The 129,777-nt window shown below is 44.1% G+C and overlaps 1 protein-coding gene and 1 long non-coding RNA gene across 2 annotated transcripts; one reads left to right on the forward strand and one right to left on the reverse strand.

The window, feature by feature from the left end:
- The first annotated feature begins 36,779 nt into the window (after positions 1–36,779).
- FAM162B (family with sequence similarity 162 member B) lies at positions 36,780–99,821 on the forward strand. Its single transcript, XM_033938406.1, has 4 exons — positions 36,780–36,901; positions 36,992–37,100; positions 89,563–89,671; positions 99,466–99,821. Exons 1-4 carry the CDS (start codon positions 36,811–36,813, stop codon positions 99,580–99,582), a joined length of 426 nt encoding a protein of 141 aa, XP_033794297.1. The 5' UTR covers positions 36,780–36,810; the 3' UTR covers positions 99,583–99,821.
- A 1,280-nt stretch (positions 99,822–101,101) lies between these two features.
- LOC117356873 lies at positions 101,102–105,134 on the reverse strand. The gene is made up of 3 exons (XR_004538725.1): positions 105,075–105,134; positions 103,745–103,858; positions 101,102–101,442 (listed from the first exon to the last, which is right to left on the reverse strand). It is a non-coding gene; the product is annotated as an uncharacterized LOC117356873 (long non-coding RNA).
- Between the last annotated feature and the right edge of the window lie 24,643 nt (positions 105,135–129,777).

Below are 129,777 nucleotides of genomic sequence, written 5' to 3' on the forward strand. Positions count from 1 at the left end.
GTTTGAATTTATTTATTTTTTAATCTGGGTTCAAAATCTTCCATTAAGACAGAAGTAGTGTTTAAATTTAGATTTATGGTTCATGCCTCCTTAATACTCAAACAAACTAAAAACAAAGCAATAAAACAAACTTACTAACTTGCCATACCAAAACAATACTTTTCTTAAAGCTCAATATGCACAAACCAAAAAAGGTTGTTGCAGGCACATGCTGCAGAAACACTAATTAAATTTCTCAAAACAATATAATCACTCTAGAACCATATTTCTTTTGCCAGTGACTTCTACAGTTGCAGGGCAATAGAATAAAAAATCCACTCCCTGTTGCATTTACTAATCTTGTTTCAGATCTGACAGGAAGTGACAATAGACCTTTAAGATAAGATCTCAGCTAATGCCCCAGTATGTTCTCTGAAAGCAATTATAAATACAGTAAAAACCTTGGTTTGCGAGCCTAATTTGTTCCAGAAGCATGCTTGTAATCCAAAGTACTCGTATATCAAAGTGAATTTCCCCATAGGAAATAATGGAAACTCAGACGATTCGTTCCACAACCCAAAAACTTTAATATAAAATACTATACGTTCCATATTTTTCACTCCATAAGATACACTTTTTCCACCCCCAAAAAAAGGGGTGGAAATGTAAGTGCGTCTTATGAAGCGACGATGCAAATTTAAGCCCGCTGCCACCGCCGCATATTTTACCCCCCCCCCGCCGCTGCATATTTTACCCCCCTGCCGCCACATATTTTTAATCCCCCTGCTGCTGCTGCTGCCGCCGCATATTTAAAAAAAAAAAAACAATAAACCACTGCTGCTGCATCTTTAGTCCCAATTCCTCGTACCTGGTGGTCTTGCGAATTTCCCGGCCAGCAGCACAGAGATCAGGAGCAAGTCCTCTGCGCTCCTGCCTGGGCCCACGCCGATTTCCGAATGGCTGCATTCAGCTCTCACGGGACTCGCGAGACTTGCGGGACTCGCGAGAACTGACTGCAGCCATTCAGAGATCGGCGCGGGCCCAGGCAGGAGCGCTGAGCACTTGCTCCTGATCTCTGCACTTCTGGCCTGTGTGTCGCTGGCTGGGAAAGATGAGAGTCATCTAAGAAGAGAGGAATTAAAAAAGGTATCAAGGGGGTATGATTAAAGGTACGGGGGGGGGCACATGGTTATATGGGGGATGATTTAAGGTACTGGGGGGGGCACGTGGTTATATGGGGGATGATTTAAGGTACTGGGGGGGCCTGCCTGCCACTAGACCTGCCTGCCTGTTACTAGGCCACTAGGCCTGCCTGCTCTGTGCCCTGCCCCAGCCTACCACTAGACCACCAGAGGGGGTGACAGGGTACAGAGCCTGGCAGGGAGGGGGGACAGGGTGCAGATCCTGGCAGGGAGAATTTGATTCAGAATGTTTTTTTTTCTTGTTTACCTCCTCTAAATTTAGGGTGCGTCTTATGGTCAGGCAAGTCTTATGGAATGAAAAATACGGTACAGTCACTACACGCCTTCAGAGTCAGAGAGAGAACCATTGGCTCAGTTGTGATGATGTGATGCGTGTATACTGTATGTACTCGGATTGCAAGATTTTGCTTGTTTAGAACAGTCATTACACTCTTGCAGTGTCGGAGATAGAAGAACCGACTCAGTTGTGATGCGTGTATACTGTATGTACTTGTATTGCAAGACATTGCTTGTATATCAAGTTAAAATTTAATAAAATGTTTTGCTTTTCTTGCAAAACACTTGCAAACCAAGTTACTTGCAATCCAAGGTTTTCGGAGACCCAAAATCAAACTCGGGGAAAATAAATCTAATATTTGGTGGATCCAAAAGAAGAACAGTTCAAGTATATAAATAACTGATCCCCTCCCTATATCCTTTTAAACTTAATACATTATATGTAAACTAACTTCAGAAGGGCTCAGAACCCGCAGGTAGGGAAGCCGCAAAAGGGGACACGCCCCAAAATGCAAACCCCCTTGGTCTATCACTGCACTTCCTCCTACATTGAAAGTCTGTTTAAGTAATCTTATTATAGTATTTTAATATGATTTTCTTCTTTATATAAAGTGCTTAGTGTTTGAAATTCATGCTTGAGATTTCAATCATTTCATATGAATGCTAAAAAAGTCCATAACCTAGTGAAGTCAATGAAGCTGACTGTGATGGTACTATCAGGTTCTGATGCATTTCGCCCTCGCGGGCTGCCTCAGAGAACCCACCACTTCTTGTGACAACCAAGAGGCCTACTGCTTCTTCTTCTGTTACCATATTTCTGAAAATAATAAAAGAGGACACATGGCCCTGCCCCCCCAGCCACGTCCCTCACACAAACAGCCATGCAGCCTCCTCTCCTCTCCTTCCCTCCACCCCGCAAGATGGGTACCTGGTGGCAGAGGGGGGTCACCTGCGGGTGGGAGGCACTTTAATCATGGCCCTGGCATGGGTGCTGGTGGTCCAGGTGCAGGAAATTTCATTGTTAGCCACTGGAGGCGTTTGGCACTGGCTGAAGGTGGTGTGGTAGGAAAGTCCCTGACTCTGGGTAAGTGTATATTATTTTGCTCTAAGCTTTGTTAAGTTAAGGAATAAAGCTAAACTGTAGGTGCCTTTATAAAGATAGTTCCTAAATTTAACTCGACTTGAGCTACAACTGAGAAAAAGGCATGAGCTAAATCCAATATATGTACTAAATGTAGTTTGCTGGTTTTTAATTGTGGGTAAAAGACAACAACAACAAAAAAACCCAGACATGACATTTATTAAAATCCAGATTTCTTTTTACATTAAAAAATAGAAACAGTTTTTCAAGGTGACCTGCAGCAGAGGTAAAAGGAAAGATCCAAGAACCTGCGTATGATCACACAAAACATTGTCCTGTTATGTCAACAAAGTATGAGAAAAAAAATGTATTGCATAATCTCTGTTCCCATAATGGTTAACATTAATATTTGGAAAACTCAGAGCAATTCAGCATTTTTGAGGTACAAAAAAGAGCTCCCCACACGCCCCACCACCACCACTCTTAAAAATAAAACTGCCAAGGGAAACTGGGATCTTTGAAAGCATTAACAGAAATAGAGATCTATTTTTCTAAATGGCTGTCATACTTATAACCATTTAAGTTCCAGCACATAAACATCTGTGCTGCCATTTCATAACATAAATATTCATATGCTACCGTAGAGACGCTGAAGTAACTGTGTTGTCTCGTTGAGGAGGGGGAGGGGGAGGCAATTCCGATCCGTGAGAATCGGAGCCAGGTCAGGTTTTCAGGATATCCACAATAAATATGCATCTCAAGGAGGCAATGCATGCAAATCCATCTCATACATATTCATTGTGGATATCCTGAAAACCTGACCTGGATCCGGCTCTCGAGGACCGGAATTGCCTACCCCTGGCTAGGGTTATCAGAAATCCGGGAAAACCCAGATGTGTCCTCTTTTTAGAGGACTGTCCGGGTTCCTGGACTGACTTTCCAAAACCCGGCAGTTGTCCGGATTTTGGAAAGCCCCGAACTCTGGCCATGACTGGAGGGCCTTCAACAAGCATGCGCGGATGATGTCACATGCATCTGCGCATGCTGGAAGCCCTCCAGACGTGTTCTGGAGGTCAGCAAAAAAGAGACGAGGCTTTTTGTAGGTGGGGCTAGAGGTGGAATGGGGCGAGGCTGGAGGCTGAACGGGGTAGGTTGGAAGCAGAACAAGGCGGGGCTGGGGACAGAATGGGGCGGGGCCAGGCATCTGGGTTTTCCTGTCCTTAAAAGGGGAGGAGCCAGCGCGGCACACGCGGTGCCGAAGAGAGAGAGGAGAGAAGGGGAGCAGGAAGCAGAGGAGGCAGGCAGCGTTGGTGCTGAGCACCGAAGGAAGTAGGAGGACAGTAGGCTCGGGGTAGCGGCGAGAGTTCGCTCCGCCCCCCCCCCCCACGCGTCACAGGCAGCGCCGGACTCCCCCTTGAAAAGGGGAGGAGCCAGCGCGGCACACGCGGTGCCGAAGAGAGAGAGGAGAGAAGGGGAGCAGGAAGCAGAGGAGGCAGGCAGCGTTGGTGCTGAGCACCGAAGGAAGTAGGAGGACAGTAGGCTCGGGGTAGCGGCGAGAGTTCGCTCCGCCCCCCCCCCCCACGCGTCACAGGCAGCGCCGGACTCCCCCTTGAAAAGGGGAGGAGCCAGCGCGGCACACGCGGTGCCGAAGAGAGAGAGGAGAGAAGGGGAGCAGGAAGCAGAGGAGGCAGGCAGCGTTGGTGCTGAGCACCGAAGGAAGTAGGAGGACAGTAGGCTCGGGGTAGCGGCGAGAGTTCGCTCCGCCCCCCCCCCCACGCGTCACAGGCAGCGCCGGACTCCCCCTTGAAAAGGGGAGGAGCCAGCGCGGCACACGCGGTGCCGAAGAGAGAGAGGAGAGAAGGGGAGCAGGAAGCAGAGGAGGCAGGCAGCGTTGGTGCTGAGCACCGAAGGAAGTAGGAGGACAGTAGGCTCGGGGTAGCGGCGAGAGTTCGCTCCGCCCCCCCCCCCACGCGTCACAGGCAGCGCCGGACTCCCCCTTGAAAAGGGGAGGAGCCAACGGCGCCCAGCCGTTCGGCGCGCGGCGAAGGCATGCGGTAAAGGCGCTCGCCTTAGCGAGAGCGCCTTTGCGAAGGGCCTTGCAAGGGACGAGCGCTACTCTCAAGAACACCAGAGGAGAACAGACCGGTAAGGAACCGACAAGCACAGAAGAGAAGGAAGAGACAGACACAAAAGAAAACAACCCGCACATACAATCAAGGTGAGGTAGAGCAGAGACAGCACACACGAGAGAGACAACAAGGCAAGAAACACAAGGAAGCAGCAGGTAAGGAACACAAGCACACAAAGGTACAGGCACTGTAACACAAACAGACTCACTCAAATAGGAAGACTGCAGTCAGGAAGTCAGAAGGTAAGGGGGAGGTAGGATCAGTAGGAAAAAGAGCAGCAGTAGGTCACAACAAATCACTCAGATAACCCACGAGTGAAGCACGAAATGGAAGCCCAAGGAAGTCAGAAGATGAGCTTTCCTGTCTTCTGTATCGACTGCAATATGTATGACTACCTCCCTTCGGGGATCCAGGCATACATTTGCGATCGATGCATGGAGATGGATAGCTTGAAATGTCAGGTAAGACTATTGGAGGGAACAGTGATGGAACTTGAAGACAGAATCCGAGCACAGGAGAAGATTCTAGTGGAGCACAGCCCAAACGACGAGGTCAAGGATCTAGAAATGTTCATAGAGGAAGCCCATCAGCACCACGTAGAGATCCCAGGGCTGGAAAACTGTACTCAGGAAACCCAAGTGAGGAGAGAAGACACCCATGCAAACACAGAAGAAAATGAAGACGAGGTAGGAGACAACCGCACACCAGGAGGAATAGTGAGAGCACAGGAAGATGTCCCCCCACCCAAAGAACAGGAAACAATTTCAAGAGTATCATTGGAGGAAGAAGACAGGCCCTACTCCAAGGACGTGGACCTACGCCCCCCAAGGAACTCCCGAATAAAGAAGATGGGGATCATCGTAGGCGACTCCATTATACGACACGTGGACAGCCACACCGCAGGAGGAAGAGAGGACAGAGTAGTCACCTGTCTGCCTGGAGCAAGAGTAAAGGATGTGACCAACAGGATCTCCAGGATCATAGATGGCGCACGGGGAGTGGACACCGCTGTGCTTATCCACGTAGGAACAAATGATGTGAGCGGGCGGAAGTATGACAGGGAAGAGCTGAAGGGCCAGCTCCGCTCACTCGGAAGACAACTGAAGATCAGGGAGGTGAAGGTGGCCTTCTCTGAAATCCTCCCTGTACCAAGAGCAGATGGAAAGAGACAAGGGGAATTGCAAGTGATCAACGCCTGGATGAGACGATGGTGCGAAGACGAAGGCTTCGACTTCGTGCGCAACTGGACGGCGTTCTGGGGAAAAAGTAAATACTACAGAAGGGATGGACTACACCTCAACAAGGAAGGAGCAAGAGTTTTGGCAGGCAACATGAAGAAAGCAATAGAGAAGGCTTTAAACTGAAGGACAGGGGAAAGCCGACAGTCGACCACCGGTCGATGGCACGGACAACAGGATGCCCCGACGTAGGAACAAAGGACTACTACTCATACACAAGAGAGGTCGACCTCACAGCCAACAAAGGAGAACAAGCAGGAAGGGACAACTCAGACACAGGAGGGGATGACCACACAGCAAACATGGGAGATAACACAGGAGCAATAAAGGATACCGTAAATGAAACTGTAAGGACAGCCAAGAGTAGAAGGTCCAAAAAGGTAACACGAAGGGAACTTAGATGTATGTATACAAATGCTAGAAGTCTAGGAAACAAAATGGGAGAACTAGAGACGATAGCAAGACATGAGAACATGGATATCATTGGCATAACAGAAACATGGTGGAATGAAGAAAACAAATGGGACACAGTACTACAGGGATACAAACTATATAGAAGGGATCGAGAAGGGCAGAAAGGTGGAGGTATTGCCCTATATGTTAAGGAAGGAATAGATTCTGTTGGAATGATTACAACAGACAGGAAAGAGAAGCTGGAGTCCCTCTGGATCAAAATTCCTGGTCACAATGGCGCAGATACAAAAATTGGCCTTTACTATCGTCCCCCAGGACAGGCGGAGGTCACTGACTCAGAAATGGTGGAGGAAATCAAACAAGTATGCAAGACAGGCAATGTAGTTATATTGGGAGACTTCAATTTCCCAGGAATAGACTGGAAACTAGGAGCCTCCAACTGCGGCAAGGAGGCCAAGTTCCTGGAGGTGCTAGGGGATTGCTTCCTGGAGCAAATGGTAAAAGAGCCGACAAGAGGCGACGCCACCTTGGACTTGGTCCTAAATGGTCTCACCGGACCGATAACAGAAGTAGAAGTCATGGTTCCACTGGGAACGAGTGATCACAATGTAATCAACTTTAAACTTGACATCGGGAAAGGGAAACATTCCAAAACCTTAACCACCACCTTAAACTTTAAAAAGGGTAAATACGATTGCATGAGAGCCATGGTAACAAAACGACTCGAGAAGATGGTGGACAAACTTGAAACAGTAGACCAGGCATGGTGCCTATTGAAAAATACTATTGCAGAAGCACAAGATCTCTACATTCCGAGGATTTCCAAAGATCGGAGAACTAAAGGCAAAGGAGAACCAGCATGGCTTACCATACAGGTGAAGGAAGCCATAAAAGAAAAGAAGGACTCTTTCAAAAAATGGAAATGCACGAAGACAACCGAAGCCTGGAACAAACATAAAGATGAACAGAAGAAATGTCACAAGGCGGTGAGGGATGCAAAACAGGACTATGAGGAAAAAATAGCCCGGGAGGCCAAAAACTTCAAGCCCTTCTTTAGATACGTGAAAGGGAAAAAACCTGCAAAAGAGGCAGTGGGACCCTTGGACGACATGGGAAGAAAAGGGTACATCAAGGAAGATAAACAAATCGCAGACAAACTAAATTCCTTCTTTGCGTCTGTCTTTACGAAGGAGGACACCTCAACAATACCTGAAGTGGAGAAACTGTTTACAGGAGAAATAGAGGACAGCCTCACCACAGTTGAAGTGAACTTAGATCAGATATACTACCAGATCGACAAACTTAAAAGTGACAAATCCCCTGGACCGGATGAAATTCACCCGAGAGTCTTGAAGGAATTGAAGGTCGAAATCGGAGAGTTACTGCAAAAACTTGCAAACCTGTCAATCAGAACTGGTCAGATACCAGACGACTGGAGGAAAGCGAACGTCACGCCAATTTTCAAAAAAGGATCGAGAGGAGAACCGGGCAACTATAGACCTGTGAGTCTTACATCTGTCCCCGGCAAGATGATTGAATCACTGATCAAGGATAGCATAGTTCAGCACTTGGACACACATGACTTGATGAAACCCAGTCAACATGGATTCAGGAAAGGGAAATCGTGTTTGACGAATTTACTCCAATTCTTTGAGACCGTGAACGAGCAAATTGATAGTGGAAAGCCGGTGGACATAATATACTTGGACTTCCAGAAAGCATTTGACAAAGTTCCACACAAAAGACTTCTTAGGAAACTACAAAGCCATGGCATAGAGGGAGATATACAAAGATGGATAGGCAAATGGCTGGAAAACAGGAAGCAGAGAGTGGGCATAAATGGGAAGTTCTCCGACTGGGAGAAAGTGACTAGTGGTGTACCCCAAGGCTCGGTACTTGGGCCGATCCTTTTTAATATTTATATCAATGACCTGGAAAACGGAACATCCAGTGAGATCATCAAGTTTGCAGACGACACAAAACTCTGCCGGGCAATCAGATCGCAGGAGGACAGTGAGGAACTCCAGAGCGACTTGTGTCGGTTAGAAAAATGGGCGGAGAAATGGCAGATGAAGTTCAACGTGGAGAAATGCAAGGTAATGCATTTAGGCAGTAAAAATAAGGAATACGAGTACAGAATGTCAGGTGCAACTCTGGGAAAAAGTGAACAAGAAAGGGATCTGGGTGTACTGATAGATAGGACCCTGAAGCCGTCGGCACAATGCGCGGCAGCGGCAAATAAGGCAAATAGAATGTTGGGCATGATAAAGAAAGGAATCTCGAGTAGATCGGAGAAAGTTATAATGCCGCTTTATAGGGCAATGGTCAGACCCCACTTGGAATACTGCGTCCAACATTGGTCTCCCTACTTAAAGAAGGATATAAAACTGCTGGAGAGGGTGCAGAGACGAGCAACTAAACTAGTGAAGGGTATGGAGAAACTGGAATATGAGGATCGACTTAAAACACTGGGATTGTTCTCCCTTGAGAAAAGGAGACTGCGTGGGGATATGATCGAAACCTTCAAAATACTGAAAGGAATCGACAAATTAGAGCAGAAAAAACTATTTACATTGTCCAATTTGACACGGACAAGAGGACATGAAATGAAGCTAAGGGGGGGCAAGTTCAGGACTAATATCAGGAAGTTCTGCTTCACACAGAGAGTGGTTGACATCTGGAATACTCTCCCAGGGGAGATTATTGCGGAATCGACAGTCCTAGGCTTCAAAAGCAAACTAGATGCATATCTCCTTGAGAGAGGCATATAAAGATATGGTTGGCTATAAAATAAGCCAGGTGTATACCTAGCAGGGCCTCCGCGTGTGCGGATCGCCGGACTTGATGGACCGAAGGTCTGATCCGGAGATGGCGCTTCTTATGTTCTTATGTTCTTATGTAAATATGGTAACCCTAATTTAGGCATCTGTTGGATTTTTTTTAATGGATGTTCAGGCTGCATGTCACCAGTACATGAACATCCATTTCACCGTGTATTTTAAAACAGGCTGCATAGCAGCAGATCCTCTTCTAAGATATTAGTCAACCTTCAGATGTCCCATCTTGCAAGTTTAAATTCTGATTTGTATATCCTATCTAAAATGTTGCTCAGTCTGTCCAGATTTCCAGTGGTATTATCTTTTTTAGAGGACTGTCCAGGAAGATGTGATATATAACAATGTTGATATATAATAGAATCTTTGATCCTATCAAAGGCAAAAAGCAAAAGGCCCCAATATTCAGCAGATAAGTGAATGTCGCCTTAACTAGGGTTACCATATTTTTTAAAGAATCAAAAGAACATGTGGCCCCACCCTGTTCTGCCCCAGGCCTACCCCCACACAAACCTCATCTCTTCCTCGTCCTTGAGCTCGAGGCCACTTCTGGAAGGCTTCTGAGCATGCATGGATGTGAAATGATGACAGCACATGCGTATGATGTTATGTCATATCAGCGCATGCTTGGAGGCCCTCCAGACGTGGCACTGGGCTTTGGCAGAGCCAGGGCCTTTCAAAACTCGGACAAAGTGCCAGGTTTTCAAAATCCATCTGGACACCTGGACAGTCCTTTACAAAGAGGACATGTCCGAGCAAATCCAGACATCTGGTAACCCAACCCTGACAGGGGTCATATCTGGATTTCCAGTGGCATTATCCAGATAATACCACTGGAAATCTGGATAGACTGAGCGACATTTTAGATAGGACATCCAAATCAGAATTTAGACATGCAAGACGGGACTTCTGAAGTTCCACTAGTATCTTAGAAGACGATCTGCTGTTGTGCTGCCTGTTCTAAAATACATGGTGAAATGGACGTTCATGTACTGATGACATGCAACCCGAATATCCATTTAAAAAAAACAAACAGCTGCCTAAATTAGGGTTACCATATTTAAGGACGGGAAAACCCGGTTGCATGTCCAGACATGTGGCAGTTTGTCTGTGTTTGGGAAGGCCCTGGGCGATGTGATGATGTCACAAGCCTGTGCGCATGCATATGACATCATCGTGTTGCAACTGTGAATGCTCGGAGGCCCTCTAGATGTGGCCAGGACTCGGGAAAGAAGAGATGAGGTTGGTTATGGGGGCGGGGCTGGTGCAGAACAGGGCAGAGCCACATGTCCTTTTTATATGTTGAACAAATGGAGCGTTAACTGACTTTCCTGTGGCAACAAGAAGAGTCAGTGAGATTTGAACCCTGATTTCTCTGTTTTTTACCCTTAACATACTCTACTGTTACTCCAGCAAACAACTAGTGGTTATTTCCTACATTTTAAGAAAATTTATTTTCTAAGTAGGTGAAAAGCTATCAAAAAACTATTATGATTCATCCATGATACACTGAAATGTTGAGTTTTCATACATGTACAGTGCATTCTTGCTATCCACATGTTTCATATTCACAGATTCACTTATTCACGCAAAATAAAGAGTAACCCCATGTATATTTCAAGTGGCACAGAAGAGAAAACTTTTTGGTCTATAAACCCAGGGTTCAAGATTTGGAATTTCCTGCAAAGTGCTGTATTTCAATAGAGGGGAAAAATTTTCTGTTTTTTAAACCAAAATAACTGTTGGAATTTATTGTGGAATGACGAACTAAGAGAAACCAAAAAACACTGTGGTTTCTCTTGAATTTTCTTCTCTGTGGATCTCCTAGGGTCAATTTTTTTTGTTGTGGAATTTATTGTGGCCAAGGAAGGGGGTGGGGGGAGTTATGATCAATCCAATAGCATTGTCTGCAGTGTAACGAACCAGCTGTCGGGGGTTTTCTTTTTGGGCTCCTTTTACAAAGGTGCGCTAGGGTCTTAACGCATGCAATAAAGCGCGTTAAATTCCCGAGCGCTAGTCGCTACCACCTCCTTTTTAGGAGGCGGTAGATTTTCGGCTACTGTGCGCTATAACGCACGGTTATTTTATGCATGCACTAGAAACCCTAGTGCACCTTCATAAAAGGAGCCCCTTGTCTTCCTAAGCTGTCCTTAAGATTTATATATATTTCTTCATTTGTTTTTTTCTGTTCTTGGATCACCTCAATTTGTGGACTAAATAATTAATTATGATTTCTTGGAATGCTTTGTGCTATATAGTGGAATTCTTTATTTCTAATCTGTATTCAAGTAATATTTACTTGTTTATATTTTGAAATTTGAATAAATATATTTTTTTTTTTTTTTTTTTTTTTTAAAGAGTAACCAATTCTTGCTATTCAGGGGCATTTTCATTTATTCATGACCATGCAGTGTGTTCCCATGAGGATGAAGATATTCATAGAGCTGTGCAAGAATATTTTTTACACAAAAAGACTGTATAAAAGACATTTATAAAATGCACAATATAATAGATAAGCTGTTCTATTTTCGCAAGGTTAGTGTCTGATCCTCGACCTCAGACCTCTCAATGCCTGCCTCAAGAAGGAAAAGTTCAGAATGATATCCCTTCCAGCAATTCTTCCCTTACTGAAACAGCTCAATTGGTTAGCCACCCTAGGCCTCAAGGATGCATACACTCACATTCCCATTCATCCTTCCCACTGGCACTTTTTATGCTTCAAGTTTCTCAATATGCATTTCCAGTACAAAGTCCTGCCCTTTGGCCTATCATGTATAAGGATACATGAAATGATGAGTTTATGGTGTTAGGAAGCAATAGTGTACACTGAACGAGGTCGCACAGTAACTTAATCGCCTTTTCCCCATAGAATCAATGGTTCCGTGTTCACATATTCAGTAATCACGGGGTTTTCTAGGAACCTAACCCCAACGAATAGTGAGAACGCGTTGTACTCCTCACATTGCACTTTTGTGATGGTGTTATTGAAATCTATCTGAAGATACCCGTATATTCTTTCATTATCTATTGCAGAGAAATCTTGTGGACCGAGATTATTATAAGACATTGTTCTGTAGTACTTTCCACTGTGATGTTAGATCTGGTTTTATGATGTTTGCAATTTGACAGGTCTTTGTGGAGAGATGTTACTGTTTGAGCAAAAAAAAAAAAAAAAAAAAAGAACCCCCCCCCCAAAAAAAAAAAAAAAAACTGGGCACTTGATTTTGGCCAGTATTTTCCAGTCTGGGGTTGGTCATAACCTGGTTTCCAATTTTTTTGCTGTTACTTCAGGTAAATGTCTCTAAAACATTTCTGTTGCAATTTTAATTGCTAGTTCTTTAACTGAACGAATATTCTTTCCCAGTTTCTAGCAGAAGTATTTGGATTCTCTCTAACAGACAGCGTTACTATGCTGTACTAAATGAATCTCATAAATATAGCATGCACTATTCTTGTGATATGCATTACAATTTACAGTTTATTTAGAATTTGATGCACTGGCATTTGTAATACAATCATCGAGGTTTACAAATAATATAAAAAAGCACAAAAAGAAATCCATTTCATATAAAGTAAAAAAAAAAAAAAAGAGGAAAGGATAGCTGCTGAGTTACTCAAGCTTGTCAGGGCCTGGCCACCCAACTCTATTATAAGAGTTTGTGAGAGAGTGGGTGATACAAGGCAGGGTTTCCTTAAGGCAGGGGTGCCCAATAGGTCGATCGCAATCGACCGGTAGATCGCCAAGGCAAAGTTAGTCGATCACGGAGCCCATCCTGGGCTCCATGATAGACTCACTTTGCCTTGGCGATCTACCGGGACGATCAGCCTTCCTCTCCCCGACGTCAATTCTGCCGTCGAAGAGGAAGTTTGGGCTAGCCAATCGCTGCCTGGTTGGGCCAGAACTTCCTCTCCGATGACAGAATTGACATTGGGGAGAGGAAGGCTGGTCGACCCGACGCAGGGAAGCAGGGAGAACTTGGGGCGGCAGTGGCTTTAGGGAGGGCAGGGAGAAATAAAGAAAGGGGGGCAGGCAGGGAGACAGAAGGAAAGAAGGGAAACAGAAAAAAAGAAAGGGGGCATGAAGAGAGAAAAAAAGAAAGGGAGGCAGGGAGAAAGAAAGGGCAGGGAGAGAGGAAGAAAAAGTTGGGGGAGGGAATGAGGTCTGGAGGAGAGGAAGCATACAGGCTGAAAGATGGGAAGAAAGATTGGATGCACAGTCAGAAGAAGAAAGTGAAACCAGAGACTAATGAAATCACCAGACAACAAATGTAGGAAAAATGATTTTATTTTAAATTTAGTGATCAAAATGTGTCTGAATTTATATCTGCTGTCTATATTTTGCACTATGGCCCCCTTTTACTAAACCGCAATAGCGGTTTTTAGTACAGGGAGCCTATGAGCGTCGAGAGCAGCGCTGGGCATTCAGCGCAGCTCCCTGCGCTAAAAACTGCTATTGTGGTTTAGTAAAAAGGGAGGGGGGTATATTTGTCTATTTTTGTATGGTTGTTTCTGAGGTGACATTGCATAGAGTCATCTGCCTTGACCTCTTCGGAAAAAAAAAACGGAATAGGGATGATAATTAACATTTTCTCTACGTACAATGTGCTTTGCGTTTTTAAAAAAAATTTTATTGTTGGTAGATCATTTTGACTTGGTCATTTTAAAAGTAGCTCATAAGCCCAAAAAGTGTGGGTACCCCTGCCTTAAGGGCACTCCTTCACTGAGGCTGGAACTGAGCTACCTTAAGACAGGGATTAGCTTAGGTAGCTTGCTGAATCAGGAAGGCGGGATTCAGAGAGAAAGGAAGATACTGTAAAAGTCTTAGAATAGGGAGGTCCAGAACCAAAGAATTGGGTGCTCCAGGAAAGATTCCAAGCCTGGACAGGAGGAATGGGTCCCTCCAGAAGAGTCCTAGCCTATATTTACAGTGTTGGAGGATGGGTCAAAGTAGGAAGGTTGTGAAAGCATTCACCCAGCCTGTGACTGTAGTGTTGGAAGACAGGTCAAGGTGGGAAGATTTGAGCATAAGTAAAGTACCAAAGTGAGCCTGCTAGGAGCAGTCACTGTGAGTATGAACAAGTTTAACTTAATAAAGCTGGGCTTCAGGTTACTTAAGAGAGAAAAGTTCCTTTTGTGTGAAACGGAGTTACATCCTGCCTTATGTATGTAGACCAGATCTGTGACAATAACAGACTTTTGGTACTTTTTGGTTCATAATAAAGACTTTTGTTTTGTGTTTACATTGTCAGCTAAACCCATTCTGTGAAGTCCTACAACCGGCCCCATCCACGCTACCCCAGTGTCATTGTAGAAACACAGGAATAGTGTTAAAATTCAGTCTGCATCAAAAGCATCTATGAGCAGATGTGTCTTAGGGCTCTTCTGGAATGCCTGAAATGAAAATTAAAATTGCATAAAATGAGATAGGTTGTCCCATAGTGAGGGGCTGACGATATTGAAAAAAATAGGTGGGTTGATATTCAAAAGGGTTTAACCAGGTAGAAGCTCTTCAGAAGCCTTGTAGATTTGGATGGTACAGTTTCTTTCATCCCAGTAGATTTAAATACATTCAGTCAACTTTTTAGGAAGCTATCCTTGAAGTTAACCCCATCAATAGTTTGCAGGGAAGACACCTGATGCTCAGAGGTGACCAAAGGAGATTCTACTTGAACAGCCCTCATCCTGCTCTTCCAGTTTGGCTATAGAAAACCTGTAAAGTTGAGCACAAAGTCTTGTAACAAGTCCTTTGGTCTTCCAAAAGTGCCTCAAACAAACATGTGGAACCAGTCCCTTGGCTAACACCTAGCCCAGGGTAAAGGGGACCACCATAGAGAAAGGAGTGAGAGCAGAACTAGGAGCAAACTAGACTGTCTCTCAATTTTTGAAATCAAATAATAGGCCCTAAAGTCTCTCCATTACACAGCCAGACAGGGAGTCCATGCAAACTAGCTAAACAAAAGAAACTGTACCCTGAGGTGGAGGAGTTCGCATACTAGAACTTAAGAAAATTCTTAAACTCAGTGAAACATAAATTCATTTGTCATTCCTGATTGATCTTAATTGGATTCAAAGACTGCACATTATCCTCCAAATTATGTATATGACATCTTCCGTTGTATGCACAAATCGGTGCACACAGCCAATCTGCACGCACAACTTAATTAACAAATCTAATCAGCATTGATAATTGGTGATTTAATACCTAATAATTGAAACTAATTGGTGCTAATCCTATATAATAAAACCCTACCTCGCGCATGCGCACTCCTATCTGCATGCTTCCATGATCCGTAGGTCTGTGGCCGCAGGAGTGTGCATGCGCAAGTCCCCAGCCTTTCTTCCCAGCACCTACCATTCGCCGGCAGGACTGGATGCCAGCGCTGGACTCCCTGATCTACGTGTCGGCTCCTCTCACCAGCCGCACCAGCGTCAGAGAAGGCTTCCGACGCTGGCGGGATCAAGAGGAGCCGCGGCGACACCTCGCAGGGCGGGAAGGGAAGTTCAAAACACTCCAGCCACGAAGGGATGCCCCGGTCCCAACTCCAAACCAGCTGATTCCAGCAGCGTGTGGAGCACTCTACACACGCTGCTTCAGGGCCTTTTACTGCCCTGATTTGCTCTGCCGTGTCTCTGATGATGTCATCAGGGACGTGCCATATTAAATCAGGGCAGTAAAAGGCTCCGAAGCAGCGTGTGTAGAGTGCTGCACACGCTGCTGGAATCGGCAGGTTTGTCGGACCGCAGGAAGGGAAGGGTGGGGGCGGCAAGGAACACGCTGCTGCTGCACAGGGAAGTGGGGTGGGGTGGGAGGGAATGCTGTTGCTGCTGCACAGGGAAGGGGGGATCTAAATGCTGCTGTACAGAGAAGTAGTGGAGGGGGAGGGAATGCTGCTGTGGCTGCTGCACAGGTAAGTGGGGGGGGGGAGATAGACAGTGTGGCCGGGCCAGTCCCCGAGTAGGTGGGAGGCCAAGCTCGGACCACAGGCAGATTTATTGTAGCGCCTTTTATGTGGCTGGAGAAATGACAAACCTGGAAGACGGATTGTCTAGGAACTGGATTCAGTTTTATTAAAGTTTTCAAAAGAAAAAAACAACAACTGAGAACATGTAGTTACTTTTGCACACTCTCCAGAGCCAAGTATATGCTCAAGTCCTTGTCCTGCCTGGAGCTTCCAGGTCCAATAAACAAAGCAAGCTCACACAAAACCAAAGAGAGAAAAACAAAAAGGTTTGGGAATGCCAAGCTCCCCGTCATATGCTTCAGTCACTGGCAGTCATCCCCAGGGAAAAACAAAATCAATTACCTTCCTTTTACAAGTCCTCTGGAGGTAAGGCAACTTAAAGTTTCTTATAGTGACTTCCCAGAATTGGACAGGACTGCCTCGGCCCTGCTTCAAGGCCTGCTTGTGTTCAGAGTTTTTAATTAACCTGGTCTGGATTTCTGGGAGAGTCAGCAGGCCCTACTATATCCCACACTCTCCTACATCCATATTCTCCCCAAGTTCACTCTCTCCAGTAAGACTGTTCATTTCCCAGTCATAAGCCCCGTAGCACCGGCTGTCTCTCCACCCGGTAACCTCAGGCTGTTCCTCCCAGCCCCCTCCTTGCCTGTGGGTTAGCTCCTGGCTAACCTGACTTCTTCCTTGCACATCTCTTGGATCACCCTCCCAGGGTTTGTCCGGCACGGCGAGATACCTCCCAGGGTTCCAATTTCCTTCCTGCTGGGCTGCCTCTGGGACAAGGTTCTAGGCTGGGGCTCAGGCACGCCATGGTAGTTGCAATCCGTCCTGGCTGAAGGTTGATTGGGATTAGCCACAGCTGAGCCTCCTAGTTGCCTCCATCTAGTTTGTATTTGAGGCTTTTTCCCCAACACACCCTAGGGACTAACCCCACCCCCTTCTGGATTGGTTTTGGGTTTCAGAGAGGGAGGAAAAGAGTAATAGGGGAAATAATTAGGTTCCGGATTTTCCTGGGACCAGGGCAGAGTGCATGCTGGGTTTCATGGTTCTTTTGGCTGGGACAGGAGCTTCCCTGTCACAACTGATAGATAGAAAGAAAGCCAGACAGCGAGAGGAAGGGAGACAGAAAGAAAAGAAGTAAGGCACAGGGGCAGAGAGAGACACAGAAAGGCAGACAGACAAAGGGGGCCAGGGAGAGAGACAGACAGAAAGAAAGAGAGCGGGAGGGAGAGAGACACAGAAAGAAAGACAGACAGATATATATTCTAGCACCCGTTAATGTAACAGGCTAAAATAATAGTTAAAAGATATGCTCACAGCTTGGTCGGCGTACTTTATAAAGTGTTGCATCAGTTCGAGCGTGCGAATCTGAAAAGGGGACATGGCCAAGGGAGGAGTATGGGCATTCCTAAAATTTATGAGCACTATTAATAGACCTGATCTGCACACGTTTTTCTTAGCCTAAATGGGTGCGCCTAAATGTGATGTGGTGCACTGGTGCTTAGCGCAATTCACGAAGGTGCACATATCTTTTATAGAATTATGTTAAGCACTGTTCTAATCTGTCCTACTTCCTTCCTCGCCGGTTGCTTTCCTTTAACGTATCTGAAGAACAATTTGAAATTTTTTGCCTCCCTGGCTAGTCTTTCTTTGTATTCCCTTTTCGCTCTCCTAACCACTCGATGACATTCTTTTTGGCATTTCCTGTGTTCCTTCCAGTTTTCCCCGGTTTGGTCCTTTTTCCATTTCCGAAATGATTTTTTCTTGTCTCCTATCGCTTTCTTCACTTCATTTGTTATCTATACTGGGTCTTTTGTTCAGTTTTTTTTTGCACCCTTTTCTAAATCTGGGGATGTACACATGTTCTGCTCCTTGTACTGTGTCCTTGAATAGGGACCAGGCTTGCTCTACGGTTTCTGTTTTCCTTGAGCTGTTTCTGAGTTTTTTTCTCACCATTGCACTCATAGCATCATAGTTCCCTTTCTTGAAGTTGAGCGTTGTCACTGTGGTTCTCTTCCCTTTTGATGTTTCTACTTCTAATTTGTACTGGATCATGTTGTGATCGCTGTATCCTAGTGGTCCTACTACTTCCACTTCTTTTGCAGGTCCCCCTAGCCCGTTGAGGATTAGGTCGAGAGTGGCATTCCCTCTCATTGGTTCCTTGACGAGCTGTTCCATAAAGCAGTCCCTCACAGCCTCTAGGAATTCTGTTTCCCTCGCACAGTTCGAGTTTCCAATACTCCAGTCTATCCCGGGTAGTTAAAATCCCCCATTACCATCACGTTTCCGTTTTTGCATTCCCGCCTCAATTCTGCTGCCATTTCTTTATCGTTTGCTTCAGTTTGTCCATGCGGATGATAGTACAGTCCCAATTTTATGTCAAAACCATCCCTTCCTGGTAATTTAACCCATAATGATTCCAATCCTTCCGCCTTTGTTTCCATATCCACTCTGGTCGAGTAAATGGTGTCTTCTTGTGAGTCCTGTCTCTTTTATAGAGTTTGTACTCTGGCAGTACTATGTCCCATTTGTTATCCTCATTCCACCATGTTTCCATGATTCCAATGATGTCTAGGCCCTCTATTTTGGCTATGACTTCTAGTTCTCCCATTTTGGTCTTTAGGCTCCTCGCATTTGCGTACAAGCAATTTAAGTCCTGGTCTTTTCTTTTCCCAGCTGGTTTTCCTTGTGTTTTACTCCTTTTGCCATCCGCTTTTTGAGCTGCCAGTCCCTGATTTCTGCTCCTTTCTTCTTCTTTTTTTGGCGCATCTTTTTTGTCTGCAACCTGATTTTTCAATTTCTCCTGTTCCTCTAGCTCTTTCTGTTTGCCCTTCCTATTGTTCATCAGTTTCTCTTGTTCCTTGGACTCCTGTTGTTCGTCTTTTGCTTGTTCCCAGCATTTTTCTGCTCAGTATCTTCTTTGGATACTCTTGTCCGAACCGTCGTCGTCAGGTCGACTGTCAGCTTTCCCCTTCTTATTAGTTTAAAGCCTGCGCTATTTCTCTCTTGACGTTGTTTGCTAGCAGTCTCGTTCCTGCCTTGCTCAGGTGTAGTCCATCCCTCCTGAAGAGCTTGTTCTTCCCCCAAAAAGTTGTCCAGTTCCTCACAAAGTGGAATCCCTCTTCTTCGCACCATCTCCTCAACCATGCGTTTATTGCTTGTAGCTCTGTCTGCTTCTTCACGTCTGCCCTCGGTACTGGCAGAATCTCTGAGAATGCTATCTTCTGTGTCCTCAGCTTCAGTTTCCTTCCTAGGATCTTGAACTGTTCAGTTAGCGTAGTCCTGCTGTAATTTCTCCTGTTGACATCATTTGTTCCAACGTGGATTATCACTGCTGTCTCTTCTGTTTCTGCTCCTTCCAGGATCCTCTCGATTCTGTCAGTGATGTCCTTCGTTCTTGCTCCTGGGAGACAGGTCACTAGCCGATCTTCTCTCCCTCCTGCTACGTGACTGTCCACTTCTCTCAGGATTGAGTCTCCCACTACGACTGCAGATTTCCCCTTCTTCAGCTTCCTCACTGGTCTCAAGTCTGTATCCTCGGTGTGGTTCAGTACTTCTCTTTCAGGGTACCGGCGAGTCTTCGCCCCCTCTGCTTGCTCGATTCTTCCATGAGGTCCTTCATCCTTGGTGTCTGTTGGTTCCTATCTTCCATCTATTGTTCTCTGTGGCCTAATTAGCAGGTATTACCTCTCAATTGATGCTAATTGACACTAATTAAAAGTCATGCGTTCAATTTGCAAAGTGCTACTTTGAAAAAGGGGAGTGGCGAGGAACACTTCGGGGGTGTTCCTAAAAATTGTGCACATTGTTATAGAACCATGCCCGATCCACAACTTAGATGCAGGCATTTAGCACAGGATGTAGCTGGCCTATATGGGTGCACCTAAGTTATGCAACGCACAGAGATGCTAAGCATGATTTTATAAAAGGTAAAGTAAAGATTAACTTTGTATACCGAGTCATCATTCTGAGAAGGCTCGATTCGGTTTATAGCAATTAAATAAACAGGGAATGATTTACAAATGATAAATAGAAGATAATAGCAAAATTTCAAAAGAATTAATTTTCAAAATGTTTGGCAAATAGAGTAGTTTTTAAAGATTTACGGAAAAATTGAAATGAACTGGAACTCCTTAAAAAAGTTACAAACAAACAAACAACCCCTCCCCCCCAAAGAAAACTACAGAGGAGCGTACACAATGCAGGCTATGTTTATTATATCAATTGTTGATTGCGGTTAATGTTACCACCTTTTTACAAACCAAGGGACCTGACATGGTCCGTGTTTCGGTTAACACGCCTTCATCAGGGGTCCTAACGAATGAAAGTAAAAATAACTACAAGTGTGCATGAACAAACGTATATGTTTGGTAATATAATATACATAAAGGCAAACATAATATAGTGAGAGTCAGGACAAAAGGAAGGGTTATAGTTATTTTTACTTTCATTTGTTAGGACCCCTGATGAATGCTTGTTAACCGAAACATGGATCGTGTCAGGGCCCTTGGTTTGTAAAAAGGTGGTAACATTAACCACAATTGTGGGATAAAGATTTTAAGCGGCTCTTATCTTCATCTATTTCTTATCTTCACTATAGGAAACAACTCAAGACTTTCTTGTTTTCTAAGTTTCTTGGTTCTTAAAATTAATGTATCCATCATTTTGAATTATGTTTTCTAGTTAATCTTTTGTTAACCGCATTGAACTTTAAGGTACTTGTGGTCAAAAATTACAAAGACTAGGGGACTCTCGAAGTTACAATAGGAGGAAATTTTTTTTCACTCGGAGAATAGTTAAGCTCTGGAACACATTGCAAGAAGTTGTAGTAAGAGCAGATAGCGTAGCTGGTTTTAAGAAAGGTTTGGATAAGTTCCTGGAGGAAAAGTCCATAGTCTGTTATTAAGAAAGACAAGGCTTCCGACGTTGGTGCGCCTCTTGAGAGAAGCTGCCGCCGCGGCTTTAAACAGAAAAATAACATTTTCATGGGAGCCAGCCTTCGGAGAAGCTTTGGACACAGGGCCAGATGCAAGAGGAGCCGCCACCGTGAAAAGCTTTAGTAAGGGAGCCAGCCAGACCGCGAGTGTGGGGCCGTTGTAAGCGAGGATCAGTTGAGGAGCTTCCTCTGCCTGTGGCTTTAAAATTTGGTAAGGGAGCCGGCCAAAAACGAAAATAAATGCTGCTGCCCTGCTGCACAGGAAATGGGGTGGGGGACTTCTAAAATGTAAGGTGACCTGGCCTATCAAAAGCCCCAAGGCTGCATGGTTTGCAGGTAAGGGAGAAGGGTTCCTAATGGACAGTGGGGAAGATACAAGTAAGGGAGAAGGGCTACTGCTAGACAGGGGGAGCAGGGAATGGGGGGGGGGGTGCTGCTGGACAGGGAGGAGGTAAAAGTAAGGGAGAAGGGCTGCTAGAACCCGTTAATATAACGGGCTAAAATCTAGTAATAATAATAATAACTTTATTCTTATATACTGCCACATCACATGGTTCTAGGTGGTTTACATCAAAGAGGACTGCACAATCCGTGAAAAATACAATTGGCATAAGAATACATTCAGCAAGGGTCAAAATTATAACACACATTAAAATTTCAGTTTACAAATTTGTCAAACAAATCAGTTTTCAACAATTTCCTAAAAGAAGACTAAGAATAAGCCTAAGAAATAATGGTATACAACCAAGAATTCATTTTGCCTGCCTGAAAAGCAAATGATTTGTCAAACTGGATAGGCAAATAAATGATTTCTTTGAGTAATCTTTTTTTTTTTTTTAATCTTTATTCATTTTTAAACTCACAATAAGTAACATAAAATACATACATTTTATACTTTAACACCACTATGGGGTCCTTTTATCAAGCTGCGGTAGGGGTTTTTAACGTGCGTTAAACTGCCTGCCGTGCTAGCCGCTAACGCCTGCATTGAACAGGCATTAGTTATTTAGCTGGCCGTGGGGGTTAGCACGTGATGAAATGTCCGATGCATTAACCCCGTTAGCGCAGCTTGATAAAAGGACCCCTTAATATATCTTAAAATTCTAACTCGCGTTAATTATCCCCCTCCCTTATACCCAACAATTATTCATAAGCGAAAGAAATCATAAAATATTCCCACCCCACCCCCACCCCACCCTGGACGTGTATGAACAAAAGGAAAAAAAAAAATTAATATTTATTCTATGCAGTAATTTCAATCTTTACAGTATCTTGTTAATGGCTCCAAAATATCCTGAAATTTCTTAAAATTTCCCTGCTGCATGGCAATTATCCTTTCCATTTTAAATATGTGACACAAAGAGTTCCACCGAAAGCTATAATTCAGCCTATCCCAATTTTTCCAATTATTCGTTAACTGTTGTATGGCAACCCCCTGTCATAATGAGTAGAAGCTTATTATTATTAGAGGATATTTGGCTCTTAGCCCTCATTGACTTGCCAAACAATACAGTGTCATAGGATAATGCCACCGGATTATCTAACAAACTATTTATTTGACCCCATATTGATTTCCAAAAAGCAAGTATCAATGGACAGTAGAATAACAAATGATCTAATGTCCCAGTTTCAAGATGACAGTGCCAGCATCTATTAGATTTAGAGCTATCTAACTTCTGTAAGCGAACCGGGGTCCAAAAGGCTCTATGTAACAGAAAAAACAAGTTTGTCTCATAGATGCAGACGTTGTCGATCTCATCCTCCCTCCAAGCCCAAATACGTGGCCATTGAGAAGCAGTAATTTGATGCTTGATCTCAATGCTCCAGATGTCTCGAAGACCAGTTTTTGGTTTCTTATTTAAAAAATCCAGATATTAATTTATACCACTGAGCGGCCTGATGTCCCAGGAAGTCCATCTGAAAGCATAAGAGCGGCAAATTATACTGATTACTGAGATTTTTCCATTTAGGGAACCCAACCTAAATGGCCTGCTTCAACTGCAACCATCTATAAACCATTTGTGATTTATTAAGACCAAATTTGTGTTGCAATTGTGAAAAATCAAGCAGCTTACCATCTGAAATAACATTATCCAAAGTTCTTTGAGTAATCTTATTCGGTTTATATCATTCAAAACGTGAGGACAGGTAAGTTGGAGCCAGACCAAATAAAACTTTAAAACAAATACAACCAAACTTAAACAATATTCTTGCCTCAAATGGCAGCCAGTGTAATTGTTGATAAGATGGAATAACGTTGTCATATTTTTTCAAGCCAAAAATCAAACGAACCACTGTGTTCTGGATGATTCTTAATCTTTTAAGGAGCTTTTTATGAGATACCAAATATATTATGTTACAGTAATCAAGAACAGACAGGATGGAAGATTGTACTAATAACCTTTATTGTTTGAAGCTTCCAAAGAATTGAGAACATTTTAGTAGATAAATCAGTAGATAAAGGCTAATGCAACAAAAACATGTCTAAAACATCAGTGAAAAAATACATGTAATATACATGTTATATATGTAGATATACATGTAATATACATATAATATAATACATATAATATACATATAATATACATGTTATATATGTAGATCTGTTATATTTTGACACTAGCAATAAATGTATACAAGGGGCTGCTGAAAAGTTCTCAGCCCAACCAACAAAACTGGGACAGTCTCCATTGAGGACTATTCACTTAGTCCAGTGATTTTCCACTTTTTCATTCCATTGGGATAATATGGGGGGAAAAAAAGGAAAATCACTGGACTAAGGCCCTCTTCTATCAAACTGCGATAGCAGTTTTTAGCGTGGGGAGCCGCACTGAATGGCCTGTGTTGCTCCTGACACTCATTGAGTTCCTATGAGCATCGGGAGCAGCGCGGGCCATTCAGTGTGGCTCACTGCGCTAAAAACTGCTATCGCAGTTTGATAGAAGAGGGTGTAAGTATATAGCCCTCAAAGGAAACTGCCCCAACATTGTTGGTTAGGTTGAGAACTTTTCATTGGCCCCTCGTATAAATAAGAGATGCAATACTTTTATAAAATAGTGATCTAGGTACATACGTGATAAAAATAAATTTATAACAATATTAAAAACAGGTATAAATTAAGTATCAAAGCAAAAAGGAGACCACAGAAGTTAAAATGTACAGATACCCAAGAAGGATTGCATTAAGTCATAACGCTAACCTGGGTGTACCATAAAAATCACTTGACTGTAAATGCAGAAAGAGAACCTCCTGTATATTCCACAGTATCCACAGCAAAAATTGGAAAATGGATTATGTATAATACATGTTAATAAAAGCCACCTCAATATAATGTATGAGAATCAATTATATTAAAATGTAAAAGAATTGTGTATCTGAAATTTACACAATGTAAATCAATTGTTTATTTCGAGGAGAATGTGTGCATGCTACCGTTTGCTTCTAAGGCACAAAGGGGCTGATTCTACAAATAGCGTCCCGATTATAGGCGGCGGTAGGCTTTCTATTGCCATCTCATCATCTAATCGGGACGCAAGCTTTTTTAAAACATGGATGTGGCGAATGATGCCTATATTGTAGATTTCTGTCTCGCATCTATGGAGATGCATAGGGATGCTCATGGATGCCCAAGGCTGGTGTGGGCGTGGTTTGCACTGGAAGTGGCCTTGGGCATCCCTATGCATCTCCATAGGCATGAGACGGATGCCTTAAATGTAGGCTTATGAAATGCTAACCTACATTTAAGGCATCTTTTAGAAAAAAAAGACAATTCTCTAAAGGACACCAATGCGTGATTGACACGCAATCAGCAACCGCTTCTTAGGTGACCGCCAAAATCGGCATAGTTTAGAGAATCAGGCCCAAAAAATATAACAAAAAAATTGTATTTTAATTTAGTAGAGAAACAAGGTGGAGAGTATGTCCATGAACTGTTCTAAGGAGAATAATTTATATATACAATATTGAACAAAAGCCAGTGCACGCACACAAATGATCATTCAATACTTGAATTGTATGGACTTGCAATGAAGAGGGAAATAAATGTTAGGAAGTGAGAGGCATGTATGTAAGCGAAAATATTACCTTCTGGAGAAACCGTCAGCGGCAAAAGCACAGGACAGTGAAAGACACCTTGGCTGCGCAGAGGTGCCTAATCACCTGATGTCAGAAGAGCAGTTGGTGGGCATAAAATTAGACAGGAAGTCCTGAATATGGAGCAGATGGTACAAAAGAAGTGATCATGGGAGCTCTTTCTGTAAAAACAGTATGCCACTGAAAAAAAACAAAACAATAGACCATACTTCATAAAACTGGTAATATATATATATATATTGGATGATGTAAAATAAAAATATGAACAACTAAATATACCATTTAAATATTACTGTGCTAGAGCATCCAATGCACATATATGCATCTAAAAAAAAGGGAATGATAAAAGATGATGTGTGCACTCTTCAAAAAGGAATAACAAGAAAAAGGAATGGGGGAGGGGAAGAAAAAGATGAAAGAGAACAGGGAAAAAGGAAGAAGGGAAAGAAAAAAGAAAGGGGAAGAAAGAGGAAAAAGAAAAACAAGGGAGAATAGATAAGACAAAAAAGGAAAGAAATAAGGGAAAAAGTAAGAAAATTTAAACAGGTGGTAGAAACTGACTGCTCCACAGGGCAGAATGGCATCATGAATTAAAAAACAAAACAAAACATTCAATTCCTATGAGCTTCGGTATATTTGCCATGGGACAATTGCTACTACAGCTTTATAAAAGGGGCCTTAAATCTTATTGCTGTAAAATGGCAGCAAAAGTATTGAGACTATGGAGGAGATACTGATTCTCCAGGTGCAGAAGCAGCTTGCAACTTGGACCACAGAATAAATGCTAGCTCTGTCTGTTTGGATAAGTATTTATTTTATCTAATGGCTCCGTTAAACAGAGGATATTTATACATAAGAACATAAGAACATAAGAAGTTGCCTCCACTGAGTCAGACCAGAGGTCCATCTCGCCCAGCGGTCCGCTCCCGCGGTGGCCCACCAGATCCGTGACCTGTGAAGTGGTTTTTGTCCACTTTTATAACCTACCTCTAGTTCTATCTGTTCCCTTCAATCCCCCTCTCCTCTAGGAACCTATCCAAACCTTCCTTGAACCCCTGTAAAGTGCTCTGGCCTATACATGATACAATTAATTTGGAACTTTAAAGCTGAGCCATAGAGAATTGGATATATTTTTTGTTATGTGCTGGCATGTCGGAAAATGCTCATGAAAATGTTCTCAAAGTGTTTTTTACACATCCCTAGCATGGACTTGTCAGCCAAGTCTTCCACCTGCTGGAAAGTCATGGCTTAGCATCTTCAACAAAGATAAATTTCCATAACTGAGTCACAACAGATCCCATAGGCTGTCAGCAAACAAAAAAGGTGGGTAGGGAGTACCAGATGCTGCTCTTGGTGGCTGATTTGATCTTGGCAACTTATTAGGTCCCTTAAACTAATAGCTATAGGCCATCTTGATTTCCAGTCTGGCTCTGGGATTTATCACCCTAATGCTGCAAAATGTGGGAGCATAGTCTTCCAGTGGTCAACCCCATGGTGTGGTTTAATATTGAGAGGTGCACAGTGGCGTACCTAGGGTATGTGGCACCCGGGGCCCATCATTTTTTGACACCCCCCCCATGTAAAAAAATATTTTTTGTAATGACCATGAAACGGAATAAATGGTCAGAATAGAAACAGGCAGTGAAAATTTTCTTATATTCCAAACATAACATAACATAACATAAATTATGTCTGAATTGTCATGACATCAGAAGTACATATGGAGTAGTTGCAGGTGATGCTTGGGACAGTTCTGATTGTGTTAGTTCGGTTTTATGTGTTTTTTGAATAGAAGGGTTTTTATTTCTTTTTGAAGGTTTTGCAGTATGTGGTCGATGTCAATTGGTTGTAGGGTTGGGGGTCGAGTGTTGCAGCTCGAATGGCTAGGAGGTTGTCGAACAGTTTTTTTCCTTTTGACGTTTTTGGTTGGAGGGTGTGTGAATGGTGCGTGAGTTCTCCTATGTCTGTTTGAAGTGGATTGAATTATTTAGCTGAAGAAATTAGTTACCCCCTCATCCCACACACATTAATTCTCTTCCATTTTTGTTCCTATTATAAAAAACACTGATAAGTTCCCAGAAAAAAAATACATTAAAATAAGAAGTGAAAACAAAGGCCCCTACAGATGAGAACATAACATAAGAATAGCCTAACTGGGTCAGACCAATGGTCCATCATGCCCAGTAGCCCATTCTCATGGTAGCCAATCCAGGATACTAATACCTGGTCAAAACCCAAAGAGTAGCAACATTCCATGCTACCGATCCAGGGCAAGCAGACACTTCCCCCATGTCTTAATAACAGATTATGGACTTTTCCTCCAGGAATTTGTCCAAATCTTTCTTAAAACCAGCTACACTATCTGCTTTTACCATAACTTCTGGCCACTTCATTTTTAAGTTTAGATCTTTCCTTTCAAACAGAGACCTTGCTAGACGTCAAATACAGCACAAGGTAACTTCACATAGACTTAGCTGTGCAGGAAATGTGAATCTCCTCATACACCCACCATATAGTGCAAAAATGTGCAAAGGTCTGTTTTTTTCTTTCGATCACTACATAGCCTAATGCCACACAAGCAGCGCTGTTACAAACATATTCTGTAGGTCAATGCTAAGGATAACAAAGTTTCCTTCCTTGGACCAGAAGGAGATACTGATAAACCACTGGAAGAGATCCCAACACAACACCCAATGACCCACTCAGTGTGTGAACCAGTTGAGTGGAGTGGACTAACTGGGGGGTGGAAATGGGCCCGGAGTTTGCTCAGCAGAATTTCCCAGACCACCTCTTCCTCTCAACACATTGACACGCTGCCACCACCACCACTAGAAACACCTCACTGGGTAGGCCAGCTATGCTATAAACTTTATAAAACACATTATTATATTTTCTTATAAAGCACATATTTTAACTGAACTCTCTGACATCCTCAGCCTTTCCATTCACAAAAATAGAAGGAAGAAAAGTTCCCATTTCCTGCTGTTTCATGTCCCCGGCCTATACAATATTTTTTTTCTGCAGACCCTTCAAAAGTCTGACCAAATCCTCGTTTCACTTGCATTATAAAGTACTGAGGATGTCATCTCTCCCCAATCCCAGGTCCTAAAGTCTAAGACAGTAGCGCAAACTAATGCTGCCAGATTCAGGAAAAAAAATTTTGATTCGATTCAGCCTATTGAATTGGTTTTTCAATTTGATTTTCCTGCCCAGTTGGGTGATTTTTTTCAAAACTCCTGGTGGGTTTTATAGCTTTTTCACCCCGTTTGGCTTCTCCTAACCACACTGGCGCTGTGGTGTAAATAAAATAAAGAAACAAAAAGGACTTTTCCTCTCTCTGTTAAATCCTAGCTCACGTTTGCAGTCCAACACCAGCTCTGTCAGGATATACATTTCAAATCTGACATATTATAATCACAAAACAGAAAATAAAATTAATTTTTCTACCTTTTGTTGTCTGGTTATATTTCAAATCTTGTTGGTCCAAGGCTCTGGTTTTCTTCTGATAACTTGCTTGCCAGGGTCTCCTTCTTTCTTCTTTCTGTGTGCTAACCATCCATCTGCCAACTCTGTCCTCCCTTTCCATTTCCCTTCCCTCCCCGGGAAGTCTGGTATCTTTCCTTTTTTTCATCTCCCTCCACAGATCCACCTTTTCTTAACTACCCTTTCATCCGGCATCTCTCCCTCCTTCCCCACCACCCCAGAGTCCACCATCTCTCTCTTTCTTTTCCCAATTACCCTCCTATCCAGTATCTCTATCCCTCCTCCACACCATCCCTTGTGTCCAATTTCTCTCCCTTTCAGTTACTTCCCTCCCTAAATCCCATGGTCCATCATTTCTCTCCCTCTCCTCTATTTTCAGACCCATTATTTCTTCATCCCCCCCCAAAGTTTGGCATATGCACGTCTCTTTGAACACCCCCTTCCCTCTGTGTACTTCTAAACCAGGGACCCCCCAAAGGCCTGTCCCCCCTTAAAGGTCTGCCTGTCCCCCCTTGAAGGCCTGCACCCCCCTTGAAGGCATGTCCCACCCCCCTTGTAGGCCTGTCCCCCCCCCCCTTGAAGGCATGTCCCTCCCCCTTGGAGGCCTGTCCCCCCACCTTGAAGACCTGCCTGCCTGTCCCCCCCTTGAAGGCTTGTCCCCCCCCTTGAAGGTCTGCACCCCCCCGAAGGCCTGCATCCCCCTGAAGGCCTGTCCCCCCCTTGAAGGCCTGTCCCACCCCCTTGTAGGCCTGTCCCCCCCTTGAAGGCCTGCCTGTCTGTCCCCCCCTTGAAGGCCTGTCCCCCCTTGAAGACCTGTCCCCCCCTTGAAGGCCTGCACCCCCCCGAAGTCCTGCACCCCCCCTGAAGGCCTGCCCACCCCCTTGTAGGCCTGCCCACCCCCTTGTAGGCCTGTCCCCCCTTGTAGACCTGTCCCCCCTTGAAGGCCTGCCTGCCCCCCCCTTGAAGGCCTGTCCCTCCCCCTTGAAGGTCTGCACCCCTCCCCCGAAGGCCTGTCCACCCCCCTTGAAGGCCTGCCTGCCTGTCACCCCCCTCCCCCTTGAATGCCTGCCTGCTCGCCCCACCCCGAAGGACCGCTCGCCCCCCTGGCCTCCCCGCACCACCTATGAAGCAGCACTACCTATGCTCCCGGCCTTGCCATTCAGTCCCCACCACCACCACCCCCCCGAAGGACCGCTCGCCCCACTGACCTTCCTGCACCACCTATGAAGCAGCCGCAGCAGGATCGCGATGTCAGCTATCCCTGCGCTGCTTCCTGCGCCGCGTTCCCGCCCCTCCTCTGACGTCAGAGGAGGGGCGGGACCGCGGCGCAGGAAGCAGCGCCCAAGCAGCTTAGGGATAGCTGACCTCGCGATCCTGCTGCTTGCTGCTTCACAGGTGGTGCAGGAAGGTCAGTGGGGCGAGCGGTCCTTCGGGGGTGTGGGGGGACTGAACGGCAAGGCCGGGAGCACCCCTTCAGGGCTGGCACCCGGGGCGGACCGCCCCTCCCGCCCCCCCCTTGGTACGCCACTGGAGGTGCAGAAAGGGCCCATTCAAAAGTAAAGGTTCTAGATTTTTAAAATACTTTGTTCAGATGGGGGATTACGTCAAGGAATTGTCTGGAAGGGAACATCTGGAAGAAATAGGAAAGCAGTGGGCAAAACTGAAAGGAGCTATTGTAAGGGCAAAAAAAAAAAATCCCACATTTTTTTTTTCTTCTTTCTCCCTCCTTATAGATTTAATAAGCCACCATATCAATAGAGTACATCAATATAAACATATTGCATGGAAAACATAGTACTTTTCTGCTCAAACAGTAATATGATTTACTCATTACACCACCTTTGGCTTTCCTGCTTAAAAAGAACCCCCCTTTTTCTCAACAAACAGTGCTGCAATCAGCTCTTTCTTGAGAGTAAAGAAAGAACATGAAAAACATACCATTGCTATACAAGTTTCTGTGTAGCACAGGAGTGAAGCTTTCCCCCTTCCATGCTGATGTTTGCAGATCAACTCCCTCTCAGTCAAACAGTAATCTTTTACTTCTCCTTTTAAACATGGCATACTTTATGACTTTTTTGTTTTTATACTGTTGAAGTATACAATTCTGAAATAATGAAGAAAAAAGGATATGTGATGCACGGGGAGGGGGCCTAAGGCCATGAGTGGCTGAGGCGCCTCAGGCACCTCCCTAAGGAAGTCCCTGATTGGCTGAGGTGCCCCAGGCCCCTCCCAAGGGAGGAGCCCGACGTGCCTCAGCCAATCATGGCTTTGGCCCCTTCCCGTGCATCACATAATGCACCGGGGCATGACCTAAGGCCGGTATCGGCTGGCAGAGCAGCAAGAGCAGGAGGACTTTGCACTTTCTCCTGCTCCCGAAGATCACGGGAGGCCTGAAGACCAGGAGGGACTGGGCACTCTTACTGCTTCCAATGGTTTTAAAGGCACGGGAAGGAGGTGGGCCCGGCCCAGTTTTAAAGGTATGGGAAGGGGGTGGGGTGGGCCCGGCCCGGCTGAGTTTGTGATGGCAGGAGGGAGTTGACATCCCTCCTTTCATATTCTTTCGCTTTGGGGAGGGGGTGGGTGGGCAGCGGCGAAGGCAGGCATCAGTGCGGGGGAGGGGCAGGATTTTTTGGTTCGGGGAGGGGGGCACTGTCGGATTAAAATCACGGGCTTGCAATGTGTTTTGCTGAATATATAAAAAAGGAAAAAAGGAATTTTTTATATATTCTGCTAAAAGCATTGCAAGCCCGTGATTTTAAAGGGCAGGATAGTCGGCCAGGATAGAAGCGACTGGTCTTCAGTAGTCGCTTCTTTTCTGATCGGCAAGCCCAATCGGTTTAGTATAAATTGTTTAGTGAATCGCTGCCTTACAAAATTAGCATGCCATTTCCCTAATTTGCATGTACTGATCGGATCGGGAGGAGGGTTAGTGAATCGGGTCGGGGAACAATCGTGTCACAAAGGGGTCGCAAAATGATCGGTACACGATCAGTTTGCTTAGTGAATCTAGCCCTAAGTGCTGCCTGTTTTGTCAGCATGGAGGCCACACTTTCGAAAAGATATAAAAAGGATGAAAAGATATAAAAAGGATGGAGTCAGTCCAGAGGAAAGCTACTAAAATAGTGCATGGTCTTCATCATAAGGTGTATGGGGACAGACTTAAAGATCTCAATCTGTATACTTTGGAGGAAAGGCGGGAGAGGGGAGATATGATAGAGATGTTTAAATACCTATATAATGTAAATGTGTATGAGTCGTGTCTCTTTAATTTGAAAGGAAACTCTGTAATGAGAGGGCATAGGATGACGTTAAGAGGTGATAGGCTCTGGAGTAATATGAGGAAATACTTTTTTACGGAAAGGGTGATAGATGCGTGGAACAGTTTCCTGGAAGAGGTGGTAGAGACAGAGACTGTGTCTGAATTCAATTGGGCCTGGGATAGGCAAGTGGGATCTCTTAGAGAGAGAAAGAGATAATGGTTACTGTGGATGGGCAGACGGGATGGGCCATTTGGCCTTTATCTGCCATCATGTTTCTATAGTGCGGCATTGCCAGGTGCCACCACCCCAGGTGCTTCTCTCCCTCACTATGCCACTACCTGCTATAGCCCTCCCTTTCCCAACTAACTATAGGAATGGGGCAGGCAGTGTTGCCAGATTCTTTTTTATAATCCCGCCCAATTACCTTGAATAAGCAGCCCAAAAATAGCCCAATGTACAAGGGGTGTGCTGAAAAGTTCTCAGCCCAACTAACTTCAGTTGGGACAGTTCATTCGAGGGCTATACATGAAGGGCTAGATTCACTAACCCACAATTCCGTGCCCGATTGCATGCAGGCCGACGAATTCAGTAAAGTCCTACATGCAAATGGGGACGATCGTTGACACCCCCTCCCCCTACACCCACCGCAAGGATTGCTAGAGAGCGATCCTTGAGTATGCGCAGACAATCTTCCTTGCCTGTAGATGGTCTGCACATGCTCTCAGTAGGAAACTTTTTTTTTTTTTCCTAGCCCGTGGTTTTATCCCACTTTAAGCCCGTGGGTTAAAACCATGGGCTTGCACTGTGGGGAAGGGCAGGAGAGTTGGTGCTGCAGGAGTTTGGGGCTGCAGGAGATTGAGGCAGGCGGGAGAGTCGGGGCTGCAGGAGTTCGGGGCAGGCAGGAGATCGGATCTGAAAGCAAAAGTTTGGGGCAGAGAGCAGAAAAACAAGGTAGAGAGCAGGGCGGCAGAAGGCATGGCAGTCGGAAAGGACCTGAGTGACTGGTCCTCAGCAGTCGCTTGTTTGTGATCGGCCAGCCCAGTCGGTGTTGCAGGGTTTTGATGTGTGAATCGCAGCCTGCTATCATTTGAATGGTGTTCCCCCTCATTTGTATGCGCGGATCGGAGGATGATCGGGACACAAGTTAGTGAATTGGGTCATAGGGAAATTGGGTCACAAAGGGCTCCCAAACTGATCAGTACACGATCGGTTTGCCTAGTGAATCTAGCCCTTAGTCCAATGAGTTTCCACTTTTTTCATTTATTTTCATGCATTTATTTTCATGCATATAACGCGCGCATTATACATGATTTTACAAACCGAGTATAACCATGCGCGTTATATTCATGAGCGCGTTGTACAAATTTTTTTTTACATAGTTCCCCCCCCCCCGACGTCCGATTCACCCCGCAGGACCGCTCGCACCCCCACCCCGAAGGACCGCTCACACTCGCACTCGCACCCGCTGACATCAGAGAAAGGGCGGGACCACCGGAGAAGGAAGCAGCGCAGATGCAGGGCTCAGAGAAGGGGCGGGACTGCCGGCAGAGGAAGCAGCAGGACAACGGTAGGCAGCTTCTCCATGATGGGGGGAGGTGGGGAGTCTGTTGGGGTGCGAGCGGTCCTTCGGTGTGGGGGTGCGGGTGCGAGTGCGAGTGCAAGCGGTCCTTCGGGGTGGGGATGCGAGCGGTCTTGCGGGGGGGGGGGGTGATTCGGACATTGGGGGGAAATCAGGCTTTCAGGGTGGGGACAGGACTTCAAGGGGGGACAGGACTTCAAGGGGGAGAGGAGAGTTGGGGTGGGCGAAAGGAGAGTCGGGGCGGCCCGAGGAGAGTCGGGGCGGGTGAAAGGAGAGTTGGGGCGGCCAGAGGAGAGTCGGGGCAGGCGAAAGGAGAGTCGGGCGGCGACGGGAGAGTCGGGGCGGCAAGCGCGGTATACGGGTGTGCGCGGTATATAAAAATTTCTCTACATAAATTACAGTTTCCCGCGCGCTATACCCATGTGCGCGTTTTACACAGGTGCACAGTATATGAGTGAAAATACGGTACTTTTCCGACAGAACAAAAAAAGTGGAAACTCGCTGGACTAAGTATATAGCCCTTGATGGAGACTGCCCCAGCTTTGTTGGATGGGCTGAGAACTTTTCAGCACAATACAAATATTAACAAGTCAACAAGAGAAACAGACAGCTTGCATAATACAAGCAAGCACACAATAGCAAACTACAGCAGCTTACAATGATCATCACCAATAAACTTAATACAGCAAGAAGGTACAAGACCAGGCAACAACAAAAAATAGCCAGAAACTGCACATGTCCAACAAAACTCAAACACTTTGTACTTGTCTTAACTAAGCTAAAGGCTGAATTTATTTGCAAATCAAATCTGGTGTATGCTCCCTCTCCTCTTCCTGAGCCCCGGAATGTCTCTTTTCCCTCTGTGTTTAAATCTAGCCATCTGGGGGGGAGGGGGGGTAAGCAATTTTATCTCCTAGGGTTTAGCTGGAAAATTTTTCTCCTTATGTCCAAGAACTACTGGACCCAAACTTCAGTAGAGAAGAACATGAGACAGAGAGAGAAATGACAAAGAGAAAAGTGAGATACACATAAGACTAGGCTCTGCTCATGATTGGCTGTGGGGAGAGGGCAGGCAAGGACCATCATTGCTGAATGTTGTGCTGACTTGAGAATACCTAAATTAAAACACAAAAATCTAAAATCAGCCCCCAAAAAAAGGCAACCAGCGGCTACTCAAAATTTCCCGCAACCAGCATTGCAAAGCAGCCCAATTGGGCGAGAAAATTGTGGACCTGGCAACTATGGGGGCAGTGCTCTTCCCTTGGATTGGCTGCCTACCGGCTCCATACTCCTCCCCCAGGCTCCAGTTTTTAGAAAGGGATAGCAACTCATCCCTCCCCCTCCCCTCCTCAACTGTCAGAAAGGAAATAAAGCTTCCTGCTACTCACTTTTAAGCTGGCTCTGTATAAACATGAGGGTCTAACCTGGAAAAGTTTTGCCTAGCTCACCTAGGTGGCATGGATGACATCTAAAGGGGGTCACATATTAGATAACTTTTTATTTTCACTTAAGTAAATTTTTAAAAATGTGTTCTTCACTGTACTTTTACTAATCTATTAAAATATACATTTAATTTATTTATTCCATTTTCTATACCGTTCTCCCAGGAGAACTCAGAAGAGTTTACATTAATTTATTCAGGTACTCAAGCATTTTTCCCTGTCTATCCTGGCGGGCTCTCAGTCTATCTGATGTACCTGAGGCAATGGGGGAATAAGTGACTTGCCCAGGGTCACAAGGAGCAGCATGGGTCTGAACCCTTTATTTAAGTACTTTGAACAGCGCTGGATTTTAGATTAATCAAACTGGATGGTTAGATAATAGTACCATGAACTTTTAAGACACCCTTTGCAGGAGCTGGAAATGTGCATTGGGACAAAAATTCATGATTTTCTGACTTTTATTTTTGGTTCACACATTAGTTTTATCTTTTAAAAAAAAATCCAAGGTGCATTAAAACCTTTTCAGATGTACATTAGTCAACATGACCTGCTTTAAATTGATTTTAGTATGTCCAAAACATTTTTTAAACCACACACCTCCTCCCCCCAAAAAAATCTGTTTATATACCGCAGGTCCGTGAAGTTCTATGTGGTTTACAAAAGATTTTAAAAATACAATTAAAGGGAAAAAAAATAGATAACCAAATGATTAGAAATAATACTATAGTGGTCTAAATGGTTCATTAGGTTTACAATATCCGTGCCAGCTAATTACCTAGATATTTCAAGAACAAATATGTCTTTAAGGGCTCCTTTTACAAAGCCGCACTAGCGGCTTTATCGTAGGTGACTTTTTATCACGCGCTAACCCCCCCGCTAGCCAAAAAACTACCGCCTGCTCAAGAGGAGGCGGTAGCGGCTAGCACGGCCGTCAGTTTAGCGCACACTATTACGCCCGTTAAACGGCTAACGCGGCTTCGTAAAAGGAGCCCTAAATGCCTCCTAAATTCCACATAGGAATTAGAAAGCATGATCAGATGTTTCAGGTCCTTACCCCATAGTGCCGCTTGATATGACAAAAGTGCAATGACCGATGCACATCCCTTGTGAAAGACCGCACTCTACAAATGGTTACACCCCCCCCCCCCCGCCCTCCGATTGGAAATAGCACTAGGTGGTGGGGTCCACCACAAGACAAGCTCTGTGACGGACTGGGGGGGAAAGTACTTTAAGGATTGTGTGGAAACTTCTAGGGTCCTTAGATCTACAAATCAAAACTTATTGACAGTACCCTCAATCAAGGACCTATACTATACTAGAAATTCCATCTTTTCTGCAGTCGCACCCTCGCTCTGGAATTCAATGCCTCTCTGTCTCCGTAACGAAAACTCCCTAAATAAATTTAAAACGAATCTTAAAACATTTCTTTTTAAAGATGCCCATCAACAAGTGGGGGGAAAAAAAAATGTCTTTTTTTAAGAAATGCCATCCCTATCTTCCTCTCATTATTTCCCTATCCTTCCTTTTATTTTTATTTATATATTGTAGTTAAAACTTCCCTATCCCCTAGTACCTTTCGTCTCTAATAAGTCTTAATATGTCGTGGTATTAGTTTTACCCTCCTTTAATTTTACTTTAATTAAATTTTAAAATTTCTCAGATTTATCTAATATTGTAAGTCGTCCAGATACATGTGATGGTCGGTATATCAAGCTATAAATAAACTTGAAACTTGAAACTTAAATATGTGCTACTACGAACAGGACAGAGCTAGAGCCCTCCCCCCACCCTTCTGCCCTGCCCAGATGAAACGTCCGAATTGGTTGAGGGATGAGGACAAGGGGAGGGCAGCACAGATATCCCCACTGCCTAAGCCGGCTCTGTTGCAGGCCAGTACTGGGCTGCGATGTTGGCTGCAGCTCGCTGCAGAGCAGCCATGGCCCGGGCGCTGCTGCCCCTCAGGCACGGGAAGCGGAGCGCCACAGGTGACTCCAGCGGTGAGTGCAGGGCATCGGTCCCCCAATCCATTGCACCCTGGAAAGGGCTTTTCACTCTTTGCTAACTGCTTTTCTCCCTCTTTTGTGCAGGTGAGGATGGGGGCAGGATGCCCGGTTACAAGCCGTCCAACTTTGATAAGAAGGTGCTGCTGTGGACGGGACGCTTCAAGGCTGAAGAGGACATCCCGGCAAGGATCTCGTGAGTGCATGAGCCCTGCAGCCACTGTAACAGAAAGAGAACCTTTAAAGCACTCGTCTAGAGGCACTTTAGTGTTCTTGCAAGAAAGTTATGCTTCCCCAACCCTAAACTCTATTTAGATTTCACTTGTCCTAGTGCTGCATTGATAGACAACAGGAATCTTACTAAAGTGTTTTCTTGCTTAACTGATTTTCCACGAGATGTCTGATGGGCAGAATCCTTGCAAAATTAAATATCCTTTAATTCTATAAGACGTGTAATTACATTAAGACTGCCTCTGCCCCCCCACCCTTTTATAAGCAATATAATTAAAGGGAAATTATTTGCTTTATAGTCTGAAAATTCAGGTTTGTTTCAAGAAAATTCTGTGAAATAGGATGCCTGTTTAAAGCTGTACGTATATTTAACCAAATTTATTATTACTTTTTAAAAACTCCCTTTTAGTTTTAGACAACTGTATATTTTGAGAAAGATATTATGGGGCTAATTTTCAAAAGAGAAAACCATCCCAAAACTGTCACGGGGAGGATTTGGATGACCATGTACAGTAGTAAAGGTCTTAATGCCTTGATCATGCAATTTTTTTTTTTTTTTAATTCTTTATTTAAACAGAGATAGTGAACAAGAAAAACACATGAAACCCAATGAGTTCTGCATTTGATTTAGTGGACCATGGGAAATTGCTGCAATGTTTGGATGCTATTGGTATTAGAGGAGAGGTGTTAGAATGGTTTCGGGGCTTTCTCATGTCTCACACCTATCAAATTCGTTTCAATAATGATCTTTCAGGCATTTGGAATAATTCATCTGGCGTTCCGCAAGGTTCACCATTGTCCGCATTGCTCTTTAACGTTTATATGTCATCATTAGTTGCGCAATTGTCCCAGCTGGAGATAAAGCTGTTTAGTTATGCAGATGATTTTCCGATCATTATTCCATTTGCTATTTCTCTTTCTGAAGTTATTCCTAAAGCAACAGAAGTATTAGCTCTAATGGAGCAATGGATGACTGAATTTAGACTGAAGCTTAACTCAGAAAAAACAAAGGGCTCATTTTAGGAGGCGCGTTAGCGGGTTTAACGCGCGTGACTTTTCATCACGCGCTAACCCCCACGCTAGCCGAAAAACTACTGCCTGCTCAAGAGGAGGCGGTAGCGGCTAGCGCATCCGGCGGTTTAGCGCGCGGTATTACGCGCGTTAAACCGCTAACACGCCTTCGTAAAAGGAGCCCAAAGTTTTTTGTAGCTTCACCGCACCCGTTTGATACTAAAACATCATTGCATATAAATAAATTCAGCTATCCTATTCAATCTACCATTAAGGTCTTGGGAATAATACTGGACCAGGGCTTGACTATGAAGAACCAGGTGGACTCTTTGGTCAGAAAGGGTTTCTTTACTCTTTGGAAGCTTCGGTCCGTTAGGACGTATTTTGATGTTTCATCATTTAGAGTTTTGGTACAGTCTCTTATACTAAGCCAGCTTGATTACTGCAATATTTCCTATTTGGCAATATCCCAGAAGAATATGCAACGATTGCGAATAGTACAAAATGCGGCGGTCAGGATGACCTATCGAGTACTGCATTGGCTGCCAATGAAGGCGCGGGTGAAGTTTAAGTTTGGTTGCTTCTGTTTTAAGGCTTTGTTTGGTTTAGCTCCCAAATATATAATTGAACTTTTCTCTTTTGCAACCAACAGACATAAGAGAAATTCGCATCTGAATTTTGTTTTTCCGCCTGTTAGAGGATGTAAACTTAAAAAACATCATCAAAATCTTTTTTCATATCAAACAGCGTTATGGGGTAAGGATTTAGAACAATTGCTTTTGCTTACTGACACTTATGGGGATTGTAAGAGACATCTAAAAACATCTGTTTTCAAAGTATTTAGGTAGCTAATTCATAAAAATTTTATTATGCACTATTTTGATCATTTTTGTGTCTCTAATTATTGGCATTTAACTTTTTTAGTTCTATTCAACATTTTATTGTTGTGGGTTTTTTTTAACTATTGTAAACCACATAGAACTTTATGGCCTTGCGGTATATAAACTGATTATTATTATTACTAAAGAATATCCCCCTCCTTTACAAATGTGTAGCGTGAGTTTTAGCGGTGGTAACTGTGCCAACACTCATAGAATTTCTATGAGTGTCGAAGCAGTTATCACCACTGCCGGCGCTAAAACCCACGCTATGTGTTAGTAAAGGAGGGGATAATCAAATATCTTCAAAATTGCTTTCTGTGGTGCTGGACATTTAGGTAAAGATGTCCAAAAAGTGGGTGTTTCGTGGGTAGAATGTAGGTATGACTTGGGCAGTGTTAGCAGATAAACATTTTCACGTCATAACGGAAAGCAAAATTATTTGTCTGGGTCAGAGTTAGACCTGTTTTAAAAGTGAATAAGGTGAGCAACTATTTGACTTTGGACCCACTAGTGATTTGGTTGTGGTGAAGAGCTAGAAGTGAGTGCTTGTCTGAATCACTGGGCAGTTGCTAAGTGCTGTCTTGCTTGTTTGTCTGTGTTCCTGTCGCAACCTTAATCTAATCTGCCCTGCTCCTCTCACTGACCCCTCTCTCATTCACCCAGACACCCCAATCCCCCCACTCCTCCTAGTTGCTACTTGACTCTCACTGCCCCCTCCCATTGCTCTCCCAACCAAATCAATTTGCTGTGTTGCTGTGCTCTATCTCCTACTGGCGGAATTCTGCACAAAAGTTTTGAAAATTTACCACAATATTTCAAAATTCTGCCTTTTCCTTTCTCAGGTTTCAGCCTCCTCAGTTCCCTCTCTTACTCCAACTGCAATTCCGTCTCCCTTTAAATCCTTTAAATTCACTCACATGCACACTAAATCCCCTCTTTGGCCCCCATAGTCTGGCATCTCTCTCTCCCTCTCTCCACTGGCTAAGAATCTCTTCCTCCCTTCCCATCACCTTTCTGGTCTTGGCCACTCTCTCTTCCTCTCTCTAAAACCACTCTAAATCCCTACTTGTAGGTCTAGCATCAATGTCCTCTCACCCCACCTAATACATCTCTCGCTTGCACCCTGAATCCCTTCCCTACTCCCTATGGTCTGGCATCTCTCTTTCCGTCTCTCTATGGTCAAACATCTCTTCCTTTTCCTCCCCCCTTTTTCTGGCCTGGGTTTCCATCTCACCCCCTTTACCCTCTACTAATGGATCTAGCATCCCCTTCTCCCCCTGGAGGTCTAGAATCTATGTTCCCACCTCTCCACCCCCTACTTTTATTCCAGGATCCATATCCCCTCTTCTCCTCCCCTACTTGCAGTGCAGGATCCATATCCCCTCCTCTCCACACCACCATGGGCCTAGCATCCATGTCACCTCCTTCCTTCCTTCCCCCCCCCCAAAAAAAAAAAAAAAAAAAAAGAATTGTGGTCTGGTCTAGCATCCATATCCCCGTCCTCTCCACCTCCTCCCGCGGGGGTCAGGCCTCTCTCCCTTTACCATTTCACCTATTTCAAAGGAAATGATAAAGCGGGGGAATGCCCTGGTGGGACTGGCCACAAGCAGCCTGTTCACAGTACTGCCTTTGCTGACTAGCTGCCGCCACCACTGCTGCTCTGGGAGCCTGCAGGTATGTATGATCTCATGGGGGGGGAGAAGGAGGGGACAGGGGCAGAATGGAAGATTTGTGCAGAATTCTGCACAGATGGGGAATTCTGTACAAATTTTGCACTGTGCAGTTGCACAGAATTCCACCAGGAGTATCTAGTTCTCTGTCCTGTGCCAGGAGCTGCAGAGTGAATGCTGATTGCCTCATCTGTGTCTGTGTGCAACATCTGAGCGGATAGAGTGACTGAATGAGGACTGCTGTTGCTGTGTCAGAAAGAGTGAGTGCCTGGGGTCGTCTATCTAGGGAGGGGAACACTACATTGGTTATATACAGTGGTGGTAGTTAGTAGGGATAGTGGGCTGCATCTGTGGTGGTGGGTAATGGAGCACCTCAATAACACTGGTTGCGGTGGGAGCTATGTTGGAGGCAGAAGAGAGCGGTCAGGGAGGGCCGCACTGGAGTTATCCCCGCATCAGGCACTTCAGGGCCTGGACCTCGTTCCTGGACTTCACTGGCCATGAATGCATTTGACTGATAACGCTTCAACAGGGCAGCCTTACACGATCTCTGTGAGCAGCTCAAACCTCCCCCCTCCAGGCCCACACGTGCAGGAACAAGCCACAGTGAGACCCGGAAACCTGCAACAAGAATCCCATACCCATACACCTCAAGGACACCGCTTCCCTCGCTTTCCTGCCCTCTTCCTCCTGTCTGTCTAGCCCAGACATGGGCAACTCCGGTCCTTGAGGGCCAGAATCCAATCGGGTTTTCAGGATTTCTCCAAAGAATATGCATGAGATATATCTGCATGCACTGCTTTCAGTGCATATTCATTGGGGAAATCCTGAAAACCCGATTGGATTCCGGCCCTCGAGGACTGGAATTGCCCACCCCTAGTATAGCCCATTTGTCTCCACCCCTCCCTTTCCGTTTTCCCCCCTCAGGTGCACATGTGTCGACATTGAGATCTATCTTTTTGCATTCCCTGTTACCTATGAGATTACAGGGTCCATGTCTTTCTTTGTTATTTGAAAGCGGTGCCTATTAGTGATTTCAGAAGTTACTCATCTGAATATATTTTTGGAAAGCTGTACATTTCTTCTGATAATTATACCATCTCTCTGCTCCTGCAAAATCTGTTTTCTCACCATATTACCTTGTCAAGTTTGCATTAATAACCATTGTAGACATTTCTCTTCTGTCCCATGCCATTTATTGCAACCTGTGACAACAGTGGCGTAGCAAGAGGGGGGCAGGAGGGCAGTCCGCCCCAGGCGCCGTCTTGGTGAGGGCACCAGCACCCCTCCTCCTCTCCGCCCCCTCACTCCTTCCCACTCTTCCCCTCCCACTCTTCGCCCCGCCGTGCGCGTGTCTTCACTCCCCCTCCCCCACCGTACCTCTAGCTCTTTGCCGGCGCGAGCAGCAAACTCCAACCTGCTGTTTGCGCCAGCCTCGGCTCTCCCTCTGATGTCACCTAGGAAGTGATGTCAGAGGGAGAGCCGAGGCTGACACGGGCAACGAGTCGGCAGGGCTGCTTGCAGGAGAAGTTAAAATCGGTACGGGGTAGGGAAGGGGTGCACGCATGTGGTCTAGCTGGGCCATTTTTAGAAAAAAGAGATAAAATGTCTTGTGGGTTTGAAAATGGGCATTTTCACCACCTGTTTTTTAGATATTTATCTTAAAACATCCAAAGTCGGACTTAGACATCCTCAAAAATAGCCTTCCAACTGTGTCTAAGTGCTTTGAAAATGAGCCCCTAAGCTTAAAAAAAAATCTCTGTCGGTCATATTATCTTAAAACTTTCCTTTGCTGAGGATGATACATCAATATTTGATTTCTTGATATCTGTAGCTTTAAAGTTAGTGATCAACCATTGGAAAGAGAATACTGTACTACAGTAATCTGTTTATATCTGGTGGAATTGGATACTAATGTGCAGAAAATATGTATGTACAGTATTTTAGAATATAAATTTCCTTTAGTCGTTTTAATCAAAAATGGAAACAAAAAACTAGATAAATACTTGTGTACTACTTAGGGCTCCTATTACTAAGGTGCTATTACATAGCGGTTTTAGCGCACGCTACAATGCCGCACGCGCAAAATGCTAACGCCTCCATAGAGCTTGCGTTAGTATTTTTTGTTTAGCGCGTGGTTAGTGCTCGCTAATCTTTAGCACACGCTAAAAACACTAGCACACCTTAGTAAAAGGAGCCTTTAGTTCTAGATACTTTTAACATTTCAAAATATGCGCATTAATGTTCCGTCAGCTCATTCATTGCTCATATGTTTTGGTTTTTCGGAGTTTTCTTGTTGGATTTTGTTTTTCTGTTTATATAAATCCAAAATTCTCAATAAAAATGAAATAATAACACCCCCCCCCCTTGTACTTAAGCGTGATAGTGGTTATTAGTGCAGGGAGCCGCACTGCTTCTGACGCTCATAAGAACGCTATGAGCTTCGGGAGCAGTGCGGAGCATTCAGCACGGCTCCCTGTGCTAAAAAAACGCTATTGCACTTTAGCAAAAGATGAGGTGGCTAAATGAATTCCCTGGTCTCTAGGGCATCCCCCATCCCACCCGCACTGCATACCTTAAAAAATCTGGGTGTTGTGCCCACTTGCTGCTGCCTCGCTGCCACCATTTTGTAAAAAGGCAATACCTGACCCATATGGCAGCAATGAGGCAGGAGCAAGTGGGCATCACTCCTGCCTCTAAATACATGGTGTGTAGGGGGTGTGGGGGTCAGGAGAGACAAGGGAATCATGGGGGGAGTGCCCTAGATACTAGGCAATTTTTTCTTTAAGTGGTGGAGAGAAGCCAAGTCAGGTTGGACAGGGAGATCTGTCCGAGACACCATGGATATATATATTTTTTTTGGGGGGGAGGGGAATCAGGGGGTAAGATATCATCTCAGAGGTAGGGGTCAGAATCAGGGTGTTGAAAATTTAGGGGGGGGGACTCAGGGGTATGTTATTAGCTTTTCTGCCCTAGTGCAGAGTTTAAGCCACCCTTCTTTGCTGCCACTGATCTTGCAATAAAATGATCATGTTATGTTTGCTTTAAAATCAATTGCCCACTTCCCACATCAGGTTGAAATACAGTATCTAATTGCATCCATGTATTTACATCTTCTGAGCACTGGTGCCTGCCAGATGGCTTTGCTTCAGTGCAAAACCCATTTTTGCATCGGGTGGTTGTTTACTTGCTTCTCTCACACTCATTCGCCCATGGTAGCTTTCTGCATTGACCCCAGAAAGCATAAAGTTCTAGCTGCATAGCCTGCGGTGTAGCGCGTGGTAATTTCATGCGTGCGCTAAAAACACTAGCGCATTAGTAAAAAGAGCCCTAAGAGTCAGTAAAGGGGACAGAAAAATATTGAACAACAGTGCTGATAGGATGGAGCCTTGAGGAATTCCATGAGAGTTGGTGCAACTACTTGAGGTAGAGTTGTTGAAGGTGACCTTTGAAGAACGATCTGAAAAGTATGAGCGGAACCAACACAGTACTTGATCGGAGATACCAATGGAGGATAATATACTAATGAGTAAGTGATGATCAATGGTATCAAAGGCCGAGGATAAATCTAGAGAGATCATAAGGACAGACTTGTGATGATCCCAAATATACCTAATGTTGGTTGTTAGGCCAATCATAGCGTTATGTCAAGTGGTTGATCCTAAAGCCGGTCTGGTTGGGGTATAATACATGTGTTTTTTTCAATGAAATCTGTTATTTGATTAAAGACTGCCTTTTCTACTAATTTAGCAAGGAAAGGAATGTTCGCTATTCCCACTGTGCATATTTACAATCCCACTCTCCCTTCCAAATTATGGCATGCTGGTTCTCCTAGTACTTAGGCCAGCTGTTGATTCCGTCCACCCTCTATGGCATTGATTGCAGTTAGCATGCCCTTCCTCACGTATGCAAATGGAGACAGAGAGTTATCAGAAGGAAATTTGATTCTGAGTGGAACTCCCGGTATATTTTTGCTTTTCAAATGTATTCATGCAAAGCCAGTCCCCCCTGTGCTCTTTTTTTATCTTTCATTTGATCTCTCGGTACGTTTCCAGGTTTCATAAAACCTATCTGTATTTAAACACGTATCTTCGTTTGATTGAATTACAGAAGCAATTTGAGGAGATAATGCTGCATGCTTTTGAAATTTTGCAGCAATTTAAGCTCAGCCCATTTGTTTCAAATATGGAATTAACAATGTTTGTTTTGCCTTTGGTAATTAGATACGGGACGAGCTGTGCTAGTGGCAAAAAAAGCATTAGTGACTACGTGCTACTCCAAGGCATCTCTATTTGTCTTAAAATATAAATTAGGAACAACTAATTATCTATAATTAAGTTAGAAGGCTCTTTAAAAAAAAAAATACATGCTGTTTTGTTTCTCAGAATCCTTACAGCTTTGCATGTTAGTTTTCTGCATTCTTAATTCAATGCTGCATTAATGGCAAACATGGTTCTATAATATGCTTATGTTTATTAAAATCTTTATATACCGCATATACAGCTAAAAAGGATCAAAGCGGTTTACAATATAATTCAATCAAAATTATGAAAAAAACTCCATTTAAATAGAAAAGGAATAAGATTTCTAAAACATAATATCCTATAACATCCAAATTAATAAAATAAATGTAGAATTTGCTTGACCTATTCTTACTCTTGAATGTTTTTGTGCACTGGTGATTTTGTTTCTGTCCATTGTTCAGCCTCCTCTCTTCAAAGCTCACTGCTCAAGCTTCCCTTTATGTGGGTGACAGGCCCTTGGAGTTTGAACAGGATCCATATTTTCTAGTGCAGAGGGTTTAATTCCCCCACTTCCTGCTTCTTTAAAGTTGCCTTTCTTCAGTGACTTTTTCTGAGACACGGACATCTCCTGAGAGTTTTGCTGATCTAAATAATTTTGGACTTTGTTTTGATATGGTATTAAACATTTTTTTATTTCAAAATATTGCATTATATAAAAATAATACCAAATCAATTAATATCCTAGCACACCCCTCCGACGTCACCAGAGCAGGATCGGAGCTCCTCCTTAAAAGGGGAGGGGCCAACGGCGATCACTGCAGAGAGCAGGGCAGCAGGAGAGAAGCGAGGAGTGAACACTGCCAGGGAGAGTCGGGAGGCAGGAGAACCCAGGGCAGAGGAGAGCCGCGAGGCAGAGGGAGAAGGCAGGAGACAGTGAGGGGCAGCGGCGAGAGATAGCTCCGCCCACCCCTCCGACGTCACCAGAGCAGGATCGGAGCTCCTCCTTAAAAGGGGAGGGGCCAACGGCGCACGGCTGTTCGGCGCGCGGTGAAGGCGAGTGGCAAAGGCGCTCACCTTAGCGAGAGCGCCTTTGCGAAGAGCCTTAAGAAGAGCCAAACAGAACACCGTAGGGCATATCCTTCATTCTAAACACCCTATTGCTCAGATCTCTCTAACACCTAACTCTCTAACACCTAACTCTTCAACTTTACTCCTCAGAGGCCCTAACCTCACATACTCTCATACTATCTCTCATACCATCTCTCTCTCACATATTTACTCTCTCATACTATCTCTCATACCATCTCTTATACTCTCACATTTACTCTCTCCCTTTTTGTTGTTATGGCAGGGCGGACTAGGAGTGTGAAACCTACAAGCAAGGTCGGCATCCCCTGCACTGAGGTGATCCGGGAGATGACCTCAACCTACGTACAGACGGAGGAGAACACAGCACCAGGAAAGGATCTCTCCGTGCAGACCGAGACCATCCCACAGCAGTACATTACGGCTTCCACACAGACAGAGGAGGTCAGCCAGCAGGATGACGACATCATGCAGGAACTCAGGAGCCTCAGGGAGGAGGTGAAGCGTCTGAGAGGCATCAGAGAGGATGAGGCCTATATCGATGGGATAGTGCAGGAACTGTCCCAAATCACAGAACGGGCCCGTGACGGATCTCCCATGGTGACGCCAGGGCCGTCACCACAGAAACCAACTGTTGGAGTTCAGGAGATGGATGGATACACTGACTCCTGGCAGTTGGTGACCTCATCCACAGGTAAACGTAGGAGACCCCGTCCCCCATTTACAAACTCTTCACCTTCTTACTCTTTCTCTCACCAGGACAGCTCCACATCGACTCCACATCTGAACCTGAAGAACAGATTCCAGGTCTTGCAGGAGGAGACTACCGATGTGGAGCAAGACCAGGAACAACATATATCTGCTTCTCCGGGGACAATGGATCGACACACCCAAAAGAAGCGTAGAGTCATAGCCATTGGAGACTCCATGTTGAGGGGCACCGAGGGACCAATATGCAGACCGGATATGCAGTCGAGGGAAGTCTGCTGCCTTCCTGGAGCCAGAATACGAGATGTGACCACCTGTCTTTTTTTTTTTTTTTAGTTCAATAAATTTTATTCAGTATTTTAAAAAATACAAGGAGCAATTCAAATACATAAAAGTAGTATAACATTTTGCATTAATATACAGTTAATTATAAAGGCCCATATTATTAAGAAAAGCTCAGAGTTGTTTTTGGATTTGTTTGTGGTGATGTATGACAATAGAAAGTGAAATAGGACAAAGTAAAAATTGAAAGAGAGAGGAAAAAAGAAGAGAGAAAGAAAAAAAAATATATATATATAATTTTTAAAGAGAGGAGAAGACAGGAGTGTCTACATAGTAGAATGTACATATGAATCTAAAAATGACCAGGGTGATTTTTTGTTTTTCCAATTCATGGATTTATGGAGTGAAATTTTATTTTCATATGCATATGATTCAAATCTGTGGTACATACATAGAGAGTTCCACCAAAAAGTATAATCTAATAACGAAGATGATTTCCAATTTTTCAGAATATGCATGAGAGCAGTCACAAACATGGTATCAATGAGTTTAGGAGGACAATTTGATTGCGCGAAACAGGGGTGTTGAGATCGAAGGATTATAATGTCCATAGAAATCTCTTCTGAGCAGTTGGTGATAGATTGTATGGTATTCCAGATTTTGGACCAAAAAGAACGGACCAGAGTACAATGGAAGAACATATGATCAAGAGTTCCTTCCTCTTTCAAACAGTTCCAGCAGATAGAATCTTGTTTTAATTTGGCTTTCCACATACGAAATGGGGTCCATATTGCATTCCACATTACAAAGAGCATTGACTGTGAAACTCTAGAAGATAAAAGTGGGCGATTTGTTGAAGACCAAAAGAGTTCCCAGTCAATGTCAGAAAGTGGAATGGTTATTATATTATCCCAGTGTTTCATAGCATGATATGAGAAAGTGAAGGATTGGTCTCTTAGAATATTATAAAAAAAAGATATAGCTTTCCCTTTTGATAGAGACCGTAAAGACCAATGGTAAATAGTATTTTTAGAAGATATGAAGTCATATTGTATCTGTACAGAAGACAGTATTTCACTGAGTATGATCCATTGTGAATAAGCAGAGGATGTTAGTAGGTATGTGGAGCAAAGTATATCAAAAGGGATTAGTTTATTAAGAGTATATAATTGATGAACAAACCATATACCTGTCCGTTGCCACCGTTTCCATGAAAGGGATTTGCCTTGGTTTTGGATATTGGGATTGTTCCAAAGGGACATGAATGGGCTAACACTAATTGAGATATCAGCTATTTTATCTAAATGATGGAGAGCATGCTGCGTTGAATTCAAAAGAGAGTATTTTCTCAAATGTCTGGGTATTGATATCGTTAATAGGCAAGAGATGTGTAAAGGTTTGCATAGAAAACATTCCATTTCATACCAATTAGGAGGGTCTTGAGAGAAGGAGTCATTGACCCAGTAAGCTCCATATTTAGTTAATGAAGCAATATAGTAGTGGTAGAAATCTGGAAAGTTAAGACCACCGTTAATTTTAGAGGCCTTCAGCTTGGCTAGAGCAATTCGGGGTTTTTTCTTGTTCCATATAAATTCAGATAGCTTCTTATTTAGCCAATGGAAAAATGATTTCTGGCATAAAAGAGGAAGCATTGAGAGGATGTAATTAATTTGAGGTGCTAGGGTCATTTTGATGGATGCTATTCTACCCCACCAAGACAAATAAAGTGGAGACCACCTAGATGTAGTGTTAAGAACTAAATTTTTGATTTTGGATATATTAAGATCTTGAGCAAAGACTGGATCTTTGTGTATTAAAATCCCTAAATATTTCACAGCTTCATTTGACCATGTGAATGGAAAATTAGCCAAGTCTGATTGAAGAATGTTATTGTTCAGAGGAAAGATTTCTGATTTCTCCCAGTTTACAGAATATCCTGAGAAGCTAGAATATTGTTTGATGATATGTATAAGATGAGGGAGAGAAGATTGAGGGTTCCTTAGAAAAATTAATACATCATCAGCATATGCTGCTAGTTTGAAGTCTCGATCAGGGGAGGGAATACCATTAATTAGCGGGCATTGTCGAATAGCAGAGAGAAGAGGCTCCAACACTAAATTGAACAATAGTGGTGAGAGAGGACAGCCCTGTCTAGTGCCTCTGTGAAGGGGAAATTTATTGGATAAAGAGTTATTAATTAGAATACGAGCATTAGGACTATAATATAATGTTTTTATCCATTTCGTGAAAAATGATCCAAAGTTATACCATTTTAGGACACTGAAAAGAAAAGACCACTCCACTCGATCAAAGGCTTTTTCAGCGTCTATAGCTAGGCCTATTATTGGGTCTGTCAATGTTTTAGCATGTGCATTGACGTGGTGAAAAAGTCGTAGGTTATCTCCTATATATCTTTGTTTAATAAATCCCGTTTGGTCTTTGTGTATAAGATGTGGAATCACTTTGGTGAGTCTTAATGCAAGTAACTTTGCCATTATTTTATAATCTAAGTTAAGGAGAGAAATGGGACGGAAGTTTTTGACCAAGGTAGCGTCTCTGTCAGGTTTAGGGATTACAACGATGGTGGCTTCTGTGAAATTAAATTGTTTATCTGGAGAGGAGTGGAGGAAATCATAGTATGTAAGGAGATGAGGAGCTAAGATGTTTCGAAATAGTTTATAAAATTCGTTAGTAAAACCATCCGGACCTGGGGCTTTTCCAGTCGGTAGGGAAGATATAGCAGTTTCTATTTCTGTTATGGTTATCGGAGAATCTAGTTCCAATTTAACAGGCTCCGATATGGTCGGGTGAGATAAGGAGGAAAGAAAAGAGTCTATATCTGATTCAGGAGCCACAACTTCAGACTTATATAATGAAGTATAAAATTTTTCAAATTGAGAAGAAATTGAAGATCTGGTTTTGACTAATTGTCCTAATGAATTTTGGATAGATGTGATATGTAATCTTTTGGATTTAATTTTAAGGTATCTGGCCAGTGGACGACCCATAAGATTATCTCCCATATAATGACCAGAATTGGAAATGAAGATATCTCGTCTGGCTGTGCATGAAACTAAAGTATTATATTCATATTTAAGTTTTTGGATATGATGGAGAATAGTTGGGTCATGTAAGTGATTAGACATATGTTGTATTTCTAATGTTTTAATAGCGTTTTCTATTGTGAACCACTGAAGAGGAAGGCGATTTCAAGTCCATGGCCTGATCGCCACGAAGAACGCACGGATGGCTTAACGGCTCCTCTTACACACCTGATTTAATATAATCTGTGCTTTTGCAATTTGATTTTCATTACATTTAAATACGTAGCAATTTAAAAGTGTGCATCAAATAGAAATGCCGGTAAGACCGGCAAAAACACCTAAACATAAATTATCCTGCTCAGAACTTAAAATGGCGACGTCACCGACTCCATCTATAACCTTGACACAATGGGGAGATTGGGCCCAAGAAATCTCAAAAATGGTCACCGAGGCCCTGGAAGAAAAATTTCTTAAATTACAACTGGCTGTAGACTGTATTAATGATCGTTTTGAATCACACGCTGGACGTATTGCAGCAGTGGAGCAAAGGGTGTCTGATAATGAAGATGCAACTTTGCAAGATCGTGAAAAAGTAACTGCATTGCAAAATCAAATAGCAACACTGACAACACGTTTGGACGACCAGGAGAATCGTCAACGCCGCAACAATCTACGAGTAGTGGGGCTACCTGATCTCCGTACTGATCAGGATCTATACTATTTTTTTCAACTTTGGCTCCCAAAACAACTTGGCCTAGTGACCCCTGACTCTGGTTTTCCATGCGAGCGGGCACACCGCTTGAGCCAACGTACAGAGAATAACAACCGCCCGAGAGCAGTTATTGCTAGATATATCAACTGGAAAGATAAAGATCTTATCATACAAGCCTTTCGAAAATATGGTCGACTTGAATATGAAGGTCAAAGAATACTTTTGTTCAACGACTACTCCCTACATGTATCCACCCTTCGCAAGACGATGGTGCCACTATGTTCTACACTGCATCATCGAGGAGTGAAGTTTGCACTAGTGTATCCAGCGACTTTACGCATATGGAGAGAAGGGAAATCACACTCATTCACAGACAAAGCAACCGCACAACTATTTATAGACTCTATACCTGAGACAAATACTACCCCAACGGGCTAATATTATCAGCCATATATTTTACTTTGAGGTATCTGTTTGATTAAATCAATTCCAAATTTAATATTTTAATCTGAGCCAATAAGCTCTTATCTTAACATGTTATGTTATGTAATGAAATACAAATTTTATATAACCTGCTAAATTAAGCACACTAATCTTCACATTTATATTACTGATTAGGTGTGGATCTTGTTAGATGTTAGATGCTTCACATGCGTCATTCTTATATGCTCATAGAAGCATCCTTAAAATATTTTAATATGTACATGATAGTTTGGTTTATCTATTTTCTGACCACATATTATGAGGTCATTACTATTTTCTTCTTTCTTATTTTAATGTCTTTTCTACTTTTCTTATTAGACAGGAGTGTCTACCTTATCTCACTAATATATCAGATATCTTCTCTCGACAAAAGTGATATACTGCATATCTCTCCAACGCAAATCATATATTATGGCTGACCTACATGTCTTTTCCTTTAATGTGAATGGCCTGAATCATCCCATTAAAAGAAAAAAGATATCCAATTATGTGTCCAATAAACATCCAGACATAATTTTATTACAAGAAACCCACCTCCCATCTGCTGCCGCCACGAAATTTCAACTAAAGGGATACTCTGCTCATATATACTCCCCTGCGACTTATCAAAAGAAAAATGGTGTTTCAATCTTTCTTAAAGATAAACTCTCTCCCATTATTCATTCAATTAAAACAGACACAGAGGGAAGATGGTGTCTGGTACATGCTGCGTTGCACTCAATAGACTTTGTTCTTCTCAATATTTATGGCCCGGTTAAAGATCACCCAGATTTTTTTAGAGACATTCAACTAGCACTAATTGAATTCAGTTCTTGTTCTCTGATATTGGGTGGAGATTTTAACCAAATCCAAGACTTATATATTGATAGATCTTCTTCCTGTAAACCATCCAAGACCAAGTCTTTCACAGCTCTACAGGCCCTAAAAGATGCTTTCTCTCTTGTAGATCCTTGGCGACTACTTCACCCGAAAGGTAGAGAATATTCACATTTTTCACCACCACATAATACATACTCGAGAATTGATTTCTTTCTTATATCCTCCTCTCTCATTCATGACCTTACTAATACTAGTATACATCCAATCTCCCTTACGGACCATGCTGCCATTTCTTTATATATTTCTATTTCGGCTCCACGTAATGAATCTCCTTCTTGGCGACTAAACAACGCCTTACTCTTGGATGAAGAAACTGTTGAAAAAATCAACTCATTTACATTAGAATTCTTCGAAAATAACTCTAAAGATCCTGAAGTTTGTCCTTCCATAATCTGGGAAGCTTATAAAGCAACCCTTAGAGGTGAATTGATAAAAATTGCCTCTTGGAAAAAAAAACAGTCCGTGACCACCTGTCTTGATAGACTTCTCAAGCCCCAGGACCACTTCCCCATGCTGCTCATCCACGTTGGAACGAATGACACTGGAGGACACCCTGGAGGACATAGCCAGAGACTTCGGAGCTCTGGGAAAGAGGCTGAAGCAGACAGGAGCACAGGTAGTATTCTCTTCAATTCTTCCTGTTAGGGGCAGAGGAAGGGACAGGGACGAACGTATCCTGAAGACGAATGAGTGGCTACAACGATGGTGCCGGGAGATGAACTTCGGATTCCTGAATCACGGAGAGACACTACAGACCAGACGGACTCCACTTGACCAACAGAGGTAAGAACGTCTTCGGACACCGACTAGCCCACCTACTTCGAAAGGCTTTAAACTAGGTAAGTCAGGGGTGGGTACCCACTTTTACACCAGAGCAGTAAGTAACAATCCTGATGTGGCAAACCAAAACTCCGCTTCTAAGTCTAAGGTAAGTACCCTTACTGCAAAAGAATTGCTAGGAGTCACTTTAACTCAAATGGGTGGCTTTCTGCATGAGCTTAGTAAACAAAAAGAGTGGAGAGCTATGTATGTTAACGCACACAGCCTAGGGAATAAATTTCTAGAACTGGAAACAGAAATAGTTAATGCAGACCTAGACGTAGTAGCAATTTCAGAGACATGGTTCACAGACTCTCATGGGTGGGATATAACTATACCAGGATACAACCTGCTTCGCCAAGACAGAGAGGGTAAGTTAGGAGGAGGGGTAGCACTTTACATCAAAGAAAACATCAAGACAACCAGAATCACGGATATCAAGTATACTGGGGAATCCATCTGGGTAAACCTGGCCAGAGGCGGAGAAAAATGCCTGTATCTTGGTGTGGTGTACAGACCTCCAAGACAATCGGAGCACAAGGACATTGAATTAATTGAAGACATTGAGAATATCACCTTACGGGGAGACATTGTTCTGTTAGGAGACTTTAACATGCCTGATGTAGATTGGAACACACTCTCAGCGACTACTTGTGATAGCAGGAGAATATTAACGTCCATGAAGGGAGTACGGCTCAAACAATTGGTATTAGAACCCACTAGGGCCCAGGCCATCCTGGACCTAGTATTTACAAATGGGGAAAGCGTCTCAGAGATCTCGGTGGGAGAACCGCTAGCCACCAGTGACCATAACATGGTATGGTTCAACCTTAGGAAAGGCTTCCCTAGATCACAAACAAAAACAAGAGTACTCAATTTCCGGGGCACTGACTTCACACGCATGGGAGACTTCGTCCATCAGACGCTTCAGGTTCAAGAAGTAACGGATAATGTGGAGGTTATGTGGTCAACCTTGAAATCGACCCTTCATGAGGCAACTATCCGCTACATAAAATCAGTAACTAAACAACAAAGAAAAAAGAAACCCCAATGGTTCACTGATGAGGTCTCGTACCTCGTCAAGGATAAGAAAAGAGCGTTTCTCTTGTACAAACGCACGGGGGAAAAAGAAGCAAACATTGAATACAGGACAAAGTCTGCAGCGGTCAAAACAGCAGTCAGGGAGGCCAAACTTTGAATGGAAGAAACTCTAGCGAAGAACATTAAAAAAGGGGACAAATCCTTCTTCAGGTACATTAGCGACAGGAAAAAGAATGCAGATGGGATAGTACGCCTTAGAACGCCAGACGGGAATTATGTGGAAACAGATTCTGAAAAAGCCAAACTACTGAACGATTACTTCTGCTCAGTCTTTACCTGCGAGGCACCAGGGCACGGGCCACGGCTGGAAGCAAAAGAAAGCAAGGAAGACCCATTTCTGAATTTTGAGTTCACACCAGCTGATGTTTACAGAGAACTTTCAAGACTCAAGGTGAACAAAGCCATGGAACCGGACAATTTGCACCCAAGAGTGCTCAGAGAGCTGTGCGATGTTCTGGTGGAACCGTTAGCCATGCTCTTCAATCTCTCCCTAAGTACGGGGAGAGTCCCCCTGGACTGGAAAACAGCCAACGTCGTTCCTCTGCACAAAAAGGGTTGCAGAGCAGAGGCTGCAAATTATAGACCAGTGAGTCTCACATCAATAGTGTGTAAACTCATGGAAACTCTACTTAAAGGTAAATTAGACACGATAATGGATGAAGGGAATCTAAGGGATCCCTGTCAACATGGATTCACTAGAGGCAGGTCATGCCAATCCAATCTTATAAGCTTCTTCGATTGGGTGACAGGAAAGCTAGACTCGGGAGAGTCTCTGGACATAGTGTACTTGGATTTCAGTAAAGCTTTCGACAGTGTCCCACACCGTAGACTATTAAACAAGATGAAATCGCTGGGTTTGGGTGAGAAACTAACTGCATGGGTCAGTAATTGGCTGAGTGGAAGACTTCAGAGGGTGGTGGTCAATGAGACATTGGAGGTGACTAACGGAGTGCCGCAGGGCTCAGTCCGGGGACCATCCCTTTTCAACATATTCATAGGGGACTTGACCCGGGGGCTTCAGGGTAAAGTAGCACTGTTCGCCGACGATGCCAAACTGTGTAACATAGTAAGTGAAAGCAACCTCCAAGATAGTATGACACAAGATCTGATCAAGTTGGAAAACTGGTCCTCGACATGGCAGCTAGGCTTCAACGCTAAAAAATGTAAGGTCATGCATCTCGGCAGCGGAAATCCATGCAGAACATACTCCTTGAATGGAGAAACGCTAGCTAGGACTTCAGAGGAACGGGACTTGGGGGTAATCATCAGTGCAGACATGAAGGCTGCCAAACAAGTAGAGAAGGCCTCATCAAAGGCAAGGCAAATGATGGGATGTATCAATAGAAGCTTCGTCAGCCGTAAACCTGAAGTCATAATGCCACTCTACAGAACCATGGTGAGACCCCATCTGGAATACTGTGTGCAATTCTGGAGGCCACACTACCGGAAAGATGTGCTTCGAGCTGAGTCGGTCCAGCGGATGGCCACTAGGATGGTCGCGGGGCTCAAAGGTCTCTCATACGAAGAAAGACTGGGCAAACTGCAGCTCTATACCCTAGAGGAGCGCAGGGAAAGGGGTGACATGATTGAGACATTTAAGTATGTCACGGGTCGTGTCGAGGTGGAAAACAATATATTCTTTCCCAGGGGACCCTCGGTCACAAGAGGGCACCCGCTCAAACTCAGAGGAGGGAAATTTAGTGGTGACACCAGGAAGTATTTCTTCACAGAAAGGGTGGTAGATCACTGGAACAGACTTCCGGTGCAGGTGATAAAGGCCACCAGCGTGCTCGACTTTAAGACTAAATGGGACATCCACGTGGAATCCCTATGAGGGTCGAGTTAAGGAACTAGGTCATTAGCATTCAGACTTAATGGGGTGGGTCAATAGAGTGGGCAGACTTGATGGGCTGTAGCCCTTTTCTGCCGTCATCTTTCTATGTTTCTATGTTTCTAGGTTTACATTGCAATTGCAAAATATAACGTTATTTTACTGTTATGCATGTCTGCTTACATAAAACATTTATAAATCTAAAAATCTATTCAGCCAGCAGTGGTCAACAATTTTTTTAAATGCTGACTGTCATTGGCTAAATTAGCCCCGGATGTTCAGTTTTGGGCCATGTGTGCAAAGCAGCACTGAATATCCAGGGCTAATTTGGATTGCCCTGGCTGCCAGAACTTATGCAGGTCTCAGCCATATTCAGCTGGGATCCACAAAATACATTTTTATCTGAAACCTTCCTCCTCCCCTGCAAAGTAGCTGCCCCTTCTTTCCTTCCTTTCATTTTTCCCCTCACCCCCAGCTCATGACAGGAAGATACTCCCGTGGTACAAACTCCATCCCCCCCAAGTCTTAGTAGGCCTTCTTGGGCCTATCTTGGTGCCCTGGTGGTCCATTGAGAGAGATGAGGGCAGGAGGGAGGCTTAATCCTACCCATTGTTGTAGTGCCAACAAAATGGCTGCCATAACCTCTGGCAGCAGCTTGTGGTACTTATATAATACCACTCCTGACCAATGTTCCCTCTAAGGATTGATGAGGTGTGTGCAAAAAAAAATATGCATGAGCGACAAGTTACATACTCCACAAATTTATGAGCAGGCGCGGAGGACGAGTGCCCGTGAGATTGTGGGAGGGATAAATACTCAAAACTTAGAAGAATAACAATTTACTTAAAGTTTTTGCTTCGCCAGCTTTCTGGTATCTTTACATACAGTGGCGTACCTAGCATATGTAACACCTGGGGCCCATCATTTTTTGGCACCCCCCCCCCCCCATCTGTACGAAAAACATGATTTTTAGTAACAAGCCACACATCACACATGAGTACCTAGGAAAAGGCAGCATCTTACATATTGCAGTGAGCAGTACATCAATACACCCATTGTAAAACTAAACAAGCCAGACAAGCACAGATTAATCCCACACCATCAATCCTAACAGAAAACCATGTCTTTTGAACACACAGAACACAGAAAACACCTTCGCCTAGTATGGAATATGTCATCACAAACTAACCCCTCACTCTTTTACAAAACTGTAGTGTGGATTTTAGCCACGGTGGTAACAGCCCTGACGCTCATAGAATTCTGAGCATCAGAGCTGCTACCACCACGGCTGGCGCTAAAAAACGCTCCACGGTTTTGTAAAAGGGGGGATAAAATAGAAATACATAGCTTCAACGCTCTAGCTCAGGGGTGCCCAAACTTTTTGGGCTTGCGAGCTACTTTAAAATGACCAAGTCAAAATGATCTACCAACAATAAAATTAAAAAACACAAAGCACAGTATACACTGAGAAAATGTTAATTATCATTCCTATTCTGGGTTTTTTTCAAAGAGATCAAGGCAGATGACTCTATGCATTGTCACCTCAGTAACAACCGTACAAAAATAGACAAATATACCCCCCTTCCTTTTTATTAAACCACAATAGCAGTTTTTAGTGCAGGGAACTGCGCTAAATGCCCAGTGCTGCTCTTGACGCTCATAGGCTCCCTGCGCTAAAAAACACTATTGCGGTTTAGTAAAAGGGGGCCATAGTGCAAAATATAGACAGCATATATAAATTCAGACACATTTTGATCACTAAATTTAAAACAAAATCATTTTTTCTACCTTGTCTGGTGATTTCATGAGTCTCTGGTTGCACTTTCATCTTGTGACTGTGCATCCAATCTTTCTTCCCTTCTTTCAGCCTGTATGCTTCCTCCTCCAGACCTCATTCCCTCCCCTAACTTTTTCTTCCTCTCTCCCTGTCCTTTCTTTCTTTTTTCTCTCTTGATGCCCCCTTTCATTTTTTCTGTTTCCCTTCTGTCTCCCTGCCTGCCCCCTTTCTTTCTTTCTTTCTTTCTCCCTACCCTCCACAAAGCCACTGCTGCCACCATCGGGGGAAACAGGCCCCAAAGCCACCGCCGCGGCTGCCCCAAGCTCTCTCTGCTTCCCACCGTCGGGCCGACCAGCATTCCCCCGACGTCAATTCTGCCGTCAGAGAGGAAGTTCCGCCCAGCCAGGCAGCGATTGGCTGGCCCGAACTTCCTCTCCGACGGCAGCCTTAGGGGGGTGCACAGCCGGCCAGGTCCGGATCTGGCCGGCTGTGCACCCCTCTAAGGCTGCACCCGGGGCGGACCGCCCGCCCTCCCCCTTGGTACGCCACTGAAGAAGTGGCAGCGGCTCCTCTCACGATCCCCACCTGCGTCGGAAGTGCGTCTGGGATCTTACTATGCAGTCCTCAGTTTCCCACTGCGTATTTTAGTGAGCGACACGAGAAAAATTATGAGCGACACCAATGAAAATAGTGAGCGATCGCTCATGCGCTCAGCTTAGAGGGAACATTGGCCAGGACCTGCGGGGAAAGGAGGAGGATGGAGATGTGCTGGGTCTGCAAAGAGGAGACAGAATAGGAGTGAAAGAAGAGAAAGCAACACTTGCTGGACCTCGGGGGGGGGGGGCAGAGAGAGGGAGAGATTTTGGAAAGTGGTGGAGGGCATAGAGACACAGAAAAGTTATGTTGGACAAGGCAAGAATAGGGACACAGAGATGGGAGATGCTCAGCATGACAGGAAGACAGGCATGATTCTGAGTCAGATAGGGATGCAGAAAGAAGATGGATAGTGGACATGAAGAGAAAATAAGTGCCAAATGGACAAGGAGAATCTGGCAAGACAGTTAAGAAAAAAAAAATAAAGCAGAATCCAGAGACTAGGACCAACACAATAAGAAAAAAAAAAAAAAGACCAGCCAAGAAAAGTAGAAAAAATAATTTTATTTTCTATTTATTGATTGGAATATGTCAGTTTTTGAAATGTGCATCTGCCAGAACTAGTTTTAGACATAGCTGGGGCCTGCGAGATAAACCTCACTTATTGGCCTTTAGTCTCCAGCAGTGTGGTGGTAAATCTCCAGTATTGAGATGGGCCACACGTCTGGGAGTGAGGGAGAGATGTAGGATGCAGGGGGTTATTTTAGGGGGGGGGGAGTTGAGGGATGGAAGTGCCCATCCAAATTTACTCTGGGCCCACCCAAAATACTAGATCTGGCTACACCATACTATGAATGTATGGTGGAAAACTGTGTGTCTCACTAGGAAGTGTGAAGAAGTTGCTGCAGTTAAGGAATGGAGCTTTTTAATGTTTAGAACAGTGTCTGTCAAACTGTATGCCAAGGCACAGTGGTGTGCCCCGAAGAGATTCCAGGTGTGCCATGACAGATTCCAGAATTTTACTGTATTTGTAAAAATTCCCTCCATAAGTATGCAATAGAATAGATGACATGTATGTTGCGTACGCATGAGTCTGTCAGTGTTATGAGCGTCTGTGTGTGTGAGGATATAACTGCCCAGACAAGCATCATTCTTTGACGTGATTGGTCCTTGAAAACTAATGGCAAGTAATTTTAGTTTTATTTTTTTATGCAGTTGTTATCCTAACTTGAGCAACAAAGCAATAAAGGCTTTATTACCGTTTGGATCTTCTTATCTTTGTGAACTTGGATTTTCAGCTCTGACAGAAATTAACGACCTTTTTTACAAAGCCACGCTAGCGGCTGCGCTGCGCTAACAACTCCGAAGCCCATAGAGATTTAAAGGGCTTCAGAGCTGTTGCTGCACGACAGCTACTAGCACGCCTTTGTAAAAGAGGCCGTAAGTTGGAAAAAAAGAGAATGACTGCAGATGGTGGATGATGAAATGTGTGTTTGCTTGTTAACTATCAAGCAGTATTTTGAGTTAATTTACACTCAAAAACAAGCTCATCTGTCCCATTGTTTAGCAATTCTATTCTACTTTAGTTTCACTGTTATTACAGTTACCCATACAAAGCTGAAGGAACTTTAAATAAGTAATTCTCAAATTTAATTTTTTGTTGGTTTTGCAATTTTATAATTTCAATATAATGTGCCGTGAAAAACATTTGCTCCATTTAGTGTGCCAGAGCTAAAAAAGTTTGAGACATCTGGTTTGGAAAGATCTGTGCTCCATTAGATGTGATTGAATTTTGGTCTTTGTTAAAAGGGACTATTGTATTTGTTAGACCTTGTGGTTTATGGATTGTTGTTTATTTGTTTTTACTATATTGTATTTCCATCTGTTTTTTGGCACCTCTGTGAAAATAAAAAATGTTTAAACTAAAAAAAAAAATATTACAAAATCAGTAAGCATCTTAGATTACTGCAATACTATATACTTGGGATCCTTTAAGAAAACCATCAAACGATTGGGAGTCATTCAGAATGCTGCCGTCCGTCTCATTTATGGTCTCAAAAATCGGATCATGTGAGTTCGTATTACAAAAAACTACACTGGCTGCAGATGGAAGCAAGGATCATTTTCAAGTTTGCCTGCCTCTGCTTCAAAACCATAAAAGGTTCATCCCCAATCTACCTGTCACACCATTTTGAATTTCCAGGCACCACTTGCACACGTAATGCATATCTGTTTGCCTTCCCCTTCCTGAAGGGCTGTATCTACAAGAGATTCCTTGATAGATCACTGTCATTCCAAGCAGGCAAATGGAATAAATGTCTAATTACCCTCATTTCCAATTCTCCCTCCTACCAATCCTTCAGGAAATCAATTAAAACCTATCTCTTTGATAAATTTCTCTGACTCCTTGCCTGCCTTGCTGTATTTTTGAAATGCTTCCGGATAAATCTTGACTAATCTTAGCATGCTAATGTAATTTGAAAGTCCTTTTCTGTAACATCACTGTCTGTATACAGTCTCTTCCTCTGTAAACCACTCTGAACTGCTTGTGGTATTGCGGTATACAAAAATAAAGTTATTATTATTATTAAGGAGATGCAAAGATTTTTGGCCAAGAAGAAGAGCGCGAGGTACTTAGTTTCTACAGAAATAAATAAATAAAACTATTACATTCTCATCAACATGTTTTCTTTGTGATCCTGAACATCTCAGAGTCAGAAAGGTCAGGACACAAAGAGCTTTCTCACAGTATTATTAATATTTTTTTTTTTATGTTTCCTTTGAGCCTTTGGCTAGTCTGTTGAATATGGTTCAAGGCTTTAGGGGTGGGAATCTTGCTATTGAACTTGCTGTCTTTGAATATAACCCATTAGCTCTCTGCTGTTTATTTTACAGTTTACCACAAAGTGATTTGGCCAACTTTCACAGCATATTAGTGAGCAAAGTCCAACATAAAAGTGTACAGTAGTTCCTGTTTATATATTGATTGTGAACTATATTATTCTAGAATGGAAAGAGAAACAGTACAGCTTCCTGATGGTATCAGACCTGGGTCACAGCAAGAGAAAAAACATTCAAGATAGAATCTGCATCCCAAGGTTTCTGCAGGATATAAAAACACACTCAGTTACCAGTGATTGAAAGCGCTGCTCAGAACTAGTTCCCAGGATATGTACTGTTCGCATGCCAAGTTTTTAAATTCAGGATTCATTGTTACGTCTTGGAGAGATGCAGTGCCTCACCAGTTAGTAATTATCTGGATTATTTGTTTTAATAACCAATACTTATGTGTAGATGTGAGGGCTCTTTTGAGGGAAAAGAAAAATCAGGGATGCTAGTTGTGACAGGGAAGATTTGCTCTGATACAATCTAATGTTCTGACAGGTCTCTAGATGGTGCTGCAAGCTTGTTCTTATAACCAAACAGTTGTGGCAAGGGAGGACGTTTAGGGCTATGCGGTAAGCTGTGATAAGCTCAGTGCAACAGTTTTCTTAGAAACATAGAAACATAGAAGATGACGGCACATAAGGGCCATAGCCCATCAGGTCTGCCCACTCTACTGACCCACCCCCAAGTCTACTATCCTAGGAATCCCACTCCTGGTGACAGGTTCCCTTGGCTTAGCCCTCAAAGGGATCCCACATGGGCATCCCATTTGCTCTTAAATTCTTGCACGCTGTTTGCCTCGATCACCTGCACCGGGAGCTCGTTCCAAGGATCAACCACTCTCTCGGTGAAGAAATATTTCCTGGTGTCGCCATGAAATTTCCCGCCCCTGAGTTTGAGTGGATGCCCTCTTGTGGCTGAGGGTCCTTTGAGAAAGAGAATCTCTTCTTCCATCTCGATACGGCCGGTAATATACTTAAACGTCTCGATCATGTCTCCTCTCTCCCTACGTTCCTCGAATGAGTACAGTCGCACATTTTTCAGCCTTTCCTCATACGATAGGTCCTTGAGCCCCGAGATCATCCTGGTGGCCATCCGTTGCACCGACTCTACTCTCAGCACATCTTTTCGGTAGTGTGGCCTCCAGAATTGCACACAGTATTCCAAATGAGGCCTCACCATGGTTCTGTATAATGGCATTATGACTTCCGGCTGACGAAACTCCTGCGGATGCAACCTAACAACTGTCTTGCCTTAGATGAAGCCTTCTCCATATGATCAGCAGTTTTCATGTCTGCGCTGATGATCACTCCCAAGTCTCGTTCTGTTGAAGTTCTAGCTAAGGTCTCACCATTCAAGGTGTAAGTTCTGCACGGATTTCTGCTGCCGAGGTGCATGATCTTGCATTTCTTAGCATTGAAGCCTAGCTGCCAGGTCGAGGACCAAAGCTCCAACAAATGTAGGTCCTGTGTCATACTATCGGGTGAATTGCCGTCTCTCACTATATTGCATAGTTTGGCGTCGTCAGCGAATAACGTTACCTTACCTTGAAGCCCCTGAGTTAGGTCCCCTATGAATATGTTGATAAGGAGCGGGCCCAAGACTGAGCCTTGCGGTACTCCACTGGTCACCTCCGATGTTTTAGAGAGGGTACCATTAACTACCACCCTCTGAAGTCTGCCACTCAACCAGTCATTGACCCATGTAGTTAGTGTTTCTCCCAGCCCCATTGATTTCATCTTGCTCAACGGCCTGCGATGCGGGACACTATCGAAAGCTTTGCTGAAGTCTAGGTATACGACGTCCACGGATTTTCCCAAGTCTAACTGTTTTGTTACCCAGTCAAAGAAGCTGATGAGATTGGATTGGCAGGATCTACCCTTGGTGAATCCGTGTTGATTGGGATCCCGTAGATTCTCCTCATCCAAGATTGCGTCTAATTTACATTTGATTAATGTTTCCATGAGTTTGCATACTATTGATGTGAGACTCACCGGTCTGTAGTTTGCAGCCTCTGCCCTGCAACCCTTTTTGTGCAGTGGAACGACGTTAAGTGTTTTCCAGTCTATAGGGATTCTCCCCAAACTTAGGGAGAGATTGAAGAGTCCTGATAGCGGTTCTGCCAGGACATCACGCAGCTCACTGAGCACCCTGGGGTGTAGATTGTCCGGTCCCATGGCTTTGTTCCGGACAATCTATACCCCAGGGTGCTCAGTGAGCTGCGTGATGTCCTGTCTTCTGTTTTGGTGCTGGTGTTTTTTATACACTACAATTATTTCTGATTGAGAAAGTCCACAAATAAAATAGTGCTAAACTGACATAAGCTGTTGCACTAATTTTAGCAAAGTGAACATGGAAATGCATGCTAATGATCCATACGCAGAATTAATTCAAATGTAGCATATTGCACTAAAGTCTAAAGATTAACAGTTTTCTAAGTTTCCAGATACTGCTGAAGCTTTACTTCAGTTCTAGAGGTGACAGGAAAGTTGGTATTAGAGATGTGGGATCTCCAAATTGAGGATCTACAGATGGTAGATCCTGTGATCCAAGACCCTTAGGTCCCATGGCATCTCAGGTCTCGTGACTCAAGGCTCAGGAATATCCTAAGAGAGCACTGAAACGATCTGCTCTCCTCCCTTATGGTTCAGAGCAGGCATGCTCTTCTACCATCTGGGCAAGTGTGGTAGGTGACGAAAATGGTAGGAGGTTTGCGCCAAAAGACGTATGAGGAGAGACTGGAAGCTCTGAATATGTATACCCTAGAGCAGGGGTGTCCAACCTGCGGCCCCGTGAAGGATTTTGTGTGGCCCCGGTCGAGGGCGATGCAGTGTTTCCTCTGCTGCCCCCATCTTGCCGGCTCCCTCCTCTGTTTTGCTGCAGCGTTTGCGCATTTGTGCGGCCCCAGAAACATTTTCTTCGGCCAATACGGCCCAGTGAAGCCAAAAGGTTGGACACCTCTGCCCTAGGGGAAAGGAGGGACAGGGGAGATATGATTCAGCTGTTCAAATAATTGAAAGGTATTAACATAGAACAAAATTTTTTCCAGAGAAAGGAAAATAGTAAAACCAGAGAGCATAATATGAGGTTGAGGGGTGGTAGACTCAAGAGTAATGTTAGGAAATTTTTCTTTACAGAGAGGGTGGTTGATGCCTGGACTGCACTCCTGAGGGAGGTGGTGGAGAGGAAAATGGTGACAGAGTTTAAAAAAAAACATGGGATAAACATGTGTTGGATCTCTAATCAGAAAATAATGGTATATATTGAAGAACTAAGGCCAGTACTGGGCAGACCTGCACGGTCTGTGTCACCTATATGGCCATTCAGTGGAGGATGGACTGGGATGGTTTAGATGAGCTGGAGTAAGCTTCGACAGAGACTCCAGTAGATGCACAATACCGGGCAGAGCTCTCGGTTTCTGGCCCAGAAATATCTAAGAAAAAGAACAATTTAAATTAAATCATTAGATTATAGAGAGTATATGGGCAGACTGGATGGACCATTCAGGTCTTTATCTGCCATCATTTACTATGTTATGTTACTATGATGTCATTAGTCTCAACTGAACTACCATTTTCTAAGATGGCAAGTTTCAGAAGAAAATGTACAGACTTTCCTAGCACCGGGTTAAGTATTACAGGACCTCTGAGGAGGTTGAAAAGGGCAGCTGCTTAGGAGTTCTCTGTTCCAGTGACTTCCCTGTGTTGAAGTCCCGGGTGAGGGGTGCTTTAGACAGGGATAGGGTTACTATATTGCTCCAGAAAAAGAAGGAAGGATTGAGACATCTGGGTTTTGCTTTCATTGAAAATCATAGAATTAAACCCCAGATGTCTCACCTGTCCTCCTTACTTCCAGTGCTTTCAATGGAAGTAAAATCTGGATGTCTCAATCCATCCTCCTTTTTCTCGAGCCATATGGTAACCCTAGGCAGGGGATCCCAGAGCACAAGTGTCTGGCTCAGAGGTCCCTGGACCAGAGAGCCTCCAGAGTTCAAATGAAAGTATAGTTAACTCAGTGAACCATACTTCATTTCAACACTGACATTAAAATGGAAATAACATTTACTTCATGGTTATTCTTACTATCGCTTTCACTCTATTTCTGTTTTAATGCTTTATGTTTTCATTTTAGTACAAATTTTGTACTTTGTTGCTTTTTTCATATTATTTTACTTCATCATCAAATGTAAAGTAGAAAAATTTGCATGATAATTAAAAAAACCCAAAACAAGCCTGCATTAAAATCTAAGGGGCACTTTTACTAATGCTTAGGCCCTCTTTTACTAACCCCGCTCTTTTACGAAACTGCGATAGCAATTTCTAGCACGGGGAGCCACGCTGAATGGCCCGCGCTGCTCCTGACACTCATAGGAACTCAGTGAGCGTCGGGAGCAGCGTGAGCCATTCAGTTTGGCTCCCTGTGCTAGAAACTGCTATAGCAGTTTCGTAAAAGAGAGGGTAAGTCGTGGTAGAGGTTTCTACTGTGGCCCGGAGTGCTAAATGCTCCAATGCTCCTCCAACGCTCATAGGAATTCTGTGAGCGTTAGAGCAGCGTCAGCGCATTTAGCGCTCTGGGCCATGGTAGAAGCCTTTACTGCGGCTTATTAAAGGGGTGGGGTTTAATGCGGCACTAACACATATTTAAAGTTCAATTAAAAGCATATTTTTTTCCAACAAGCTTTTGGGTATCCAGTTAACTGGATAAGGCGGTTTGGTGAACAATCCAGGGGAAATCGTATGTAGTGTATCCTATATAATAAAAGGCTAGCCGCGCATGCGCACTCCTATTTGTGTGCTTCCGTAATCAGTAGGTCTGTGGTCGCAGGAGTGCGCATGCGCGCTTATAAGTCACCAGCCACCGATTGCCTCCACAAGCCAGGACCGCAGCCAGCCGCCGATCTCCGTTCCTCCAATGGAGGGGGAGGGGTCTGGGAGGAGAGGGATCGCGGCCGCTCAGCTCCCCCACCGAGGAGCCCAGCAACTTTCCGCTGCCCGGGACCCGAGTCCTTTGCCGCCCCCCCTTCCCTTCCGCGGGCCCGACTACAAACCTGGCGATTTAAGCAGCGTGTGCAGCAGTCTTCACACGCTGCTTCGGGCCCTTCTACTGCCCTGATTTGCTCTGTCGCATCTCTGATGATGTCATCAGGGACGTGCCAGAGTACATCAGGGCAGTAGAAGGACCCGAAGCAGCGTGTGAAGACTGCTGCACACGCTGTTTAAATCACCAGGTTTGTAGTTGGGCCCGCGGGAAGGGAAGGGGGGGCGGCAAAGGACTCGGGATCATGTTTGTAGTTGGGCCCGCGGGAAGAGAAGGGGGTAGAGGAAATGCTAATGCTACTGCACAGGGAACTGGTGTGTGTGTTGGGGGGAAATGGAGAGGGAGGGAATGCTGCTTTGGACAGACAGACAGAGGGAGGAAGGGAGACAGAAAGAAAAGAAGAAAGACACAGGGGCAGGTGCACAGGGAACTGGTGTGGGGGGAGGGAAATGGAGGGGGAGGGATTGCTGCTTCGGACAGACAGACAGAGGGAGGAAGGGAGACAGAAAGAAAGAAAAGAAGAAAGACACAGGGGCAGGGAGATACACAGAAAGACAGATAGACAAAGGGGGCCAGGGACAGAGACAGACAGAAAGAAAGACAGCGGGAGTCGCGTCAGGAGGGATGCGGGATGCGGCTGTCGGGAACCTCTGATCAGGGGCAGAGCAAGGTAAGTGTATCATAGGGATAAGAAGGAGGAGGGGGAGAAAAAGGAAGGGACTCCTACTGCTGGACAGGGGGAGAAGGAAAGAGGTGCTGATGGACAGGGAGGGGTGAAGAAAAAGGAATGGAGGCCTAATGTTGGACAGGGGGAGAAGGAAAGAGGTGCTGCTGGACAGGGGGGAGGTAAAACAAAGGGAGAAAGGCTGCTGCTGCATAAGGAGAGCAGTGAAGGGATGGTGGTGGACACAGGGGAGGTAAAAGGAAGGGACAATGGACAGGGGGAGCAGGCAAGGGGTGGTGATGGACAGCCAAGGAAAAAGAAAGACAGAAAGAAAGAAAGCGGCTAAGGAGAGAGAGAGAAAGAAATAAAGACACACACATATATTCTAGCACCCGTTAATGTAATGGGCTATAAGACTAGTATGCTATATAACTCTGAAGTAGGTGAGTGAAGTAGTTTTTTTCCTGTGATTTGATAGAGTTCTTTTCAATTTCTTTTGTGTGTGTGTGTGTATTATTATTATATGTAAGTTTTATTGTAAACAACTTAGGTCTTATTAAAGGTAAGTAATATATAAAGTTTTAAATAAACATAAACATCAGAATGCACTAAGTGCCACTTGGCCCATAGGTAGGGCTACTAGATTTTTTGATCGTAAAATCTGGACCCATGACCCCAGGTCCATCCTGCTCCACCCCAGCCCCGCCCCCAACCTCTTCTAGTGCTCGGAGCTGTGTCAGGAGAGCATCTGCGCATGCGCAGATGTGATGCAATGATATCACATACATTTGTGCTTACGTGTGACATCACCGCATTGCATCTGCCCAAACATGGATGCCTTCCCGACACAGTCCTGAGCTGGAAGCTTTTCAAAACCTGGACAAAGTCCTGGGTTTTGAAAAACCATCCGGGTGCCTGGACAGTCCTCTAAAAAGAGGACATCTCCAGGTAAATCCGAATGTCCTGTAACCCTCCTCATAGGTATAAAATAGGACACGCAGCATTTAGTCTATGTTAAGTTTCAGTAAAGGGCCCCTAAGATAGAAGGGCAGTGGGTGCACCTTCTACAATGTATCTGCCTCTCCATATGTTTCACCGAGGCCTTTAATGATAGATGCCCTTCCAGGATCAGGGCTTAATGTCTGGGAGAATGGCCTGGAATACAGTTCCACCACTTCTTTTCCTTGTCCCAGAGCAGCAGTGGCATTGGGCTCAGCCCCTTCTTTCCAGGCAGCCTGCATTGAAGTGGAGGGGAGGAAGCAGGCCTGTAGTTCAGCACAGAACAGTCACTCTGGGCAAGATGCACAAAGCTCCGACACCACTGTAAAAAATATTGTGGTGGGAGTGATTTTTCTGTAGCAGGTGATGTTCTGCATGAATAGCATGCAAATTATATGCGTAAAAGGGGGAGGGACCGTGCCTGGCAACTGCTCAGAAGAGCAATCGCTAGACACAGCTCCTACCCCCCCATCTCTCCTGTCAGCTCCATTTCCTGCTGCTGAGTTGGCAGTCCCTACTCTCCCTGCTGGTTCAGCTGATTGTGACTCCGGAGCTGCGATCAAATGAACCGGCAAGGAAAGCAGGGGCTGCCAGCTCAGCTGCAGACTGCTTTTTTTTTTAATGGGTGCAGCTGTTGTGCTTGTGTTACACATGCACAACAGTTGCCCATTAAAAACAAAACAAAAAAATACAGCAACTGCTCTACTTGCTGGCTCAGCTGAGTAGGGGAAGTCCTGGAATCGCTGATCAGCTGCACCAGCAGAACTCCTACAAAGCCGTTGATTGGTGGTTTCAGGCCTTCCCCTGCTGCTTAGCTGTTCGGGGCTTCCCTTGCCAGCTCAGCTTTATATGATATTTAGGCCCCTCCCAGTGCATACTGGGTTGCACCAGGTTGGAAAAGAGCTGCCATTTTGAAGAAGCGGGACCTGAGGCAGGAGGCAGTGGGCATCCCTCCTGCAGGTCTTCAGTGCAAAAGGTATGGAGGGGGTTGTGGGGAGTGTTAGGGGGGTCCTGGCCCATAGACCAGGTGGTGGGGATGGTCCTAGAGATGGGGGAGGTTCTGACCTGATCCAACCCACTAGACCAGTGTCTCTCAAACTTTCTCGAGCCGGGGCACACTAAAGGTAGTGGCCATGGCTTGAGGCACCCAGAGGTTCGCGGACGTTGCCGTGATGACATCATCACGTTGACATTCACGTATATGCAGAGGCCCTCCAGATGGGCCCTGAGATACAAGTAGGGGGTGCCAGCAGGGAAGAGGGCAGGAGAGAAGGAGAGACACTGGTGCCAGCTGATTGCCTACAGCAGTGTTTCTCAACTACTTCAAGCTAAGTACCCCCTAAATCTAACAAATATCAACTGAGTACACCAACCACAGACCTCCCTAGGCCTATCCAAGCTCTGCCCCAGATCCCATCCCCTTTACTAATTGTAATGCAATTTTTTTCCATTCATTTTTCTTATGCATACAATATACACAGCATATATAAATTTTCAAAACTGACACATTTCAATAACTATATTGAAAATAAAATCATTTTACCTACCAACGATTCTCTGCAGGCTGCTGTAGTTAGCTTTAAAGGTGATACCGGGAGGCCAGGGGGGAAGCCGGAGGATGTTAGAGAGAAGGAGGAAACTTACAGGCCTTTGACAAATTGGGCAGCGCTGGCGCTGTACCACATAGGGAAGTCAGCTGGAAGGCGCCTTTTTTCCTTCTCAGTGTGCCGTGGCACACTTGTAATCTCAGGAGGCACACTAGTGTGCCTTGGCACACAGAGATACACTGCACTAGACCACCGGTTTTTTTTTTGGGGGGGGAGGATCTCATCTGGAGGGAGGAATTGGGGGCTATCTCAGTGGGAGGGAGGAATCGGGGGCATTTTTTGATTGGCCAAGGTTGTTTAAGGTCCATCCTATGGGAAGGGCCTTAGATGTCTGGGCTAATCAGAGCCTTAGGCCCCTCCCCAGGATTCACTGGGGAGGAGAAGGCCCGTCATTTTGAAGAGGCTGGCCGGAGGGTGTAGACATATCTCCAGCTAGCCATTGTAAACAAGCTAAGGCGGAGGGGCGGGCATCATCGGAGGCATGAGGGTATCATGGGGGGCATTGCTTGGCTGTGAGAGGGAGTGGGCATCTCTCCCGCTGACGGGGGGTTGGGGAGTTGCTTGAGGGTGGCAAAATTTTCTGACAGGTCTGACCTGTCAAGCCTTACTTTCTTGTCAGTGCCTGAGCCAATCAGTGCTCAGGCACTGATCAGAAAATAAGTCAATGGCAGCTCAGACCTGTCAGAAAATTTTGGCTGCTAATGTGATACAACAAGGTTAGAGAATCACTTGGTGATTATAGAGAAATGCTCGGATTGATCATTGTAATATTAATGACCTCGTTGTACTATGTTTACATGTCAGTATCAGAGACTGCTAGAAAACTCGGAAAAAGGCCATGGTAAGCTGTTTTAATAATCCTCCGCTAGAATACGTGCACGCTAAACCAACTGGAACCTGTTTAGCGAGCACGTTAAAGGCAGATTTTAGTTTTGAGAATCTGCCCCTCAATTTGTCCTGTTGAATCACTCTGTTTACTTTTTGGCCCACCATGCACTATGGACCTGGTGAAAACTATGAGAACTGAAAAAGCTGATAGCAATCTTCGTCAGACTTGGGCTCTTATTATGTGATTGTCCTTGTATTCAAGGCTATTAGGCTGCAGTTAATAAGGCTCCTCTTATAGCTCTAGGAAAACTGAAGTTTGGGAAATTTAGAGAGGGAATGCTATTTCCTGACTTTTATCATTATGCGCAACCTGCGGAAAATAAGAAAATTCTTTGACAAAGTACATTACAGGATCATAGTCCAATCACTTGTGCTAGGACTTGTAGACTACTGCAATAGCCTTTATCTACCATGCCCCACTTACATGATCAAACAATTACAGACAGTACAGAACACAGCTCTTAGACTCATCTATTCGCTAGGAAAATATGATCACATCACTAATGCCTATCTCGACTCGCACTGGCTACCGATACGAGCAAGGACCCAATTCAAACTATACTGTTTATTATTCAAAGCATTAAACGGAACAGCACCTCTCTACTTAAACAGCCGCCTAAACCAAAACCTCTCATCCAGAGTAAGGAGAACCCAGATCCCATTCACTTACCCCCCACTCAAAGGCACAAGACGCAAAAAACTATATGACAACCTACTTGCTACCCAGGCCGCGAAAATCGACCCCACCATATCCAAGTTGCTGATCACAACTTCTGATTATAAAGCGTTTCGAAAAGATATCAAAACCATTCTATTCAAAAAACACATCCCAACAATATAATCTACCATCATCCTCTCACCCCTCGCAACCTCCTGCAATTCCTCTCCACAGGCAACATCTAATCTAGTCGCAATGGACGATTAGTCAATTCATATCTGGAAACACAGTTTCCTCCAAATATCTCAAAACGTTCAAATATAACAACTTAAAACAGATTCTTGCTTGTCTGTAATATAAAGTTATGCTATGTAAAATAATATAATGTAAGTTATGCAAGTACTGGAATGATAATGTAAAGTAATGCAAAGAAATTCCACGTAAAGTTTTGTAAAGTTATGTATGATAAGTTATGTAAAGTTAATGCAAGTTATGCAAGTACTATAAAGATAATGTAAAGTAATGTAAAGTAATTTCCACGTAAAGTTTGGTAAAGTTATGTACGAAAAGTTATGTAAAGTTAGGTATGCAAAGTTTGTAAAGTAATGTAAAGAATTGTATTGTCATCGCCTGGAAATGACCAGCCATCTTCTAATGTAATCCGCTTAGAACTGCAAGGCACAAGCGGAATAGAAATCACTAATGTAATGTAATGTAATGTAATTATCATTAATTGTTTTGTTATGTTGCATACTGGTGTGGTCCCCTTGATTTTTCATATGTTTCTCATGGAGGAAGAATTGTTGTCTTCCAATCCAATAGCTTTGGTACCTCATATGAGTGGCCTTTTACCCCACAGAGCAGATTTCTTTCCTTGCTGCTGCAGTTCATGTGTTCAAGGATCTACAAGAAATACTAGAATGAGATGGAGATTTTTCTAGCAAGATATCATCTGGTATAATGCAGAACTCAAGATAAATTAAAAATACAATATTGCGGAAATGTTGGAAATTGTAGAATTTGGATAACTGCACAATTGTTGGCAGGTAATAGAAATATTTGTAGCAAGTATTTATCACTCAAATGTTACTATAGAAAAATGCTATAAAGGAAGGAAAAGATCTCAGTAATGCTTTAGTACGGGTTACTTATTAAACCTCCATGCCAATCTAGCACACAGGCATTGATCGGAAAAACCTTCCTTACAAAATTATTATAGCCTTTCATTCAACTTGTGCAACTGTAATATTATTTTTTTTATATATTTTCTTAAGACAATCTTCTGTTTAGCTGCTAGCAAATTATTAACTAAACAGAAGACTGTCTTTTAAGAAAATATATTTTAAAAATTAATATTACACTTACATAAGTTGAATGAAAGGCTATAATAATTTTGTAAAGAAAGTTTTCCGATCAATGACCGTGTGCTGGATTGGCATGGAGGTTTAATAAGTAACCCGTGCTAAAGCATTACTGAGCTCATTTCCTTCCTGTAGTACATTTAAGAACATAAGAACATAAGAATTGCCACTGCTGGGTCAGACCAGTGGTCCATGGTGCCCAGCAGTTCGCTCACACTGTGGCCTTTAGGTCATAGACCAGTGCCCTAACTAAGATTAGCCTTACCTGCATACGTTCTGGTTCAGCAGGAATTTGTCTAACTTTATCTTGAATCCCTGGAGGGTGCTTTCCCCTATAACAGCCTCCGGAAGAGCATTCCAGTTTTCTACCACTCTCTGGGTGAAGAAGAACTTCCTTACGTTTGTACAGAATCTATCCCCTTTTAACTTTAGAGAGTGCCCTCTCATTCTTTCTACCTTGGAGAGGGTGAACAACCTGTCTTTATCTACTAAGTCTATTCCCTTCATTATCTTGAATGTTTCGATCATGTCGCATCTCAGTCTCCTCTTTTCAAGGGAGAAGAGGCCCAGTTTCTCTAATCTCTCACTGTACGGCAACTCCTCCAGCCCCTTAACCATTTTAGTCGCTCTTCTCTGGACCCTTTCGAGTAGTACTGAAAGGTCACTTTGGTCAGCCACAAAACTTAGAAACTTGAAGAAAGCGACAGGTATATTTTATTCAGCAAATGCAGACCCCTGAGCCCCCAAGCTGGTAACTTCAGAAGTGCCAAAACCAGGAAGTTACAGAGATATTTATACACTTTTCTGGCTACACAACTGAATTCTAGAAAGAACTTCTCAAGTGTTACTTTTCTTAACAATCATTGGTCCTAAGCTCACACTAGCAGGTCACTAGCAGGTCACTTATCTAAGCCCTGCAGTCTTTCTGTTGCATGTCCAGGAGGGTGGAATACAATATTGTGTATGCGGAAGACTGCGAAGACCTGCAAAGGGACCTAACGAGGCTGGAAGAGTGGGCAAAAAAGTGGCAAATGAGCTTTAACATAGAGAAATGCAAGGTCATGCATGTAGAGAGAAAAAACCCGATGTTCAGCTACAAAATGGGGGGATCATTGCTAGGGGTAACCTTGAAAGAGACCTGGGGGTGATGGTGGACACAACATTGAAAGCATCAGCATAGTGTGCGACAGCCTCAAAGAAAGCGAACAGAATGTTGGGTATCATTAAAAAGGGTATCACGACCAGGACGAAGGAAGTCATCATGTCGCTGTATCGTGCAATGGTGCGCCCTCATCTGGAGTACTGTGTCTAGTACTGGTCACCGTACCTCAAGAAGGACATGGCAGTACTTGAGGAAGTTCAGAGAAGAGCGACTAAACTGATAAAAGGTATGGAAAACTTTTCATATGCTGACAGGTTGGAAATGCTGGGGCTATTCTCCCTGGAAAAGCGGAGGCTTAGAGGAGACATGATAGAAACCTTCAAAATCCTGAAGGGCATAGAGAAGGTAGAAAGGGATAGATTCTTCAGACTGTGGGAACCACAAGTACAAAGGGGCACTCGGAGAAATTGAAAGGGGACAGGTTTAGAACAAACGCTAGGAAGTTCTTTTTTACCCAGAGGGTGGTGGACACATGGAACGTGCTTCCGGAGGTTGTGATAGGCCAGAGCACACTACAGGGGTTCAAGGAAGGTTTAGATAGATTCCTAAAAGATAAGAGGATTGAGGGGTACAGATAGAAGTAGAGGTAGGTTATAGGAATAGTCAGGGACCACTTCACAGGTCATAGGCCTGATGGGCCGCCGCGGGAGCGGACCGCTGGGCGCGATGGACCTCTGGTCTGACCCAGTGGAGGCAACTTCTTATGTTCTTATAACCATAAGAAGCTAAAATGCCCAAACTAAAACACCCAGTTCAGGCAGGCTAGAACATGAGATAAGTTAGATCTGCAACTAAACATAATTCAGCATTTTATTAAAGAGAAAATTTTATTTAAAACTCAGGAAAACCAGACTCCTTCAGTACTGTGTCCTTCTTCATGTACGGCGACTAGTGCTGGATGCAGTATTCCAGGTGAGGGTGTACCATGGCCCAGTACAGCGGCATGATAACCTTCTCTGATCTGTTCATGATTCCCTTTTTAATCATTCCTAGCATTCTGTTCACCCTTTTCACCGCCGCTGTGCAATGTGCGGACAGCTTTATTGACTTGTCGACCAGTACTCCCAAGTCTCTTTCCTGGGGGTGGGTCTCTCCAAGTACTGCACCGGACATCCTGTATTCATATATACGATTTTTGTTACCGACATACATTACCTTACACTTATCCACGTTAAACCTCATTTGCCATGCCGCAGCCCATTTCTCGAGCTTGTTTTTGTCACATTGCAGGTCTTCGCATTCCACTACTCTGAATAACTTTGTACCGTCTGCAAATTTAATCACCTCACTCGTCGTACCAATTTCCAGGTCGTTTATAAATCCACTACTCTGAATAACTTCGTATCGTCTGCAAATTTAATCACCTCACTCGTTGTACTAATTTCCAGGTCGTTTATAAATATGTTGAAGAGCACGGGTCCAAGCACCGAACCCTGCGGCACTCCACTCGTGATGCTTTTCCAGTCTGAGTATTGTCCATTTACCCCCACTCTCTGTCTCCTATCCACCAGCCAGTTTTTAATCCACGTGAGTATTTCACCCTCAATTCCATGGCTCGCAATTTTTCAAAGTAGTCGTTCATGTAGAACCTTGTCAAGCGCCTTTTTAAAATCCAGATATATACTTACTATTAGGATTGTTCTGTTATTAGGCAAGTTAGATGGAAATTTTCAGTATTTGGCAATTGATGGGCTGGTTATAGATCAGAAAATATAAAATTTAAGGAGTTGGATCTTTCTGAGGCAATACACTTGTATAAACTTCTTGTCTATGATTCTCCGTATTGTTTGGAAGTGGAAAAAGTATGGAAGGTGGAGTTAAACTACCGTATGCACTCCTCAGAGTTCTTTCATTAAACCACTTTCTTTTCTTCTTTGGTCCTTTTTACTAACCTGCAGCAAGTGCTAGCGCACTAACCACAATTCTTACCAAGGGGCACACTCAGCCAATGACATAACTGGCAGGGCAGCAACCTTCCTATGGCCGGAGCACTACTCTGCACACAGCTGTTGGCTCTACTGTACCCCCACCCCAGAACAGGAAGTTGATATCAGAGACGGCAGGATGTTAAGGATTGTCTGTGTAGGTTTCAAGGGTAAACACACTGAAGCCCTTCACTCCTATGGGCTTTGGTGCATTTACCGTGGCAGCATCACTACCCCGGCTTTGTAAAAGAGGCCCTAAGTTATTTGCATTTAATATTATGAGGGCTGAACTTGATTGAATTTTTCTTTTCTTTATTTGCTGGCTTTGTTTTGTTGCTTGGAAATGGATATTGTCTGTTTATTTTGTTTGGTTTCGCTTCACACTGAGAAAAGCAGTAAGCCATGTGCTATAGGTTTGCATTTACACTGAAAAAAAGCACTAAGGGGAAGAATCTCAAAACTTACCATGCCCCTAACGATGTTTGCTAAACCGGTTTCAGCTGGTTTGGCATGCATGTATTTTAGCAACCAATTATCAAAACGGCTCACCGCAGACTTTTCCAAACTTTCTAGCAGTCTCCAACTCTACCATGCAAATATAATACAATGAGGTCATTAATATTAAAATGAGCACCCTGGGTAATTTCTTAACCTCGTTGTAGTACATTAGCGTGCAAATTTTTCTAGCAGGGTCTGAGCTGTCGTCGCAAAGCAGTACCTTTGATAGTGAAATTCAAAAGTCAATTTGATAGATGAAAAAAATAGTGGACAATTTCTGAGAATTAATTTTCAACCTATTCAGTGTTAACCAATCAGCCACCTTATCTAATTTTCTAGAAATTAAAGAGAAATCATTAGGGCACTGAGCATTAAAAGGATAAAGAAGTTGAATATGATCAGCATAAATAAAGAAAGTGAAACCAAGAGAGTGAAGCAATAATGTGAGTGGAGCAAGAAAAATATTAAAAAGTATAGGCCCAAGAATTGATCCCTGAGGAACTCCCATCTTAATTCTCTGGTTAAAAAAAAATGCTTCTTTAGTCTCCGTATGCTGAGGAAAGTGAGATCCTGCTTCCACCAACACGTACAATCAATCATTCTTTTGAGGTTGGATTATTGTAATTTGGTCTATCTAAGTCTAACCAAGAAAAGTCTTCAAAGACTTCAACAGATCCAGAATGGTGGCAGGTCAAATGCGCGCAAGACAAAAGCGCGTGTACAAATGTGCCAAGAAAAGTGAGCACAAGACAATTGAGTCCAGGGACAACAGCGCACAAGATAATTGAGCGCAGGGACAACTGAGCGCAAGGACAATTCAGCGCAAGACAACTGAGCACAACAATTGAGCGCGGGGGGGTTACATCATTAGTTTTTGAGGTTAAATTAAATGTCGGCAGGCGCGTTTGTCCCCTATGTCTTGTTAACACAATCACATGCAAGACATTGACGTAAGGATGTCATTTACATCATTATCATACGTGAGTGTGGTGTGCAAATGCATTTTTAATCACTTTAATTACCTAGCCTCTTGTCGCGCTCAATAGTCTTTCGCTCAATAATCTTTCACTCATTTGTCTTGCGCTCATTTGTCTTGTGCTCACTTGTCAGCGCTCAGATGTCTTGCGCTCAAATGTCATGCTCGTGCTTTTTACTAGAAATCATTCGTGCTGAATTGTCTTGCGCTCATATGTCTTGCGCTCACTTGACTGCGCCCATTTGTCCGCGCGCTTTTGTCTTGCGCGCATCTGACTATGCATCATCCACAATACTGCAGCTAGGTTGATCTTTGCAAAAAGCAAATATGATCATGTTTCCCCGCTTTTGTTAAAACTTCACTGGCTCCCAGTAATCTCTAGGGTTTACTTTAAATGTGCCTGCCTAACATTTAAGATCTCGCATGGCACTCTTCCCCCTTTAATTCCTCTATCCTGGAACTCTGTGAGACCTGATATTACCAGGTCTATCCAAAAGCTTAAATTATCTTTCCCCTCGTTAAAAGGCTTTCATCTATATTGGAAAATTAGGGAAATCTCTCTACTTTAAAATTACTGAACTTTGGAATAACTTTCCTGTCCATCTATTTAATTCCACTTCTCTCTATAACCACTAATTCTTATTATATTTTCCTTTCTTAAACTCTTATAAACTGTGTCGAGCTCTATCCTTATAGAAAAGATGTGGTATATAAGCGTGGAGGGGCATAATTGAAAGGAATGTCTAAGTCCATTTTTGTCCAAGTCGCAAGTCGTCCAAAGTAAAAAGTAGCTTAGGACACATTTTCGAAAAATACGTCCAATTTTTTTTTCATTTAGAAAATTGTCTAACTATACGTCCTGCTGATCTGATTGTCCAAGCTGCTAAATCGTCTATCTTTATACCACATTTTCATCCAACTTTTCATCCAAGTCAAAAACGCCTAGAACAAGCCCTGTTGGACGTGGGAGGGTGCCATGTCTTCATCTCACTACAGCTCCCTTATAGGTCATGGTGAGCCCCCCTCCCAAACCACCTACAGAATCCCCTAGACCCACTTATCTACCACCCCAATAGCCATTATGGTTGCAGGAGTCACTTATATGCTAGTAAAAGAAGGGTTTTGGGGTGTATAGGGGAGTGCACATGTTTCAATATCAATGCAGTGATTACAGGGGCTTATGGGCATGGGTCTACCTCTCTATGGGTCCCTAACCCACCCCCAAGATGGTTTAAGACGCCTCTGTGCAACACGATTAGGCTTTCCTATGCCAGGCTGCCAGGTGATGATGTTTTGGAGGCACAATTTTCAAGTTGTAATTAATATTTTTATGGGGGTGAGGGGGGGGGGGTTGGTGATCACTGGGGTAGTGTGTGGGGGTCTGTATTATGTTTTTGCAGTGCTTATTTGGCCACTTTACATGGGTTTTTGTGACTTAGACCATGTTTTAAATGGTCTAAGTCACAACGCCCAAGTTCCGTTGATCCTGTGCTGTATAACTTTCAGTTATACATGCAGTATGACTAAGTCTAAGCCTGCCCACGTCCCACCCAAATCCCACCTTTGACACTCTTCCTGAAACGCCCCATTTAGCTATGGTCATTCAGCACACTATGAAGGCCTAGGTCGTTTAGAAATATGTCCAAAATCCGGTTTGATTATCGGCACTTGGACGTCTTTTGTTTATGATCGTCCAAGTGCCGACTTAGGCTGGATTTTGGACGTTTTTCTCTTTCGATTTTCGAGCCCCTTAAGATTTAGTTTAGAAGTTGTGGATTTGAAAAAGAACCAGAAAAATATACAGAAAAAGATTGCTCTGTAAGATAGGAATGAAATCTTTGTGTTTGGGTCCTCAGTCTATTTTTGCTATTCCAGAAGTCAGAAGTTCACCTTGTTCTTAGGATCAACCAGTGACTCCTGTTAATTTTCCTGGGTCTTGGTTTGAAAAAGGTTATTTTCTCTACTGGATTTTTGGACATTTTTTTCAAAAAGTACAGAATCAGATATAGATGTCACATTGAAAATGCTCTTCTAAGTGTCCTAACTTTTAGGCGTAATGCATTTATGCCAGGGCTTTCTTGGCCTAAATACGTGCACCTAACTTAGATGCACATCGGCACCAAAGTCAAAAACAGGCACCTAACTCCAAAGCATGCCCATGATCCGCCCCAACAATGCCCACTTTTAGGTAGGCACGTTGGACAAGGCACCTAACTTTTTAAGAATTTTGCCTAGCAAATAAGGTGCCTGTCAATTAATTCCAATTAATATCGGTTATGAGGTGTCAAGTGACAATTGTTGACACCAATTGAGCCTATTAATCAATTAAGTTAAGCACCTATATCAACTAGGCGTGCTGACAGATATCTAACTTTAGGCAGACTTTATAGAATTTGGTGATAAGTACCTTCATCACTTTAGTAAAAGAGCCCCGAAATTTGCACCAACCTCCCCATGACCTCTTCTCTGCCCCCTGCTCCTTCTGCGCCAAACCCCTACTCCTTCTGTGCCCCCACACCACACTCGTGCCCTCCCTACCCACCCCGTACCTCTTTAAATCTTCACCAGTGCGGGCAGCTTCTTTGGACTGCTGCTCTTGCCAGCGCTGGCTTTCCCTCTGATGTCACTTCTTGGCCCCATGACCCAGAAGTGATTTCAGAGGGAGGCAGGCCGGCGCGAGCAGTAAGCTAGAGTAATTGCTCGCACTGGCAAAGATTTTAAAGAGGTACTGGGGGGAAGGGTGGGAACATGGCTTGGGGGTGGGTGAAGAGGTGCTGGCACCCTCACCAAGACGGCGCCTGGGATTTCCCCCCCCCACACACACACATACACACATACTATGCCACTGCTCATGCCTTTGGAATTCTTTGTAAGGAATGAACATGCCACAGAAACTGGAGGCATCTGCAGACCAGGAGAATTATAAAGTCATAAGCTCTGGAGTACAAAAATCCACTTTGTCATATTCAGGCAAAACAATTCACATCCATGAACTACCAGTCAAAACCAAGATTTTAGGGAATGTTTGGGTTTTTTTTGCTAAATAATTTTGTATCCAGGACTTCTGTTCTGTGAAATCTAAAACATGCATAATAAATTAAAATGTAGGACTAAAGCTCTAGGGAATAGAGTTAAATATTTCCCAAGACAAACCTAAACAGTTGTCAGGCAGGATGTGAAAAACATGCCACTGGCCAATCATTTACATTCAGGGCCTCTTCTATCAAATTGTGCTAGCAGTTTGTAGTGCGGTGAGTTGCATTGAATGGCCCCGACGCTCATAGAGTTCCTATGAGCGTCGGGAGCAGCGCAGGCCATTCAACGCAGCTGTCTGCGCTAAAAACTGCTAGCGCAGTTTGATAGAAAAGGCCCTAAGTGGCCATTAATGCACCACAGAACCAAGAGCCCTCTTAGTTATTTTGATCATTAATGTTGCTTTATCCTGTTTAATCATTTTTAAAACTAAAAATTTCAGTAAAATTACCTTTGTGTGCACATTAAGCAATGCATGACCATATGTAAATGTATGCAAATATGTCACATAATTTTGTAACCTTTCCTGCAGAATCTACCTCTGATGTGCTGCAAGAAACCAGATGCCTTGCTCTCGTGTGTATTTTAAACAGCCTATAAAAATGCAAATTTATGCAACTGTGCCCCGGGCTCAACAGAATTCTGGAAACTGCCATAGATTGTTGGAGCTGCTGTAGAAAGCCAGGAGACTCGCACAGACTAATATCAGTGATGAACTAGATGTTATAAGACATTTACACAACAAAGTCTTTGTACCACGTAGGGTGTAGGGGTGCGCAGGGCAAAAATGATCTTTCATTGTTTATCATTTTGTTTTGCATTCTTTAGATGTTCATTACTTTTTTCCCATTTCATCGTTTCATTCATTTACTTCATGCACACAAATTCACACATTGCCCTGCGTGAAGTCGGGCTTATCTGCACAAAATTGACTTATGTGCATCTCTAAAGACTGGTACAACTAGTACTGGATTATTATAGCAAACAGTTAGGGCTCCTTTTACTAAGCTGCCATAGCGGTTTTAGCACGCGCTTAGCGCACGCTAAACCCGCGCTACATGTCTAGAGCTAACGCCGGCTCAATGCTGGCGTTAAGGTCTAGCGTACGCAGCAATTCAGTGTGCGCAAGGCGCGTGCTAAAACCACTATCGCAGCTTAGTAAAAGGAGCCCTTAATGCTTTTAAACTGGAACAAATTTCAAGTATCTCTCCAAATGTTATACATTAAAATAATTATTTAAATTTTACCTGAAAAGACTAAACTTCACTAAGCAATTAGCAAGGTTGCTAGTGAACATGAGGGGATGCTGAAGAGTTCTTAGCCGGGCTAAGTTAGCCCAACCAGTTTTTCTAAATTCTGAGCATTATTTTGCCACTGTAGCTGTACCAAGTACCAATCTGCAGAATCATAATGCTATGTTTTGACATTGCTTCAGATCATCGAATGAACCATGTTAATGAAAAGTGTGGAATGTTCAAGTGTTGAAATCCAAGCCGTCATGATGTTCCTGCAGAAAGAAAACTCTACAGCAGGGATGTCCAACCTTTTGGCTTCCCTGGACCGCATTGGCCGAAAAAATTTTTTTCTGGGGCTGCACAAACGCGCAAACGCTGCAGCAAGACAGAGGAGGGAGCCGGCAAGACGGTAAACACCCGGGGGCGGCAGCAGAAAACACTGCATCGCCCTCGATCGGGGCCGCACAAAATACCAGATCTTGCTCCAACTGACTATTTTTCTATTTCAAAACCTTAAAAACAGTTTGAAAGGGTGACAATTTTTGAGTGATTCGGAGGTGATTGCAGCAGTGGAATTCAATGCTGTATCAGCCTTGTATGATCCACTAATAACAAAGATAGCTGAGCAGATTTCCTGAAGGAATTTGAATAAATGGTAAGGTAACTGTGCTAATCCACTTTAAAAGTTAATATATAGAAATAAAACAAAACAAAAAGGAAATAAGATGATACATGTTTTATTGGATTGTTTTTCTTTATTAGATGATTCAAAAATCTAGATTTCAGTCTCGGCATATTACAGAGACACTAACAGTAGCAATCTTGGAAAATTTAAGGGCTCAGTATTCACCAGGACATATTCAGGTAGGAGCCACAGAATATCACTGATACTCTTGGAATGGTGCCAGTTAAGATTATACAGTAGGATCTCAGCTAACCGGTATTCAATTAACTGATACTCTCAACCAACCGGCAACAAAAATTGTCGGCAAAAACAAAATTGTCTTCTGTGCTCCTAAGACAATGTTCAAAGTGGTGCTCCTATCCTGACCCAGTAACTTCCCCTCCCTCTCTCCAGCCCCAGAGGCATCAGCAGCAGCCACAAATCTCCCTACAGCTCCCGAAGCATCATGGCATCCACCAATTTTCCTCCAACCCTCCCTTTAGCTCCCAGAGCATCACGACAGCCACCTTTCATTCCCAAAGCAGCAGAACCGGTCCTGACAACCTCCTCCCTCCCTGCGTTCTCAAAGCAACAGAGTTGGTCTGACAACCTCCCTCCTTCCCTCCTCCCTCACTCACCCGATGATGTAGCGACAATCAGTGACCAGAGGAAGCGCTGGTAAACAGGTATCTTCTAGCCAGCCCTGGCAGGGCCTTTCCTCTGCCACATCACTTCCTCTACTTGCCAGCTGCTTCTACAGCATTGGGTGAAGGAGGGAGGAAGTTGTCAGGCCCAGCTCTACTGCTTTGGGAACGGAGGGAGGGAGGGAGTGGGGGAGGGAGAAGGGGGAAGAGAAATTGAGGGAGAGAAGGGGGGGGAGAGAGAAAGTGACCAAGAAAGAAGGGAAGAAGATGCTGGATCTACAAGTGGGTGTGGGAGGATATTAGAGTGAGGTGGGGAGACACAACTATTTTTACATTAACTCTCTCATAATCAGAAACTACAGTTATTGAAACTTGAGTTGGTGCTGACCAGAAATGTACTATTTTAAAAGATAAATGCAATTTCTAAAAGATACTAAAGCGGATCCCTTTCTCCTCTTACATCCAGAAATTCAACTCAAAGCATCTCCTTGCTCCAACTTTCTCACTTTCTTTTTCTTGGCTGTGATTCCTTGAGTCTTTTAAAGCAATAGAACCCCAATGAGTCTCTTCCTCCAGCTTCCTCAGTTCTACAGAAAACTTGTCCACCAGCACCCTCCAGTCTCTGAGTGTGGACTCTACTTGGGTAGGTTTTCAAAACCAGGAATTGTCACCTTCCAAAACCTGAGACTTCTTCCCTTTTGGATACTACTACTACAAGTGAAGGAATTGTCTTCTCCTTCATCCCAACTGGTTTTATCCTTCAGGGTCCACTCTCTTAAGGCCTGAATTCTGGATTCTTTCAGCTCTCTACATGTCTTACAATGATAGGATGAAGTCAAAATCATTGGGGAACTGAGGACGATGCCAGACAGACTTCTACCGTCTGTGTCCCATAAATGGTATGAGACTGAAAGAAAATTAGCAAAATCCAGCAAGGGGGAACTGAGGCTAATGCTGGACAGATTTCTACAGTCTATATCCCACAAATGGCAAGTGACTGAAAGAAGATTAGCCAAACTTAGCATGGGGGAACTGAGACCAATGCCGGACAAACGTCTACAGTCTGTGCCTCGCAAATGGTGTGAGACTGAAAGTAGATTAGCCAAATCCAGTATGTGGTAAATGAGGTGGATGCCGGACAGACTTCTATGGACTGTGTCCCACAAATGGCGAGAGAGAAAAGAGATAATGGTTACTGTGGATGGGCAGACTAGATGGGCCATTTGGCCTTTATCTTCTGTCATGTTTCTATGTTCTAGAATGAAAAAATATTAGCCAAATCTAACATGGGGGAACTGAGACCAATGCTAGATAGACTTCTATGATCTGTGTCCCATAAATGGTGAAAAACAGGTGAGGTTTTCACAACTCCAGGATGTTACATCGAGGGTGACCAGGTTACCCATTCCAGAAGGGAGACTTTTTGGCCAGTCCTGGATTTCTGCCAACCTCATCCTGATGCATTATGGGAACTGCAGCACTGATTTCAATAGATAGAATCATGAACTACAAATACTACACTACTTTGGGATGTAATTTTAAAACCAGGATTGGCCAAAAAGTCTCCCTTCTGGAATGGGTAATCTGGTCACCCTAGTTACATCAGTTTATTGTCACATACTGTGAGTGGGAGTGCTGTGCAGCTTAGGATGGAGAAGGCATCTTGACTGGTAAGTTGAATACTATCAGAAATACTTGGAGTCTTGGTTATAGCCATGTATCATCCCCATCATTTTTGGCTGAGTATATGGTTGGTATGGTAGTGACTTCACAACCGGCACTTGAACATGGGTGACTGGGGCATGCACAGAGTGGAGGGTGTGGTTCTGGCCACCTTATTGGACAGACTGGAAGGACCATGATGGTCTTTTTCTGCCATCATTTACTGTGTTAACTGTGTTAAAGGGACCAGGCAAGTAATTAGGACCCTGTCTCTCTGGAGCCCTAAGATCCCTTTTGCCTGCTTGGCAGAAAGAAGGCAGAAAAGGCCATTTTCCTTCCCAAAATTAGAGCTTTGTATTCTACTATGATATTACCTACTATCCTCTCTTGGCCTTCCATGCAGGAAAGTCATTTGCATATACTTCCCACATTATGAATTGTTTAGCTTCATGAATAAGGGGTAACCTCTGCAGCATATACATATTTTGTCTAACAAAATTGGCAAGTGCTTATAGGAAATCTTTAATCCAGCCTAAAAATCTCCAATCTTACATCTGATATGATAGGGTCTGGATATACATGCGATCTTGGTATATCTCTCATGAATTCAAAAGACGCCTCAGCCCCACCACTCCTCCGCTGTAATAGTTTGCACTGCGGGAAGCATCATGTGGTGCTTCATCATTGGCTGTCTATTGTTATTATCATTTTTTAACTGTTTTATAAAACTTTTTAACTGTTAAATATAAATAGTATTAATAAATGTCTTCAATATTTGAAATTTTAAAGTATAATAAATACTTATCTCAGCCAAATCTGGGAGTCAGACCCAACATGTTTTGCACAAAAGAAGTGCCTTATCAAGGGTCTCCCGAGGTTGCCGCCGTCATCTGACTCCAACTATATTGTGAGAAAAGATGGCCACAATATAGTCTTCATTAGCAGATGATCTAATGTCCCAATATCTGTATGACAATGCCAGCATCTATTAGATCTGGAACTATCTGTTTTTTTTTGTTTCCTCTTTAAATTAAATGGGAGCTGAGCAATGGAGAACACTGTACAACTATTGTCCTGTGAAATAAAATTAAGTCCATCAGACAGCCTTCTTTATTAAGACTGGCTTTTGTCCACTGTGAAACAAAAAAGTCTTCTTTTACTTCTTTGCTCTTTGAATTGTCTGGATCTCATTTTTTAGGCCGATTCTGGAAAGCAGTAAAGGCCAAATGCTTTTGGTTTTTTAAAAAAAATTCTTTATTTATAAATTTTAACATTTGACGATCATTACAAGTCAAAAGAAAGAAAAAAATACAATGTAAACTTAAAATGAAATTCCAAATTACATACAAGGTTTCTCCTTATTACATAGTATAGTTAGTCCTCTATAAATCTGGGACGAAGCTGTGTATAACTGAAATTTAACTAAAGGAAATTAGAGCCAAATGTTATTTTTGATTAGATTGTTTTATACACAGGTGACGGCTATCTTCCTTATTGATAATATAAAGAAATAAAACAAACAAAAAAAGGAATTAAGGTGATACCTTTTTTAATTGGACTATCTCAATGTATTTTATGATGAGCTTTCAAAGGTAAAGTATTTTGACACCTACCAGACAGGACATAACAGAGATCTGGGCTTTCTGTCCCACTATAAAGCCATTTAAAACTGCTCTGTCTCTTGCCCGCCCACCCTCCTTCTTCCTATCCCTGAAATGCTTTCATGTTCCTTATTTGTCAACATTTGCTTTCCTGATCTGAAGAAGGGTTATCTTTGAAAGCTCATCATAAAATGCATTGAGTTAGTCCATTAAAAAAAGGTATCACCTTATTCCCTTAGTCCATATAAAAAACTGCAAGGTATAGGCAGAATAGAAGTCCCTAATGTAATGTAATATATGTTATTAATCTAGATTTTTATTTCTTTATATTATATTAACTTGGAAAGTGGACTAACACGGCCACTACCCCATTTCATTCCCTATTGATGAAAGGGTGAAGGTGTAGGAGACGGAGACTGCACTTGAATTCAAAGAAAGCATGGCAGAAGCACAAATGATCTTTAAGGAACAGGAAGGGATAGTAAATGGTATGGATGGGCAGACTGGAGAGGCTCTCTTGTCTTTATCTGCTGCCATTATTTATGTTTCTCTGTTTCCATATATGTGCAAGTAAATGTTTTCTTTTTGCCTATAATAAAGGAACGTTTTCACACATAAAATGACTTCTTAAGAAAGAGAGCTAATGCCCTATTTTCCAAATTATAGTCAAACCTCAGTTTGCAAGTAACGCAGTTTGCGAGTGTTTTGCAAGACAAGCAAAACATTCTCGCAAATCGTGCCTCGCAAACCGAGCGTTGACTCGATTTGTGAGCCCTCCCCCCCTGCAAACCAGCATCGCCCCCCCCCCCCCGGCCCCACGATCCGGCATCCCCCGCCTGTGCGCCCAAACACAATCCCTTACCCCGATCTGGCACCAGCACCAACACACAGGACGCGCCAGTGCCCAAAGATCCTGCCTCTAACCTGGACTGGGCCTTGAGTATCTGCGCATGCTCAAGGCCTTCTGGCTCCCGCTCTCGGGGAGTGGTAGAGCAGCACCGGTGGCCTTGGGGTGGGGTGTAAGGTGGAGCAGCACCGGTGGCCTGTGGGGGGAACAAATCAAGCGAGTTTCCCTTACTTCCTATGGGGAAACTCGCTTTGATATATGAACAATTTGGTTTACGAGCATGCATGTACTTTGAAAGCAGGAAGGAAATTGTTTCCCCTGAAAAATAAACTGCTGTTATAAGCTGGAGATGGAGGAAAGGGATTACAATCTGCTGTGGTAACTGTGTGGGAAAGAAGGGAAGGGGCTAACCATGCACTCTTCTTTGGGTGCTCCCAGGAGAAAGTTGTTACCCAGATCCTGTGGCTAGCACTTGGCCCTGATCCCTAATGACCTTGTCTGGTTGCTAACAGCCCTGGGAGGGCTCAACCCAGGTTTCCCAAAAAGCCTCCATCCTAGGATCTATTCACTAAGATGATTTTAATAGTTATGAAGTTCTTAAGTATTTTCACAGGATACTGGCTGCAGCTTTATGCAAATGATCACAGTAGAATCATGCGTATGGCAGTGGCTCCACTGTACCATTCATTAGGGCAATAGTTCCCAAACCTGGTCCCGGAGGCACCCCAGCCAGTCAGGTTTTCAGGATATCCACAATGAATATTCATGAGAGAGATTTGCATGCAGATCTCTCTCATCGTTTATTGTAAACTGCCCTGATCCGGTGAGGTTGGGCGATATATCAAGCTTTTTAAAATAAACATTGCATGCAGAGAAATCTCATACATGTTCATTGTGGAAATCCTGAAAACCCAACCTGTGGAAGGTCATGGACAGACACCCTTGGTTTAGCACATCTACTGAATCCCCTGTTAATAAATGTTAACTTACGCCACTGTGTAGGATGCAAGTTTAAAACCAGGAATGGCCAAAAATTCTCCTTCCTGGAACTGGGTAACTTGGCAGCTCTGTCATTTTCATTTGATCTCCAGAGTAGAGACTGACTTGAAATACATCAGATCATCCAATTTGTTACATAAGTGTAGGGTTACCAGATGTATGGGAAAACCCAGACATGTCCTCTTCTTAGATGACTGTCTGAGTACCCAGAAAGATTTCTAAAATGTGGCAGTTTGTCCAGGTTTTGCAAGACCCCAAGCTTGGGAATGCATCTGGAGAGCTACCAAGCATGCGCAGATGTGACACAATGACATCACACGTATGCATTTGACATCACTGTATTACATTGCAGAGGACCTCCAGATGTGGTCCAGACTCAGGGAAGAAGAGATGAGGTTTGTGCGGGGGCTGGGCTGGAGTAGAAGAGGGTGGGGCTGGAGGCAGAATGGGGTAGTCTGGAGGCGGAGTAGGAATGGGGCCACATATCTTCTTTTTTGCACAAACAAATCTGATAACCTTACATAAGTGGGCACTAAGCCATAAAGAATCTTGAATCTAAAGAACATTTTAAATTCAAGTCACACCCTAATTGGTAGCCAACATAAAATGATTGAGGAGCTTGAGCTCTTTGGGAAGGACAGGATAGAAACTAACTACATAGAAAGTGACACAGCTACAGCTTGATTTCTGGGAGCAAAGGCCTGGAACCTAGATCTGCCAGAGCAATAGGAGGTTCTGCTTCACCCCCGCTTTCCAGGCAACCTTCAAGGAAGGGGAGAGATGAGGCTAGAGCAGTGGTCTCAAACTCAAACCCTTTGCAGGGCCACATTTTGGATTTGTAGGTACTTGGAGGGCCTCAGAAAAAAATAGTTAATGTCTTATTAAAGAAATGATAATTTTGCATGAGGTAAAACTATTTATAGTTTATAAATCTTTCCTTTTGGCTAAGGGGTCCTTTTATCAAGGTGCGGTAGGGGTTTAACACGCGGAATACCGCGCGTTAAACCGCCTGCTGCGCTAGTCGCTAACGCCTCCGTTGACCAGGCGTTAGTTTTTTTGCTTGCTGCGGGGGTTAGCGCGTGATGAAATGTCCGACGCGCTAACTCCGCTAGCGTGGCTTGATAAAAGGACTCCTAAGCCTTAATAATAATATTGTAATTTATAGTTAAAGAGACATATGATCAAGAAAACTGTTTTATTTTACTTTTGTGATTATGATAAACATACTGAGGGCCTGAAAATAGTATCTGGCGGGCCGTGAGTGTGAGACCATTGGGCTAGAGCAAGCAGGAAATCATCTTTTTGCTCCTTAATCCAGTCCCTTTTAGTCCTGTTGCTTCGGACTCTTGCCCAGCTGTCTCTATCCTGGACTCCACAATTCCACTTCCTGTTTGTCTACAAATTAAAGGGCCCTTCTACTAAAGGGTATTAAAACTCTAATGTGCACAGAAAAAAAACAGGCTAAAGCAAAATGCTTTAAAACAGTTTGCAGTATTTTGCTGCTTTGTGTGTGCTAACTGGCGTATTATCTATTTTTTGGGAGGAGCATGCAATGAGTGGAGAATGGGTATGGAAAGCAATAGCCAGCTTGCATGTTTACATTAGTGCATGCTAACTGGCTAATCCTGAGTTAATGTGGGAGCACTTATTGCTTCTAAATAGGAGGTGGTAAGGGCTCCCATGTTCACTTTTTGCAAGTACAACATGCTAATGCAAGCATTAGTGCACAAACTAAAATTCATAAAACATGCCATGGTAAGTCAGGGCTTAGTGTGAACGAACAGTCCCGTGTCTGAACATGCTATATCCAGATTTTATTGTACCTTAGTAAAAGGGTTCTTAAACCTGTGACAGGGACATGAAGAAACATTCCTAATTCTACTCTCAAATTAAGGGCATTCATATTGGATGAGTATCTACACAGTGAGGTTCTAAATTCATGTAATTTTTTTTTTCTAGGACAGAGATACTGGATGCTGCAAGAAACAAAGCTCGAATAAAGGCCTGCTACATAATGATTGCAGTTTCAATTATCGCTTGCTTTGCCATGATTGCATCGGGTAAGAAGGTAAGTCATTTCAGTGCAGCATCATACAGAACCTAATTATTTTAAGAGCGTGCAGTGTGGTACAGATTTAAGAGGACTTCTCAATGATTATGTTAGGATATGGTATGCTATGTTGGTATTTGTATTCCATCTATATCTTATCAGTTCTTGGTTGGATTTCACAAAACAAGAACTGAATCAAATTATCCAGGAAGTACAAAGCATTGATATACGTAGCATAAATCTCAAATGATAACTTTAAATAGTGGACTTGCAGAACAGATTGTTTTTTAGCAGCTGTCAAAATCAGAAACACTGATGACAAGATCTTATAGTGATTTCGGAGATCATTCTAGAGTTTGGTCATTTGATATTGAATGGGTGAAGCAAATTGCCTGATTGATTTTACAGTCTTGAACTTTGGAAACCTCAAAACAAACAAATTTCTTATATAGTATCTAGAAGAGGAGTCCTACAATCAATCATAATAAAACCCTTAGCACGCATGCACACTTTAAACTCCATGCGTCTGTGTCTTTGTGCTTCCGTGCCTCTACATGCGCAGTAGAGTAGAACTGCCCTCCCTTGGTGACGTTGCGAGGCCGGAGCCAGTGATGACCAGGCCTACCAAAGGGGGGGGGGGGGTCCGCCCTGGGTGGAAGCATGAGGCGGGTGTTCCCAGCCTTGGGGTCATGGATCCGTGAACTTCCAGGTGGGGTTAGAACAGCAGTCAGGGTCGTGGCTCTGCAGCAATCCCTTGGGGGCTCCTGGCAGTGCTGAAGATGAGGCAGTAGTCCGGGAAGAGCAGAAGAGGCCTGGAAGAGCAGAAGAGGGTCCAGGGAACAAGTCAGAAGACAGCAGGAATGTGAGCAGACCCCAGCTTGGTAGGCAGGTAGGAGAGAGAGAGTACATGGATGGGGGTGGGCCACCACCACGTCGGCGAGCGAGGGGTAAAAGAGCCCTCCCTCCCCCTCCCCAGAGAAAGTGAAAACACGGAGGAGTGCAGAAATGTGCGCTGGGGCTCAGTTTGGCTCGCCATAGAAACATAGAAGATGACGGCAGAAAAGGGCTACAGCCCATCAAGTCTGCCCACTCTGCTTACCCACCCCCTGTCTCTGCCCTAATGACCCAATGACCATGGCCATGGCCCAACAGTTCGCAAGCTTCCTGCGGAGCAGCATCAGGTAGCGATCCAGCACCAAGGATAATCGAACGAGGTCCAGAGGGGAGATGGGACGCGTTTGCCCGTTGTGTAGCTGGGCAGGTGTGTGTGGGCAGCTGGCCACAGCTGAATTGAGGAAAAGGCAAGGGATCCCTTAGCTGGCACAGTTGGAAGGTGGCTTCAGTGAGGGTCTGGGCAGGGAAAGAGACAGAGAGAGAAAAAGAAAGAAAAAAAGATAGACTGGGGCAGGGAGAGAGACAGAAAAAAAGAAAAAGACAGTGGAAGGGAGCAAGACAGAAAGAAAGAAAGGAAGAAAGAAATGGGGGGGGGGCAGGGAGAGAGAGAGAGAAAAAAATAAAAGAAAGAAAAAAAGACAGACGGTGAAGGGAGAGAGAAAGAAAAAAAGATAGATGGGGCAGGGAGAGAGAAAGAAAGATAGGTGGGGCAGGGAGACAGAAAGAAAGAAAGAAAATAAGATAGTCAGGGACAGAGACAGAAAGAAAGATAGACGGGGTAGGAAGAGAGACCGAAAGAAAGATAGACGGGGTAGAGAGAAAGACCGAAAGAAAGATAGACAGGGGCAGGGACATAGACAGAAAGAAATCTAGAAAGAGACATGGGCAGAGACAGAGACAGAAAGAAAGACAGACAGACATCTATTCTAGCACCCAATAATGTAACGGGCTTATACGCTAGTACCAGTATAATATCAGTAAGATAAGGTGCATCACTGACTAAATACTTAAAAGCTATAAAGGCACACAGTAGTTTTAATTGTACTCTATGGGGCTCATAATAAAAAAAAAACAAACAAACCCCCAAAACCGGCCTAAGTTGGTACTTGGCCGATCAAAAAGTCAGGTTGTCCAAGTGCCGATAATCAAAACTGGTTTTAGACGTATTTAAAAGCAGCTTAGGCCTTTTCACTGCCTCTGCGCACACAGAGCGAAAAGGGGTGTTTTTGGAGAAGTGGATAGGGCCGACCTACACTTAGTTGTCCAGCAGCCATAATCAAAAAGGTTCGACAGGTTGCCAGATGGAACTTATACATTTTGACTTAGACAAAGTCAAAAGAGGTATAAGCTCCGAATCGGGCTGCTGAGCTGATCGCAGCTGCCGTGATTAGATCATCGAACCAAGCAATCTGTCCGCACCCATAACGATTGCAGCAGGAGAAATGCCCAATCTCTACTGCTGCCACCCGCCACGACCCCCCCTGACACATCGCGGGAGGAGAGATGGCAAATCTTTCCTGCCGGAAACCCCCCCCCCCCGAACCCTTGCTATCATAATCTCTCCTGCCAGACATCCCCCCCCCGAACCCACATGATCGCGATCTTCATTGGTAGGAGGGATGCCCAGTCCCTCCTACTGGACCCCCCGCGCCCCCTGCCAGACCGCCAAGCCCACCCAGGACCCCCTCCACCCCCACCATTCAGACAAAAGTGAGCCTGCCAGCTAGACGAAGGACCCATTCGGCCACCAAAAAAAGTTTAGAGTGAGGTCCGGGGGTGAGTAGGCCCCCTTTGTTACTGGTTGGCCCAGGTGCCTAAGGCCTCTCCTATGGGTAGGGCCTTAGGCACCTGAGCCAATCAGGCCCTAGGCCCCTCTCCAGTGCATCCCACAATGCACCTGGAATGGGCAGGCCCGCCATTCAGATGAAGGTGGGCCTGCCGGCCCAGCTGGCCATAAAAAAAAAGGTAAGAGGGGAGTCCTGGTTGGGGTGGAGGGGAGGTCCGGGGGGTGGGCTAGGCAATCCGGCAGGAGGGACTGGACATCCCTGCTCCAGTAAAGATCATGATCGCATGGATTTGGTAGTGTCCGGCAGGAGGGACTGGGCATCCCTCCTACCAGTGAAAGATCATGATCACACGGATTTGGGGAGGGGGGTGTCTGGCAGGATTGACTGGGCATTCCTCTTTCCAGTGAAGATCACGCGGGTTCAGATGGGATGTCTGTCAGGAGAGATTGGACATCTATCCTGCCGCTGAAGATTGTGCGGGTTCAGGGGGATTCTGGCAGGAGAGATTGGGAATCTCTCCTGCCGCAATTGTTGTGGGGAAGGGGGTGGGGGCGGTTCCATGATTCTCAAACCGGCATTGTTTATGACAGACGCTGGTTAGAGAATCGTGCCTTTAGGCGAAGGACTGGCCCCTCCTTTGCCTAAAAGGTCTTGTTTGGGGCATTTGGTACTTGGGCGATTTTTTTGGTCAGGAATGTGTTCTAAACATACACATAGTACAGTTAGGCCATTGCAAAAAAAAAACATTTTGGACATTTTTTTTGAGAATGGACATATCCCTGCTACCTACTTTGTGCACCTAGGGCCTTAGGCCAAAAGGGACTTAGACGTTATTTTTGATTATGCCCTTCCACCTGTGTAATTTATAGTAAAGGGATTCACATTCTGACAACCCCAAAATTAAAAGCCGATATTTAAAAACACTGCCACTCCTCTCCCTCCCTATATCATTTTTCCAAATTGATCAAAATCCAAAATTACAGTATTTTACTTGTATACTGAGCTCATATTAAAGTGGTAGATTTTCAGGACAATGGGGTATGGAGGAGGCCCTATTAGTTAATCTGTAAAGAGGGAATAGAAAATCTGTTTACATTGGTGTGATAATCGAGCCTCAGTCACAGGCAGAAGTAGACAGAGATTTAATTGAAGACACAATATAACTGTGAAAGGGGAAGTACTACTGATATATGATTTTAACATGCGGTTTCTTCCATAAGTAGAGAGATCCTGGAGAATTGTTCCAGCAGTTGTCCATAAAATCCATTTCAGAGGGGGCCATGGAGGAGAGTGTGGCGTAATGGTTAGAGCTGCAACCTCAGCACCCTGGGTTCATATCCCGCACTGCTCCTTGTGACCCTAGGCGTCACCTAATCTTCTATTGCCCCAGGTACATTAGATAGACTATGAGCCTGCCGTGACAGATAGGGAAAATGCTTGAATACTTGATTGTAAATCGGTTAATACACCTTTGTAAGGTTTTACAGGGAGGTGAAGCAGACAAGCTCCCAAAATGTAAAGTTATGCCACAACAATGCACCATAGGTTCTGGGTTCAGCAGGAAGTGAAATTAATGATAATGGCAGCCAAGAGTGGTTGCTTAGAAATATATTGTGCAGAAATAAGCTTAATACAACAGAGATGCAATGCTTATAAGAAAGATACCACAACAATACACTCCAAATTTTGCCAAAAAGTCCTACAATAGAAATAACACAAAAAGGCAACCTAGTCACATCAAGGTTTGTGAGGGGGACGCTCAGGGCACCAGAAAATGACTCACAACTTACAACCCAAAATTAAATAAATATGTTGTAGATAAAGAGTGAAGGGTGCTCTCAGTGTGAACCATCAGTGATAGGAGCACAGCTCCGATACTTCACTTCTGGGTCAAGGCGGTAAGCCTCCACCCCCACACCATCATCGAGCACCCTAAGTGTGCTGCAAATTAAAGGGACCAGTGTCCACTAAATCAAACAAATCAATTAGTTAAAGTGAGTAAATCAAACTCAACACGGAAAACCTGAGCGACCCCCAAACAAACCCTGCCAGCCAGACCCCCCGGACCACACAACAAAGTCACACGTCACCATACAAAAAATGCCAAATAAATACAATACTTATCAGAAACTAATAAACGCCAAACCGCGCCAGGAGAAAAGGTTTGACCACGCTGGTTTCGGGAGGAGCCCTTCTTCAGGAACCTGACCCCCGATGGAACACAAACAAACGAACGGAGAGGTCGGCTGGAGGGCGGGGTACCCAGGCGGAAGAGCACACATGCCTAAAACGGATCCCAAGGCGACGTCATGCACAAACCAACCAATCTTACAACAACATATGGACCAATCACACACAGGGTCGAAAACACGCCCATAAATACACACACCACACAAAGAACAAAGAAAAATGTAACCCATCCTGCACACAAACCAGTAACTCCAGCCAGAAAACCCCCCACTAAAACCTGAAACCCAAAACCAAGGACCCAGTTAAATGATAGTGTTCCATTCCACACTTTCATTAAGACCATTGGGATAGACAGAATGCAACTGGAAAATCCAATATTGTTCCCTAAGATTCAAATGGGACTGTCTATCCCCCCTGAAATCCCAAGGAACTTGCTCAAGCACGAACCAAGACAGATCAGTAAACCGATGTCCAAGTTCAGCACAGTGCGGCACAAGAGGGGCAGAGTGAGATCCAGTACGAATATGGCTTCTGTGTTCTTGCAACCTAACTCTGATCCTTCTGCTGGTCCTCCCCACATAGCACAACGCACATGGGCAGATAATAACGTAAACTACCCATTCAGAATCACAAGACGTTTGAGATCTGAGATGATAAGTGCGTTGGGTCCGAGGATGTTGCCAGTTGGAAATAGACAAAGATAGGGGGCACATATCACAGTGGCCACATGGTTTGTGGCTGCCCCCAATAGAAGCCCGGCTTCTCGTGGACAATAAGTCCTTAAAATTTTTAGGACGGGCAAAAGCTATGCAGGGAGACTCCTTGAAGGCGAGATGGTAATCCAAAACATGCCAATGCTTTCTCACGATGTTCGCTATCTAATGGGCTTGATTGGAAAACGATATAACGCACACTTGCTGGTCTAAGGGTGGCCTGATGGCAGGAGACCGTAATAGCTCAGGGTTGGCATAACGTGCTCTACGATAAGCCCTTCTGATAGTCCAATCAGGATAGCCACGGGCCTTAAAACATTGGAATAATAACTTGGCTTGAGCCTTGAACTCCACCAAAGAAGAGCAGATACGGCGAATCCTGAGGAACTGCCCCACAGGCAACGATTGACGCAACCTGGCAGGATGACAGCTGGTGTAATGTAAATATGAAGTCCGATCTGTGGACTTCCGAAAAACTGTCGTAACCAATTGCCCATCAGTTTTGCTGACCATAGTGTCCAGATAGGTGACACTGGTTACGTTGACAGTGGCAGTAAACTTCAGATGCCTGTCAAGAGTATTAAGCCAGGTTAAAAATTCATAAAACCTGGCCCTGGTGTCAGTCCATATAAGGAACACCTTTTCTCCTGGCGCGGTTTGGCGTTTATTAGTTTCAGATAAGTATTGTATTTATTTGGCATTTTTTGTATGGTGAAGTGTGACTTTGTTGTGTGGTCCGGGGGGTCTGGCTGGCAGGGTTTGTTTGGGGGTCACTCAGGTTTTCCGTGTTGAGTTTGATTTACTCACTTTAACTAATTGATTTGTTTGATTTAGTGGACACTGGTCCCTTTAATTTGCAGCACACTTAGGGTGCTCGATGATGGTGTGGGGGTGGAGGCTTACCGCCTTGACCCAGAAGTGAAGTGTCGGAGCTGTGCTCCTATCACTGATGGTTCACACTGAGAGCACCCTTCACTCTTTATCTACAACACATTTATTTAATTTTGGGTTGTAAATCGTGAGTCATTTTCTGGTGCCCTGAGCATCCCCCTCACAAACCTTGATGTGACTAGGTTGCCTTTTTGTATAAGAAAGATACATCAAAAATATGCTTGGTACTAAAGTACAGAAAAATATTCTATTATATAGAAATAGGCGTTACAAATACAGAATATACAGTTAGATTCAGAGTCTGCTTCTGTGTGTGTAAATGAGAGAGAAAGGACAGTTTACTTGCATGATTGTGTGTCTGTCTTAGGTCTGAATGATGGCTGTATAAGTGTGAATAGGCAGAAAGAGAGAATTCAGCAAGGGAGGAGGAAGCCAGAGGGTCCAGAAAAAAAAAAAAAGAGAGAGCATTTTAGCCTCCTACATTTATAAATTTGAGACTTGTTCTAAAAATAGCATCTATTGGGTGTGAAAGACTGGAAGAGAAAATAGAGAGAGAAAGTGATCCTCAGACTGGAGTTTCTGTTATTTTCCAGTATCTCTTTGTGACAATGGCTTTTGATGGACACTAAGGGCTAGATTCACGAATCTACCCGATTGGGCCCGATTCGGGCAGGTCCGATGAATTCTCGAAATCTCAATATGCAAATGGAGGCAATCAGAGGACTGCCCCCATCTGCCTGCCCGGATCGCTCAATAGCCATCCCAGCGCATGCGCAAATCATCTGTAGATGGTCTGTGCATGCACTGGACCTCCGGGCCTGGCATAGATTTTTTTTTTCAGGAGCTGGGAACGTTTAATAGACTAGTCTTCACGCACACTGATTCTCCTGCTCTCCCCAAGCCCTGATCTTGCCGCCCAGACTCTCCTGCACTCTGCCGCCTTCCCTGCAGTGTGAGCCCATGGGTTTAAAGTGGGGCTGCACTGCGGCGTGCAGCCCCGCTTTAAACCCGCAGGCTCGCACTGCAGGGAAGGCGACAGAGAGAGTCACACTTCCTGTCTTCTCTTTCTTTCCCTATTGGTTAGAATCAGCTCCAAAGCAGAGCATGGACAGGAGCCGCACGATTCCCCTGGTGCCTGAAATCTCATCCTACACAGCAAGATCGGGGCAGAGAGCAGGACAATGGAGCAGGAGAGTCAGCAGAGACCTGTGCGACTAGTCCTAAGCAGTCGCTTCTATTCTTGATCGGCCAGCCCAATCGGTGTCCCAAATTTGTGTTGTGAATCGCGTCCCTGCCTACTTTGCATGCGTTTTTCCTCATTTGCATGCACAGATTCGCTGGAAAGGTTAGTGAATGGGGCCAGAGGGAAATCTGGTCGTAAAAGGGTCGCAAACCAATCGGTACACAATCGGTTTGCTTTGTGAATCTAGCCCTAAGGCCTAGATTCACTAAACTTATCGATCTGGATTGGTGTTGGGCGATTCTTGGTAGAGTTTTATTGAGTGACCGATGCACTACAGATTCTATATGCAAATGATCTGATCGGACGCACACCCTATAGCCATCCCACTGTTCGCTATAAGAGCGATCGAAACGCATGCGCAGAGTATCCTTGCTGTTTATTGATGCAATTTACGCATGCGCTAGCTCTTCGCCCTATGTAGTTAGTGGGCGAGGTTTATTCCCGCACATCATTGGCAGAACAGCACAAGCGAGCTCAAAAGAAAGGGGGAGGGGTGGCTGCAGTTTACTTTAGATGGCCCTATGAGTTGGATGTTTAAAAAGGAATGATTTGTGACCGACGCAGTGAATTATTTTGTGTAAACTAAACTAAACTAAATCTTGGGTTTATATACCGCATCATCTCCACAATGTGGAGCTCAACACGGTTTACAAGGGTTGGGATAGAATGGAACTCCAATGGAATTATAGAAGTAAATAAGAGAGGTTAGGGCTTAGAGTACCAGAGAGGGGGAGATTATCGAACAGAACACGCTTTAAACCCACGGGTTAAAACCTTGGGCTCACAATGCACTTTTTACAGAATATATAAAAAAGGAATTCTTAAACATATGTAAAGATATTTTACAGTTTTATTTTTAATTTTGATGGTTGTTTTATATGAGGTTGTAACTGATATTTCAGGGTGGAAGAGGGTAGGAGAGTCGGCAAGGATAGTAAGCAACTGGTCCTCAGCAGCCGCTTCTTTTTGGATCGGCAAACCCAATCGGTGTTTCTTCTTCTGTTTATTGAATCGATGGCTTCCTACTTTTGCATGCCATTTCCCCTCATTTGCATGGGTGGATTGGATATTGAGCGGGAAGCTGTTTAGTGAATCGGGTCGGGGAACGATTGCAAAACCAGGATCAAGTCTAAATTAGGAATCACTGCCTTTAAGATCCTGACAGGGAATGTCCCCGAATACTTAACAGAGTTGGCCACTCTACTCCAGGGTGCCTCCAACAGATATTCCACCAGAAATCTTTTCCTCTTAAAATTCCCAGCATGCAACAATATAATATCTACCAGGCAAATTACCTTATCCATCCAATATCAATTAGCAAAATGCTGGAACCAACTGCCACTTTACATTACGATTTTGTGACCAACATCTCCGACTCAGAAAAAATTTTAAAGCATTTCTGTATCAAGACTGGGAGCCAACCCAGAAGTAACTGAAATGGTAACTGTAAAAGCCCATTTCTAAACTGGGACATAATGATGAGTCATAGATGACCTACCTAAACTTATAACTATGTATTTGTAGTTATGACCTAGTTGTATTAATAACTGTACTAATCTACTTATACCAGCAGCTCTACTGAATGTCTGTATCAAACTGTCCATTGTAACTTCCTGGGTGACTGACCCAACCTCTTGAAATATACTGTAACCCAGTGGTCTCAAACTCAAACCCTTTGCAGGGCCACATTTTGGGTTTCTAGGTACTTGGAGGGCCTCAGAAAAAAATAGTTAATGTCTTATTAAAGAAATGATAATTTTGCATGACATAAAACTCTTTATAATTTATAAATCTTTCCTTTGGGCTAAGTCTTAATAATAATATTGTAATTTATAGCTAAAGAGACATATGATCAAGAACCTGCTTTATTTTACTTTTGTGATTGTGATAAACATACCGAGGGCCTCAAAATAGTACCTGGCGGGCCGCGTGTTTGAGACCACTGCTGTAACCTGACCTTGAACTGAATAGGTAGAGGCGGAGTAGAAAACCTGATTAACCCAACATAATTGCATATCTCCCTTTAGTTTAGACCATTTTATATGGTAGATTTTACTGGCTTTTTTGTGTTTATTTTTTCATGTCTCTTTGCAGGCTGCAGCTCGCCACGAGTCCCTGACAAGCTGGAACCTGGCAAAGAAAGCTAAATTGCGACAGGAGGCTCAAAGTGAGCTAGAATCCACAGGAGCTGCACAATCCAGGACTCAGTAACAGTCCTGTTCCAACGTTGTAAATGTGTTACTAGCACAAGAAATAGTAGAAATGGGAAAAAAAAATAAAATAAAAGGGTTGAAGATATGCAAAGGCTACATCATCAATGCACATTTTCCCCATGATGCCTAAGCACCGGTCTGTAAAACATTCAGCACACGATTCACAAAGTACTCAGCCTCTAAAAGACACTTACGAGGGGCTGCTGAAAAGTTCTCAGCCCAATCAAGAAGAGAATGATGGGGAGCCGTGAAACCTACCAGTTATTCCACAGTTTCCTTGACACTTTTCATTTCAATGATATGAAATGAAACGAAAAGTGTCAAGAACAGTGTGGAATAACTTGTAGGTTTCATGGCTCCCCATCATTCTCTTCTTGGTTGGGCTGAGAACTTTTCAGCAGCCCCTCATATAGGGAAATTCATCAAAAGGGGGCTAAGTGCATTAGTACATGCTAATGCAATTGTGTGCGCTAACTGCTAAAGATACCCCTAGGAATATAATGGTGGTCTTTAGCGGTTAGCGAGTTCTAACATACTTACGCCCTCTTCTACAAAGCCACACTAGCGGCTGCTGCGCAGCAACAGCCCTGAAGCCCTTTAAATCTCTATGGGCTTCGGGGACGTTACCGCGCGGCAGCCGCTAGCTCGGCTTTGTAGAAGAGAGGGTTAGTGCACTTTGATGAGATTCCCCCTTAAGGTCCAGTTATTACACTTTAGCCAGTTAGGGCTCCCAGCTGGCTCCATTTGTTTGTTATTCTTCAGAATAGGCTGATCCAGTTCTAGTTCTATCCCCTCCTTTGATGTTTTTGATTTTCTGAAGGAGAATCTATGGTTGTAAATCTCTGTAAAGCTAGGACTAGATCAGGCAGTCATGTAAAAAAAGGAGCTAAATGGCAGTTCAGTGCCTTTTCTCTACTGTTGAAAGAATTGACAAAAGAGGCCCTAGGACAGGGTTTGGCACCATAGGCCTCAAGGGCCACAACCCAGTCGGGTTTTCAAGATTTCCACAAAGAATATGCATGAGATTGATTTCCATGTACTAGAGCTGCCCAATTCTCGATTCAAATCAATTCACTCCGGCTGAATCGATTAGTTTTTGTTTTTTTAATCTGCCTCACCGAATCAGTGGTCAGACCTCCCGCTCCTTCTCTCTCGCAGCAGCAACAGGACCACAATCAGAGTGATGGCGTCGAGGAGGTAGCAGTAAGAGCAGAGCTTTCTCTTGCTGGAGAGCAATTTTAAAACAGGTCTAGCTCCAACAATCTATAAAAAGTCCTGGACTATTTGTTAAAGGTTTGATTATCTCAGAGGAACATCCAAGTCCTAAGCTTACAGCCTGCCCTAAGCCCACCCAAAATACGCCTCTAATACGCCCCCTTAAGATTTAGATGCACTGGAGACAAAACAATCAGAAAGACATCTGGAAAGTCAGTTTTGAAAATGTCCACTTGGACGTTTTGACATCCAAGTGCCAGTTTATGCTTTCTTTTGGAAGTCTATCTTTTTTTGAAAATGAGCCCCATTACTTCTAAGCTCCTAAATTAAGATAACTTTTCAGCTGAAAATAAGGCACAAATATAGGAGTCTAACAAAGCATAAATTTAAGAGCTCAGCTTATTTTTGAGTATCAGACCCAAGGTTTATGTACATTGTGTGCAATTGGTGACAATGACACCTAAAGCAGAAATCTGCTCTAAAATGCAATGTTGCTTTTTTTAATGTAAGCTTTTATCGTACTTCTGGAGACCTCCTTTTATTTCAATTAATAATCACTTTTTACACCATTACTGGCCATTGTATGCATTCTTCCAGTTGCAGGTTGCCTCCTATTTCACTAGAGGTGTTATTGTACCTTGTGCTGTGAAGAAATAATTGAACTTGATCAAATTCTGCACCCAGTACATATTTTGTTAGAAATAATTGTGCATGCATTTAAAAATGAGGGGTTCAACATAAAATTGATAACTCTATTAAGGTGGTTTTTTTTTTAAGGTGGCAGACATTTTTGCTGTAGCATGACATCCAAATGCTCCCAGATGAAACTGCGATAATTCAGCTTACTCAACTCTGGCCACAATAAATTGGCAGTCTTGAACAGAGTCTGTTCTGTTATACAGTGTAACAATGTTTAAAGACGTCAATTCAGTGAACTGAATGTTGTATCTCTAATGAATAATGCCTGTTTGGGAAATTTGTAGGGTATATCAAAATTTCACTGCCTCAAACTGACATGGTAAGATGTTTTGAGCCATTAAAGTACAAATTAGCATATAGAGGCATGCTGAATTACTGTATTTTTCGCTCCATTAGATGAGAATGTGAAGCGGCGCGGGACCAGGCAGGCAGCCTAGTGTGCCGCTATGCCATGAGAGAACTGAAGAGGAGGCAGCTGCATCTGCCGTTCTCGGCGGGGACCAGGCAGCCAGCAACCCTTGAGCGCCACTCTCAGCGAGTGAGGCGCCAGAAGTTTAAAAAAAAAAAAGGTACGCACAGGGAGAGGGGAGGAAGAGGGCCAGGGCCTGCCAGGGGGGTGAGGAGGGAAAGGCCAGGGCCTGCCTGCTGCCTGCCTGGGAGAGGCCGGGGCCTGCCTGCCCACCCTGCCAAATTAAAAATAGAGAGGGAGGAGGAAGAGGCCGGGGCTTTTCTGCTGCCTGCCGGGGGGGGGGGGGGGTGAGGTCTGCCTGCCTGCCTACCTACTCACCCTGTCCCTACCTGCCTGCCAGCTACTAGGCCGGCCTGCCCTGTCCTGGCATACCACTAGACCACCAGAGGAGGGACAGGGTACAGAGACTGGCAGGGAAGGGGGACAAGGTGCAGAGCTTGGCAAGGAGTGTGGGGTTGGGTGCAGAACCTGGCAGGGATAATTTGGTTCAGAATGGGATTTTTTCTTGTTTTCCTCCTCTAAATCTAGGGTGCGTCTTATGGACAGGTGCGTCTAATGGAGTGAAAAATATGGTAATCCTGGTAGGAGAGACAATAGTGACTAATTTTACTCTAGTGGGTCTATCTACTAATATCACCTGCTAAGTTTCATGCATGAAAAAGCAACAATTAAGTATATGAATAAAGATCCATATGAACTGATGTATGTGTGACTTAACTTCTTGTTTATAGGTGTATGCATCTTCCACTTGTCCTGCATTATACTAACTTTTGCAGAGATTCTGTGATGTCAATATATTTAGTACTATAGTATGTAAGCCATATTTCTATGCTAAGGCTATCAAATTTTCTGTGGATAAGTACCTGGAGGAAAAATCCATAAACCATAATTGGGGACAATCAGCATGAAATCATGCTATTTTTTGGGATCCTGTCAGGTACTTGTGTAGCGGTGAACAAAAAGCAAATACTGTATATTAGAATTATTTTGAAATACCTGTCTAAAATATGTAAAACCCTTTGATTGTATAAACCACACAGAGAAAGTGGTATTTCAAGTCCCATCCCTTTTACCTTTTGTAAATAATGGAAAATAAAACAGAGAATATCATAATACCATTGCTTAAATCCATAATGTGATTGCACTGTAAATATTGTGTGCAGTTCCGGTTGCCTCACATCAGAAAAGATATAGGGGAACTGGAAAAGGTTCAGAGAAGGATGACAAACTCAGTAAAGAAGACGGAGTGACTCATTTATGATACAATGAACAGATTAGAGTTCTTCAGTTTGAAGAGTCAGATGAGCAGAGATTTAATAGAGGTTTATAATAGAAGCTGAAATGGAAAAGATTAATAGGGTTGGACTAAGACTAGGGATTGCCCTTGAAACTAACATGTACCAGATTTAAAACAAATCAGAGAAAGGTGGAGTTTTATTTTTCTCTCTCAATGCACAATTAGGATATATAATTTGACACCAGATGATGTGATCAACTCCAACTATGTCAGATACCTTGAAGGGAATCATTTGATGAAGAATCTTATGTACATAAAGGAATTTTTACATATACCATGACTGGAGGTCAACCAAATTTCAAGTTTGGGTTTAAAGTGAAACTCTTCCATCCCTTCCCCCCCCTCCCCAAATCACTCTTTGCTACCATTGCTGCCATCCCTCCCCAGAAGAAAACGGTTCATGCTGCCACCCCTCTCCCCCTAGCAGAGACCTGGCCCTTCAGACTACCCAACTACCCTGTAGATCCACCCTGGGCCTACCTTAAACTGTGGTGGTCTAGTGGACTCTTCAGCCCACTTGTTCCTGCCCGCTGCTGGGTGTCAAAACTTCCTGTGACAGCTTCAGACTTATACTGGATGCCAGTCTCAAAATGGCTATAACGGATAATTTATAAAACATCTGATTTAATAAATTCATTTACTACACATCAATGTCTGACTACTTTTTTATAAATACTTAATTGTCACTAAAACCATTTTTTGTCATATACAAAACAACCATTCTATCAGTAGATAAGTAGATAATTTAAGACAGGGGTGCCCACACTTTTTGGGCTTGCGAGCTACTTTTAAAATGACCAAGTCAAAATGATCTACCAACAATAAAAATGCTAAACATATATATATTTATTTATATATATATATATATATATATATATATATATATATATATATATATATATATACACACCGAGTGTACTTTGTATTTATGTTCAAATATTTTTTTATTATACAGCCCCCCTCCCCCGAAGGCCTGACCCCCCCTGAAGGTCTGCACATTCCCCCTCAAAGGTTGACTCCCCCCCTGAAGGCCTGCACTACCCCTTGAAGGACTGCACTCCCCCCCCCCGAAGGCCTACCCTCCCCACATCCATTTACCTAATTCCAGCAGGGAGCAGTCTGCAGAGAGGATCACTGGTACTTTAGCGATCCTTGCAGGTTGCCATAGGCCTCAGGAGCTGTCTTCCCTCTGCCCCAAGCCTGTCTCTGACTTAGAGGAGGGGCAGGACCAACCTGTAAGAATTGCTAAAGTACCACCTGCCATCGGCTGTCTCCCATTCGTCCCCTTTGGAGATCCCCACAGGAATAAGGAAGTTAAATTAATAGAATACTTAGGCACAGAAAAACAAAGAAATACTTCCAAGAACTGCCCCATAAGAACTGCCTGTCACAATGCTCATTAGTGGAACTGAATAAAAGACAAGTACAATGGATTTAGAAGGGGGACGATCCACCCGGGTGCACGGCTTGGAGGGGTGCACAGCCGGCCAGGTCCGGGTCATCCTGCCTTTCTTTTCCCCCGGTCCGCGCTCGGGGCTTGCGCCTGTCTGGTCCCGCGCCGATGCTCGAATGATGCCGTCAACTCCCGCGAGTCTCGCGATAACCAACAGCACCATTTGGGCGGCGGGTGCGAGCCCCGTGCGCAGATCGGTGGAAAGGAAGGGCAGGAGGACCCGGACGGCTGTGCATCCCTCCAAACCGTGCACCCGGGGCGGGGGCGGACCGCCCCACCTCGGTACGCCACTGATTGGGAGGCCGATTTTGGGGTTTTTAAAATTGTATATCGGGCAGCATTAGGCCTCCCTCTTACCTCAATCATTACAGGCGCTTCTATTTCTTGTGATGCGCTGAGCTCCGTCCTCCATCGACCTTCACCCTGCCCTTCCAGCACTCTGATTGGCCAGCGTTCTTTAAGAGGCGGGCCAGTCAGGAGGGGAAAAAAAGAGAAGGGAAGAAGGGAACCTGCTGTGCGATCGACTGGGGTCGCCTGAGCGAACGACCTGTCGATCGCGATCGACGCGTTGGGCACCCCTGATTTAAGAGGTTGAAGTATCATAAAGGATGCATGGTTCTCAGTAAAGAGACCTCTTATAACTTAGATGTTATTTCAAGTCTTCATCCTGAATGCATGTAATATAATCATTTACTTCAGACCTCCTTCCTACCTTAAAATTTTTTTATTTAATAATATTTAATTGAGATAAAAAACTAATGAACTAAGGGTGCATAACCTATCCCTATCTTTTATTTAAATTAATTAATAAATATGTGTTGTTAATTTAATTTACTTTATAATGTCCTATCATTCACTCCACCAAATGTATTCTTATATTTTTTTGTATTAGAGAAGAACAGCAACACTTATCTTAGTGGCTTCCTAGCCAGGACCAACATTGGTGGGTTTATGAACTACCCGATGCTCAGACTATTCTAGAGCGTTTCGGCTATTAGCTAGCCTTCATCGGGGGACAATATTGCTGCTGTACCACTGAAAAAACAAACCAAATAAAAGATAATGAAAGAGAAAAAAGAAAAAATATTGTGTATATAAATATATATATGAAAGCTTTCCTACGATAAAAACTTACATATTGCAATTTCAGCTAACAACTAAAGGCAACATTCAATTGTGTAAGGGTTGCTACCTTTTATTTCAAGCACCCGGAATAACTACGATTCAGCGTACTCAGAATGATACACAAAACATGAACCAACACAAAAAACTTATTCAGAGTGCCTCCCTCCTCGTTCAATGTAGTCCCTGTTTCTTGCTCAGACAACTATAACATCCAGTATAACAGCGTATATAATTCCATTACCTTCCATTGTGATTTAAATATATATGGCTACCGTTTATGTTTAGAGAATTCAATAAAGAATATATAAAAAAGTTTAGACGATGGAATGGAGGTCCCAGTGATGGAGTATCTTACCTACTTGGTTACTCGTCCTCATTAATGTGATGTACAAGCCCGGCATGAATGTTCTATATAAAGGTTCCTACCAAGACTTTAACGCAATCTTTTACAGCTGTTAGAAACGTAGAACGAGCTACGTAATAACGTGTTTTTAGACACGTTACTAGAAATTCAAACATCTCTATTAGAGCTCGTGACAACGTAAAGATATGGCTGACACACTCATTAAAATATTTTTACAGTCAACCAGATTGATTAAAGGGTCTTTTTACTAAGTTGCGTTAGGCACATGCCTACTGAAGCTTAAAATGTCATACCGTGAGGTGAACTTAGCCATCCTCTAGTAACTGTCAAATGTGTGGATACTGATAAAAAAAATTTTTGAGGGGAGAGTAGGCAATCCTGCGCTAATTTTAGCATGCATGCCGATTAGCGCACAAGCCCTTTCTGCCTACATATTGGATAGTGACACATACTCACATTGCTTTTTTTTTTTTTTTTTATATATATATAACCACGTGCTAATGACAACATTAATGCATGGCCATTAATATAAAAAATAAAAAAAATTTACCATTTTATAGCTGTGGTAAAAAATTTGCATATGGATATTTCAAGCCCACTTTTTACCACAGTTTAGTAAAAGGATCCAAAAATTAGCTAAATCTGTTAGGGGCTAATTTTATAACAGGGTGCCTATTTTATAAAGACAAAATAGGCACCAAAAGCAATGCATAACACACAAATTCTCTTGCACAAATGCAGCTGTAGACCTGTGCACACACAAGCATATGCAACTCCACCCAAACCCACCCGGGAATGCCTATGTGTGGTCAGTGTAAGACTAGGCAAACTGTTTCCATGCTTGTACTTTTTACAAATATATTCCACCATTAAATTTTATAAGAGCCCTTTTCCATAGGTGAAAAATGCATTATAACTTATCCCCTTTTTGCTGAAAATTAGTACTCGCATGATGATTTTGTGATTAAATTTAATTTACAAGTTATTTTGCATTTTCAAAAGGAAAACCCCAAGGCGCCTTTTACTAAAGCTTAGTGCACGCTAAATCCTAAGATGCCCATAGGTATAAAATGGCGCTGTAATCAGCAGCCATCTTAAAAAATGCCGCCGACTATGTGTCAATTACACTATGGCATTGTTTGTAGAATCATGGCTAACATCACATACAAAACAAAGCTTCACACACAAACATTTCAGATCACCAATAGGTCCTTTTACTAAGCTGCATAAGGCGCTAACATATGCCTAACACCGCAGGACCCTGTTCCCTCTAAGATGAGCGGGACTCCTACCATTGCATTGCTGCCGGGGGAAAGAGGGAGGATGCTTCAATATTGTGTGTTCAATTGCTTGGGATAGGCGAGTTCCCTGGAATTCTGCAGAATTTGTCCTTCCCTTGCTACTGAAAATGTCATACTGAAACAGCACCCTCCCATTGGTGGGACATAGATGAAGTACTCCCGCTCAGCTTACAGGGAACAGTGCAATAGGACACACTCAGGCATCCTGTAGTAACTCCAAAATGTGCACACACTAACCAAGCACAAATGTTTTTTTTGTTTGTTTTTTTTGAAGGGGTGTCTTGGGCAGAGAGTGGGTGTTCCTGTGCTAACCAACCCTGACCACCTACTAAATGGGTGCTGGTAGATGCACACGTGCTAATCAGGGATGATATGATAGAGGTCTATAAAATATGAGTGGAATGGAAAGCATAGATGTGAATCGCTTGTTTACTCTTTCCAAAAATACTAGGATCAAGATAAATAATTTATTGGCACAACAAGTAATTAAACTCTGGAATTTGTTGCTGAAGAATGTGGTGAAATCGGTTAGCTTAGCAGGGTTAAAAAAAAAAAAAAAAAAAAAAAAGAGAAGTCCATAGGTCATTATTGAGATGGCTTGGGGGAAATCCACTGCTTATTTCTAAGATAAGCAGCATAAAATCTGTTTTACTACTTTAGATCTAGCTAGGTACTTGGGATCTAGGATGTCCACTGTTGGAAACAGGATACTGGGCTTGATTGACCTTCAGTCTGTCCCAGTATGGCAATTCTTATGTTCTAATGTTCGAACAACAACATTAATAGGGAAAAATAGAAAAATCAGTTATTTTACGACTGCAGTAAAAATGGCCTTAGTAAGGGGGAAAGACCCGCATGAGGTGCATTAAGGCCACTTTTTGCCACACTTGAGTAAAAGGATCCTAATATATTTTCTAATATAAAACATATAAAACTAAAGATGGCAAAGAATAATCCATCCTCCTGCTAAAACAATTCAAAAGGAATTTCTGCATGCAAAACAGCATTTTACATACAAAAATAGCCTTTTCTAATATTGCCCAGGGTACAGATGCCCAAACTTTTGCACATACAGCAATGTTACTTACCGTAACAGTTGTTATCCAGGGACAGCAGGCAGCTATTCTCACTAGTGGGTGATGTCATCCGACAGAGCCCCAATGCGGACGTCTCACAAGCATACTTGCTTGAAGAAACTTCAGAAGTTTCGAGATACCCGCACCGCGCATGCGCGAGTGCCTTCCCGCCCGATGCACCGGGCGTGTCTCCTCAGTTCAGGTAGCTAGCAGAGTAGCCAACCCAGGGGAGGTGGGTGGGACGTGAGAATAGCTGCCTGCTGTCCCTGGATAACAACTGTTACGGCAAGTAACATTGCTTTATCCCAGGACAAGCAGGCAGGTATTCTCACTAGTGGGTGACCTCCAAGCTAACCTCAATGGGATGGTGGGAGAGTTGGCAACTTAGGAGAATAAATTTTGTAATACTGTTTGGCCAAACTGTCCATCCCGTCTGGAGAAAGCATCCAGACAATAGTGAGAGGTGAATGTATGAACCGAGGACCAAGTGGCAGCCTTACAAATCTCCTCAATCGGTGTCGATCTGAGGAAGGCTACAGAGGCCGCCATTGCTCTGAACTTATGGGCTGTGACTTTACAGGGAAGGGATAATCCAGCCTGGGCATAGCAGAAAGAGATGCAAGCCGCCATACAGTTGGAGATGGTACACTTCGAGACAGGGCGTCCCAACTTGTTCGAATCAAAGGAGACGAACAAAGGCTTCCGAGAAGCCTCCAATACATCCCGCACCGCTTTGGAAAACTGGCGAGGAGTTACGTTGAGAGGAACCAAGCTGTCAGGTGGAGAGACTGCAGGTTGGGATGGAGCAGAGATCCTTGATGCTGAGTAAGCAGTGAAGGAAACACTGGAAGAAGGAATGGCTCTCTGCTGCTGAGTTGAAGTAGAAGGGAGTACCAAGGCTGTCTGGGCCACCGAGGAGCTATCAGAATCATGGTGGCATGGTCTGATTTCAGCTTGACCAGAGTCTTTTGAATGAGAGGAAACAGAGGAAATGCATATAGAAAGAGATTCCTCCAGTCCAGAAGAAAGGCATCTGCCTCGAGGCGATGAGGAGTGTAGATCCTGGAGCAGAATTGAGGCAGTTTGAAGTTGTGGGGAGCCGCAAAAAGGTCTATCTGAGGTGTCCCCCACTGAGAGAAGATCTGATGAAGGGGCCTTGAATGGAGGGTCCATTCGTGAGGCTGGAGGAGACGACTTAAGTTGTCTGCCAAGGCATTGTCCTTCCCCTGAATGTAGACTGCTTTGAGGAAGGTGTTGTGGCGAATCGCCCAATCCCAGACTCTGAGAGCTTCCTGGCAGAGGGAGGCCGATCCCGTGCCCCCCTGCTTGTTGACATAATACATGGCGACCTGATTGTCCGTGCAAATGAGGACCACCAGGTCGTGAAGCAGATGTTGGAAAGCTTGAAGAGCATTGAAAATCGCCCTGAGTTCCAGAAGATTGATATGGCACAGCCGGTCTGCACTGGTCCAGAAGCCTTGAGTGCGAAGACCGTCCAGATGAGCCCCCCATGCATAGGTCGAGGAATCGGTTGTGAGAACCTTCTGGTGGGGAGGGGAGTGAAACAGCAAACCTCTGGATAGATTTGAAGAGATCATCCACCAATGCAGAGACTGCTGAAGAGCAGGAGTGACTAGGATGTGACGAGTCAAAGGATCTGACACTTGTGTCCACTGAGAAGCCAGGGTCCACTGAGGAATTCTGAGGTGAAGTCTGGCAAAAGGAGTCACATGAACCGTAGAGGTGCAGTTCTGTGTGGTTTGGTGCGATCCAGGTAGAAAGCCAAAGCACGTTTACAGTCCAGAGTGTGAAGAGCTGATTCTCTAGGTGAGAATGAGGCTTTGGAAAAAACACAGGAAGAACTATGGATTGGTTGAGATGAAATTCAGAGACCACTTTAGGCATGAATTTCGGATGAGTGCGGAGAACCACCTTGTCGTGATGGAATACTGTGAAAGATGGATCCGCCACCAAGGCCTGAAGCTCACTGACTCTGCGGGCAGAAGTGAGGGCAACCAGAAAAACCACTTTCCATGTGAGAAACTTCAGCGGAGCCTTGTTGAGAGGCTCAAAAGGAGGTTTCATAAGTTGAGAAAGGACAACATTGAGATCCCAAACCACTGGAGGAGGTTTGAGAGGAGGATTGACATGGAAAAGTCCTTTCATAAATCCGGAAACCATAGGATGAGCAGAGAGAGGTTTCCCTTGCAGAGGCTGATGGAAAGCACAATAGCACTCAGGTGTATTTGTATGGAGGTAGACTTGAGGCCAGAATGAGACAGGTGTAGAAGATAGTCCAATACAGAAGAGAGGGAGGCTCGTTGAGGCTCCTTACGATTAGAAACACACCAGTTAGAAAATCTAGTCCACTTTTGGGAGTAGCATTGTCTAGTAGCCGGCTTCCGAGAAGCCTCCAATACATCCCGCACCGCTTTGGAAAACTGGCGAGGAGTTACGTTGAGAGGAACCAAGCTGTCAGGTGGAGAGACTGCAGGTTGGGATGGAGCAGAGATCCTTGATGCTGAGTAAGCAGTGAAGGAAACACTGGAAGAAGGAATGGCTCTCTGCTGCTGAGTTGAAGTAGAAGGGAGTACCAAGGCTGTCTGGGCCACCGAGGAGCTATCAGAATCATGGTGGCATGGTCTGATTTCAGCTTGACCAGAGTCTTTTGAATGAGAGGAAACGGAGGAAATACATATAGAAAGAAATTCCTCCAGTCCAGAAGAAAGGCATCTGCCTCGAGGCGATGAGGAGTGTAGATCCTGGAGCAGAATTGAGGCAGTTTGAAGTTGTGGGGAGCCGCAAAAAGGTCTATCTGAGGTGTCCCCCACTGAGAGAAGATCTGATGAAGGGGCTTGAATGGAGGGTCCATTCGTGAGGCTGGAGGAGACGACTTAAGTTGTCTGCCAAGGCATTGTCCTTCCCCTGAATGTAGACTGCTTTGAGGAAGGTGTTGTGGCGAATCGCCCAATCCCAGACTCTGAGAGCTTCCTGGCAGAGGGAGGCCGATCCCGTGCCCCCCTGCTTGTTGACATAATACATGGCGACCTGATTGTCCGTGCAAATGAGGACCACCAGGTCGTGAAGCAGATGTTGGAAAGCTTGAAGAGCATTGAAAATCGCCCTGAGTTCCAGAAGATTGATATGGCACAGCCGGTCTGCACTGGTCCAGAAGCCTTGAGTGCGAAGACCGTCCAGATGAGCCCCCATGCATAGGTCGAGGAATCGGTTGTGAGAACCTTCTGGTGGGGAGGGGAGTGAAACAGCAAACCTCTGGATAGATTTGAAGAGATCATCCACCAATGCAGAGACTGCTGAAGAGCAGGAGTGACTAGGATGTGACGAGTCAAAGGATCTGACACTTGTGTCCACTGAGAAGCCAGGGTCCACTGAGGAATTCTGAGGTGAAGTCTGGCAAAAGGAGTCACATGAACCGTAGAGGCCATGTGGCCCAGGAGAACCATCATGTGTCTCGCTGAGATGGACTGGCGAGAAGACACTGACTGGCAGAGACGAAGCAGAGCATCCAGGCGTTGAGGAGGAAGGAATGCTCTGACTTGAATAGTATCGAGAACTGCCCCGATGAAGGGGAGAGACTGGGTCGGTTGCAGATGAGATTTTGGGAAGTTGATCTCGAATCCCAGACTCTGCAGGAACCAGATAGTCTTTTGGGTCGTCGAGATGACCCCTGGAGCCGAGGCGGCTTTGATGAGCCAGTTGTCGAGGTAAGGAAACACCTGAAGACCATGGTTCCGGAGTGCAGCGGCCACCACCACAGACACTTTGTGAAGACTCTGGGAGATGAGGACAGGCCGAATGGAAGCACTCGATACTGCAGATGCAGATGCACCACCCGAAATCTGAGGAATTTGCGAGAGGCCGGTTGAATGGGAATGTGAGTGCAGGCCTCCTTGAGATCCAGAGAGCATAACCAGTCGTTCTGCTCGAGGAGGGGTTATAGAGACGCTAGGGTCAGCATGCAAAATCTCTCCTTGACCAGGAACTTGTTGAGCACCCTGAGGTCCAGAATTGGACGCAGGTCGCCCGTCTTCTTCGGAACTAGGAAGTACCGGGAGTAAAACCCCCAGTTGTGTTGGTCCACAGGGACCGGCTCGATGGCCTGAAGCCAGAGCAAAGCCGAGCTTCCTGAAGAAGGGCGGTCTGGGTCAAGTTGGAAGGATACTCTCTTGGAGGATGGTCCGGGGGAACCTGATGGAATTGAAGAGAGTATCCTTCTCTGATGATGGTAAGGACCCATAGGTCGGTGGTTATAGACATCCATCGATGATAAAAATGATGGAGTCGATCCCCAATTGGAAAGACAGGGGAAAGCAGAACGGTGTTGGTTATGCTCCCTACCAGAGAGTCAAAAAGGCTGAGGAGCCTTGGGAACAGCAGAAGGCTGAGGTTTTTGTTGAGACTTCTGCGGGGGTTGTCTCTTCGCTGGTTGCCTCGCAGCAGGAGCCTGCCTGAGAGTGTAACGCCTCTGATAGATCAAGGGCGGTCGAGAAGGTCGAGACTGAGCAGGCTTAGGCTTGGGATGAAGGATGGACTGGAAAGATTTTTCATGGTTCGACAGCTTCTTCGTCACGGTCTCAATAGATTCATCAAACAAATCCGCATCCGCACAGGGCACGTTGGCAAGCCTGTCCTGGAGGTTCGGGTCCATGTCAATGGTGCGAAGCCAGGCCAAGCGATGCATGGCCACGGAACAGGCGGCAGCCCGTGCCGAGAGCTCAAAGGCATCATAGGAGGATTGCATCAGTTGAAGAAGTAGTTGGGACAGCGAGGCGACAACCTCCTCGAATTCAAACCGAGCTTGAGATTCGATGTGAGGTGTAAACTTCTGAAGCACAGGCAGGAAGAACTCCAAATAGGTGGCAAAATGGAAGGTGTAATTGAGAACTCAGGAAGCCATCATCGAGTTCTGGTAGATGCGCCGCCCAAATTTATCCATGGTTCGACCCTCTCTGCCCGGTGGCACCGAGGCATTTTGTGGTAAGCAGACTATGCCTGCTAGGAATGTTCCAAGAGCAGTGCACAAGTCAGGTTTAGGCTCCACACAATTACCTACTTTTAAAACCCAATTTCAGTCAGTGAATGAGTTTCCTTCTGTGTCCTGTAGAGGGAGTAGGAGGGAAGAACTGCAGGATTCCCATCCCCCACACAAGCCTAGGGTGATTAACAGGAAATCACTTCCTCCTGAGGGTTTGGGGCGGGGCTGCAGACTCCTTAACCTGAAATCCCAGTTACTGGAGAATCAGAAGCAGCAGGGACTTGTAGAGGACAGGTTCCAGCGCTCAGGGCTGAGAGCTCTGAATGTCAGCCAAACTCCAGAAGCTATGGAGCTAACAGAGGCTGGTGAAGGCATGTCTCTTAATCTGCTGGAGGAGACACAGGATATGGAACTGGAAGCCAATGCTGAGTCCATTATTGAATTGCCTTGTGAAGATATGGAGATATGCTGTGTGAGAGGCAAGTGACTGACTATTGAATGTTTTTGAAAGTTTGTTTTGTTAATTGCTTGCCTGTGCTGACTATTGTAGTCAGCTGAAGAACAAAAGAAATTATCTTTTGAACTTGGTAAAGGACTGAATTGTTGGAACTTGTTTTTTCTTTGGGAGAAGTGAACTGTTCCCAGTCCCAGACAGAGGGGTTAGCCCCGTGTTCATAGTGGTGGGATAGAGGGCCAATTTTTATGGCAGATTAACACCACACGGAGCACTCTGTCTGGCCAGCACTCTGATGCTGAGGAAGCCAGTGTATTTACATTGACTTATTTGGAATTGAGACAACTCTGAAGATTGTGTATTTTGAATTTTTCTTTTCTTTTGGATACATGCTGATGGACTATGAGTTTGTGAACTTTGGCAACTTATTTAGTTTTGCCTTATGGACATTGAGTCTGAGTTATAAGAACAGAATCATCCTGACAAAGCTTGATATTTATTTTTACTTTAAGAATTAAAGCTCAAGTTTATTTTGAAAAGAACTTACCTGATGTGGTGGTGTCCTTATCTAAACGCAATATTATTTTCCTTGTGCTGCCCGCAGCGGCTCACAAGAGGTTTTTCTTGTACCTATGGCCCAAGACACCTTGCCCTGAGGCTGCCGGTTACAATACACCTGGGAGGGATGAGAATGTTTGAGGGAGGACTCGACCAACAGGGATTGATGGGAGAGCTGGGAGCCCTCAAACCCCTTATGATGCACCGTGCGGTACCTGGCATCCAGTTTGCCAGGGACGGCAGGAATAGAGTACGGTGTTTCAAAACATCGCATAAAGGTTTGGTCGAGGAGCTTATGCAGAGGCAGGCGAAGAGACTCAGCAGGAGGATGAGGCAGATGCATGGTATCCAGGTACTCCTTGGAATATCGGGAACCCGAGTCCAAGGTGATGTCAAGATCATCCGCCATCTGCCGTAGAAAAGACGAAAAAGACAACTGGTCCGCCAAAACAGGCCTATGGGACGGACTGGATGAAGTTGATGCCTCTGGATCCAAGGAGACCTGGGATCGGCAAGGAGAGAAAGATTCGTAGACATCCTCAAACTCCGGGCCCGGAGGAGGGGAGATATCCGAAGATGAATACCCCACACGAGGAAGTTTCTTCTGAGGTGAGACTGTAGAATGCCTAGAGGAATGCCTCGAAGAATGCCGGGAACGATGCCCCTCTCTGTGTCTCAACGGAGATCTGGAACGGCGATGCCTAGATGGTTCCCCAGAGGCCTTCAAGGAATAGATGGGGCTGGAGGCTGTAGAGCGAAGAGGAGGATGGGCTGACGCCTCTCGAGCAGCATTCCATGGGTCGAGAGAGGGTCTAGCCTGGAAGGGACTCCGGAAGAATTCCTCCTGAAGACGCCCAGGGCTTCGACAACCCGAAGGCATATCCCAAATTTCTTCGCCCTGGATGGGGATGGGTTCCAGAGGCGGCATGTCACTAAACGAAGCACGCCTCGATGAACCGGCGGCCAAGCGCCGCTCCTCCTCCCCGAGCAGCGAGAGCGAGCAGCGAGGGGGAGGAGGAGGGGGCGGCTCGCCCCAATGAGGAGGGGCTGCATGCCCAGACTGGATTGTGGCAAGCCACTTGGCCCCATGGTTGTCATTATATCAATGAATTGGGCCTCCATGATCGACCGCAGCGAAGCCGACAAGGGGGGAGCCGCACTCGAAGTGGGACCTCCTGTACGGTCTTCGCGCTCCCGAGTGGTCGAGTGCTTAGCCTTAGAAGCTTTCGGCACTTTAATAACCACCGGGGGAATGGTCTGAGGAGGTACCTGATCTGAGGAGACCGAAGTAGGCACCGGAGCAGGAGGCGGGGTCGAAGCCGGAATGAAGGAGGCCGGCTTCAAAAGACCCGATGCAGCAGGAGTAGAAGACGACTTCGCAGGTAAGGCGAAGCGCTGGTCGAAGTCGAAGACGAAGGTTCCTTAGCAGCTTCCATCTTGAACATCGACTCCCACAGGAAACAGCGACGCTTAAAAGCACGTGCTGTTAGAGTGGAACAAGGCCGGCACGATTTCGGAAGATATTCTGGACCGAGACACTGCAAACAGCGTCGATGCGGGTCCGTCAACGAAATCGCGCGCTGGCACTTGATGCACTTTTTAAAACCGGTAATCAGCCGGGACATAGGCCGAAAAAGCTCCGCCGCTAGATCAGCCATGCTGCCGACCCGGCTGAATCGTCGGAAAAAATTTATTATTATTTTTTTTTTTTAAATAAGAAAACGAGAGAATGAAAACACACGATTAAGAAAAAACAAACTCACAACCGCGGTATTAGAAGGCAAGAACACGGGTTCACTCAGCGCAGAGAGTTGAAGCAAACTTCTCAGCTCTGTGGAAAGAAAAGAACTGAGGAGACACGCCCGGTGCATCGGGCGGGAAGGCACTCGCGCATGCGCGGTGCGGGCATCTCGAAACTTCTGAAGTTTCTTCAAGCAAGTATGCTTGTGAGACGTCCGCATCGGGGCTCTGTCGGATGACATCACCCACTAGTGAGAATACCTGCCTGCTTGTCCTGGGATAAACTCTGTAATGTATTGTTTGTCTAACTCAGTTGAAAGTGTTTCCAGTGGTAAGGATTGGGTGGAGTTGGCACTTTCACATACTTTAATAAATAAAAAGCAAATAAACTAGGAAATCCGTGCACACCCAAGAGCAGGTGAAAACCTGAGAACTTTCCATGGGTAGTTCTATAACATTTCTCTTTTAAAATAGGTGTAAACTGAGCATTCCCAGTGCAGAAATGAAGTGAAATGTTACAAAGCTACCCTCCAAGTAGGGATATGCATGCATTTCCTGTCTGATTTCATATCATTTTTACCCTGAAGAGCACACAGCATTCTTTCCGAAAGCGTACATTATTTATAACATTGCCTAAAAGCAAAATAAAGACAGCACAAAATAAAGAACAAAAATTCCTGTAAACAAAAGTGAACAAAAAGAAACTTTTCGTACTGCACACCTCAAAATGTAAACGCAGCAAAAAGTCCCCATTCTTAGCTCTTCCCACAAGCTCCCTTTACCTATTTTACTCTCAGGATACCCCCTCTGCCCATAATTCATTCACAGTGTCTCCAAGCCAGCAGGATTCCCTCTTCCCTCCTACAAAAGCTCCATGTCTGCTATTTCTCTGGCAATGTTAGCAGCATCCCTACTTAGCATTGCTATCAGAGCAATACTGGACATGAAGGTAGCAGAATGGAAGAGCTTGCTGGTTCAGTTGAGAGCATGGTGGGTGTTTTGAGGGGATTCTAAGGGCCAGATTCTCAAAACTTCAACGCTGTCATTAAACTGGTTTCCAACAGTTTAGTTTGCTTGCATTTTAGTGGTGGATTATCAAAATAACTTATCTCAGAATTTTAGTGAGCTTTCTAGCAGTCTCCGACACTGCCATGCAAATGGGCTCTTCAACACTGAAATGAACACTTTGGTAGATTCTTAAAAATCACTGAACCATTCTCCAAGAGCAGTGTCAGCTTTTGGCGACAAAAATCAGCGACTGGTCTGGGGGTGCCGGTACAGTGCCAGCACTGTTAAAAGTGCATCTTGTGGCGTGTGTTTTCACTATGCATTATAGCCCCCTTTGGCAGTGGGAGAGATGCCCAATGACTCCCTCCACCAACCAATACCCTCCCTCAGAGGGAGATATGGCCAATCTCTCCCGTCCAAACAACACCTGCCTCTCAGCGGGAGAGATGCCTAAATCTCTCCTGCCAGACACCCCCTCCCCTCGACAGCGAGTTGCCCACGCACTTCCACCGCCACGCAACCCCTTCCCCGTGCCTCCAACAACTCCCTTTACCTTATTTTTAGGTAGTTGGCTGGAGGGATGCTTATTCCCTCTGGCCAGCTGGCCCACCTCTTCAAAATGGAGGGCCTTCTTCATTGGGGAAGGGCCTGAGAGTCTGATTGGCCCAGATTGTTTAAGGCCCCTCTGGCCAACCATCTAACCAAGGTAAGGGAAAGAGAGCAGGGGTTATCGGAGGCACGGGTGTGTGTATGCTGTGTGGTGGTGGGAGAAAGTGGGCCGAGGGGGGTTGGGCATCTCTCCCGCTGCGAGAAGAGGTGGTGTTGCGTGCTGGCAGGAGAGCATGGGTATCTCTCCCGCCACCAAAGGGTGTTGGTGGAGGGGGGGGGGTGTAAGTTGGTGGCGGGAGTAGTGGGCATCTCTCCCGCTGTTTGTTGGAGGGTTACTTGTCCTGGCGGCTAAATTTTTTATTTTTATTGCGTTTATTCTGCCCAAGTTCCCATCGCTATCACTAGCAATGGGCACATGCAAACTTTGTGAATTTTTGTTACTTTCCGCCAACCTCGTTTGCATGAGCACTTATTTGGAGAATGACTCGTTTTTTAAATCAGTAATATAATGGCTGCGACAGCGGCCTGTCATTTATTTACGCAGGTTTTTGAGAATCTAGCCCTAAGAGGTGTAGGTGGAAGTCTTGGGGAGGGAAGAGGGCATGGGTGTTGGGGTAGAGAAATTCTCAACAAGAACAGATGACCCCCTTCCACTTTACAATCCTATAGGATGGAGAGGGTAATCTGGCCAGTCAACTAGGAGCTAGTTACCTCTTTCCCTTCTTCCCAACCTAGTCCTACCCCATGGCTAACCAAGAACGTGACCAGATAAATATAGCAATTTAGTGCCAGCTTACCCTAGTTTTCCACAGCTTAGATCTAACCAGATAGATTTCTTTAAAAATTGACCTTTTGATGAATAAGATGTTTAGCAAATACATCTTCTATAGTATATTTTAACTTGACCTTTCTCAATTTATAATTATGATTTCAGTCTCACTCCTCTTCTTTGCCAGAAAATGGCTTTAAGAATACGTAAGAATGGTGTGGACAACCAGGATCATGGCCCTACCAACAATTTGCCCCTAACAGCATCAGCAACTAAGGAATTTGGAAAGCATAGGTAGAGATTGAGTCCTCCCACCAATAAGGTGCTTAGGCCCTAGTGAATGGAACAAATTACCTGTATACATTAGACAACAGGAAGATGTACGAGCCTTTAAAAAAAACCTGTTAAAGTGATATTTGTTCTCAAAAATGAAATATGATTATTGATACTTCTTTTTCTTGACAAATGTTTTGTTAAATTTTATATGTTCTGTATTGTGTATGTAAGATTGTAATCTGCCTTGTCAAAGGAGGACAGACTTTAAATTATAAAATAGTGTACCACTGCCCTGGCATTAAGCAATATTAAATAGCATTAAAGCAAACAGTTCTCAGGTTTTAGATCTGAGCAGCAAGAGAAAGAGAGAGCAAAAAATAGCAGAAATTGAGTTCAAAAGATAAGAGCAGCACAATATCAGCCAGTGGCCATAGAGAAAAGCAGCCTTTACTAGGCGAGTAACCTTTAACCCTTTCAGGACCATAAGGATCGTAGGCCAATTTTTGTGGTTTTGACGACATTTTTATGGTAAAAAGGGCTTGCAGATGCCAAAAAATTGATTTTTTTTGTGAAATATTATTTTTATTTAAAAAAATCACACTTCTGGCTTATGGACAGTGTGGCAAGTGAATCTTCTCGTCAATCTAGCAACGACGCTAATGAATGAATGTTGGAACCAGTTTGTTTACATAAAGGCAGTATCATATGGAATCCGTACATATCAAATTTAGAACTGTAGACTATCCCAATCAAAATTTATAGGATTTTAAAGTTATGGGACAAATATGTCCCTTGGTCCTGAAAGGGTTAAACAGGCATGAATCAAAATTCACTAATCTCTAGTGGAACATTTGAACAACTGCAGTGCTCGATTTACAGCTGTACCTACCTAGAAGCAGTCTAGTCATCAGAGGGCCTGGTCAGCTCGACTGCATCACCACTGGACAGCCTGGCAGTTGGCCCTTCTGGAGGTAGGTGGAGTTAAGGGCTATTTACATCGGCAGCACGTCCTTATCACTGCTATTTTGTAAGCTGCCTAGAATTGCTTAGCTAAAGCAGATTATAAATGGTTAAAAAAGGATCTTAAGCTCATACACCCGACATGTTTCAGCACATCCAATACCCAATACCTAACACCCTTTTACAAAGCTGCGTTAGGCTTTTTTTATTGCCAGCCACGGCGGTATTAGCTCCGCAGCTGGTGATAAAAAAGCCTAATGCAGCTTTGAAAAAAAAAAAAAAAAAAAAAGTGGGTAAATTAGGGACATAATACTTCTAGGACATAGATCACACCTACAAATACTGTGCCCTTTCCCCCCTTTTACTAAGCTGCAGGTTTCTATTGCGGCCCAGCGTGCTAAATGCTCAGCTGCTGCTCCAGTGCTCATAGAATTCCTATGAGCGTCAGAGCAGCATCGGAGCATTTAGCACTCCGGGCCGCGGTAGAAACCTCCATCACAGCTTAGTAAAAGAGGGCCTGTGTTTGTAACGGTTTTTATGAGTTTTTGGCCCATTTTAGAAATCTTACCTCAACTGGACCACTGTATAAAGGTTACTTTAAATATCTATGGCCACTGCTTGGTGTCTTCTAATTCTGAAAGAGTTGTACCTGACTTGAATTCGCCAAAAGAAAAATTCTGAACAACAAACAGTCATTACAATTCTGTCATTATTTTATCCAACTTATTATTTTTTTTTTTTTTAAATGAAGATACACTCAGGTTTTCATTTATGAATCTTTATTTTTTTATTTATTTTTTTAATAAAAAAAAGTCTGGCTTCTCTTATTTTTTCATTATCTGGCTTTTAAAAATTTTCTGAAATACTTTATTGTGAAGTGAGAATGGTGGCATCACTTCTTCGATGAAACAAAACAAAATTAAAGGCCCCTTTTTATAAAGCCATGGTAGAAATTCCCCCAGCCAATGTGACGCAGCCCATTCAATTCCTATGGCTTACGTGGCATTTGCCATGCTGGGACCCACTACCGCGGTTTTGTAAAAGGGGCCCTGTCACAAATGCAACCTACTTCCAGTTATTTATTCTTTTTAATTATCGCCATTAATGAACTGAAATTCTCTGCAAAACATTCGCTTACACGCTTCTACTTCTTTGCTCTGATGAATCTAAAACTATTATGTACAGAAGGGAAACAGATGGAACAAGTATATTTAGTGGCTATGGGAAATTCTTCAAAGTTTTTTTTCCCATTCACAGCACTGTGCATTGATTTAACAGGGGGAGGGGCTACAATATACTTTTTAAGGGATAACAGGATTGCAGTAGGGATTATAATTAGGGCTTCTGGTTTTAGGTTTTAATGAATACCAATAAAACACTCCAAATGCAAAATTAAAAATTAAAAAGGTATTTGCTGAACAGATATCAGGACAGCACTTCTCTTAGTACTCTCGCATGCTACCCCTGGCTTATCTTGAATCCTCCTCAGTTTTTAAGCCACCAACTCCTAAGTGAAACAAATGTACATAGTTGATTAAAATGGAAAAATGTTATCAGGCAATACTGGCTCTGGAATGAACACACAGATTTTTGTATGCATAAAGCGATCCTAATTAACTGGAAAACAAATACCTAAAAAGCCCTAATTAGAATGCCAACTACCTACGACTCTGGTCATTTTGTTCTGCAGGTGATATCACCCATCTGGAGAACTGTCAAAGTGCAGCTGGTATGGTATCTTCTTACTGAACTTTATGGGGCATAGTTATCAATGTGGGCTATAGCTATTTTAGCACAGGTCCCATTTTACTGATAACTGGGACTAAAAGTGGAATAACACGTCTGAACAGTAGGCTGGATTGATAACTTCCTCCCTGAATGTACCTGATACAATTGGTTGTTTGATCTCTTACATGGTGCAATTGTGTAAGCCACAAAGGGTTCCAAGAACAACTTCAAATGCCCTGTACACCAATATTAGTCTGACCATTCTCTTCTCTGCAGCATCTCATATTGGAAGATCCCACTCCCCAGGCTAAAATCTCATCTTTCCCCATGAAAACTGTTTCCAAATGGTGGCTGATCAACCTGAAGGGTTGCCACTAAACTCATACTACATTGTTTCAGCATGCATGCTAACTTTGTGGAATAGGCAACTGCAACCCAGTGGTTAGAGCTGCAGGCTAAGAACCAAGGAATCCAGGTTTCAAATCCTGCTTCTCCCACTAATACCATTTGTGACCTTGGGCAAGTCACTTCACCCTCCTCTGCCTCAGGTATAAATTACACTTGGGCAGGCAAATAAAACTTATATACCTGCTTGTAAGTCACTTCAAGCTTAGATTTGGAGAAGGCAAGTAATTATATCCAAAACAAAATGAAAAACAGATTTAATAGCATACAAAAACAACTAACTTAAAACAGTAGCTTCTACACACTAAGAGCATCTATGTGCTAACTAGCATGAAACCATGACAAATGTCACATGATGCAAATTTGTATAAAAGCACATTAGGACTGGTTGTCAGGGCTGAGAGCATGAAGCCCACCAGAGAATAAAAAAAACAACAACAAAAAACCCAAAATGCCATCCCAGCAGCTGTACACATCTGCCACTGAGGCGTGGCATTAGAAGATGCCATGCCAGCCCCAGCACATCCATCCCACTGACGCAAGGAAGAAAAATTTGCAAGTTCAAACCAGGATGCCAGTACTGAATCAACCAACCTCTATAAGCACTCTAAAGTGCTGGTGTGCCAACGTCCACAGACAACTATTCAACCCAACTCACAGAGTGCCTGCAACTGTCCTTGAACAATAACCATGACCGAGTTCAGACAACTGAAACTACCTTGTGCTTTATCGTCTGAAGATACTCCACCTCCCCCTTTCCTTTGGTGGCATTTAGCCCAGTGGTTCCCAACCCTGTCCTGGAGGAGCACCAGGCCAGTCAGGTTTTCAAGATAACCCCAATGAATATGCATGGAGCAGATTTGCATGCCTGGCACCTCCATTAGATGCAGACCTCTCTCATGCATATTCATTAGGGCTATCCTGAAAACCCGACTGGCCTGGTGGTCCTCCAGGACAGGGTTGGGAACCACTGATTTAGCCCATTCATCCCATGCTGGAGTAACTGCCTCAGAGGGCTATGGACCAAAGTTTAGAAAGAGAGAGAGGAGGGCATTCAACTGTAGGGAAAGAGGGAGTAGATTTCTTGTGAGCAACCCTTTTAGCTCTCCCTGAATACTTACTGTGAGAAGCAAATAGCTCAACTGCTAGCAGGGGTCTCAAAGTCCCTCCTTGAGGCCGCAATCCAGTCAGATTTTCATGATTTCCCCAATGAATATGCATGAGATCTATGTGCATGCATTGCTTTCAATGCATATTCATTGGGGAAATCCTGAAAACCCAACTTGATTGCAGCTCTCAAGGAGGGACTTTGAGATCCCTGTGCTATACCTATGTCTCCACTGCAACAGTCACACTGTAGACCAGGGGTGCCCAACGCGTCGATCGCGATCGACCGGTAGCTCAGGAAGGCAACGTGAGTCGATCGCAGAGCCCATCCCGGGCTCTGTGATAGACTCGTGTTGCCGTCCCGATCTACCGGGCCTATCAGCCTTCCTCTCCCCGACGTCGCCGGGCATTAGGCTGTTTTTGTCATTTCAGGGGGGGGGGGGCGTGGTGGCGTCAGCAGCAACAGCCTGAAAAAGAAATCATCCTGGCCCGGGTCGGTGTCATACTCCGGAACTTCTACCTCTTCCAGCAGCCCTCTCCCTTCTACCTGCTTCCGGCCACACCCCCTGCTCCGCGGCTCTCTTCGGCAACTCAGCAGCAGCGATCGACACAAGCTTCTGACGTCGGGGCCTACCCTCTGCGAGTCCCGCTTGTTTCAACTTCCTTTTTCTACAAAGTCGGGACTCGTAGAGGGAAGGCCTCGATGTCGGCAGTTTGTCTTGATCACCGCTGCTGACGAGTTGCTGAAGAGAGCTGCGGAGCAGGGGGGTGTTGCCAGGTGCAGGTAGAAGGGAGAGGGCCAGATGCAGGACTCGTGGGTGAGGGAGGAGAAGAGAGAGAGAAAGAGAGAGGGGAGGGAAACAAAAGGAAATATTTCATACTGGGCTGGGCCGGAGTGGAGGGAGGGTGGAAAGATTCTGGCTACAGGGTGCATTAACAAAGGAAAAGGGGGGAAAGCTGAAAATGGAGATAGTGACACAAAGAAGAGAAAGAGTAAGCAGGACCTACTGAATAAGGATAGAGATACAGAGGGGACATGAAGAGGAGGTGAAATAGACATAGAAGTAATGCTGAAAAAGTGTGTGGGGGGGGAGATAAAGACATTGAAAGGGCAAATGGTGAACATGGGGTAAAGACAAGGACCGAGACAAATGAAGATTCTGAAAAAGTGGTGAGATAGGGATATAGGTGAGATGGACACAAAGAAGGGTGTTGCTGGAAAATAGGTGGAATGGTAATTCTGACAGACACAGAAGGGAAATGCTGGATCAAGGAGAGATGGGGCTCAGGCTGGATGGAATGAGGAGAAATGCCTTGTTGGCCCGGAACTTCCTCTCCTATTCAGCGTAACTCCCTGTGCTAAAACCTACTATTGTGGTTTAGTAAAAAGGGAGGGGGTGTATTTGTCTATTTTTGTATTTTGCTACTGAGGTGACATTGCATAGAGTCATCTGCCATGACCTCTTTGAAAAACCCCGGAATATGAATAATTAACATTTTCTTTGCCTTTCAGTGTGCTTTGTGGTTTTTTTTAAATTTTATTGTTGGTAGATCATTTTGACTTAGTCATTATAAAAGTAGCTCGCAAGCCCATAAAGTGTGGGCACCCCTGCTGTAGACTGTGACCAAGAAAAAAAAAAAAATCAAAATCATATACTAAAAAGTACAACTACCCCAATGTTAGGTGAAAAGTGTAATAACTGATCCAAGTCATTCATTTATTCAATACTGATTCAAAAAATGTTAAAAAAAAAAAAATTGGTCTAGTAGATAAAATGGTGAATCGATCTGTACTTTCCTTAAACATGACTCTATTTGAGGATGTAATGAAATGATTCAGAATAGAGCAAGCAATGGCTAGGGTTAGGGGGCATGCGAAGAAGGTACTAAGTAGTACATTTAAAACAAACCGGAAAATAAATTTTTTCACTCAATGTGTAATTAAACTCTGGAATTTGTTGCCGGAGAATGGATTAAAAAAAAAAAGTTTTGACTAATATCCTAAAACAAAAGTCCATAAACCATTATTAAGATGGACTTTGGGAAATCCACTGCTCATTCCTAGTATAAGCAGCATAAAATCTGTTTTACTCCTTGGAATCTTGCCAGGTACTTGTGACCTGAGCTGGCCACTGTTGAAAACAGGATACTGGGCTTGATGGATCTTCAGTTTGTCCCAGTATGGCAACTCTTATGTTCTTAAAAGTCAAAGTCTGATGTGTGGATGCCGACTGCCGACTCTGAAGCACAGCTGCAAGTGATTTTCAAAAATGAGAAAATTCTGTAAAACGGCCCAACACACGATTACATAGAAATGTAAAATATTGCATGGGAAGGAAATCAAGTAGAATTTAACACAGGGAAAGAGCAAACTAATAGCAGCAGTGTTTACTCATATGGATCAGAAGAGAAGCAGTGGAGCAATGGCTTGCACAGACTAGAAACTGTGCTTATCAATCTTTTTTGTGACTTCATGATCAAAGCCAAATAAAATCGTGTGACCCTTTGGAGGTATAGAATAATGAAGCACCAAGGGAGAGCCCACCAAGTGGTAACCCCTAATGCAGGTTTTGTGACCCAATTTAAGATTCCCAACCTACAATTTGGGAAGCTCTGGCCTGGAAAGTGATGGCAGTGGCTGCTGTTGCACTGTCCCCTTTGGCAAGGACAGAGGAATGAGTGATGCATGTGAATTGGGGGAGGGGGCTGGAATTTGACCTTGGGTGGGAAAAAAGACTAACTGGGAAGGCTGAGTTTCAGAAGGCAAGAGATTACATGGGTCAAGTTGAAGGGAGTGAAGTTTAGTAAGGGGAAAAGAGTTGGTTAATGAATCCAGCATGAGAAGGAAGGATGGAAGAAAATAGCTGTGGGGAGCTAGATTCTGGGGAAGATTATAAAAAGACCAATTTGGAAGGAGGTGGAAAACAGCAAGCTGGGGGAAAAACAAAGGGAGCCTGGGAGGGCAGAAGAATGGGGAGGACAGAGACACCTTTGGGAGAATTCTACCTCTTTGAGTAATCATTTATTTTCTATTTTGTACTTTAAATTATGCACAAGACAATTATTATGTATCATTTTTAAATGTGCATAGAACTCTAACATTTAACAGAATTTCTCCAGGAATAAGTTATATAATTGATAGCTGGAACATATAAATCCTGAGGAGCTACTGGGGCTTAAAGAACTTGAACATTCTTTCTATTTCACCAGTCAAGATATAATGAAATACATTTAGGAATGTTATAGTGCCGATTTATTCTTCAAATTATTTTTTTTTTTTTACTATCCTAATAGCTGAAATAATGAAGTGTATATGAGCTTCTGGATGGTATGGTGCTCAGGGCACAAAATTCTCCAGCTGATGAGTATCCCACACTGGCAGTTTAACCCAATCTGCTCTGAAGTGATGAAACTAGCAGAATGCATTTCTCTCTATTGCTGGTGCTGCCTCCTCCCATTAACATGCTGACTGTTGGTACAATTAATCCTAGCCAATGAGCCACAAAAGGATGTGGGAACATAAGAATTGCCACTGCTGGGTCAGACCAGCGGTCCATCATGCCCAGCAGTTCGCTCATGCGGCGGCCCTTAGGTCAAAGAACAGTTTGAGTCTAGTCCAGACATGGGCAACTCCTGTCCTCGAGAGCCGGAATCCAATCGGGTTTTCAGGATTTCCTCAATGATATACATTGAAAGCAGAGCATGCAAATAGATCTCATGCATATTCATTGGGGAAATCCTGAAAACCCAATTGGATTCCGGCCGAGGACTGGAGTTGCCCATGTCTGGTCTAGCCTTACCTGCGTATGTTCTGGTCCAGCAACCTATCTAACCTTTTCTTGAATCCCTGAAGGGTGCTTTCTCCTATAACAGCCTCTGGAAGAGCGTTCAAGATTTCTACCACTCTCTGGGTGAAGAAGAACTTCCTTATGTTTGTATGGAATCTATCCCCTTTTAACTTTAGCGAGTGCCCTCTCGTTCTCTCCACCTAGGAGAGGGTAAACAATCTCTCTTTCTGTACTAAATCAATTCCCCTTCAATATCTTGAATGTTTTGAACATGTCCCCTCTCAGTCTCCTCTTTTCAAGGGAGAAGAGGCCCAGTTTCTCTAGCCTCTCATTGTACAGCAATGCCTCCAGCCCCTTAACCATTTTTGTCACTCTTCTTTGGACCCTTTCAAGTAGTACTATGTCCTTTTTCATGTATGGCGATCAGTGCTGGACACAGTATTCCAGGTGGGGGCCCTTGAAAGTAACAGCAACTCCACACTATTTCTGCTTATGGTGGAGCTGCTCTGGTTCAGCAAGCTCAGAGAAAGAGACAAAGGCTGGGAGACAGAGAGTCAAAGGGGCAGCAGAATGCAGTGGTGGCGTGGGAGCTGAATGAAAGACAAGGTGGGTAAAATGACAAAAAAAAAAAGAGAAGAAAGGGACTGTGGATTATTTGATTACTTGCCTTTCCAAACCTGAGAAGAAAAAGAAGCCAGGGTGGAAAAATACAGAAAGCAAAAGGGTAAAGAGAGAAAGAAATGGTGAGGAAAATATAGAGCTCTATACTGGTACAGAGAGAAAAAGCTGATGCTCAGCACAGAGGAGGCACAAGCACAGTAAAAGTAGGAAAGAAAAGCTACAGATAGGAAAAAAGAGGCAGAAAGCAGGAAACACCTGAAAGAGAAATGAAGCAAGGACTTGTGTACCAGAAAACTCTTTTACAGGTATGGGACCTATGTACTAACACAGGAACTCCTAACTTATTCAATGAGTTAAATGTGCCATGTATTGAACCTCTAACATGGCCCAAAACCTTTGGAATGTAGCACTACGTCAAACATTGTAAGCTTTATGAGGCCTTGTATTCAAATATGATAACATCACTGGAATGATGGCTAATGAGTTGCCCCGAAGTACTAGCCTGTAGTGAATTCCACAATATTACCCATGATCAAAAGAACTTAAGAAAGCAAAATACAATCCAATGTAGCCTTCTGACTTCTCCAACTGCAGAAGAGACCAGCAACAGCGAGACAGAAAGAAGGGTATGAGGAAAAGGAAGGAATGAGTTCTCTAGGTCAGGGAAGAGTACACAGATAGAAATGGGTGAGGATACTTCCCTGAACCTCTCCCACCAGCCTTTCTAGAGAGACATAACTGCAGATTTTAGATAGAATGTACAAATCAGAATTGAGACATGCAGGACAGAATGTGTCAAATTCCAAAATATTTTAAAAAAGGATCTGCCAACATAAAGCCACTCATTTTACAATCATCAATGTTTAAAATATCAGCAGAGGTAATACAGAATAAAGATGTGCAATTATTGTTTATTGGAAACTTCTATACTGCTACTAACGACTGGGGGAGTCAATTCTGAGCGTTTGCATGAGCTTCAGTAAAGGTATTACAATACATGATGCTTATGCCTGTCAAATCTATGTTCTTTTAATTTGGTACCGAGCCCACAATCATGCAGCACTATCAATTTGGGGATGGACGGGAGATTCTAGTGGATTAAAGGGGGTGATTTCCTTTAATGCCTCCTGCAGAGAGCTGCACAGATAAGCACCTTTATAAAATCTATACATCCCTAGGAGCTGGTGTAAATCCAGACACTGATGTCAGAGGTCACACAACTCTATTCGCTTTCTGAAACGGGAAACACACATTTTATATTTTGGCCCTGCACTTGCCATACACCCTTGCCCATTTGCACATGCAAATTTGATATGCCTCTAGGGTCTTGTACAAGGAAATGAAACACCAATCCTGTGATAACATCGATCCTGTGATAGACTGGTCTCATGCTATATAATCTGCTGCACTAAAAGTAATGCAAGTGGGTTATTTTCAGTGTGGCTGTATTAGCAGGGCTTACCATGCTGGCATAGGACTTTTGCAACTAAAAATAGTGTAGCTTCATATAGGGCTCAATCCCGTATAACCTTCTGGCTCTAGGGATTTTCTTCCTGTGGATACAGAGCAGATGCTTCCAGTTTTCTGCAAAGCATGGTTCACTCGGAGTTTCAGTTGAGCAGAACAGGAACTCCTACAACACTCTCTGGATTTCAAGTCTCATAAGACTAGTGCAAGAGCTCTTGCATCACATATGGCTCAGAGATGGGCAGTGCTAAGGACAGAAAGCTCCTTTTCATGGTGGCAGATAAGCTAATGTGGTTTAACAGAGAGGGAGAGAGGGTGCTTGTGAGTAAGGAGTCACTCGCTGAAGAAGGAGTTAGCTGGCTACATGGGAGGAATGGGGATAGAGGCAAGGGATGACTGATTTCCCGGATGGTGAGGGCTAGCAGGGAAGGGAGATTGGAGGAGCAGGAAGACGGCGGCGGCAATGTGCGGCGGTGGCGAAGAAAGAAAATAGAATGCTAGGCATGATAAAGAAGGGAATTACGAGTAGATCAGAGAAAGTTATAATACCGCTCTACAGAGCCATGGTCAGACCGCACCTGGAATACTGCGTCCAGCATTGGTCTCCATACCTAAAGGATATAAAATTGATAGAGAGGGTGCAGAGACGAGCAACGAAGCTAGTGAAAGGTATGGAGAACCTGGACTACGAGGAACGACTTAGGAGAC

This window comes from Geotrypetes seraphini, chromosome 3 (genome assembly GCF_902459505.1).
Source record: "Geotrypetes seraphini chromosome 3, aGeoSer1.1, whole genome shotgun sequence".
Lineage (NCBI taxonomy): Eukaryota > Metazoa > Chordata > Amphibia > Gymnophiona > Dermophiidae > Geotrypetes > Geotrypetes seraphini.

Bases quoted from the DNA above. Each gene is read 5' to 3' on its own strand.
- FAM162B (XM_033938406.1), top strand. From the start codon at position 36,811: ATGTTGGCTGCAGCTCGCTGCAGAGCAGCCATGGCCCGGGCGCTGCTG. The intron at 36,902-36,991 runs GTGAGTGCAGGG...TCTTTTGTGCAG, and splicing joins CGCCACAGGTGACTCCAGCG to GTGAGGATGGGGGCAGGATG. The intron at 89,672-99,465 runs GTAAGTCATTTC...GTCTCTTTGCAG, and splicing joins TGATTGCATCGGGTAAGAAG to GCTGCAGCTCGCCACGAGTC.